Raw genomic sequence first — 127,932 nt, forward strand, 5'->3', positions numbered from 1 at the left:
TGTGTGTGTGTGTGTGTGTGTGTGTGTGTGTGTGTGTGTGTGTGTGTTCTATAGGGCATTGTCAGAGTGTTGTAGTAAATTAAAAGATATGGCCCATAAATGCTTATTATTAGGATGTAATTATTACAGCAGTATTATTTAACCCACTATAACAATCGAATAAAACACAGACACCTATTAGATTTTATAATTGCCTTAAAACACCTTGGGCTGGGCAGATAATTCCATCTACTCTGTCTCAATAACCTCACCATTCACCTCCCAGCTCCCATCCAATGTCATCTACCTTAACCATTTTTATCTGGGCTTCCTGCCATCCATAGTCTTATAAATACTTGCTTATATTTTTCATCTTAGTGTTTTCACCATCCACACCATCTTGGAGTCTTTCCTCCTGGCCAGTGGTTCCTTCTCCATGCTAACCCATCGTGGCTTCCTTAGTCACACCTACCCCATTCTGCTCTGCCCAGGTTTTAGGCCATTTAATCAACCCATCAGGTATAATGTCTTAGGCAGGTTTACACAACAAGGATAGGTATATCCGGGCAGTAACCAGATCTTGAGGGCCAGTAATTAGCATCAAAATACAAGCATCAGACCAACCCCCAACATTGGAGCTTTGTGTCTGGGTCAGAATGCCCTCCACAATACTTGGTGCTCAGAGAAATAGTGCTCTGAGACAGCTGGATGTGGGAGGCCTGTGCAGATTTGCAATGGCCCAGGGCCAACTCCAGGGAAAGCACAGATTCCAACTCTGAACCCTGAAGGACAGCTTGTTAGACAAACTGTTAGACTAGTGCTGCTAAAGCTAAGGCAGCCACAAGGGGGAGATTGGATACTCCAGCCCCACAGAGTCTATCTAACCAAGTCTCCAGACCTGGTTTTTCTCCCGGCTGACATGGCATTCTTCCTGCCTTCCTCAATCCCATTGCCCTATTGTGCTTTGAGTAACCCCACTCTTGGTTTGGTTTCCAGTTGCTGTGACATAGACAGGCTAAGGAGAAAAAGCATCCTCATTATCATCTCTTTTTCAGTTCTCTTAGAATGCCTTTTTCTGTGTTTCAGAGTCTCTAGATGACAGACATTCATACCCAAGCAGGCTATGGTAAATTACAATGTGGCTCTTCAAGTCTGGGCAACCCTTTTGCTACCCCTCTTTAAATGGAAAGCTCACCCTGAGTACTATCATGCCTGCTTCCTATGTAGATAGAGCAAACATGATACAGATTGACTGATTAAGAATTTGAGGGAAAACACCCAGGGAATTGTTTAAGGGAGATATTAAAGACTGTCCCAGGGAGCTGAGACCCTCCCTGCCTCATAGAACCATTAGAAATAGGATGACTTCCCTGAAATTCGGTGGTCAATATATACACAGAAGTTTCTTTGAATGATAGAACCAACACATGTAGGCAAAGCGCACAAAGGTTTCATCAAGGCCACAAGGTATCACAGCCATGTAGAGTCACATCAGTAAGAGCATGTGGTCTTCTGGGCTTCCCTTTCTCATCGCCCTATTACAGGAAGACAAGGTACAGGGAACTCAAGTCTTTCTATGACTAGTCAGACAGGCCTCTTCTCTTAGTAGCACACAAAGGCAGAAAATATAATGGAACCTCCAGAGAATGCTCTGATGGGGAGGACAAAGGAGAGATAGAAGATATCCGAATATATGTTCCTTTCGTGTAACTAACCCCTAGACTGTATCAGTTGGACCCAGACCTTAAAAAAAAAAAGACACTGCCTATGGATTTTCTCCACTCAAGCTTGCTCTTAAGCTAGAGGATTAAAAAGTGGTTTCTAGTAAAAGACATCATAGTATTATCTACAGCTGGATCCCTCTATCAGAAGGAGGGCACTCATTAAGTTTTTTAGGTTGACTCCATTTACAGACACATGATAAGTAATTGCGGGTACACTCTTTCAAGCAGTCCATCACTCCAAACCTAGCCAAGGAGGATCTTGGTTTAGACACTGGCAAAGGTAGATACCCCTGTTACCATAAACTTCTCAGACCATGGGTTGTTGTAGTAAAGAAAAATTAGTGTTGGGCTATATATTAGTTATTATTAGCCTTCTGATTATCACAGCGATATTATTTAACCGCCTATCACAAATAATGAGACACAGACACCTGTTAGATTTATATTTGCCTTATTTACCTTGGGCCAGGAAGATATTTCACCTACCCTGTCTCAATATCCTCACCATCCATCTGCCAGCCCCCAGCCAATGCCATCCATATTAAACATCCTCATATGGACTACCTTTCATCCATAATCCCATGGTACTTACTTGTATTCTTCATCTGGGCCTTTCCACGCCATCACTGGAGTCCTTTCTCCCAGCCCCACGTGGTTCCTTCTCCAGGTAAACCACCTTGGCATCTTCCTTCCTCCTCACTTCCAGTCTGTCTGTCTCACATGATCCTCCTGTCCCAGAAGCCCAGGAACCTTAGCCACGCCTAACCCATTCTTCCCTGCTCAGGTAGAAGCCATCTAATCAACCAATCAGATATGTCTTAGGCAGGTTTACAAAACAAGGATAGGTGTAACCAGGTCTTGAGGGCCAGTAACACGCATCAGACCAACCTCCAACACTGGGTATTCATTGCCACATGCTTGTGACTTTATAAAGTGTGATGATATCAGAGGATGACAGTTCAAAATCAATCTAATAACACTCTAAATGGAAACAGAGCAAATGTTTTCTGATCCTTGTCACTTTCTATCTCCAGTGCATGACCCAGCAGATGATAAATCTACACAGGTGACAAAGAAGACAGGTGCTTTGAGCCCCTCCTGTCATCACTGAACTCATTGTCCTCCTGTCTAGTATACAGCACCACTATGTGGCTTAGGGGTTGACCTACCTGGAACAATGAAGAATGAAGAAACACAGACACACAAGTAGAAAGGCTGGGATTGGGTGGCCAAGCAGTCTAAAGGAGGCGAACCAATAGCAGCCTGTGCCAAGAGGCATTGAATCGGGAAGTTCAGTAGGCATGTGGGCTTTTTGAAAGGTAATCCGGTATTTTGCAAGGTCTGTACCAAGGTGCACCCCAGAACTGCTTCCAGCCTCTGACACCCCTTCTTCTCTGTGATGCTGCATCTCAAAAAAAAAAAAAAAAAAAACTGGCAGGATGCGAACCCTCACTTTAAAGTGGGTGTTTACCCACTCTGACTGAACAAACTTCGTACAGGATCTTTATGAAGATGCACTAAGAATTAAAAAGAGGTAAGGGGGAAAGAGAAAGTAAAGTAAACATGAGGGGAAAGGTATAATGGGTGTAGAAGAATAATCATAAAGCCTGATCCAGTCAACTAAAAAAAAAAAAAAAAAGCAAAAATATGAATATAAAAAATAATGTAAAGTTTGAAAATAGTACAACACCTGTCCATGTGCTCCTCCTTGCTAGGATGAACGTAAGCCCCTTCTACCCAACCCTGAATTGTCTTTCGCAGTCACTCATTTTACTGGTGGCCAATAGGCTAGCACCCGTTTGTCTGTGACATTTAAACAGGCTAAACAAGATGGAGGCAGCCAGCCTCCTACCCGTCTTCTCTTTTAAGTTGGATTCCCGGGCAGGAGCATCCCTCAAGCTGTTCCTTATGCTGAACTCAGCTCTCTCCAACCCTCCACAAGGGTCACCCTTTGTGCAACACCCAACCTGCCAAATCCTGTCTGGGGTGCGCTGGCTGGCAGTGATTTCCACCTGTGGGTTGCAGTGAGTTCCTAGGAGGTCTGCACCGTCGGGGCTGGATAACTACTTGCCCCCGGCTGAGGCTACTTGTCCATGAGTGCCTCATGGCACCTGCCCGTGTTGATATCGGTAGAGTTGGGGTAGAGATACAATAGTGTTGGGGTGCCTATTCTGTCTCCAGAGTGGCTTGGTTGTAGGGCTTTCATCAAGGTGGATTTCTTCCTCAGTCCCAGCCCCAAGTAGAGAAACTGGGAGGTCCTTCATCTAGGCATCCCTTTCTCCAGGGTCTGCTTTTCCAGTAGGGTGCAGACCTGCTAGCTGAGGTTTTCCTTTTGCTGCACTTGCTTCTGGGGACTTTTCTTATCTCTTCTGTTTGAGTCTAACTCTTCCCTGCTGTTTTGTTCAGCAGCATAAATTAGCGTCTATTGTTTCCTTTGTAAAGCTAATGTTCAGTATCTAGACAGGACTTTACCTGGTCTCTCTCTGCTGTTTCCTGTGGATTCCCCTGCTAACACCCACGCCCTTCCCCCACCCTCACTGACATTCCCCATGTTTCTTTCCTCTCTCTGCAAGGAGGAATTTGATGTATCCTTTCCAAATTGTGAAGAGTCATATGCTTGTCTCTACCTTGCATCTTAAGAACGCCTTTCCTTAGTTTTATTTGTAGCCCAGGCTAGACCGGAATTGGACTTCCTTCCAGCTCAGCCTCCCCAGTGTGGGACTGTGCAGTCATATCATGTCCCTGGCCTGGAAGGTTCCTTACACTCTAAAGAGTGGCTTCAAGGATATAACCGAGCAACAAGCCTCACCCAACACAAAAATAAAACAATCAGTTTGGTGTAAACCTGTGGTCTACTTATGAGAGACCATGTTGTCAGACCAACGCTTTCCAGTGTCACTAATGATGGGCTAGTTCTTTCCTCTCTCCCACTGGCAAAGCTCCTGAACATTGAGGCAGACTAGCTCCTGGAGAAGGGATTGTGGCACCAGGAAAGAAGGAAGGCTGCTTTCACAGTTGTAAAAAGAAAATCATTGAAGCCGGGCACAATGGTGTACGCCTGTAATCACAGCACTCGGGGAGGCAGAGGCAGGCAGATCTCTGTGAGTTCAAGGCCAGCCTGGTCTACAAAGTGAGACCAGGACAGCCAAGGATACACAGAGAAACCCAGTCGCCGGAAAACAAAACAAAAAAAACAACAACAAAAATGTAATCATTAGCTTTTCTAAACAGATCACTCCTCGTGCAGGACTCCTGTTGGGTTGCTTAGGAAGTGTCTTAGTCCATGTTCCATTGCTGTGAAGGGACACCATGACCACGGCAGCTCTGACAAAGGAAAACATTTCATTGGCCTACAGTTTCAGAGATTTGCTCCATTATCATCATGGTGGGAAGCATGGCGGCGCACAGGCTGGCCTGGTGCTGGAGCAACCAAGAACTCTACGTCTGAAGGCATCAAGAAGAGAGATGGGCCTGGCTTGGGCTTCAGAAACTTCAAAGCCCACCGTGCAATGACACACACAAGGAGGCCACACCTACTCCAACAAGGCAACAACTCCTAATTCTTTCAAACACTGCCACTCCCTAAGCATTCAAATATATGAGCCGATGGGGGACATTCTTATCCAAACCACCTCAAGAAGGCAGTTGGTAAGGAATAAGCTTTTCAGTGTGGGTTGTCAATCCTTTGGGCTGGCTAGTCTGTGCAAAGTCAGACATGGGTCACTCACGGTCACTAGTGGTCAAATACCTAACGGTCTCAGTCTGCTACCTCAAGAGTGGCATTCTCTACTGTGGTGTCTGAAAGCAATCAGGGTTTGCTGAATTCTTTCTGGTCCTACCTAGAGGCAGCAGAAGTCTTGCTCTGAGTCTAGAATTCCCTGAGGCAAAAGCAGCCTCATTCCAAGGTTAGTATAACTGCAGAATCATCCTCTCAAGACAGTAAAACAAAATAACAGAAAAAAAAAAAAAAAAAAAACCCTGATTTTTAGGCACTATTTTCATTGTTCAAGCTATGGTCCCAGTGTATATGCAATTTGGCTGCGGGAAAGTATTGAATGGGGTGAGGCTATCTCTGCCCCAGTAGCCAAGAGGTCAGAAGATGGAGGGGTGTAGAGTGGACGGGGGCAGGAGTCACTGTTTCTAGCCTCCACCAACCTTTCCTCATCCTCAGAGGACCAACAGGAAAACACTGTTTCAGCGTCCTCTTCGCTAAGTTGAATCAAATCTTCCGTAAATAAATAATGATGAAAAACTAACACCTACTAATTTTTCCATTTTCAAGAGCCTTGTTTCTCTGAGGAGTTTCTCACACTGTACCATTATTGAGAAAGGATACTTTCTTACGATGCCAGTGTTTAGTACACTGTTGCAGCAGATTTTAAAACATGACTAATGATGTTTATTATTTGCCCTATAATTATAATGGTGGTATTATCTAACCCTCTATTACAATCAATAAAAGACACAGACACCTGATAGGTTCTAGAACAGCCTTACCTTACCTGGAGCAGGGCAGATATTAACCCTCTAAACTACCTTTACCTCCTAGCCCCATCCCGGGCCAATTGGTCTAATAATTTCTATCTGGGCTACTTTCCATCCATAATTCCATAAATAACTTGCTTATCTTCTCATCCTGGCCTCTTCCTCCATCCATGCCGGCCATGAGCTTCTCTCCAGGCTAACCCAAGGTGGCTCTGTGCTTCCTTCTTCCCCCTCTTCCCATCTCTCTCTCCTGTCATCCTTCCATCTCCAAAGCCCTCAAACCTTAGCCACACCCACCTCTTCCTGCCCTGCCCAGGTATAGGCCTTTTTAATTAGCTAATCTGGGATAACTGGAGAACATTCCTTCTCCTCACATGGCTACCAGAAATAGTTCAACATTATAACAATACCCATGGCAGGGCAGTAACCAGATCTCAAGGCACTGAAATCAGCATTTGAAAACACAGTTGAACCTTCCTCCAACAGTACACAGATATTTTTGGAGTAGAAATGATGAGAAGGTTTTGAAAATGTGATATAAAACACACATTACACTACTATACAAGGACAGTTACAATGGCAAACTTTTATTTATCTGTTCTTACTTTGTTTTTGTTTTGTTTTGTTTTGTTTTGTTTGACAAGGTCTTCCTGTACAGGCCTTGCTGGTCTGGAACTTACTTTGTAGACCAAGCTGGCCTTGAACTCACAGAAATCTACATGAGCCTGGATTACAGGCATTTGCCATCATACTGGCTTGTTTTTATGACTCCCCTCCCTCCCCTACTGAGACAGAGACAGGTTTTCTCTGTGTGATAGGCCTGGCTGTCCTGGACTTGTCTTTGTAGACCAGGCTGACCTCAAACTCATGAAGATCTGCCTGCCTCTGCCTCCCACGTGCTGGTATCAAAGGCGTGCACCACTGTGCCCAGCTATTTTTACAACTTTTAAAAGCAAATCTTGGGGTTCAGGATATGAGTCAGCAGCATGCTTGCCTGGAACACACAAAGCTGTGGCTTCAATCTGTAGCACCACATAAACCAGGCGATGCGTGCCTGTAATTCCGGCACTCTGGAAATGGAAGCAGGCAGAAGGATGAGGAGTTCAAGGCTATCCTCAACTATAGAGTGAAGTTAAAGCCAACCCTGGGGTACAAGACACCAACAAACAAAAAACCCGAAAACCTCTGGCATCCGTGATTTGGGGTGGAATGGGAAGGTCTCAGGCTTTAGGCATCAGTGTCAGAGATTAGAAAAGGATTTAGGATTAGATTTTCCTTTGTTGGTTCTCCATCAAAAGCTGGTCTTTCAGGACAACTAACTTGGCAGAAGTGGGAGGACATGTTAACTACGGAATGACAGACGGAAGACCCGAGATACCAAGTCAGTGCTTAGAAATAAGCCAGGGCCCTGGTCTAACTCTGGCGTTTATAAGAAAAAAAAAAAAATCTATTCGCCTGAGATAACTAAGGACATAGAGGGCGTGCATATATAATCAGGTGCCCTTCAAAGGCGTCTAACTCTGCCTGCTCTCCCAGGCTCCAGAATCAGTTTTCTGTTCCTTTGAACCTATTTACCAAATCCTGATAAGATTAGGACCCAGTAAGGGTTATCAACTCTGCGTTTCCAAGTACAAATATTTTGCTGGTTTCTGAAAAGCACAAATATTACCTTTTGGCTAAGGTTGGGTTGGGTGTGTGGTACCGAGAGCATGTCTAAGAGCAAATCTTTGACGCTGAGATAATCATGTGCTCTGTTTAATTTGTCCTTCAGCTGAGTGTCGACTGTTGAATGTGTGACATCTAGGCATGCCTGTAGGATCTTGTGGAACAAATGGAAGTGACTTGTTCCATGGCTGCTCTCAGAAGTCGCTCTGACTTCCGAGCATTTTCTTTTTCTATAAAATGTTGTGGCAGATGAGACAGACCTAAGTCAGCTCTCATTTCTGTCAGCGGGGTGACCTTCTGAAGAGCATTTAGCTTCTCTGAACAACAGGGGAGTGAGAATTTAGAAGTTGGGTGTTCAAACAACATGAAGACAACTTAATTTTTATCTGAGTGTGTCTAGGACACTGTGTGAAGGGGGTGTACATTATGTCTGTTTGTTTGTTTTCTCTCTTTCTTTCTGTGGTACTGGAGCTGGAAACCAGAGCGTTAGGCCTGCTAGGCAAGGACACTGCCCTTGAGCTATATTTCTAGCCAGGACTTTTGATGCATCTCTACACAAGCCTGACTGATGGTCCCTAGCCCCAAACATACCATCTGTCCATCATCTCTCCTGGGCGTTCAGCCCACCCTGCCAGTACTTTGCAAAGAATCCCCACTGGCAGCCCTTACTCTAAACCTGGCTGCTTTTCTTTCTCATCCTCCTGTCACTGATCCCATTGTTCTAGAGCTTCTATTGAGGGTCCTCAGCTTCTAATGATTTAATAGAATATATAGAAGTTATCCTATGAGTGTGTGTGTTTCTTTTTTCCCTTTTTTTTCATTCCTTTGCTTTGTTTTGTTTGTTTGTCATTTGCTTGTTTTGGGACAGAGTTTTTCTATGTTGCCTTGGTTGTCCTGGAACCTGATCTGTAGACCAGGCTGGCCTTAAAATCATAGAGATTTCCCTGCATCTGCCTCCCAAGTGCTGAGATTAAAGACGTGTGCTACCACTACCCAGCTGCTGCTGCTGCTTCCTCCTCGTCCTCCTCGTCCTCCTCCTCTTTTGATTGTGTTGCCATTCTTAGATAATAACTCAATTCACTATCACATGCCTTATGAAACCTCTCAGGCATCACGGTACATAGCTTTGCTGGAGGGTGGAGCTGACTGCACAGGTTCAGTGGGGACTTGGACCCTCCAAAGGTCACAGGGAGGCACCTCTTTCAGGTCTTCGAACCTTGTTCTTCCCTTCCCACTGCTTACAGTGTGTTTGGGAACAAAATACTATGGCAGTATAAACAGTCACACTTTCTTCCAGGCACAAACTTTGAGCCCTCTCAAAAGAAAAGGGCGGGGAGGGGTGTCTCAGGGAAGCTGGGGGCGGGGTGGCACAGGCCTGTAATATCAACTCTGCATGAGTCTGAAGTTCAAGGCTGGTCTGAGCAAATTAGTGAATCTCTCTCTCTCTCTCTCTCTTTCTCTCTCTCTCTCTCTCTCTCTCTCTCTCTCTCTCTCTCTCTCTCTGAGGAAAAGAGGACTGGGGCTCAGTGGTCGAATGCTTGTGTAGTACGCAAGGCCTTGGGTTCTATCTCAGTACTGCAAAGAAAGGAAGGGACACACTGAGCTATTCTATACTGGGCCACGAGGTGGCAGCACCACATCTTGACAGGGTCTGAGCCATAGTGGGGCCAACCAAGATAATGTTAATTTTTTCCCAACCACTTAAAAGTATATTAAATCATTCTTAGTTTTAAAATTGTATAAAACTAGTCCGCAAGCCAGATTGGGTCTCCAGGCTTAGTTTTGTTGAGCCCTGTTGGCTTAATTAGGGATTCTAATCGTAATTGTTGTGGGGTACCCAGTAGGGAAGACTGCTCCGGCATGGGTTTAAGCCAACGGAAAAATCTTTAACAGATGGTCTGTGACTATACTGAATGTTCGGGATCCCAGGGTAGCCCTGAGCCTTTCTCACGGTGAGCCTTTAAGCACAAAAACCATGTTTGGGGTTGACATAGTTCTGCTGTCAAGAACAATTAGCCAGAAGTGAAACTACAGAAGCTGAAAGGCAAGGTAAGTACATTTCAAGACTTTCCCAGAACTATGGACTTTGACGGATTAGGCCTTTGTTTTGGTTTTGGCAGGCAGGATTGTATACGTGTTGAACTTTATACCCTCACTGGTCCTTCCATCATGGAGTCAGCAGTGCCAAGGTCTGGGGTCCTATTACCTGATGACCAAAAGTAACTTGGGTAGGAAAGGGTTTATTTAAGCTTACCACTCCATGGCTGAGGGAAGTCAGAACAGGAACTCAAGGCAGGAACGTGGAGGCAGGACCTGAAACAGAGGTCAGTACTCTTCCTGGCTTGCTCATCTTACTCCGACTATCTCCACAGGGGTGGCATCACCCACAGTAAGCTAGGCACTCCCACATTAGTCACCAACCAAGAAAATGCACCACAGGCTTGCCCCCAGGTCAATCTGGTAGGGATGTTTTTTCTCAACCTCTCTTTGAAAAGAGAGGTTCTCTCTTTTCAAATGATTCCAGATGTGTCAAGGTGACAAAAAAAAAATAAACAAAATAATAACTAACTAACCAGGACATCAGACACAGAGGTAAGAACCCATTCCTTTGTGTCTCCCATGAGCAAGGTGTGAAAAATACAATGATCAACAAACAGACACACTGTTCCGGGAGCTTATTAAAGCAAACACACAATTATGGGGGGCCAGGATCTCATGAAGTGAAGGGGCTTCCAGCCCAGACTTTGGAAAGCAGAAAAGAATCAGCAGGGAGCCTGTATCCCAGCAGGACCTGAGAGGTAAATAGGAGTTCTTTAAGCCAAAGAAGAGACTGTTTCAACTTAGAGGCCCATGTAATCAGAACAGTCAGATTTCATTGCTGGGATGGGTGGTGTGTGTGTGTGTGTGTGTGTGTGTGTGTAGTCCCCACTACTATGGTGGATAATGGCTAGAGATTCTCATCCTCCCTGGGGGGCTGTTGGCCACCAGCCCACGAAGGCAGGAAAAGTACGGCTCAGAAGTCTGAGAAATGACCTCCAGGAAACCACTTCTGGGTACATACCCCTTAAGGAGTGAGTGGGGAGCTCCTTAGCCATCTATGTCTAAAGACACTCTCCAGGTGAGGTCAGGCAAAAACTAGGAGGCCCCACTGGGAAGAGGGAGTCCTCCATCTAGCATTTAGTTCAGAAAGGGTATCCAGACTGGGAGGACTGCAACCTCAAACATCAGGGTCCTTCCAACAACAGATAAGACCCAGGAGTTTTAAACAGCCTGACCAATACAGTTTGATACCATCCTAAAAGGGAAGGAAAGCACAGGAATTGTGGCCTATTTCTGTAATCTTTGCACTGAGGAAACTGAGGCAGGAGGGTCAGGAATTTAAGGCCAGCCTTAGGAATGTATTAAATTTGAGGCCAGCATGTGGAAAGAGCATGTTCCAGGATAGCTAGGGATACACAGAGAAACCCTGCCTCAAAATAAGCAGGAGTAGAGAAGAAGAAAGGAGATAAAAGAAGAAAGGGGCGATGTTGGGAGTGAGGGAGGGACAGAAGAAAGGAAGGGGCAGAAGAAATGATAGAGGAAAGGAAAATTCAAGTTTAAGACTCCACTGTGCCATCCACTCAGCTTGTCTTAGTTTCAACTTTCCAGTCCCCCTGACTGTGGGTGAGGCTGTGGAAACAAACCTGCTATAGAATATTGGCCACCATTCACTTCCATATTTCTTCGTTTGTAAATTGAGTTGATGTGAGGAATTCTAATGTGTCCTCCAGCCTTGAAAAATAGGACTTCCTGTTCTTTATTTTTTTAGATCCAAGTACAGAACAATTGTGGCTGAGGTATTGTCAATGCGACCAGCCTCAGGACCGCTTTGGTGGCCTGACTTGAAGAAATTCAGCATTCCTTATACTAAACATTAGTGTTTGTTGGTGCTTTCTATATGGGAAGCATGCTCACAGAACAGCACACATTTGAGATACCAAAGAATTAAAAATTAGCGGGTATTGTTTTAAAGGACAAGCCTGAACGAAGGCCAGCCAGGTGGAGACATGTCCAGCCACCTGCAGGGAATGCCCTGAGAGGAAGAACTAGCCTTACTGCATTCTTTTCCTGCCTACTAGAGATACAGTTGCTAGGAAACCGGCCCCTCTCCTGTAGGGCAGCCAAACAAGGGAAGCCAGACTATTAATGATTTGGGGGCCTTCCTATAGCCAATCAGTTCAAAATTCAGCATCCCCTTTTGTGTTTCGACCAATAGATGCTTGCCAGGCAGGCATCCCCCTGCTTTGGGCATGCTGGGAGGGACTGGACTCTTTAAATCACCCAACTAACCTGAGCATGAGGCTCTCACCTCTCACCACTTTGGCGGTTGAGGGTGTGTGAGCCCAAGCTGTATCTTGTAATAAAAAGACCCTCATGTATTTGCAGTGGAGTCGATTCCTGGTGGTCTTTGGGGATCTCATGAACTGGGCATAACATTATTCTCATTCCACATTATTCTTTACCCTGAACAGGCAGCTGAGTACAATTTTCAGGGTCTTCACACAGCACTGACCAAACCGAGAAGTTAAAAGCAGATCTGTCCCCACCCTGTGTCTGTATGTGGACTTGAAGACTGGCATTGGTAGTGAAACAAAATCAGGCAAGTGACAAATGTAGATTTGAACATCACAGAAGAAAAAAAAAATGAAGTTGTCTCTGGGAGAGGCAGGAAAAGGGGAAGGCTGTCCCAGGGTGACTATCCTGAGCCCTGGATGTTTGGTGAGGAAGATGCTTGGGTTTGTCACAGGGCTGACTGCTCTGTCCACAATTATTCCTTTATTCCTGCCTCTCAACAATTTAGTGCCAAAAAAAAAAAAAAAATCCCGTAGACTGAGAAGCATCTCAAAGGTTTCAGTCTGTGAAGTCTGTGATATGATTGTGACAGAGGGGGAAAAATGTCTTTGGTGAAAATAGATCCATGGCCCCCGTGAAGAATAGAACTTGCCAAGAATATCTGCATCAAAATCACTACATAATGAGCCCTCTGTCTGAAAAAGAGGCTGTGTTCCCTTTGGCTTATGTGATGCTTGTTCACAAAGGCTTTGGTACATTTGAAAGGCTTTTCATTTCAGGGCCATTCACACTCCCCAAGATGTCTACTGTGTCCTTGTGGATAAGAAGGCCACATCTGCCTTCACAGATTTGGTGAAAGGGCTTCCTGGCTGCTTCTCAAACATCTTTCTAGCCTCAGAGAGAGAGAGACTGTGGTCTACGTAGGCTCCTGGCTCCAGTCTAAACTGCACTGCATGGAAGACCTTGCGACCTCCAGAGTCACCTGGAAGTGTGTTCTCAATACCTGTAGGCAGGACTTCCTCCCGAGAACCAACAAGGAAATAATTCAGTACCTGAAAGGGTTTAAGGGGAGAAACATCACTCCAGGGGTCCTGCCTCCTCCTTATATCACCAGAAGTACTAAATATAAATACTTGGAAGGGAGGCATGGCAGGCTGTGTTACATTCCTGAAAAGAAAGAGGAAGAAAAATTAAAAAAAAAAAAAAAAAAAAAAAAAGGCTGCTTGCCTTAGAAGAACTATAATCAAGAGAAAGTGGCAGCTTCAAGGTATATTACCTGTCTCCCAACTCCAAATTCTCAGCCCAGGATTTGTACCAAATCCTGTCAGAAATCCCAGGAGTTCCCATCCCCAGTGTGGACATACTTGAGTTAGATATCCATTAAAGTTAAAGGCCATTCGGGTCTGTGGTAGATCTCTAACCTGGGACAAATAGCTAACTGAGGGAACTGGCTACCAGGTTCTCCCAGCATCCCTACCTGTTACAGGATATGGCTGGCATACACTACCCTCTATTCTAAATGTACCCATCTTTAGCCCTGGCCTGCCCTTCTCCCAGATGCCCTTCCCTATATAATCCAGCCATTTTGATCACCCAATCCTTTTTGTCTACCCTTTCCCCTCCTGGTTTCCTGGCTCTCCCCTCTCTCCTCTCCTCCTACTGCCTGACTCATGGTCATGTTCACTGTGCACTCTTCGGGATGTCACTGCATCTGGCTATGCAATCCCTCGTATCTACAGTAAAAATCTTCTCTGTACTTTGGGAGTAGTCATGTCCTCATTCTTCTTTCTTTCTTTCTTTCTTTCTTTCTTTCTTTCTTTCTTTCTTTCTTTCTTTTTTTTTTCTTTTCAGTCTGAAACCATATAGGATACCTTACAGGGAACTAAATCAAAGGGCACAACTTAACGTATGAAGAAAACGTCTGAACAAGGAATCCAGAATGTTGTCTGTGGAAGAGACAGGCTCTGAGTGACAACGGGGAAGGCTATCCTAGGGTGAATGAGCCCTGTACCTTCGTTGAGGGTGCAGTCCCTTAGACCTTAGTAACTCCCCAGGCCTCTTCTCTTCTGGAGCTGGGCACCCTCTATGGTTGCAGAGGGAAGGTCACACTGGGGCAGCCTTAGCTTGGAGAGTCGGGACCTCAGCTGGCTGTTCCCTGTGGCCAGTATTTTCAAGCCTCTGGGGTGTGACTGGAGACAAACACATCTTTCCATTTGCACATTCCAGTTTTATTGTTCCACGTATAACCAATGCAGTGAACTGCCTTTGCCTCCCATGGCTAAGAGGATTCCCGAGCAATGCCTCTATGGAATGCTTCCAGGCAATTTTATCCCTTGGGGAGCCTGTTCTGCAGAGAAGAACTGGCTGGAAAAATACAAGAAGGAGGAAACTGAAAGGATCCGCTTTCCCACCATTACCTCTGTTTAATTTCCCTGTGGCATCTAAGACCCAGGAGGCTTAGACTCATTTGAGCTACACTTATATTCTGTATTTCCAGAACTGAGCACAGTGATTGGCAGTCAGAGAAAGAAAGAAAGAAAGAAAGAAAGAAAGAAAGAAAGAAAGGAAGGAAGGAAGGAAGGAAGGAAGGAAGGAAGGAAGGAAGGAAGGAAGGAAGGAAGGAAGGAAGGAAAATGAGTGAATGAATCCCATTTGACCATGGCACCTAAGAGTTCTGTTTCCAAAGACGTTTTTAATGAATAGCATGCTGCAGGGAGAAAGGGATAAAGATCCTGGAGATGCTGGAGGGGAAAGGGGGGTACATATGTTCAAAATACATTGTATACATATATGAATAATAAAACAAAATAATAACACTGTAACAACAATAATTTGTTTCTTATGATAGTTTTTCACTTTTACTAAGTGAATTCACATTTAGAATATGACAAAGTATCTTTATCAAATACATTTACTTAAATATGGGGAAAATGCAAAAATAAAAGCTTAAAAGTAAATGAGGACATGGGATGTGAAAAAATACTGGGTTTTGTATTCAGTTTTTTAAAAAACAGCATATGTTTTTAAAAAACATATGACATATGCAAGCAGGGCATTCTTCCTTTTAAATATCCTTTCAATTTATTTATGTATATGAGTACATGCCAGAAAGGAAACCAGATCCCATTACATATGGTTGTGAGCCACCATGTGGTTGCTGGGAATTGAACTCAAGACCTCTGGAAGAGCAGCCAGGTCTCTTAACCACTGAGCCATCTCTCCAGCCCAACAGGGCACTATTTCTTATATTCTGTCTTGTTAAACCATTAACATCCATTGATATTTTCAGTATAACATTTGACATTTTATGAAAATTAATGTTTAAACCATGTTCTACAGTTTCCTTTGTTGAAAATAAGATTAAAAAAAAACATTCAAGAGACTAGTAAAAAAACAAAACAGTCCTTAATATAAAATTCTGTAGAAGGACACACTGGCACAAAGAAAGGCAAAAATGGCTTATCCCCTGGATGTGGCTTAAAGGGGTGTTTTTAAAATCCTTGGACTGGGAGAAATTTTCTGTCCTTTTCTCCACAGGTTGGAAAGTGCACTCCTGAACTCCAATTTCTATCTCATTGGCAGAGGACACAAGCCTCACCCAGTGAAAAGTTTGGGGCTTGAGGCTGCCCTGTTCAATTAAAGGTTATTTCTATTCCTGCTCTAGCTTCCAAATAATGAGGCAGAGACATTTAAACTTTAAAGCACTATAGCTGGGCAGACTCTCGTTTATTTTAACCCTGCTATGCCGGTCTGGACTACTGTCCAGCCATAGTCCCTGTTACCTGTCCTCTAGTCTCTCCCTGGCTTCTCCTGCTCCATCCTTGTCCCCATGGTGACTCCCTTAAGGAGACCTCCTCCTCATTCTTTCTCTCTTTCTCTCTCACTCTTCTTGGAACCCCTCCCCCCCCCAGGAGGGATTTCAAGTCTGTCTTAACTCTCCTGCTCACTGTGGGTTGTTTAGCTCTTTATTGACCAATCAGAGATGATGGAGAACAATTTTGACACAACATTGAGACAGGAAATTCTTCAACCATAATGACAAGACCAGAATCTGTTAGCATTTAGCTCACTGCTGATTCAGCAATTAACAATCAAGTATACAGAGACACATACGGCTTAATACTATGTGAACAAAGATCACCTCTATACTGCCCCATTTCCATTGTGATCTCTTAGTCTTCAGACAAGCCTTTGTTAACTCTCATGAACTCTAAGTGCTTCTCATGTTGAGAATGGACTGCAACAATCTGTTTCTTTCACATCCAGACAAGGGAAAAAAATCACAGGACTTAGGAGATAACTGGCAGTCTCTGGATTTTAAAATGTACATTAATAAATAAATGTACATTAATCCATCTCTTCCAGAATATTACCTGTGAAGTTTGAACTTGATAACAGGCTAAAATGAAAATGAACCCCTGAACTGGGGACTAGTGACATGAATTAGTGGGTAAAAAGGCCTACAGTTAGCCCTGAAGACCTGAGTTCAATCCCCTAGGACTCATGTGGTGGAAGGAAAAAATAAGTTATTCTCTGACCACCAAACACACACATACCGCTATGTGAGAGTTTGCATGCACACAAAATACGCACACGCACATAATAATAATAAGCAAATAATTTTTTGATAAAGAAAAAAAGGAACCCTAGGCCTTTTTGCAAGTGTGTTAGAATGTTTCTTCTGATATTAAAGATCAAAAGTAAAGTTTCACTGACTTTTGAGAAAAACTCTCATTATGTAACTCATGCCAGCCTCAAGCTCCACCCTCCACTGTTGGTCTCCCAAGGGCTAAGATGACAGATAGGTACCCTCACCTCTGGCCTTTGCTGAAACTTAGTGGAGCCTCTTTCCTGAGCTGGTAAAGCACCAACTGGTTCTTTGCAGACTGGTCTGTAAGACACAGGGAGAGCGGGGTTCCCGGGCCTGGTGACCTGGCAGCAGGGTGGACTGTTGCCTTGACCTCTAGTCTGCTGAGCAGTCCACTGAACCTGGAAGAAGGGAGGTGATAATCTTTCCTGGCACTCTTCTTAACCTAGTCTCAACCTAATACAGAATCCAACCCTGTTATGCCCAAGTCTCGAGGGCCCCAAAGAGCACCAATTCTGATGCAAACACAGTAAGGTCTTTATTACAAGCACGAGCTCGGGCCCACACCATCACTGACGCAGCCGTTCTTGAGTGTAGAGCTTCGAGCTCAGGGAGAGAGGGGTTTTTATTTAGGGTTACAGCACGGTTCAGGAAATTCCAGCTTAGCAGTTACAAGATTGGATGACATTCAGCAAGGGCAAGCTTGTTACAAAGTGATTGGCTGACTAACATAACTAACATAGACCTCAATAATGTTAGATATTTCTGTGCCATAATATTCTACTACAAGGTGTGTGGGTTGCCCAGCACAGATGCCCCACCCTGAGATAAGATACCTTCCCACTCTTGTGGTTACCTCCATGCTATTCCTTGGGTAGGGGGATTTTATGGTCTTGTTTTTGGAATTGCTGACCTATGGCCTAGTTCCTGGGACTGGTGACTTTTGGGGGGTGGGAGGGTGAGGCCTGGTCTTCTCAAGTGCCACCATGGAAGCCATCTTTCATTTTTTTTAACTTCAAAATCAGACTGTGAACTTGATGAGGACTGGACCTTTGCCCCATAGTAATACCAGTATATAAGCTGTATCTGACACATAAAATATATCCAGCCTTAAAACACTTTTGGTTGCTAATCTTGGTCATTAACTTGAAATATACGGAACAAAAACACATCAGTTGAAGAATTGCTCCTATCAGATGGGCTGGTAGGTGTGGTTATGAGGCCTTTTCTTGATTGGTAATGATGTAAGAGGGCCCGAACTACTATGGGGTACTATTTCTAGGCGGGTGGTTCTGAGCTGTGTAAGAAAGGTCACTAGGGCTGGACCTAGACTCGGTACATGTACGTAGCAGATGTTCAGCTTGGTCATCATGTGGGTCCCCTAACAATGGGAGTAAGGTCAAGCTCTGTCTCTGTTGCCTGCCTTTGGATCCCTTTCCCCTGGCCAGATTCCCTTGTCTGGCCTCAGTGGGAGAGGATGTGCTTAGTCATACTGCAACTTGAGGTGCCAGGGTACATTGATACCCCCTTGGGGGACTCCCCTTCTCTGAGAAGAAGGAGACTGAGGAGTCGGGGAAAGAGGATATGAGGGTGGGACTGGGAGGAGAGGAAGGAGGGGGCTGGGATCAGACTGTAAAGCGGTTAAATAAATAATTACATACATACATACATACATACATACATACATACATACATACATACATAATGGAGAAAAAAGATAGGAAAAAATTTTCCTTGTGCAATATGAAAAGAAGAAAAGAAAAATGAAAGGTCACTAAACTCGGGAGCCTAGGAAGAAGCAAGGTATCAATGATCATTCCTCCATAATCTGTACTTCAGCTCCTGTCTCCAGTTTCCCTCTTGAGTTACTGCCTTGTTTTCCTTTTCTGATAGCCTGTATGCTGTAAAATGAAATAAACCTTTTCCTCCCCAAGTTGCTTTTAATCATGGCCTTTATAAATAGCAACAGAAAACAAGCTAGAACAGGACCCAACCTAAAAATATAAATACACTCAAGTCAAACCTGGTGATTTTCTGCAACAACGTGGGGCTGTCAATGCTCCTGTGGCTTGGGGCTCACCTCCTCCCTCAGTACTTAGCACATGACGCCTGCAGTGGCTACAAACTCCTGCACCGAAGGGCTCTGGAGCTTTCAGCTCCAGCTCCAACCTTGCTTCACCTCAGCTACATTTCTTGGCTGAGCGTGACAAGACCAGGTTCACTTTCCCTTTCCTATTGCCCTGTTTCCAGACATTTTAAGTTAAACCATAAAACCTGATCATTCTCTACCCATTATCCTTTTCTTCAAGGCGGCTTGTCTTCAAGGTCTAAGATTAGCCTGGACATCACTGAGCGCCCATGAGCAGCAGGGTAGAGCTGCATTGCCGACATGGTCTTCCCAGGAGCTGCAGGACACCATTGTTGTTGTTGTTTTTACAGCTAGAAAAACAAAAACAAAAACAAAAAAAAACAAATTAAGACTCAAGGGTGACCTAGCTATGAAGTGAAACCCAGATCCAGAGACTGTTTACTTGAGCCAGAGGGGTTGGGGCGGGGCTTGTCTTCTCGAATTGCGCCCAGACCAAGCCTGGAGCTTGAGAACACGTGACTATTAGAGGCTCGGAGCCCGTGGAGAGTCGCCTTCCTTCACCCCGTTCAGGGAACTTTTTAACCAGGCTTCCTGGCTATTTTAAAACCCTGGTGCTTCGGGCTATTTCCTGTGGCTGCAAACATCCAGGATTATAAGACAAGACAGGGCTCCGAATTCAACAATAGTAAAAATGTGAAAAGGAGGAGGAAGGAAAGGAAGCCAACAAGAAGCCTGGGAACTTCATTTAAAAATAAATGAGTTTAATCCAGGCTCTTGTCTCTCTGAAACCTCACCAGGCTTTTCCAGATTCACAAAGTTCTCACCAACTTATTCGGTTTCCAGATTCACAAAGTTCCCACCAACTTATTCGGTTTCTGTTTATAATGATGATGTCATTATAAAATGAATTGTGGGAAATCTACCTTGGGTGTCCCGGTGAGCCTGAAAAATTTAAGGCACTGCTTTAAATTCAGCCCTCCGTATAGCTGATGTAATTAAAAAAAAATGGTTAATGTCCTTCAGTGAGAGTTTTCCAGTATGCCCTAAGGACATAGCAACATGTTCCCCTGACCTCCGAAACAAATACACATCCTGAGATTTATTGAATGGTCAGCAGGTCTATACTGGTTCCTGGTTTCCTTATCCCGCTGGATCACCTCCTGGTGGCTGCCTCTGGGGCGGTGAAGAGGTACCAGAGATAATGAGGCTACAGAGATGGCTAAGGACACCTACTGCGCCCACAGAAGACTTGGGTGCCATGGCCAGCACCCACAGGGCAGTTCACAACTGTTTGCAACTCCCAACAGCTTCTTCTGACTTTCTCTAGCCCCAAGCATGCACATGCATGAATTCAGATAAAACGCTTAAGCGCATAAAGTAAAAATAAATGAAAAAAAAAAAGAGAGAGAGAGAGAGAAAATAAAATCATGTTTGTCTCTTATTATTTTTTATGGGTGTGTGTGCACGCCTGTGTATGTACCTCTGTACATATGGAGGTCAAAGGACAACCTGTGGGAGTCTTCTCTCCGTCCACGACATGGGTCTCAGATGCTCAGGCTTGTTGGCAAGGGCTAAGCCATCTCACTGGCCTGTACTCAATACAATGACTAGTGTTATCCAAACGATGCTGTAAATAGACGCAGACATTTCGAGAGGGACCCTTGTGGCATTTCAGGTGAGTCACAATACTGTACCACAGCCAGGCACCCACGACCACATCCGTGCTTCCTAACCAAAGCCTGAGGGCTGCAAAGTCCGGGAACAGCCAGCTTCCGGGTGCTTGCGCTCCCGGAGTATGGAGGGATAGAGTAAGGCCAAGACAGAGAAAGTGGGAGCCAGAACAAAGCTGATGTCATCCAGATAAAGTAGGAGACAAGATTGTGAGCATGGCTGTACCGGTTCAGGCAGGCATAATTAGGTGATGATGTCTTCATTTACTCTTCCCCACAGTTCAGTTCATTCCAAGTGTGCACTGTCTACCTGGAAGGATGTGAAAAATGAAGTACAAGTTAGAGAAATTGTTTTCCTCTTAGGAAAGTTTCTTTGTTTTGTTTTGTTTTTCTGTATTATGGAAGTGATGTGTCCCACAGGGTTCTGGATAGACACCTTTGACAGGTCATTAAGAAATGCTATTTGATTTGGAGTCATGCAGACGAAGCTATCTACAGCTGAATCACACAGCACAACCAGTTCCCGGAGCAACTTGAGACTGTTAAGGACCCTAAGGATTTGCCCCCAGGTCCTTTCTGGAGCTCATTCCCCAGGCCTCTGACGCTTATGACCCAGAGCTGGGGAGTAGCTCATAATCACATTGACAGCTGCTGTGGGAACCAAACCTTCGGTGACTCTGGCCTTGTCTTCTACAAGAGTGATTATGAACACAGTGACAAGAAACACGATGAAGGGCTGTGTAGTAACAGCCCTGGTTTAAACAACAGGATATAAACTTGCGTTTTCCTGTTTGTTTAGGCGTTTCCTTGACTTTCATTTTAGTCTGATTTATTTGTTCGTGGTGTGTGTGTGTGTGTGTGTGCGTGTGCGCACGCAAACAAGCTGTAGCAAGAACATGCAGATGCAAGAACAACTTTCAGAAGTCTGTTTTCTCCTGCTGCCATGTAGGTCCCAGGGACCAAACCCCACTCATCAGGTTTTACAGCAAGTACCTTTACTCACAGAGCTTTGGTGTTTTTTGTTGTTTTTTTGTTTTGTTTTGTTTTGTTTTGTTTTGTTTTTTTTAATGTTGGGAATTGAACCTGTGGCTTCCAGCATGCTAAGTCATGGACTCTCGCTGAGCTCCACTGGGGATTATTCTCCCTATGTCTTTAATCAAAACATGTATGTCTGTGAGGAGGGGTCAGATAAACATATAAAATACGAAGAGTGTCTGCTACAATATTTGTATTGGCTCTATAATTAAGATACATTGGACAAACAGGTATGTTCAATGTGACCCATTTACAGGTACAACTATCTGCCTCTTTAAATCATCGTTGCCTGGAACCTCTCAATAAGGTGAGCGCGGAAGCTGGGAAATAAAAGCGTAAGCACTCGGTGTCCATCTGAGTGCGGTTAACAAGTGATCCTGAGATGAGGACACATGAGCACGAGTCACCAGGGACGCCCTTTCACACGGCATGCCGGCGGCTACCGGATGATACAGAATTCGTCAGCCGAGCTCGAGGAAGAGGGGTAGGGGAGGAGTAAGATCTCAAAGGAAAAGACGGTAAGGATTTCATTTTATTGAAGTTGGGCTATTAGGGGATCTCCCCTATGCTCTCTGGCTTGTGTGTGTGTGTGTGTGTGTGTGTGTGTGTGTGTGTGTGTGTGTGTACTTCTTGTTTGTTCTGGCACTCTACCAAGTCTCCTGACTCTGGTAAAGAACTTTTTATACACGATCTGAGGTTTGACCTATGGTGATGAAATCATTCTTATTCCTTACACATAGAGACACACCTTTTGAACTGTTTACAAATCTGAACTGGATATATATATATAGTGACCCATGCTTGTAGTCCTGGCTACTGGGGACAGAACAGGAACTAAGGCAAGCTCCATCAAGATGTGAAAAAAAAAGCCAGTTTTCAGAGGAAGTCCCTCCTTACCCCGGCTTCATCTGTGAGCAGAAAGAAAACCCTCAAAATACAACTCACTGAGTCCGGGGCCTATAAAATATCATGAGCTGCCTGGCAGGGTTTGCCTGAGCTCCTTCCTCAGCTCCCTAGCCCACATCCATTCTTGAGCGCGCACTGCTCTTTCCTCTGTTCATTTCCATGCTGCGCCTAGTTTAAAAGGCGAGATGACCCCCACCGTTCCTCCTGGCAGCTGCCGAGATTTTCACCTGTACAGTGTTCTTTTAAACACTAATGAAGTTGCCCTGCCTGGCTCTTTCTGAGTCTCCCTCTTTCTCTCTTTCTTTTTTCTTTCTTGGGGAGGAAGGGAGATTTACAAGACAGGGTTTCTCTTTGTAGCCCTGGTTTTCCTGGAACTCTACTCTCTCTCTAGGCTGGACTGGCCTTGAACTCATAGAGATCCGCCTGCCTCTGCCTCCTAAGTGCTGGGACTAAAGGCGTGAACCGGGCGGCTCTGAGTCTATTTCTGACACTGAGTCTATCAATGACACTAAGAACCTCGAAGGGGAGCCTCAGTTTCCCCAGTAAAACTGAAGGGGCCAAAATGAATTGATGTCCGTTGTTAGAGGTCAACCAGGGCAAAATGTAAGTAACTAAAGCTTCGGAATCTCTGGGTCTCTATGTCTGCAGGATTATAACCGATCTGGCTCCTCTGTCTTACTTCTCTGAGCACCAGGGCACCCTGCCTGTGTCCTGAGTGAGGAAAACACAAAACAAACTTGACATTCAGTAACTTTAGCCTTCATGGAATTTGGGGGTAATGGGATGTTTTGGGGTGTTTTGTTTTAAACAATTAGCCTTTATTCAGATCCTCCCAGTCGCTTCAAGTGGTGAGTTCCACAGGGATGTCTGGGTAGCAGTTAATATGCCTTTTTAAGGACCTCTTCCCTAGCATCACAGAAAATTAAGCCCTGGAAAGAATTTGGCTCAACAGTTAGTCATCTGCCTTGTCGGCTCAAAGGGGGGGGGGTGAGCAAGGGTGGAAAAAGGCAGGGTTAAGCAATTTATTGTCAAGCACGACATTTTTTTATTGACAGCCTCTCTCCAGGCAGTGTTCACATGCTCCGAATTGAAGCTTTTAGCTGGGCAGAGCTGGTTAAGCAAACAAACCAAGTTATTTGAATGCAATGATTAACAGGAAGCCAGCCGGGTGGAGGGCTGAGCAGGCACTGTTAGCAGCCTTCCACTGGGAGAAGAGGCTTGGCTCTGAGTTTCCAGATGCCTTGCCCGAAGGTCACTGATAGTGATTTCCCTGTGGGGACAGGTAGGGTCACTGGCTCCGGAAACCTCCCTGAGGCAGGACTCTTTGTGAAGTAATTGGTTGTTAAGTTAGTTAGAGGCTGGACAATGAGGCTGCTTCGGAAGCCTGTCAATGAAAACTGAAAATATAAGCAATCTAGGAAGAGGGAAGGGAACCACCTCCGTGCGGGATGACGCTGGGACCTGGAGAACATGTAAGGTAACAGAAGATCTGCTCCAATCCTGTCTCTAAAGACGTTTTGCTCGCTTCCTGCTTTGGGAAGATGGGCTCTTGGAAGTACTGTCTTTTTAGCCTGTCTCTTGTTGCCGCCTTGACCTTTGTATTTATTTACGACAGCGAATTGTGGGAGAACAGTCACTTCCCGAGGGCGATTCCCAATGCCTCCGTCTTAGCAGAGGTCTGTTTTCAGATGTTCAGTGGGGAGGGTTTTTATGCAGCAGACCTCGCACTGAAAACCACCCTGGAAAACTTCACCTGCTCCGAGTACAGGGTTCAGAATCACTACATAACAGAAACTCTCTCCAAAGAAGAAGCCGGCTTCCCTTTGGCTTTCACGCTGACCATCCACAAAGATTTTGACACCTTTGAGAGACTCTTCAGGGCCATTTACATGCCCCAGAACGTCTACTGCGTGCATGTGGACAGGAGGGCGACGGAGACCTTCAAAGGTGCGGTGCAGCAGTTGCTAAACTGTTTCCCCAATGCCTTCCTGGCCTCTAAGATGGAGCCGGTGGTCTATGGTGGCTTCTCCCGGCTCCAGGCTGACCTGAACTGCATCAAGGATCTGGTGGCCTCCGAGGTTCCCTGGAAATACGTTCTCAACACCTGCGGCCAGGACTTCCCCCTGAAAACCAACAAGGAAATAGTTCAGTACCTGAAAGGGTTTATTGGGAAGAATCTGACCCCAGGGGTGCTGCCTCCGGCTCACGCCATTGGAAGGACCAAGTATGTCCACCGGGAGCTGTTAGACCACAAAAACCCCTACGTCCATAACACCGCAAAATTAAAAACTCCCCCTCCTCACAACATGACCATTTACTTTGGCACTGCCTATGTGGCCCTCACACGTGAGTTTGCTAACTTCGTCCTCAAAGACCAGCGTTCTCTGGACTTACTCTCGTGGTCCAAGGACACCTATAGTCCCGATGAGCATTTCTGGGTGACACTCAATAGGATTCCTGGTATGTATATTGTTTTTCTCTCTCTCACACTCTCATCTTCCTCTCAATAGCGTTATTTTTTTTAAGAGACTTGATCTTGCTGTGTCCAGCCCAGGCTGTCCTGAAACCGCCACGACTATCTGGGTTTACAGAGATTACAAATATGAGCCGCCGTGCCTGTCTTCATTTTATATTTGTTCATTATATAAATATATATATATATATATGACGAATAGGTGAATATATATATATTCATTTTATATACATATATATGGCGAATAAGCTTCTCAAAAGATTTTTTTTTCTTTTTGGCTTTTCAAGGTGGTTTTTCTGTGCCACTCTGGCTGTTCCGTTCTGAAACTCACTCGGTAGACCAGGCTGGCCTCAAACTTGAAGATCCACCTGCTTCTGTCCCCTGAGTGCTGGGATTTAAAGGCATGTACCACCATGCTCAGAGGTTTAAAAAAAAAAAAAAGCATTGAACCTAACAAATGTCTTGGCAGTTTCAATTGTTAATTTTTGAGTGTGTAATATTTATTTGTTCATTTTGTTAATTACTAGTTTTATTTGCAAGTCGTGTTGTTATACACTGATGAGTACAAGGTGTTTTGATATGAGCAAGCGGTATGGGATGAATGACAAGCTACTTAACGTGCCTTGCTTGCCTAGCGTTTTTGGGGGGAGGATCTTGGAAAATGCTGTCTTAGTCGATGCACAGTCACTCTGCTGTGTGGGATGCTCCAACCCACTCCTCTGTCTGTCTGGGATTTTGGACCCTTTGGCCAGTAATTCTACTCCCTTGCCACAGCCACCTTTCTACTTTTCTATTCTCGTATCAATTCCTTTTCTTGTTGCTGCTTTGATTTGGTTTGGATTTTTTTTTTTTTTTAGGTTCCACATATCTGTGAAATCATATAGTGTTTTGTCTTTCAGTGTGTGGCTTTGTTCACTTTGCATAATATCTTCCTGATTCATCTATGTAGCTACAAATGACCAGATTTCCACCTTTTTATAGGGCTGAGTACTATTCCATTTTGTATGTATGTATCACATTGCTGTTAAAGTAAAAAAAAAAAAAAAAGAATCTTTACAGAAATCGTACTTACAGACTGGAAGATCTGACTTAAGCCTCTTTTATAGCTGATGGAAAAAAAATGGATTAGCAGAGTCAAGGTGAAAACTTGATTTTGTTTGGATCTGTAGGCCCATCCTAGATTTGTGTTTTCTCTTGACACAGGCAGGACACTGAGCAAATACTAGTTACTCAAAAGGAAGAAATATTAAGCCTAATACCTATTTTAAAGTGACACCGTTATGAGTCAGGGAGAGGCGAGACACATCATTAATCCCAGCATTTAAGAAACAAAGGCTGGCAGAGCTCTTGAACTTCAAGGACAGCCTGGTTCTACATAATGAGTTATCTGGCTATCTACATTAAGATTCTGTCGCTACATACATAACACACACACACACACACACACACACACAAGCCTTATGGTGTTGGAGGGATGGCTCAGCAATTAAGAGCTTATACTGCTTTGGCAAAGGACTCTGGTTCATATCCCAGCACCCACATCAGGTGGCTCACAACTATCCATAACTGCAGCTGGGGTTGGGGGGAGATCTGATGCCCTTTTCTGGTACCCAAGGAAACCTCACTCACATTCGGATACCCACACACAGATAAAGCACATGTACAAATAATTAAAGTTAAAAACTGAATGTTTATTGGAGAAGGGAATAAAATTAAAACTAAATGGCATAGATACAATTTGAGTGGTGACGAATATTTTTGTTCCCATCACCTCCTAGCTAAATTCCCATTCTTTTAAATGAGAAGCAGGTTGGTCACCACAGCTCAAGCCTATAATCCCATCACTGAGGAGATGGGAGGATGAGGTCCTGGTGTCATTGTGGGTGAATCCGAGAGTTCAAGGCCAGCCTATGCTGTTCCTTGTTGGAGCTGAATTAGAAACACAGACAACCTCAAGAGTTTAAACAGACCACATGTTCATCTCTCAGTAGTGAAGACAGAGTGATAAATAAGCGGGTCTTCCTAGCCTCATCTTTTAAAGCCGATTTTCTATTGCATATCAGCTGTTCCTGAATGAACTCTTTTTTCTTTGACACAAGTTCCAAATTATTTGAATAATCTCAATTTGTTTACAGTGAATTCAGCCAGTTGTATTTTAATTCAACACAAAGTAACAGTTGAGACACACTTCACGAAAAACAACAAGAGCTGGGCTTGACGGTAGACACCTTTAATCCCAGCACTCAGGAAACAGAGGCAATTGTATCTCTGAGGGTTCAGCCTGGTCTATATAGTAAATTATAGAGACCAGCCATGGCTATGTAGTGAGACCCTTTCTCAAGGGGGAGAAAATGTAACTGCAATCAATGTTCTGGTCAGATTAGAGTTTCTTTAGTTTGGAAATTCAGCATATATGATGCATATTATCATCACCTGGTGCTCAAGGAAACTCCCGAAAGGCTGTCCCTCTGGGGCTGGAATGAGTGAGCAGCGCTCCAATGCTGGGGGGAAGGCTTGTTTTAGATCTTAGCGCACAAAGCTTCCTAGATACAGGTAGTGCTCAAAGTCTGAGTTTTTCAGAACAGGAAGAGGACGATGTACTGAGTTAAAAGAAGCAGGCCTTAAAGACAGGTGGGAGACCCTGAACATGGTCCTCTGTTCCTCCTCCTCCTGTTCTGTCTCCTCCTCCTCCTTTCTCTTCCTCTTTTCTTCCCTTCCTCTCTTTCTATGGTTGGTTGAGACAGGGTTTTGTTATGTAGTCTAGGCTACCCTCAGATTTTCAGCAATACTCCTTCCTGTCTCAATGTCCTCAGTACTGGGATTACAGTTATGAACCATTGTGGCAAGCTTTCGCTACTAGCAGCAACCAAAATAGAAAAGGTGAAATCCCCACTTCTTCCTTCCATGTTTCTTAGACTATGACATAGACTCAGGTCTGCCATCGAACTCTAAAGAATTGTTCCCTGAAGAGCAGTCAAGATAAAAACAAACCAAAAACCAAAATAAACAAAAACCCATCCCACTTTTTTTTTTTTAATGACTAAGCTAGGACTGGAGAGGTGGCTCAAAGGTTAAGACCACTGGCTGTTCTTCCAAAGGTGCTGAGTTCAATTCCCAGCAAGCACATGGTGGCTCATAACCATCTGTAGTGAGGTCTTGGTTTGGGGCACAGGCAGAATGCTGTATAAATTAATAAATAAATAAATAAATAAATAGGTAAGTAAATAAATAAATAAATAAATAAATAAATAATCAATCAAGCTAAACAAGAAGATATTCAGTCTGAAAAATTAATGAAAAACTTTGTCAATAATGAAAGAACAAACACCACAGTGAGCAAAACTGTCTGGGGTCAGCAGACAGGAGATGGCTTCAGAGCCTCCAGAAGCCGAGGCTCTGGAGACACACTGGGCAGGTGTGACACTAAGCAAAGCCAGCGAGGCAAAGGCTGAGGAGTGCTGTAGAGGAATCCATATGGTGGGCGCATAGCTGACCCACAGTCTCTTCCCACCCTGACCAGGGCCAACAGTTGTTGCCAGTTTATTGAATGGAAACTATGGATTACACCCTGCCTTCTCAACATGATTCATTTGGACTTTCATTTGTACCCTGGTGGGCAGTGGCATCAGCAAAGCACAGGAAACTAAAGGCACTGATTCATGGAGCTTGAACTCTTCCAAGAGCCAAACTCTAAAATAGCCCCTGGATTAAACTGGTGAAGGTTCCCTCCTTGCTGCAGAACAGTGTCTTGCCAACTCTTTTCCAAGGAAGGCATGCTCATAAGCGAACCAGAGACCTAGCTGTTATTTTTAACAAAATCTCAGTCATTTGATTTTACCAATAAAGACTCGGGAGCCAGATGCTGGGGTGAAAGCCTGCTAGCTCAGAGAGGCAGAGAAAGCACCCAGCTGACCTTCCTGGCTGGCAACCCAAAAAGAAAAGGAAAAAAAAAAAAAAAAAAAAAAAAAAACCCTTAAACTGAATCTCCTTCCCTTCTCCCCCCTGTGCATTTCTCTTATATTTTTTTGGTTTTGAGCCTAGCTTGTAATGACTTAGCCATCTCTCCAGCCCTGTGTGACCCTCTGTCTGTCCTCCTGACTTACTCTTGCTCTCTTTGGTTTTTTTTCCCTACGTTCACTCCTGGTCAGCTAGTTGTTTGCTCTGCCTCTTGGCTGATGGAAGACTTCATTTAATCCTGTCTTGGATTAAAGGTGCTTGCTAGGGCTGAGCCACAGCACACCTGGAAACAGGTTTTTCCAGTAAGCAACACAATCTCAACACTTAGTTCTCTGTCTTGTTTGTTAGTCTGCCAGTGTGGAAACCCGTGGCACTTCTGTGCCAAAGGGCTCGTCTAGTGCGTGGGGCTTTGGGCAAGCGGATGAACTATTATGCTGGTCACAGTGATTGGAGCTTTATAATGAAGGCTCTCTGAGATGGCAGAGGAACAGCGGAAAAGATTTCGCAACCGGAAAGGACCAAGGCAAGCGAGTCCAGAGGGTAGCATCTCAGGGTAGCTAGGAGTGAGGCCCAACACATTCGTAGATGACAAGGTCATGTCATGATATCAAAAGATTGGACATTCTTGGACAGAGTAAACAAAAGAAAATATTCAGTCTGAAAAAACAAAGGTTTGAAGAATCTTAGTTAAGAGATTTGGAAGGTGGAGGCTAGAAGATCAAAAGTTCAAGGCCTGCAAGAGACTCCAGTTCAGAAATAAAAATTTGGGGTCGGGGTATGGTTCTGTTTGTAAAGGGCTTACCATACAAGCATGAGGACCCGAGTTCGATCCCTGTTAGCCATATGAAAACATGGCATACGCTCCTGTATTCTCAGTGCTAGGTTGTAGAGATGGGATCCCCGGAGCTTGCTGGCTGGTTAGCCAACCTGCAGGAACTCTGAGTTAGTAAGAGACCCTCTCTCTCTCAAAAAAAAAAAAAAAAAAAAAAACAAAAAAAAAAAAAACCCAGCAACATAATAAGGTTTAGTGGGCTTTAGAGATGGCTCAGCAGTTAAGAGTATTGGATGCTCTTCCAAAGGACCCAGGTTCAATTCCCAGCACCTACTTGGCAGCTCACAACTGCCTGTAACTCCATTTCCAGGGGATCTGGATCCTCACACAGACATACATGGAGGCAAAACACCAATGCACATAAACAAATAAGTAAATCTTGGGGGGGGGGTAGAAGGTCCAATTAGCAATTGAGGAAGACAACATTGACTAACGGCCTCCAAATGGATGCGCACACATGTGCATACACATAAACACGTATGCCTAGAAGCACGAGGGTTTTTTTTATTAAGATTAAAACAAATTAAGATTGTGTAATGAAAGAGAAATGGAACCACCCCTAATTTTGGAAGAAGAATCTAGGATAACGGGTTCTGGACTTTCACTTTCACAGAGAACCAGAACAACATTGCCCAGGGAAAATGTAAGCCACATGTCTGCTTGTAGAGTTCACAGGAGCCGCACTGAAATAGGTAACCAGTGAACTTAATATAGACAACATCAGAAGCGTGTTGGTAACACAAATGGGTGTGTTAGTCAAACTGTCATCTCTCCATGGGGCGGTGTGGCTGTCACACATGGAGCGTGTTGAGGCAGCGGTCAGCGTGACTGTCTCTGCCTGTTTGGATTCGTCTGTTTCTTTTCCCTGAATTTCAGAGCTCCCACTTGTTGTGGGAGGCGGTGACTCGTGACTCGGACCTTCTTCACCTTCCCCCCCAGTGTCTGAGTCTCTGTTCCGCCATCTCTAAATGTCAAAACTGCAGTGAGATGGGCATTAACCTCCATCCATACAGATGCTTGTGTTTCAAACGGGGCATCTGCTATAACCACGCGGTCCTGTGGCTTAAAATGAAAAAGCAATGGCTTACCTACACCGACGACCTTTGAGACGTTCTTTCCCTGTGTCTACTCAGGTTGGCAGAGAGAAGTGCTTAGCACACAGGGAGTTCAACCTGGCTTGGGGGTATTACCGGGTAAACTTCAGTCCTCACTGTGGAGTAAAAGTCCCTGAAATCCAAGCAGAAGCCACATGGTTAAGTGGCCACATTGTCCTACACTGTTATTAAGTCTTCTGTTTCCTCCTGCAGACCATGGTTTGTTTGTTTTCAGACTATGCTGAACTTGTGAACCCATGACGTATCTATCACCTTTGCCTTGCTGAACTACCGAAACTGTGATACATGATCTTCCTTTTGCCTCACGCAGTGTCTTCCCAACCTTGCTGACTCTGTTTCCACAGGACTTATGCTTGCTCGTTTCTTTCCCGCAGGCAGCCTTGTGCCCTGAGTCCCGCCCCCTTCCAAGTGCTAACAGCCAATTATCTAACCAGCTGTTTTCTATCAACCCCTAACCCTTCCCCATAAAAGGAGCATCAAAAGCCTGTGAGGGGCTGCTCTCTAAAATCCCAACGTAGGAAGAGGCAGCCTGCTGGCCTGTTCTGAATACAGCATGCTTTAATCAGATCTCAGTTCTCTCACCTGACTTTCTCCCCATGTGACTAACTCCTATCCGGCCCTCTCTAACCCAGTCCACGACAAGATGAAAATTCACTTTTAGTCCGTCGTGCTACTGGATTGTGAGTGATTCCTTAATAGGGAAAAGAACTACCGGTAAACCAGAGTACCGAGCTCATTCACCTGTTGTTTTCCCTCTAGGCTATTGATCATGGGAGTTGGATTGATCCAGCCTTGATTAGAAAATAAGGGTGGGTTAGTTTCATTGCTCCTCTACCCCTAGCTATCATTAGCACCTTTAAAACTGACCAGTGGTTTCTACTTGTTTGCACCAAAGTAGTATTTTAAATCAGAATAAATGAGAGAAGAGCCTTTGGAGACTGATCTTTGTTAGTGTCAGGAGAAAAGAAAAGAGAGATGGCTAAACCGCTCATGTTAGCTGGCTTCCTATTGCTGTGACAAAACATAGAACTTTATTTTCATTTATGTATTTATTTGTTTGTTTGTTTATTGTTGTTTTTTTTTTGAGGGGGGTTTCTCTATGTAGCTCTGACTGTCCTGGACTCACTTTGTAGACCAGGCTGGCCTTGAATTCACAGAAATCCACTTCCCTCTGCCTTCCGGAGGGCTGGGATTACAGGCGTACACCACCTCACCCAGCTCTTTTATTTTTATATTTACTATCTTGTCATTGTTATTGTTTGGTTTGTGGGAGAGGGTCGAGCTATGCAGCGCTGAACTCAGAGCTATCCACCTGTCTCTGCTTCCCAAATTCTGGGATCAAAGAAGGGCATTACCGCACGCAGCCAAAATAGACTTTGAAACGATGATTGTGCAGAATACTTATTCTCACGACGTCACCTTCACACGTGCGTGGCTTGAACTTTGCTCGCTTACCCCATCACCCGTTCTTGTTCTATCCCCCACCTTCCCATTTGTCCTTGCTTGCCTTGTGTTGCTGGGATACAAACACTGACCAAAAACAGCCCTGGGAAGGAAAGGGTTTGTTCTGCTTTCAGATTACAGGGAATCATCAAGGGAATCAAGGCAGGACACTGAAGGCAGATCCCAAAGCGGAGAACCCAGAAGAACCCTGCCCAGTGGCTTGCTCTCCCCAGCTTGCCACCAGCTTCCTCATATGATCTATGACCACCTGCCCCAGGGGTGGCACTGCCCCTACTGGGCTGGGCCCTCCCACATCAATCATTAATTATCAATCAAGAAAATGCCCCATTGACTTGTTCCTGGGCCAATCTGATAAAGACATTTTCTCAGCTGCTGTTCCCTCTTTCTTAACAATAGATTTACTTATTTATTTTATATCCTGATCACAGTTACTCCTCCCTTTTCTCCTCCCAGCTCCTCCCTCTCACCTCTCCTCCCTGATATCATCCTATTCTCCCTTTCTCCTCAGAAAAAAATGCTCAGAAAAGGGGGAGGCCTGCCCAGGATATCAACTCGCCTTAGCATATGAAGTTATATTTGGACTAGGCACATCTTCTATTTTGGCTTGTCAAGGCAGCCCAGTTAGGGGAAAGGGATTCAAAGGCAGGCAACAGGGTCAGGTACAGCTCCTGCTCCTTCTGTTGGGAGTCTCCACAGAAAGACTGAGCTGCCCCACCGTTAAAATGTACAGAGGGCATAGGTCCGTCCCATGGATGCTCTCTGGTTAGTGATTCAGTCTCTGTGAGCCCCTATAGGCCCAGGTTAGTCGATTCTGTAGGTTTTCCTGTGGTGTCGCATTTGGTGTCTTGATGACAGCCATTATGACCAGGGAGAGGTGGAACAGCCTTTGATTTTCCTTTCCCCAGGCCCATCTATGTAAAGCAGTCAAGACTGACTTTAGCTTGCAGTTTCAGAGGTTTTAGTCCACAGTTGCTTGGCTCTGTCATTTCTAGGTCAATGTTAAGACATCATGGTCAGAGGTGCACAGTGGAGCAGAGCTGTCTCATTCACGGCTCCTGGGAAGCAAAGCAATAGAGAGAATGAGGCAGGGACAAAAGTACCCTTCAGTGACCTTTCTCCAGTACATTTCATCTCCTGATACTTCTACCATCTTCCAATCTCCCATTCATGTTGTAAGACCATTGATGAGGTCAGAGCACCATGTTCTGATCGCTTCCCAAAGGCCCCACCTACGAACACCACTGCCTCAGCAATGAAGCCTGAAACACATGAGTTTTTGCAGAGTTGTTTCAGTTTCAAACTAGCACAGCGCCTTGAAGGGGAAGGAATAGAGGAAGGAACTGGAGGTGATCCTGGAAGGCAGACTCCACCTGTTTTTACATTCTATTGCTCTTGGAGCCAGACTCTGGATCAGCCTTGTCAAATCCCACAGCAAGCATCTCTTCTGGATCCTGGCAATGGCAGGCTTATTGCATTTTTCTTTTTAGTACTGTCCATGTTGTAATCAATGGAGACAGATGGGTGTATTCCTTGAGCCCAGGTCCCAGGAGCTGAGATTTAAGTGATGGAAGCAGGAATCACAGATCTGAATTAACTCATTCATGGTCTATCATGTGCCTGAGCGCTTATGTCCATAGGGGACTTATGCTCCCCAAACCAATCAGGCGCATGAAATTTGTGACATCACTGGGTCTATGGCCAGAGCTATTTGGGGGAAAATCAGGGCTGGAGGATAAATTTTACTATTAGTTATGCTTAAATGGTCTCCATATATCCCAGAGAAAGGAGACCAGTGGGTTAGAACACCTATGAGCTGGGGTGTTGGTTTTGTTTTGTTTTGAGACAGGGTCTCACTAGGTAGCTGGCTATTTTGGAACTCACTGTGTAGGCCAGGCTGGCCTCAAACTCACAGAGATTTGCCTACCTCTGCCTTCTGAGGGCTGGGACTAAAGGCATATGCCACCAGTCTGGGCTTCACTTTTGAAGTTTTGTTGTTGTTTTATTTTAGGACACATAACTTCACCTGTTATGCAGGTGTGTTACCAAGGAAACAGGAGTGTCATCATTTCTTTAGGAATGTGCCTTGCCCTGCTTTGTTCTCCCCTTAGGTGGCATCTGGCCTCTGGCTTGGTTCAGTGGTATTCTGGTTCTTATATCCTACGGCAAATTTCCTTCTTCCCCTTTCCTAGCTGAGGTACAGTGTTCTTTCCTGATTCTTTTCTTGCAAAAGGACAGTTGACACCTGTGTCATCTTGAAGTCAGATACTGACAGGACTCAAGGCACAGAGTTTCCTCACTATGTTTTAAGCTAATCAGGGCTTTAGCTGCAGAAAGTTGCAACACTATCAAAAGTGACCCAACAAGAACTGAAGACAACCAGAGACTTTGACATTTTAGTTTAGTTTTTGGAAAAAGATGTTATTTCCCTATATCAGAAATTGACGCTGGCTGGAGGGATGGGCACAGTGACTAAGAGCACCCGAGTACCTGTTCTTGCAGAGGCAAGTTCAGTTCCCAGAAGTGCCTTTTTCTGGCCTCCACGGCACTGCATGCATGTGGTACTCAGCTATACATGCACACAAAACACTCATGCACAAAATAACAAAATTAAATTAAAAATTAAGAAAGAAATTGCCCTGGTGGTTAGTTGAATTGACTTGCGTACACTACCATGGAAAATGGGCTGAGGTCAGCTCACCAACAGACCAGTCAGTGAAATGCCAGGACCCGAGTTCGATCCTCAGAAACATGATTTTGTTGTTGTTGTTTAAAGGCAATTGTGGCAGTGACACTGGCAATCCCAGTCCTGGGAGGGAGCTCCCGGGGGGATGTCTGGGCAGCCCACCTGAACACCTGGTGAATCTCAGGCCAGCGAGAGACCTTGCCTTAAAAAGAAACAAGTAGACAGCGCCCGGGGAACAGCACCCAGGATTGTCTCTTGCCGCCACTGTTATGAGCACAAACACCCTCACCTACCCACCCACACCCATACCCAGACACATCTGTGTACTCTCACTCACATGAACACACAAAGAAAATGAAACAGGCTGAGTAATAATGATCACCTTGCCCCTTTATCATCAAAAAGGACCAAACAGAGACATAAGCCAATTTTTATATTGGCTTGTCCCTCTAAGCAGCAACCTCCGCAACTGCTTACTCTGCAGTCAGGTGGTACTCACTGGCGGGATATCACCATCATCATCACCAGCATCACCATCATCACCATCACCATCACCATCATTATCACCAGCATCACCATCATCACCACCACCATCACCATCATCAACACTGTTGTGTTACTGAGGGTGGCACCTGGTTTGCAAACACGCTCAGGAACTGCTCTACCATTGCTGCACTATGGGAGTCAGCAGCCAGCAACCCTGGCTTAAAGCCTGGCTCTCCCACAGAGAGTCTGTTGATCTTCAGGCAAGATTCCTTATTTCTCTGAGCCTAATTTGCCTTTTAGATTCTGAGGATGAACTCTCTTTTTGTAAGGCTGATAGGAGGGTTAAAAAGCATACAAACGGGACCTTGTAAGAACTCGCTTGATGCTAAAAGAGAGGGAGCAAACATAGGTTTCTTCCCTTTCACTCATTCACTCATTTTTTAAATTTTGTTTATTTATTTATTTATTTATTTATTTATTTATTTATTTATTTAGGAGACAGGTTTCTCTGTGTAGCCCTGACTGTCCTGGAACTCGCTCTGTAGACTCTGTAGACCAGTCAGGCCTTGAACTCACAGATCTGCCTGCCTCTGCCTTCAGAGTGCTGGAATTAAAGCCATACACCGCCACCTCCAGGATGGATTTCTTCCTGTGGACTCTTGAGAAGATTTATTATTTATTATATATACAATGTTCTGCCTGCATGTACACCTGTGCACCAGAAGAGGGCACCAGATCTCACTGTAGATGGTTGTGAGCATATGGTTTCTGGGAAATTGACCTTTGGAAGAGCACTGGCTAGTGCTCTTAACCTCTAGCCCTATTCTAAAACTTCTTTATAAGATTAAGGAAAACAAGATAAAACAATGTCTATACACATTTAGTTTTGAAGGCATTAGGTAAAGATTGTGAGTGATTAGGATGGGGAATGTGGCTGGCCACAGGGGTTTTTCAGGTGTGTGGGTTTTGCATCACCTGGTCTGTCTGTCTGTTTTTTGTTTGTTTGTTTGTTTGTTTGTTTGTTTTATCCGCGAGTCAAACTCTGCGGGCTTTTAAAAGCTGCTCCTAGGAGCTTAGGTTACTTTACCTTGTTGCTCCCAAGACAAATGGTCTGTATGCCTTTGTTCTGCACTCCCTTTGTTATAGAATGCTCTTTACCTTTGCTGTTCATTCCAATAAGCTGACCTTGAGAGTCCATTCCTTTCTCCTCCCCCAGAACCAGAGCTCACTATCTTAGCTCCCGCTAGGAGAGGTTTCTGTGTCCCCTGCCAATGGCAGATGTGAGGAAGTGAATTAAATGTCTGCAACCACCATCTATACTTCACCTAACCTCATCGACTAGAAGGTGCCAAAACCTTGCGGAACGAGGAACATGATTAGGGTAGAAGAGATCCACCGTTCATCTGACAGGCTCTATTTGAATCCCAGGATTCAACTAATCTTAGGGGGAAAACAGGAAAAAAAACAGAAAAGGCATACTGGCCTTTTTCTTATTATTATTCCCTAGAGTCTAGGCCTAGACAATATGGTATAGTCACATAACCTCCTTACATGGGTTTTACACTGTGTTAGGTATTTAACATCATCTGGAACTGGTTTTCTACAAATGATATGTAGGCTCTGTGCAGGTACTGTGCCACGGTACAGACGGGGCCTGAGCATTGCTGACTCTGGTATCTACAGAGGGGCCCAGAACTGAGAGCCCCACAGGCACCTAGAGACGCTGTTCTGTTACTTTTGTCTTAGAAAGTATTGTCTACAAACATATTTCTCCCTTCTGTTGTTTTTAAAAACAAAATTCCAGTTGTTTGATTTTACCAATAAACACTCAGGAGCCAGATGCTGGGGTGAAAACCCACTAGCTCAGAGAGGCAGAGAAAGCACCCAGCTGACCTTCCTACTCAGCTCAAGTCCCAATGAAGAAAGCCAAAAGCTTGCCAGCTCAGCTGACAGCCAGGAGGAAAAAGCCAAAAGCTCTTCTTGTCTACCCTGTCTTAAACACCCTTCAACTCAAAGTCCCTCCTTGCTGCTTAATCCCTGTCAGCTTGTTTCTGGACCCGCCTCTGGACCTAGGGTTAACTTTATTAAATCCAGTGTACAGAAAGCTCCTGGATTAAAGGTGTGTTATCAGGGCTGAACCACACCAAAAAAGAAATGGGTTTTTACAGTTCACGATCTGGATTCACAATGGGATCAAATATCCTACAACACCCTTCTCTTGCAGAAAGATTAATGATTTTTTTATTTTTCAGTTCTGGCTCAAGTTTTTAATAGGGAGGAGTCCTATCCTCTCCTGTCCTCCCACACACCCTTTGCCACCTCTGTGACACCATTCAGAAAACACTCTGGATACTGTAGGTGACGTGTGGGACTTCTCAGACTGCTCAGTTTAAACAACCCTCTTCATGGATCTGAAGATTGAAGTTATGTGGTTTTGGTTCCCATCTAGAGAAGTAAAGAGGAAAGAAAAAAAAAAAAAAAAAGCATTCATGGAATTTGCCTGAGTGATTTTGGCCCAGTGAGGCTTTGATTTAAAATATCCAGAAAATGTAGTCAAAGTGGGCTGTTTGGCTCTGACTTGAAATCCTGAGTAACTGCTGTTGCCCGATCGACCTCTATGCCAGCTTTACCCTTAGTCTCTTTTTGCTTAGGAAAAAAAAAAAACAACCCAAACCTTATTATTATTATTATTATTATTATTATTATTATTATTATTATTATTAGAATGATTGCTAATGATTTTGCTCTGGGGCCTGAGCCCACATGAGCGCCTCTGGTGAGCCACTCCCTCCTTCCTGCCACCTCTGCACGGTCCCACTCAGGCAGCACAGCCTTGTTCCACTGCCTCTCTTTACTCTGCTCTGTCCTCCCAGCAGGGCAGTGCTTTAGGGCTCTGTTAGATGGAGGGATTTTCTGTCTTTGATCTTTATGTTGCAAGAGAGTCACCATGAATTCAGGGCTAGCCCTGTCTGCCTAGTGAGTTTCAAGCCAGCCAGGTCTATATAGTGCAACCCTAACCCTGGAAACAAAATAACACCCTTACCTGTTTCGCAGCAGAGTTTCAAGCAGGGCTGCAGGGATTGGTGCATCCCTTAGTTTGCTGACAAACAGGGCTGTCCCTGTTTTTGCCTCTGAAGGATGATACTGCTACGGACAGTGCGGAACACTTGTGGCACATGTTTTCACGCTCCTTGATAGATAGACAATAAGAAGTGGATCAGCTGACCCATGCGGTGACATTCTGCTCAGCATTTTCGAAGCTTTGCTATGGAACCCAGGGCATACCTGGAATCCCAGCTATTTCACAGACAGAAGCAGAAAGACAGAACTTAAGGCAAGCCTGGACAACTTGGAAAGAGGGGAGGAAGAGGGGGAGGGAGGAAGGGGAAAGAGATTAATTGTCCAACATATTAAAGGGTGGATTCAAGTTTCTGCCTAACCAGGCAATTAAATAAAAATAAGTGAAATAAAAACCAAAACAGGCTGTTTGATGCAGATAAAGCATGTGGCTATTGCAATTAGACCCCTTCTGTGGATTCATAGGAACCAAGTGGCCTGTTTCTACTTTCCATATGAGTCTGTCTCCAGTCTCCTCCTGTGTCCCTCTGTCCCAGCTCCCTGGCTTGGAGCTCTTCAATCCTGTCCTGAGATTCTAGGCAGTGTTTGTGGTTTCTGGTATTTGCTTTCTTTCATCTCACAGTCTGTCCCCTGACTACAGTCTACTCTTTTCTGTGTGTTAATATTTGGTTTTATTGGCTGGTTGATTTATTTATTTATTTTTTTACTTTTTGAGACAGGTTCTCATATAGCCTAGGCTGGCCTCAAGCTCACTATATAGTTAAGGTTGACCTTAATCTCCTGGTGTTTCCGGCACATGTCCTTTACGCTTGAATAACAGGAATGGGCCGCAACACCAGCTATTCTTTCTTATTGGTTCTTGCTGCCTCAACAATTCTTATATTACTTAGTTCATCAAATTTGGGACAATATCTGATAGCTTTCCACATACAATTGCTTTACGCTGAATATTCACAAATGTATCCCTAGTTCTTCATTTCCTTCTTCTTAGAAATAAAATCAACTTCAAGTTCTTGCGATGATTACAATCCTAACCTCCTTCTAGGGCCGGGAGCGGTGGCCCACACCTTTAGCTCCAGCAATCGAGAACTCGAGAGGCAGAGGCAGGCAGATCTCTGAGTTCAAGGCCAAAGTGGTTCTTTCTATTTTATTTTATTTTATTTTATTTTATTATTTTATTTTATTTCATTATTTTTAGGCAGGGTCTCACCACTTAGCCCTGACTAGCCTGAATCTCCCTATGTAGAGATGGCTGACCTTGAACTCACAGATTGGCCTGACTTTTTCTTCCCAGTGCTGAGGTTACAGATGTGCTCTCAGTTCTTACTGCTTTTTGTTTTTAAAGGTTATTTATTTCATGTCTATGAGTGTTTTGCCTGCATGTGTGGGGTTTTTGTATACCCTGGAATTGGGGTATCAGATGATTTCAAGCTACTATGTAGGTGCTGGAAACAGGTCCTCTACAAGAGCACTGCATCGGTTTGAATGAGAATGGCTCCTATAGGCTCATACGTTTGAATGCTTGGTCTCCAGTTAGTGGAACTGTTTGGGAAGGATTAGGAGGTGTGGCCTTGTAGAAGGAGACTGCCACTGGGAGTAGGCTTTGAGGTTTAAAAAGCCCATACTAGGCCCAGCCTCTCTGCCTGCAGCTTATGGATCAGATGTGAGCTATAGCTGCCGCTCCAGCACCGCACGCTCCTGCCTGCTGCCATGATGTTCGTGAACTAACCTTCTGAAACTGTAAACAAGCCCCCAAGTTAGTTCTTCCTTCTGTAAGTTGCCTTTGTCATGGTATCTCGCCACAGCGATAGAACAGTAACTGTCTAGGGAGCACGTGCTCTTGATCTCTGAACCACCTCTCTAGCCCCTTCCTGTAAAAATAAAATTAAGGTTTTTAAAACACCCATTTAGCTTCCAAATAATGACGTAGAGACCTATTACATTTATCAAAAAGCTTGAAAGCACTAAGCTGGGCAGGAACTCATTTGTTCTGACCCATCCACGCTGATCTGTTACCCAGCCATGTGCCCCATTACCTGTCCTCTAGTCCTGCCCTGGCAACTCCTGCTCCATTTTTGTCCTCACAGTGACCTCCTATTGCCTCTTTCTCCTTGACCTTCTCCTTCCTACTTGGCACTTCCTAAATGAGATGGAAGTTCCACCCTAACTCTCCTGCTCAGCTATTGGCTGATCAGCTTCTTTTTTTAATCAATCAGAGATGACGGAGAACAGTTTTTACACGACATTGAGGCAGGAAATTCTTCATAGAAATGACGAGACCCACGACCTGACCGAAGTCCTATCTCAGGCCCAGAAATCGGCCTCTGAATATGCAGAGCAGGACATCATCTCCCAACACCTTCCATTGCTTCTCATCAGATAGTTGGTCACAGTAGCAAGAAGAGTAACCAGTAAGAGGAGGCTATTGCTATCTTCTGGTTGCAGATAAGGAAGCTCAGTCTGAAGTCAGGCGGCATCGCTCAATCTAACAAGTCCCCAGTGCACAGTCACTCAGCATTCCCTGTAGCTCAAGCAAAGCATTCAGTGAACATACTAATATTTTGAATGGGCAGAAAGTGTCTAAAGACTTTAATGAGTTTCGACTTTTAGTATTCAAATTTATTACACTTGAAAGAATTACACAAAGTTCTCCTAGGCGCCACCTGTAACAGTTAGCCAACCTGTCCCATCACAGTCAGCTCTCTCTCTCTCGTTCTCCCTCCTATTCCATCTCTTCCTCTCCCTCTCCTCTCCCTCCCTTTGTCATTCTCCAGTTACATGAACATTTCCAAATGTGTCCTAGCAAAGGCTCCCCTATATAATCAATAGGTACTCATTATTTAGCCCACAAACCCAATTCCAGAACCACAGGCTGTGAACAATGCCCATAATGGCCTACACATTCTGTGAGTTGATCAATTGTCTTGAGCTGTGTGCTTAACTGTCACCTGGAACCATTGCTGTCTTTCTTTGGTGACCTTCTCACCTTTGAAGAATACAGGTCCAAGAATCCTCCTAAGTGGATTCTGTTTATCTTTTGGGCAGTGAGCCTAAAGAAACAATGTTGCCCAGGCCTGTAGTGTTTACTCCTCTCCATGGTGACGAAGTTACTTTTTATCGTTCTTGATTTAGACAGTGCCTGCCAAGTTTTTCCTCTGTAAAGTGTTTGTAATGAGGTAGTGAAGCTGGTATTTTAGACAGATAATTCTAGACTTTTTAGATACCCTGTTTGACAAATGTTCAGTCTTGCTTCATTCTCCTGCAGATATGTTTCCAATCACTCAATCATTGCCCTTACAGTTGCTAAATCCCATTTTTCCTTAAATTCTTCATTCTCTGTTTAGTAGCTGGCATTCAGCAGTAAGGTGGAGCGGTCTGGTATCCCCATGTTTGTTTGTATTCCTAAGGATTTGGATCCCTGGTTCAGTCTGTGAGTTACAACACGTTATTTATTTCTACTTACTCACAATCCGTTCCTTATTTCTACATACTTCGGTTGCTCTTATTGTTAGTGGTTGGAGCCCCTTCAGCTGGTTCTTGTATCCTTTCAGCAAATTTCTGTTGCTTTTCTTGTCCTAGCACCACATATAAAGGCAGAATTCGCATGTGGCCAGTGTAGAAAAGCATTATAAAGAATATTGTAATGCCCAGCACTAGTAATGATGGAATTTTACTCATTCTCTCTCTCTGTGTGTGTGTGTGTGTGTGTGTGTGTGTGTGTGTGTGTGATTTTTTTGAGGCATGGCTGGCCTAGAACGCACAGTGATCCACTTGCCTCTGCCTCCCTCCCACATGTTGGGATTAAAGGTGTGTGCCACCACTGCCCTTCCTGGGGTTCTTAAAAAAAAATAAAAGAAAAGAATACAGAAAAATTAAAAAAAAAAAAAAAGAGAGAAAATTCTTTGTGGACAGAACTCTTGAGGAACAGGTTCTCTGAGACTTCAGTCAAAGATTATAGCTATGCTTAATGTGACCAGTAAAGGCTGGCCTAAAACCACATCTTAATCCCAACACTCTGAAGCAAGTGGATCTCTAAGTGTCTCGGGCCAGTCTGGTCTACATAGTGACAGGCTGACTCAAAGAGAAAAAGGGAAATCTAAAAGAAAGGAAGAGGTGAGAAGAGGAGAGTGGGGAAAGAGAGGGAGGGAGGGAGGAAGTGAAGGAAGAAAGGAAGAAGGGAGAAAAGAGGAAGGAGGGAAGGAAGGAAGGAAGGAAGGAAGGAAGGAAGGAAGGAAGGAAGGAAGGAAGGAAGGAGAGAAGGACTTTGTTGGGCTGGACTGACAAGCAGAGTGGGTGTGACAACAGGGAATCATCTAGTGCCAACAACAAAGCTGTTTTTCTAGCACTGGGTACTCTTAAGACCTCCTCCTTCTCTGATGAGGAAACTGAGGCTTAAGCTCCTTTCACCTCCTCACTGGCGTACCCATCCAGAGCCAGAGCTCACCTACATTCTTTATTTAGATCAGCCCTCTCTTGGTGTGACTAAAAGCAGGGAGGGGACTAGAAAGGGCCCCGTGGACGCTAATCAGTGCAATGATGTAACCTGTTAAAATGGCAAATGATTCTGATGAAATTTTATTATAGCACGTCAATATTCTTCTCATCCAGGGGTCCCAGACACGCTCTTCATAAGGTTACAAACTAACAGGTTTAGCGGAAGTGATCCTGGAGCCGATGGGTGAGGATGATGGAGTGTAACCAGATGCATGAGGGTAGGAGCAGAGTGTCCACTGTGTCCCAGAATGACTTTGATGTAGGGGAGCATCACCTGCAGAAAGAAAAGAACGGTGCGTGTTAGCTGCTTTTCTTGGTTTTGTGACAGAATGTCTGGTGACAGCAGCACAAGAATGGGAAGATTTATTCTGGCTCTCAGTGTGAGGAGGTATAAATCAGACCATCATAGCAGGGAAGGCCTAGCAGCCGGAGAACGAGAGAGCTGGTCAGGTACTTCCAAAGTCAAGACAGATGAATGTTGGTACTTGACCGTCTTTCTCCTCTTCTCCTTTTTATTCTGTCTGAAACCCCAGCCCACAAGATTATGAAAATTGTCCTCTGACCTCTATACCCGTGTGTGTGTGTGTGTGTCTGTCTGTGTCTGTGTTTATGTATGTGTCTGTGTGCGTGTCTGTCAGTTTCTTTGGCTATCATGTGCCAGGTAGTTCCAATTTCAGGTATTAGCTGGCCACAGGCAAATAGGTTCTTAATTCTTCATCTTAATTACTGATATTATCAGCTCACACATTATATATCATTCAGTAATTATATTTACATATGTGGACATATAGAGATTACACAATGGTTAGAAGAGGGTTGAAGAGCCCTGCAGACAAGTTTAAGGGGTTGTAAGAGGCCTCCCTGGAGGCACAGGCAGCTAACACAGGCTCAAAGGCAAGTCACTGTACATGATCAGACAATGTGTAAATGAACCCGCCTTAACAGCTGCTAGAGGTGAACAGAGCTGAGCTGCTGGGTCAAAAGTCCAGCCATGCTTCAGGCTTGAGCTCAGCTGCAGAGGTGAGGCACAGGACCATGGGGGCCATAACTGGCTCTGGACCAGGTCCAGTTGGACAGACAGATGGACGGACAAATGGCAACTCACGTAGGCTGCATCAGTGCTGGGGACCACGCTGACCTGAAACCACAAGGACAGTCCGGGGTTCTCTGGAGGCTCTTTGGCACATACCATGTGGTCGGATTCAGAATGACAGAAAGATGATGTGGGGATGATTGTGGGGACCTGAGGAGGCATGCCTGAACTGCTGACAGACTCAGGCGTCATCAGGCCAAATTTGCCCACAAAATAGTTTGTGTTTTCCAAAAGACGCTTTATCAAGGACAGTAGCTAACCAGGATTTAGACTCTGTTAGCATTGTGTGCCAGGTTCACAAATCACGCCACACGACTGGTTCCACGTGGAAGGTTTATTAAGGGAAGGGGGAAGGGGTCACAGAGACCGCCTCTGGGAAGGGCAGGAAAGAAGACGGGGCTTCGAGTTCTCTTACGAGGCGACCCAGAGCATGCGCAGGTGGTTTCAGGAGGTCCATAGGTGGCCTCACAGACCCAGTAACCGGTTTGTCGGGTCCCTTGGGGCTGGCCATAGAGATGCCTGCTTACAGATCCCAACATTCCCCCCTTGTTGTTTTATTAAAAAATGAGGAGATAGGAAGGGGTGATGGTGAGGATGGCATAGAGGCGACCTTTGCTCTTCAAGCTACTTCCTGATGATTAGGGGTGTTGTCATTCTCAGGGTATAGCTGGTCCCCACCATCAGGGTCAATTGGAGGGTCATTGTCATCTGGTTTTCTGTGGGCAAAGGTTCATAATCCTGAAGAGTAACTGATTAATGGTTCAGTCAGAGAATTTTTGCATTTGTTGTTGGAGGAATGTAGAAAGGAAGTTAATTAAGCAGGGTGCAAAAAGCAAAAGCAGAAAAACAGCAGAAGAGTTGTGAGAAAGGGCAGAATCCATTTCCATATGGGGTTCTCGAAGGCCCCAGAGCTAGATGCCTCAAGCTGTTCCCTTTGCTTTTGTAGATCTGTCTGAGTTGTTGGATTTTATCTTTTACTATACCCGATTGGTTGACATAAAAACAGCATTCCTCCTGGAGGAAGATGCAAAGGCCACCTTCTTTAGCTGTAAGGAGATCCAATCCTTACTGCTGCCAGTGAGTCGATCTGTCCTTGGAGATTTAGCATTGTCTGAGCCACTTGGTGGAGGTCCTGGATGAACTGGGAAGAAAGCTGATAATACAAGGTTAGTGAAGTGGCTAGTCCTGCTACCCAGTCCTGATTCCTGCAACAGCCAAGATTTGAATTGCCCTCTTATCCTGCTGGGCAGCTATTGAGTCCATGACTGGGACTGGTAGGGGCTCCTTTTCATTTGTCACCCTCACCTCCAGGAAGAGGAGCACCTGCATGCAAACTCCTGACCAACCAGCAGGCAGATGATGGTAGACCTGAGTGCCACAAAGAATCGAGGTATTATTAGCAGTAGGGCATTGGGGTTGAGATTAGGTATCAAGGATATAGTTTTATTTCACTCTACGGAATTTAGCATTCCTACAGAGTGTATCCCAGATGCCCAGATCCCAGCTTGCCACACCAAAAAGGGTGATGTGAAAAAGGTAGGGGGTTGTAGCAACATCAGAGTCAGGGCAGTTAGTGAATGGTGAAGTAAGGTTACTTGACAGAGTCATCAGAGAAGCTGTCAGCGGTAGTTCTGAGTTGGTCCCAGGTGGGATACACAGCCAGAAAGTGTTAAAACAGCCCGGTTGGGTCACATTCAGGAGCTTGTAGACTGAGGTCAGAGTCTGAAGTAGGAGACAAAAATGACAGGTTTGTATTATTTAGGTGGGGGGATGTCAGAGAAGCAATGACCTTAGATGCAGGAACCCTGTTGACAGAGTTCCTGAGTGGGGAGTGAGGATTGAAATAATTAAAGCAAGTCACATCAATACATGAAAGAAGTTTGTGGAACTGCCAAACTTGTTTTCTAAAACTACTTCCCTATAGCAGATAAGTTCCAAGGTCAAACAAACAAGTTTTAAGGAACTTGGCGAAACTTCCTCTTTTCTCAGTCTCAAAGTGAAGGCCAGGGTGAAAACATGTTTTTTAATAAATAACAAAGAAGCCTGACAAACAAGCAGCTTTCCACACTTACAGGAGTGTTTAATTACCTTCTCTACTTCTCTCATCCCCAGGGATTGGGTAATATACCAGGTAGGATCCTGAAGCTGAATGACCACAGGGGAATGGTGCCTATTGACAGAGGGGTTTTGGACATCCCAAACACAGAGGTCCACTTGAGAGGCTGGTAAAAGAAGCGACATGTCACAACTGGTAGGTAGGGTAGTTAGGAAAAGGAGAGAGGACACTGATGAGCTTGTGGTTGGGCAAATGAGTGGAGTAAAGGAGATAGAGGCTTCCACTTTGGCTAAAAGGTCCCTTCCCAGTAAGGGAACTGGACAGGTTGGCATCACTAAAAAGGAATGAGTCAAGTGAACACCCCTGAAAATACAATTAAGTGGTGGAATCCAGCAAGGCTGGCAAGGCTGTCCCCCTACCTGGACAATAGGGGAACTAGGAGAGGTTGGTCCCCAACACTCTGTAAGACTGAGTAAGTGGCTCCAATGTCCACAAGGAAAGAGATGGGCTGCCCCGATACCATGATAATTACCAGTGGCTCCCTGCTAGTGATGGCAGTTGTCAAGACAAGGGAACTCTGCCACCTTCAGTCATCTGTAGCCAGGCCTAGGATATCAGCCAGAGGGCAATCTGAGAATGATGCCCCCATGTCACCGGAGAAATAGTTGCAGTCAGCACCCCAGTGTCCCTCTCAGTAGCATTTTGGACATGGCCCCGGTGCCTTGTGGGGGTTAGGACAAAACTGGGCCCGGTGACCTTCTTGACCACATTTGAAACAGGGACCTGTTGTCCTCGTTGCTGAGGCCAGTCAGATGGCCTTGGCCAGCATTTGGTATTTTTGCTTGTGAGCTTTCTCATCTCTCCCATGGTACACCATAAAGGCCAACACTAAGACTTCTGCCTGTGGAGTCAGAGGTCCTTTTTCCAAGCATTTAAGCTTAGCCCTGATGCCAGGCTGTGAGAAAAAAAATAGGTCATCAGAAGTTGCCTACCCTCTGTACTTTCGGGGTCTAGATTAATATGTTCTAAGAGGGGCTTTGTAAGGTGCTCTAGGAATTGAGACTGGTTTTCATTCCTGTCCTGAATGACCTCCTGGAGCTTTTCATAATTAACTGGCTTAAGGGAAGCCTTGCAGAGACCAGCCAGGAGGCAGGTCATGAACTGATCTCTGGCTAAAATGCCTTCTGCAGTAATATAATCCCATTGTGAATCCTGGTCAAGCACCGCTCCAGCCCCAACTAGGTGTACTGCAAGTTTGTTTGGTAAACCTCATCTGCATGCATTCTAGCCTGTTCTCAAACTCGCCTGTGTTCCTCAGGTTATAGGTTATTGGTAAGAATCATATATATATCATGCATGGTGAGACTATAAGATTGAGTGAGATATTGAAATTCTTTAATGAAAGTAGAAGGATTAGAGCTTTAGAAAGTTCAGTTAATGAGAAGGGAACATGATACCCTAATTAAGCCATCTATACCAGCCACCTCCTGCAAGGGAGGAGTTGAGGCTGGTTTATGCTGAGCAGAAGAAGCGGGCTTTGCTATAGAGCGAGAGTGGGTAGCAGGGGGCTAATAGCTGTTGGTGGGGTGAAAGTCGGTGCCAAAGTAGAACGACTAGGACAGCCTGTTGCTTGGGTGGGGGGTGAGGGTTCTGGAGAAGCCAAAGAGGAAGAGGAGGAAGCAGAGGAGGAGGGGAAAAATGTCAGAGGTTGGGAAGAAGCTGGGGGTTGACAATGATGAGGTGGGAGTTCATCTGCAGGGTCAAAGGTAAAGAACTCTTGAGGTTGAGACTTTATAGTTAGAAGAAGTTGGGTAGGAGAACAGAAAGAGCAGAGAGACGGTTTAGAGCTGAGAAGAGAGAAAGCTTGAACATAAGATACCTGATCCCATTTATCAGATCGCTGACAGTAATTAAAACAATCCCATAAAATATTGGGATTTAATGTGCCATTAATCAGCCAATTTGAACCATTATATAAGGAATATGTAGGCCAAGTTTTATTACAGAGGCATATGAGCTAAGAGGCCTTTAACTCAGGTTTTAAAATTCTCCAGAAGACATCCCAGTGAGGACACTGGAGGAACAGACAAATGGGCAGTTCCCATTGGGAGGGTAGGAGTCATTGACCTGTCAAGGTGTTGCAAGAGCAAGGTTTGACCCAGTAGAAATGGTCCTACCTGATCCAACAGCTCTTCAGCTGTGGCCAGTGACCAAGGGCACAGCTGCCCCTAGGAGACACAGTTTACTTAGCGCTAGGATTTTCATAGGCGAGCATGAGTGGGAGGAACTGTTATGTAGAGGGAAAAAAATCTTTCCCAAGGGACAGAAGAAGCCCTAAATGGAGGTCAAAAAAAAGGGTCAATTGTAGCCAGTGAAGACTACGGTTGGGGGTACCTCTGCCTCAAAGGGTAGTGGGAAGTTGCCAGAGGCTTGACAATCAATTTTCTCTTACCCAGAGAAACGTTGATGCTGACCGATGAGGAAAACTCACCAATCCAGCTGGTGTTGAATGCAGCGGATAGTTATCTAGTTGCTGGAAAGTGGGTCTTGGGTGGATTTGGATGAAACAGATTTCCAGCAGCTTCAGTCGGGTGCCAGCAACCACCACGTGGCCTGGCCGCTGGAGGCACCTATTCCCGGCCAATGCACCGATGTTAGGATCGTCTAACAGTTACACAGCGGGTTCACAAATCACGCCACATGACTTGTTCCACGTGGAAGGTTTATTAAGGGGAAAGATCAAGGGAAGGGAAAGGGGGAAGGGGTCACAGAGACCCCTGGGCAGGGCAGGAGAGAGAGGAGAAGGGGACAATCCAGAGCATGTGCAGGTGATTTCAGGCGGTCCGTAGGTGGCCTCACAGATGCTTAATATCTAGTTCGTCAGGTCCCTTGGGGCTGGCCATAAAGATGCCTGCTTACGGATCCCAACAGACTCCCTCTTATGAAGCCCACACCACAGGTAGGCATTTGCGTTCTCTCCTTGAGCATCTCTCTATTAACCTTTGTATTTAAGATCTATGTTAAAATATCATTTAATAAACTCCAACACTGTTTCCTACTGACTCATCCTGGAAGTTTTTCAGTAGTAAAACTATGAATCTTGGTTTTGCTTAGTGGGAGTCCCTAGTGGGGAAATGGGAGTGCTTCAGAAGCTTTTATGGAGGAAAGGAGCTGTGCCTCTGTCCCTGTCTCCCAGCAATCTGTCCATCAGTGGGAGCTGTTGCAGTCCAAGTATCAGCTGTCTTCCTCATTATGGGATCTAGGTAGGAGTGGTTACAGCCTTCTTCAAGCTAGTGTTTTGCGGAGGTTCTTAGGCCTGTCTGTCGGTGTGGTTGGTTGGTTTCTATACACCCAATCTACTTTACTAACTCATAGTGTACCTCCAGGAACATCATTTATTGATGGGTGCCTTCGGGAGGTGCTGGGTAGGTGTGGTATCTATGCATACAGTGAAATATAGTCATCCTGCCTCTGTGTTTGTGCTCAAAATGGAGACAAATGGAATGGTGCAGAGTGATGCAGAGCCTGCAGGCTATTCCTTTCCATACTATGGAGTACCTCTGTGCAGGGCTCAACTGTTCCACAAGCTGCTGATTGTGAGCTAAGAGCCCATTCTCCATGACTGTCAAGCTTGCTAATATCAGAATGACTTAGCTTTCCAATTTTCAGTTTTCTCATCAGGAAAGTGGGGACTATAATTGCATCTAAGGTCAGTGATCAGCTCTCATCCCTCATATTTCCTGCTTCCTGTTCCACTATCAATCTGGCTGTCAGATCCCTCCTCCTCCCAGTAGAATCTAGAATCCAGCTGTCTTAAAGGGGCATTGCCTTTTTCTGTTTGAAGTCAGGGTGTCCTTTAGGATCAAGTGTTAACCTGCTGATTTCTCCTGTTTTTCTGCTTCACATTGCAGAACCTTCAGCTCCAGGGTACAGCCTTGTCATGGTGGACAGGTGTCCTTGTCTGAGGTGGAGGGGTCTGTTTCTGCTATTATTCGGGGAGGGCAAGGTGACTCAAGAGGAACAGTACAGACAATGATTTACATCTTTGGCCTTCAGCCAAAGTAGAGGAGACAGACTTGAAATGAAGGCAGAGACTGTCAGGCTTTCATCCTGTGCTAAGCCTCCTGTAGGCTGGTGTTTTCAGCAAAAGCTGTTCTAAGCATATCTTTCAGAAGGAGGATCAATCATTCATTCATGTTGGATAACCGCACGCATGTTCAGTCTGATGCACTTTCATAGGCCACACACTCCTGTGACCAGTACGGCAGTGGCTACTCTCATGTTTAGCAGCATAGGTGACGCATACCTGTTTGTGTCCCTATAGAAATAGGCACATACAACACCGCAGGCACCTTGGGCTCAACATTATGTTCAGGAGACTTCGTTTTTCCTATGACAAGCAGTTGCATTTCATTCAAGAATTCTCATGGCCAAATACAGAGACAGAACAGGGTCTGGTGACGTTCGTGCACAGCTGAATATAGAAGGCAGAGGCTGCTGCTGGAATCTAGAGAATGGAGGACAGGACTTCCCCGAGACATCCTGCATTGCACATACAGGCCTTTAGAAGGCATTTCAAGACTTGGTATCAACAGTGCCAAGGCTGAGCAATGCACTGTGAAATAACTGTTAACAGGTAATTGATTGTTTTTACTTTGGGTAAAGTATATGAGTCACAAGTTTGTAGAAATTATTGAATTATATGTCCTTTGATTCAATAAGTATCTTTCTTCTGAGCAAGTTTCTAGGAGGGAAACTGCTGGATTATTGTCAGTTTTTCTAAGTTGTACTAATTACATTTCCCCAGCAGGCTCACACTGTCTCAAATCTTCATTAATACTGGCATTTTTTTTTTATCTTTTTCTTTGTTTTTTGTTTGTTGGTTGGTGTTTTTTTTTTTTTTTCTTTTTTGTTTGTTTGATTTTGTTTTTCTGAGACAGGGTTTCTCTGTATAGCCTTGGCTCTCCTGGAACTCACTCTGCAGACCAGGCTGGCCTCAAACTCACAGAGATCCACCTGCCTCTGCCTCTCAAGCCCTGAAATTAAAGGTGTGAGCCACCACCCCCCAGCTGGGCTTTTTGTTTGTTTGTTTGTTTGTAAGAGCATATGTTTGCGGTGCTCAGGCATGTGTTATGCATGCTCACATGTGTGTGGGTACATGTACGGGCCAGAGGTTGACATTAAAGGTCTCCATCTATCACCCTACACTTCATTTGCTGGGGCAGGTTCTTCCTGAACCTGTAGGTTGAAGACGCAGCCAGTCCAGTGAGCCAGTTCACTCCTAATGTTCCTCACGCTGGCATCAAAGACAGGCTGCCATGCTTGCCAGTTTTTTTCATGCCAGCGCTGGGGAGCGGAACCCTTGTCCTCACCCTTGTGTGGGAAGCACCCTATCCACAGAGTCACATCCTTAGGCTCTCAGGCTCTCCTAGAGGACAGCCTCGGACTTTTGACCCTCTGGCCTCCGTGGCCTGAGTGCTAGGATTTGAGAAATGCATTACCAGTGCTTGGTGGAGGCACAGCTGCGGATCCAACCAACCCCGGACTTCCTGAACGTGCTCCAGCACCAATCCTCTTTTTGTTTTCATTTTTTGAAATCCTTTTCCTAGACACGCCCCCTCCCCTGCCGCCCCAGTTCAGAATGTCCAGACGCTCCACACAGCGATACTTGTTACGTTATCCTTCCCAGTGGCTGGTGAAGGACGGATCACACACAAGGGTAGCCACTCATACACAGTAATCAGAGACGAGTCGGGTGGGGGGTGGCTTTGTGACTACGGTTTCTCTTGTTTCACGCCATACATCCACATCCTCAGGTTCTCATGTTCTTCTTTGTACGGTTGGTCTGTCAGTCACATCACAGCTCTGAAACCCACGGATTCAACAGACCTCAGATAGAAATGATTCTCTCAAAAGAATATTGCACCTGGCAGTTGGGTGTGGTGGCGTGCACCTGCAATCCTAGTACTTGGGAAGTGGAGGCAGGAAGACCAGGGGATCAAGGTCAACCTCAGCTACATAGGGAGTTCAAGGGCGACCTTGTCTTAAAAGCGATTGCACCCATACTGTAAGTTACAGATTTTTCTCTTGTCATTATTGGTGTTCTACACATAACAAAGCATGCCAGCTCTTTGCAGGACAATTACATTGCACTAGGAATTTGAAGTCATCTAGAGGTGATTTAAAAATATACATGAGGCTTCGCATGGGGTATTTGCAAACCTAAGTCATTTTGCACAAGTGATCTGAGCATCCAAGACTAGTGAGGAGCAGAGGATGCCCCAGAACCAGTATCTTAACATCACTGGAGCAACCATTCCACCCATTCACTTTCCATGATAAACTGTGCTGTAACGATCAGGTTATCCGTCATTTTAGTTCATGCTAATTTTTTCTACCTTGTGTGTATGTTGAAATCACAAAACACCCCTCCCCCATGATAAAGGAAATCCAGTGGAGAGAGAGAGAGAGAATCAAATAATGTTGGTCTCTGGTCCGTGCTTTCTCAGAAGTTGCTCCAGGCATCTGCACCACCTTCATTATCTAGGGCTGAAAGGCATGTCATCTGACTCCCCTGGCACCTCCTGCACACCTGCAGTGAGAACCCTGATCTTGCATGCTAGCATTCCCATCCCAATGCCCGGCAGTGAGATGGTAAACTAAATTTTGGCAAACCAAAAGATTTGCTCTGTCCTTACCCAGGAGCTACAGACACACCCAACTTGGCAGCACCTTTGTTTTGGTGGCATAGTTAAGGAGTCTGTTACCCTTCCGTGGTTAAACAGTTACACCTCTACAAATAAATGTAAGTCACATCTTGAAATATGGTCTGAGCCACAAGCGGTTCCCGAGTCTAGCACTGAGGTCGAGGCAGGAGAATTAAATAAAACAAGACCAGCCTGGGCTTCATTGTGAGTTCCAGGTCAGCCAACTTGGACTACAGACTGAGACCCTGTCATTCTCTTAGTCCCCAAAGCCAAGATCTTGTTTCTGATTGCTAAAGGCAATGCTGTCACGGCATGCACCTTAACAACAGCTTATCTGGAAGCACTGCAGCTGTGTTTTCCAAGTATTTGCTTGAAACCAACCTGTAGCCAGAAAGATCTTTGTAGTCAGCCGCGGCCTCAATGATAACGACATGAGGTGCGGCATCTCTAGCTCTTGTGTGATGCCTTGGACTGGTGACCTATTGGGCTTATCGTCGGAGTCTTTAAAGTTCTGCATGTTAGATAAGCCCCCACCAGCCAGGTTCAGTACCGTATGCCTGTAATCCCAGCACTCAGGTAGGCAGAGGCAGGCAGATCGCTGTGAGTTCAAGGCCAGCCTGCTCTACAAAGTAAGTTCAGGACAGCCAGGGCTACACAGAGAAACCCTGACTCAAGAAACAAAACAATAACAACAACAACAACAACAAAAGATAAGCTCCTATCCACACTGAGGCAAGAATTTAAAATAATGCTCTGGGCTCTGCAAACTAGGTAACAACTTGTTCTGTTGTTAATTAGGTAAAAGGAATAGAGAGTAAAATGATTGGCCCCCAGAGGAAGGTTTTCTCTAGAGGACCCCATTGGAAGACGTCTGAGTTGTGGGAGAATCGTTGTTTTAGTTAAAGACAAGCTTTGAAAATGTCTTCTTTCTTCCCCCCACCCCCACCTTGCAACATGATTATCACTATTGAAACATAGACTAAAAGCATCATTTCTGAACCATCAGTCAGTCAGCCTGGGATGAAGTCACGCAGAGAAAACGGGGATGTCAAGGTCCTGTACTTTCTCCGTTTAATTCAAAGTGAAAAGCAAATCCCTAAATTAAGGAGGAATCCCTGAGTTACTTGACTTACTTCCATAACAAAACGAACTGCAGAACCAATCCTGGTGGAACATGCCTACCATCCCAGCAGCACTCAGGAGGCAAGAGTATCAAGAGTTCTAGGCTGGCCTGGGCTACTCATGAAGAAAGACGTGGCCACAAAGTGAAACCAAACCTCAAAGCGAACTATATAAAAAGTGTCCTTGCAAAGAGAAGCCCCAGAACTCATCCAAGTTTACCTGGTTCTGTCAGCCCTTTCAGCTTGGATAACTTGACCCCCCACCCTTGATGTAACACTGTTAAGATTTCAGTCAATCCTCTCCCCGACGAGCTGCTGGTACCCTTTTTGCTATTACTTAACTATGCTAATCTGATGTTTCTGTATGAACCAAGTTCTTCCCTGAGTAAAGAATAATGATTAATTGGGGATGAAAAACAAGTCCCAGAACAATTATGAAAGCATAATGAAGAGTGTGTCAGTACCTGCAGCTCAGCAGAGGGAAGGAGATACGTAGGAAGCCAGAAATCTTCCACCAGTTGCCCTGTCTTGCCTGGAGGTGCTCCTGCGCTTGATCTCTTTGTGTGCTTCTGGGTAACAGGATTAAGCCCAAACTGTTTTGCTTTTGCACAACATCCAGGTTTTCCAGGTGAGCGGGTGGGGCTGGCAGCAGCTCAGAGTCCTGTGCTTTCTATATTGCTTCTTTTTTTTTCCCTCTGGGTTTTGCAGGGTCAGGTGAACTCTATCTTGTCCTTCCTCTAAGGAAAGGCCAGAGGTGCGGCTGACAGGCCTTCCTGGTCTCCGTTGATTGCTTTTCATTTCTTTCCTTCCTTTTTTTTTTTTTTTTTTTTTTTTTTTTTTGCAGTGCTGGGGATTGAAGTGAAGGCCTCCGTGTACAAGGCGTGTGCTAGACCAATGCTCTGCCATTGAGCTGTATCTCCAACCCCAGTTTAGAAACCTTTAAACTATGTTTTATTATGCTCTAACTTTTCCAGCTCTCTTTTTTTTTTTTTTTTTAAATCTTTATTTTTATTTCTATTTTGAGATAAGTTCTCATTAAGTCACCCAGGCTGGCCTTGAGAACATGACTTCTTCCCCAATTTAGTCTCCAAAGTGCTGAGATAACAAGACCTTATTAGACTCTAAGTCTTCTGTTGTTTCAAATTAACAGTAATAAACAATGATCTCTGTATTTAGGGGCTGTGCTCTGTGTAGTTTAATAACTGTGTGTGTGTGTGTGTGTGTGTGTGTGTGTGTGTATGTGTGTATGTGTGTGTGTGTTGTACTAAGCAGTGAACCCATGGCCTTATGAGTACTATATCATTGCTTTACAACTGAGCTCTATGTCCAGGCCTCATAAAGAAGTCTTGAGTATTGCTCGCCACATAAGGGTTCTGTATGCAGCAGAGAAAATGTCTTTAAGACAGCCCCAGGGAAGGGTAGACTTGTCTAGCCTGATTAATTGGCTAGTTCAAGAGTAATTGCTTCCAAAGTGAGGACTGAGGGCACGGTTGCTAAGGCTTCAAGTATCAACTTTGTCCTTGACTGTAGGAAAAGGCAGGTAGGGAAGGCCGAGGCACCCAGTCTCAACAGCAGAATGCTCACAGTGCCCATGCTGGACAAGCAGGCTAGCCTGCAGCCTGTTCAGTAGACAGAACTGGGAACAGACATCCTCTAATCTGATAGCCGGCTTTGTAAAACATTCTCCAGTAGGGACTTGTAATCTGGGACCCCAGAGCTGTTGTTTTGAATATGTAAACAACACCCCTGGCTGTAATGGACTGAATTCAGAAGCATTATGAGAATTCTTATTTTGGTCAGTCTCTGTACTTCTTAGTACAGTAATGTCATTAATGTCTATCCCCCCAATCTTTAACCTCCATGTTACTGGCCATTTGGAAAGGCCAATGTAAACAGTTGTAGCTGCCCTAATTAAGTTATGTATCTGTATACTGAATGCATTGTCAGGCCGCAACTATTTCATATTCATTCTAAGCCACAAGGCTTTGCCAAAATGAAATTACTGATGCCAAAATTACTCTGTTGTTTAGACACAGCAGACGTAATAACCTAATATTTAACAGTGTTATTTTTGGAAAAAGGATGAAGCCAGAGATTGAACTGTCCTTTGCCCTACACCAAAGAAGATACTGGGCAGAGAATGAGCTCCCTTACAGCATGGCTGCACTTTCTTTCACTACTAACCTAAAGACCCAGGGGAGGGTTCCTCAGAACATTTGTTTGAGGCAGGTGCAGGGATTGTTTAGTAAGGAGGAAAGAAAAATAACGTATAAGCAGGAAAAAACAAAACATGTAAATAATAGAAGCTGGAGGAATGAAACTCCAGTTCAGGACAAGGCTGGGCATTGGGCTGGAGTCTGGGTGCTTTGAACCTCAAGTTCCTTTGTAGAAAGGGATCGGCACTCGGTGCTAGTGTATCAGTGGAGACCTTCCAGAAGGGAGACTGAAGGACATTCTTTCTTCACAGGCGGGAATGAAAGCTCATTTCCCACTGCGAGTCAATACACAGGGTACAGACTCTCACTTGTGAAGGGCAGACTGACTAGTGAAGGAAAACGAAAAGGCAATCAGCAAACAAGAGGGTGCTTAAAGCCGAATGTAATGTAGTTTGTGGCAAGTTGGGTATGGGTATGCACACCCTCTTGGGAGGTAGAGGCAGGAGGGTCAGGAGTTCAAAGCTAGCTTCAGCTACCTAGTGAGTTCCAAGCCAGTCTGGTTTGCTTGAGACCCTGTTTTGTTTTGTGTTGAATATAAGGTCATGGAAAAGTGGAAGGATGGAGATGCGGGAGCATTTGAGTGGTCTCAGGATGGTTAAGCCCTTAATGCTCTTTAGAAGCTGATTGGAATGTCGTTGCGGCCAGGATTCAAGCCTTTCTGTGAAGCCTCAGGTCTCATCCAAATCAGAGAATTCGAGGGTACAGCCCTCTACCTGCTCATTACATCCCAACATCCTCCAACACCAGAGCAGACGCCTCCTGAGTAAGAGGAGAGGGGTTCTTGTCAAGGCCCCCCCTTCCCCCCCTGGCCGTGTCAGATCCCCTAGGACCGGAACTCCTCCCCCTGGGAGCTCTTGTTTTGGAAACTGGTGGGGTGGGGCCAGAAAACATTACAATGGAGCTGGGAAGGAGGAGGTGTGCTTTTATTTCAGATTGTGTCATCCGAGTAGAGTCTCCCGAAGCAGCACTTCACAGAACTGAGGCTGTTGTTAGATCCCCTGGGCTGTTGACCTGGCACACGGGCGAGAGTTGGCTGCTGAGCAGGCGACAGAGGCAGTAGAGGAGGGCAGGAAACGGCACGCCGAGACCGGCTCATCCCTCCAACTTTGGCTTTTGCTGTGCCGACTGTAACAGGAGGGAGAAAGAGCTAGGAGGGGAAGGGACGAAAGCAGAGGTGAGAAACTCAACTGGACAACGGGGGTAGCAGCAGCGCGGAGTACAAAAGCCAGCAGATGCGAACCGGGAGGCCAGAGGAGGAGGAGGAAAAGGCAGGGCTTGAGCAACCTGCTGCTGGGATTTAGACAAAGGAGGTCTGAGAGGCGCGGGATCAGATTCTAATATCTGCTGCGGGAGAGAGAGAGAGAGAGAGAGAGAGAGAGAGAGAGAGAGAGAGAGAGAGCGAGCCTTGCTGCTGGAGGGCTCGGGGAGATGAAGCGGCCGGAACTCGCCGTGCCTGGAGCCTGTACCGCAGCGAGAGCTCCCAGGAAAAAGTGAGTGTGGGGAGCGATTTGCAGGGCTTGATGGACTCTTGATTTCTCGCCCCTCTTGGAGGCATGCCGCCTTCCGTGCGTTACCTCTTCATAGTCTCTGCGACTACTGTCATCGTTTTTATTGTGCTGTACGTGTTAAGTTTTGGGGGAGACCAAAGCTACCAGAAGCTGAACGTCTCGGACTCCTTGATGCTGACTCAGGTGTGCGCGTCCTTTATCAACGCGAAAACCCCTTTCCTGTGGAGAAAAAAACTAATGATTCACGAGGAGCCTTCTTGCACAGAATATGTGACCCAAAGCCACTATATTACCGCCCCTTTATCTCAGGAAGAGGTCGAATTTCCTCTGGCGTATGTCATGGTCATCCATCATAATTTTGACACCTTCGCGAGGCTCTTCAGGGCTATCTTCATGCCTCAGAATATCTACTGTGTTCACGTGGACGAAAAGGCGACAGCTGAATTCAAAGGTGCGGTGGAGCAGTTGCTAAACTGTTTCCCCAATGCCTTCCTGGCCTCTAAGATGGAGCCGGTGGTCTACGGTGGAATCTCCCGGCTCCAGGCTGACCTGAACTGCATCAAGGATCTGTCCACCTCCGAGGTCCCCTGGAAATACGCCATCAACACCTGCGGCCAGGACTTCCCCCTGAAAACCAACAAGGAAATAGTTCAGTACCTGAAAGGCCTTAAGGGGAAGAATCTGACCCCAGGGGTCCTGCCTCCGGCTCATGCGATTGGAAGGACCAAGTATGTCCACCGAGAGCACCTGAGCAAAGAGCTTTCCTACGTGATCAGAACGGCCACACTGAAGCCTCCCCCTCCCCACAATCTCACCATTTATTTTGGCTCTGCCTACGTGGCTCTGTCGAGAGAGTTTACCAACTTTGTTCTCCATGACCCACGGGCGGTTGATTTGCTCCATTGGTCCAAAGATACTTTCAGCCCCGATGAGCACTTCTGGGTGACGCTCAATAGGATTCCAGGTATGTGAGAGTCCACGCTTTATGCAAAGGAGATGCCCAAAGGCCTCTTTACCCACAGGTGCCACATTTCAGGGTTCAACCCATCTTAGATGGAAAAATATTCACAAGGGGGGGGGGAGCAACAGTGTACCTGTGTTGAGTGTGTGAAAGTAAACAAGTAAACGTTCTTGTTACGAATCCTTAAGCAATGCAGTTTAACAGTTATCACCGGCATGTACACTGATAATTAGATGTTACAAGTCATGCGGAGAAATACACAGGAGGGTGTGTATAGGTTATGTGAAAATGTTGCCCCATTTGATATAAAGGACTTATTCATCTACAAGCTTTCATCACCCAAAGGGAGCCTGGAACGAGTTCCCTAGGGATGCTGAAGGCTTGTGTTTAAAGGACCTGTGGAGTGCCCGTGATGCCCTTTGTAGGACCACTCCCATGCAGTGCCTTTCCGTGTACCACCGGCAGCTTACGGCTGTCACAGTCATCTCTCAGAACTGGGTTTTGTTCATTCTAGAGGTTTTTCCTCCTCTTAGCCCAAGGTCCTTGCCTGGGCCACCCTCCTGCCTATGCCTAGAAGCATGCAGCTTCCTTCTCACCTGCCAGACCTCAGCTCTCAGAGGAGGGCCACTCTGACAAACCCCTCTCCACTGCCTGCCCCTTCCCAACCAACAGCCACCTGCCAGCACACTGCCCAGTTTCCCAGGCAAAGAGTCACCGTGTAGAATGATCATATGCACCGATCTGTGTGGATTTGTCGTTGGTCTTTTCTGTGGGAGTTGAGGCAATGAAGTTGATGCTGCTATATCCTCTGGTTGGCTGCTATATCCTCAGTGAGCAGATAACTTACTAGATGTTCAGTGGGTTTGTGTTAGATGAAAGAGGGTGAAAAAGCAAGTGATGAGTGAACAAATGGCAAAACATGGGGCTTTGCTATGTATGGGGCCACAGCTATGGAAAACTCAGAATACTGAAGTATTTGAACTCATGCAAGACTCATTACACTATGATATATATATACACATATATGTATATATACACATTTTGGGGCTGGAGAGGTGGCTCAGCAGTTAAGACCACATACAGCCGAGATACAGACACACACACATACACACATTTTTGGGGCTGGAAAGATGGCTCAGGGGTTAAGAGCACTGGCTGCTCTTCCAAAGGTCCTGAGTTCAATTCCCAGCACCCAAATGGTGGCTCACAACCGTATATAATGAGATCTGGTACTCTCTTCTGGCATGCAAACATACATGCTAGCAAAACACTTTAAAAATCTTAAAAAACAAAACAAAAACCACACACACTGTTCTTCCAGAGGACCAGAGTTCAATTCTCAGCACCCACATAGGCTCTCTTAAACTATCTGCAACTCCAATTTCAGACTCGGACTCTGGCCTCCACAGCCTCCTGCACTCACTTGCAAATACTTGTACAACAGACATAAACACATACACATAATGTAAAATATAAATTTTATAAAACACCTTTACTTCATACAAATAATGATATTCTAAGACAAATCCCTTCTTCCTCATCAAAGTGTCTTTGCCTTTAAAGATTTAATTTATCCATTTATGTATTTATGTATGTATGTATGTATTTATTTATTTATTTGTTTGTTTGTTTGTTTATTTATTTATTTATTATTACAGCATCCTACCTGCACGTATGCCTGTAGGCCAGAAGAGGGCACCAGATCTCATTACAGATGGTTGTGAGCCACCCTGTGGTTGCTGGGAATTGATCTCAGGACCTTTGGAAGAGTAGCCAGTGCTCTTAACTTCTGAGCCATCTTTTCAGCCCGCGTCTTTGCCTTTAATAACGGACTAGATGAGTTATTTTTATCATAGTTTCATTGATTTTGTGTAGGGAGATACAGAGTGTGCCACTGCAGAGATGTGGATGTCAAAAAGTGTCATGTTCTATACCCCAGGAAACCAAGTCTGGTCACTTGTCCTCAAGCCAGCTGGCATTAACAGTTAAGGAAAAAGACTTATTCACTATGGCCACAGTGGGAAGAGGAACGGTAGGGCATCACCAGTTCTCTTTAACTTCTTACGGTCACGTACTGTGACCCGGGGTTTGGTACAGTTTTAGGAAGTTGGTTTTCTTCTTTCACCATGTGGGTTCTGGGAATCAAACTTTAGTCTGTCTTGGCATCAGGTGCCTTGACCTGCTGAGCCATCCCACTGGCCTTGAATCATGCTCCTTAAAACATACATGAAATGCGATAGCATTTCTTTGGAAGGCAGCAGCATGCTGTGGGCTCAGTGAAAAAGACAAAATGGATTGCTAATGAACTAGACAGCACTATTACAGAGAGAGAAAAGCAATCATTGTTCTGCCATTGGGGGAATGCCAAGTTGAGAATGCTGGTAAGTGCTCCGGGGCAGCAGGGCAGGGCTTGCTGGGCAGTAAACACACTCATGTTCTGGAAAATACCAGGGAGTTTGGACTCCGAATCCCCAGGGGAGCTGGCAGAGCCATCTAGCTTAAATACAGCACAGCCTCTCATCTTTTCACCCCTCATCTGCTGTTTCTGTTATTGGCCTGTGATTTGGGGACATTAGGCACTTAGAGGCTGATTTTAATATTTAAATATTTATTCCTTTTCTATTTCTAGTGTTCTCTTAAAATTCATGAGGAGTTTGGAGTCTGGTCATGTGCACCTTGGGTTTGGTACCGAGTGAGATAAGGTCATTATGTAACTCTGCTGAAGTATGGCTTCTGGCGTGTTTGGTTTGTTGTTGTTGTTGTTGTTTTGTTTTGTTTTTTGTTTTTTAGACATAAAGAAAGAGATGGCCAGGCATGACAATACATGCCTGTAACCTGTAATCCCAGCATTCAGGAGATCAAGGATGTGAATCCAGGGACAGCTGGCTTAGCCGTCAGGTTCCTGACTCATAAGCTAGGGAGGGAGAGAGAGGCAGGCAGGCAGGCAGATACAGGATTTGGTTAATAGTTGGTGGTAAATAAATCTGATTATCTCAGCTACAGGTGGTCAGTTTCGTCCTTGTCAAACCAGTGACAAAAAAAAAAAAAAAATCAAGAACAGGAGAACCTGCTTTTCCCCTCAGCCTCCTTCCTCCTTTCTACCAGTCAACAGACAAGATGATAGATGAAGAATGGACAGTATCACCAGGATGGTGACATCATCCCAGGGCATGGATCCTAGAGCAAGAGGCAGGCTCCCTTGAGCCTAAAAATTTGAGGCTAATCTGGGCATCATAACAAGACCCCAACTTAAGTAACTAACTTAGTCCAAGAAAGAAAACTTTCTTTGCCTGGGGACCTGGAGTGTGGCCTGCCAGCTTCTGTCTTCTCGAAGCACCAATGTAGCCTCCAGTAAAGTTTGGAAATCCATTCCAACTAGGAAAGGAGAGGCTCAGGCAGGAGTTCACTTGTTCTTACATGCGCCGTTCTTTGCAGAAGACATGGTACCCAGAGTACCATCAAATCTCCCCCACAGCATAGGTGGCGGTGCTCGGAGCCGTTAGCTTCATTGATGGTGCCCTATCTCCCTGCAGGAGGTGAGGGAGACAGCCTCTCAGCTGAGCAGCTAGCTCCTGGTGGAGGAAGGTGAGGGCAGCCCATGCCAGTGTCTTGTCTGCTCCCGACTCTTCGTGAGACACACTTCAGGATAATAGGAAACTCCCTGGGTTCTGCCTTCTTCCTTTCTTGGACAGTTCTGAGCATCCTGGTTTAGAGAGAAAGGAAATCCTGTTTGCTAGGTGGAGAGCCTTCCCAAATTACAAGTGAACTCGAGAACAAACAGCTAAAAAGCACTCTTCAGCCTTCAGATCAATTTAAAATGTAGTCACGTGCTTGGCTAACTCCAACATTTGACTACGGGGCGGTCTCTGTGATGTAGAATTTGGGGTGTGTATCCTGATTCACTACTCCCAGATGGCTTTTAATCACACCAACTAAGTGTTCAGCACTGTCACCTTTTAAAGGGAGAAGCTCTCTAATGCCAACACTATGTGCATGTCCAAATAGTGTTGTTTCTTCTTCAGAGCCACCACCTGATTGTCTGCTCCCGTTGGAGAGACAGCTGGCCACTTGTATCCTTTCCCCAAAATATTCCCAGGAGAAATATGACTGAGGGGTTTGGTTGCATCTGATAGTGGTGTCGGAAGACAAAGTATGAATCATTTAAGAGGCCAAGAAGAAAAGCTCCTCGTAGAGGCAACCCCTGTCACGTGACGTTATTGCCGCTCTTTTTCTCTTTCCCCACAAGTTGTTTTTCTGTGGAGAGAATTGCCTATGTCTTAGCTTTTATCTCTGCAGTTAGGAACGGTGTCTGGGTGGAGATGGAGCTCGGTGGCATGGCATTTGTCTAGCGCTTGTGATACCCTGGGTTCCGTCTCTAGCACAGAAATACAAACCAGCATGAGGGGTTGCCAAAAGTTAGGCACACTGTGATCTCACCTTCTTAAGAAATTGAGGTTTTTATCTCAGCACCAAGGAGGCAGAGGCAGGTGGATCTCTGTGAGTTCGAGGTCAATCTGGTCTACAAAACTGAGTTGCGGGACAGCCAGGGCTACAAAGAGAAACTTTCTCTCGAGAAACAAAATAAAACAAAATTGAGGAACCTGGATTCATATAAAAATGAACCAATAGAAAACATATGTAGGTTAATTCCTGTACAAAACAGCTATGAGAAAAACAAACAAACAAAACCCGCAAGTACCAGAATAACATCTCTAAAGACAGTGACAACATCCCAGCATGGTGATGTCCTCTTTCCAACACTCTAAAAGACATTAAGAAAGGGGGCAGGAAATTGAGATGCTACTTTAAGGTAAGAGGGCTGGAAGTGTAGCTTAGTGCTGGGACACTTGCCTGGCAGGTAAAGCCTTGAGAAAAAGACAGGGGGAGGAGAAAGGAGAGAGAGGGAATGGGGTTGAGAAGGAGAGGGATGGAGAGAAGGGACAGAAGAGGAGGAAGAGAAGGAGGGGAATAGAGAGAAGGGGGGAGAGGGAGGGTAATAGAAAGGAGGGTGTGAAAGGAGAGGTAAGAGTGTAGGACAGGCTGGGGAGGAAAGCGGAGGAGAAGGAGGAAGAGAGGAGGGAGAAGAAAAATATAGGGAGGAAGGGAGAGAGAGAAAGAAAAGATAAAGGTGCCCAGAAAGAACACAAAGAGGTTCCAAGGGGCCCCAGTCTCAGGCCTCCTTCAGAAAGCCGGGGAGCATGGCTGCCTGCCATCCTGGAGTGGCTCCTGTGCAGGAGGGACAGCCGGCCCTCCCTTCTGGCAGCATTCTCAGAGTAGGCCCCGTGGGAGCCCAGGTTGGTGACACTAGGGAACATCGGTTTTTGAGGCTGCCTTGACGGGCACCTCTTGCTGTGTCCCTAATTCCTGAGGTCTCACTGTGACAGGCCACCTTGAAGAAAGAGTCTTTTTTTCTTTTTTGCCAGCTCTTCCTCTTCTGTCCTCTTTGTTTTGGGGGGTAGAGTTGGGGACTAGAAATGAAAGCAGTCAAGGTCTCATGCATGCTTCAAGAGATCTCTCCCGTTGAAGTGTTCTCTCAGGCCTCCTGAAGGTTTCAGGCTTGTGGATGCTTCGCCATCTACGGAAGTATCAGATTGATCTTCATTTTTCACAGCCTGGGATACCTAAATTGTCTTTTCTCCTTTCAGGGCAACCTTATTCTAAGAGAAGGGTGAAGTTATTTTGGCTTCTGCACGCTGCCACCCCCCAAAAATGCCGGGTTTGTTCCTTTTGTTTTGTTTTTTTTCCAGACAGGGTTTCTCTGTGTAGCCTTGGCTGTCCTGGACTCAGTTTGTAGACCAGGCTGGCCTGGGACTCATAGAGATATGTCTGCCTCTGCCTCCCTGAGTGCTGGGATTACAAGCGTGCAGAACTGCTCCCGGCTGGCTGCCTTGTTTGTTCTTAGGAGACTTTGCTCATTTGCAATCTGACCTTTCTCTGCAAGATTGTCTCCGTCCATAACAATGTTTTCATTTGAGTCTTTTCCTCCCCCATTTGTATATATATTTGTATATATATATATTTTTTCAATGCTTCTTTGTCAAACAAATGATCTCCACCTTAGAAGAGATCATATGATCCCATTTCCTCCTCATAATTTTAATTCTAAAAATAACGTAGTTCCTACTTTGATTGATTTTGCTTTCTTAACTGAGACACATTCTTTGGGAGAGTGTGTTAACATTTCAGGTTGCAAGAGTCAGGAACTCAACTCGAGGTAGCTTAAACAAATCTCAGGGCTTACTCATGGAAAGTGCACGCCAAGGATCTGGCCTCCAAACCAAACCAAGGGCTGAAACAAAGTGTTCAATACCTTTCTTGACCAGCCCTCCATATCTGCCCAAATCTGAGGGCCAAGCTCCAGGGCCTGGCACTTCAGCGGCTAGGATCAGACAAGTCCCGGGCATCCTGTCTCTGTCTTGATCTGGCCGAGCTTCCCTTGGGCAGATTCTCTCCACACAATGTCAGACAGGCTAGAAATAGCCCCAGCTTTACTTGGTTTGGGCGGCTGGCTTTCCTGGGAGGAAGGGAAGACGATTTCCTGTTCTAGGAGTGGGTCAAGGGAGACCTCGCTTTGGTCTTGCTTTGTCCATGTTCCTGTCAGCGATAAGGCCAGGGGCTGAAGAGTGCTGACATGTCTTTCCTTGGGTCATTTTCTCACCCTGAAACCAAAGGCAAAGGGCCAGCCCTGGTTCAGGGTGGCACTGTGGCAGGGTGCAGGACAGACAGAAACACATGCCTGTGGCGGATGTCCTCTTGTACCTGCACCAGAAAGCTGTTCATATTGTCTTCATGTGGTTTTAGAGTGGGAACCACCTCCATGGCTTTAACCACCTGAGAAATGATAACTTGTAAATTATCTTTGTGGAAAAGACACGACCTCGTCACCGTATCTTTTTCCTTTAGAAAATATTTATTTCTAATATATATTACTTCAGTTATTTCTTTGAGAATTTTATACTTGCAGTTTGATCATAAGTGTCCCTACTCTTTCTCCTAACTGCCCTCAGACCCATTTCTTATCTCGCTAACTGCTCCCAATTGTATGCCTTGTATGCCAAATGCTCCTGGTTCTGAGGCAATCCACTGGAACATGGTCAACCTAACAGGAAGCACATTCTTAAAGAAAATTGATGCTTCCTCTCCCAGAAGCCATCACGGGTCAACAGCTCCTCTGTGAGGGGTGGGGCCTGCTAGGCCCTCCCCGGTCCATGCTGGATTGCTGATTGGGTTGATCTTGTGCTGGTCATGTTCAGTCAGTCACAGCTGCTGTGAGCTCATGAGTATGACTATCGTGTCCCAGAGACACTGTGTCCTTGAAGCCCCCACCCTGTCCCCAACCTTTGACTCTTTGATAACTTTTCCACTCTTTCTTCCACAATAGTCACCGAGGGTTGGCGAGTAGGAGGATGAGAGCCGTGTCTCGTGGGTGGCTGAGCACCCCACAGATGTTTATTCCGTGCACGTCGACCAGTTCAAAGTTTCTGCAGTGACCACCATCTACCACACAGAGAAACTTCTCTGATGAAGTCTGAGCACTAAATACATCAGTAAAAAGAGAAATGCAGATTTAGGGAGTAGTTTGATGCTATGTCAGTTTAGCAGTGTAACAGCGGGTTTATCCCATGGGCTTGGGAGGTCCTCAGCCATTGGTTCTTAGCCAGATTCACGGTCCCAGGCATGTGTTTCTTCCTGTGGAATCGGCCTTACGTCCAATCAGAAAATGGTTGGTTTACCTCCATAACAGTTATGCCACTATTGTATCCACGGACATGTTTTGCAGTGTATGCCAGTCATTGTTGTAATTCATAGGGGTCGCAGCTGGGTGAGACTGATGAACCCCTACCCCCTCCCTCACCCCCATCACTTCATGAGCCTACTGCAGAACCTTCTAATACTATAAAAGCTAGCCAGGAGAGCTGGAGAGATGGCTCAGAGGTTAAGAACACTGGCTGTTCTTCCAAAGGTCCTGGGTTCAATTCCCAGCAACCACATGGTGCCTCATAACATATCTATAGTGAAATCTGGTGCCCTCTTCTGGGGCGTATGCACACATGCAGGCAGAGTATAAATAATACATAAACAAATCTTAAAAAAAGAAAAAAAAGGCACGGGCTGCTCTCCCAGAGGACCAGGGTTCAATTCCCAGCACCCACATGGCAGCTTATAAATGTCTGTAAGTCCAATTCTAGTGGATCTGACACCCTCACACAGCCATAAAATACAAATAAATAAGTTTTTTTTTTTTTAAATACTAGCCAGAAGGAAGTTTCCTAGTCAAGTATCAACATGATCTCTCCATGTCCTGTGACAAAAATGTGTCTTTTGCAATAGGATCATATCCTTAAACTCTGTAGGCAACCAAAAGCAATGACAATAACCTGTATTGTTTTGAGGCTAGGACATCCCTGACCAACAATCATAGGGATGAATCCCATACATGGGGCTTCTTATTTGGCAACTTAAGTGGGAAGGGAAGTTTAAAGTTATGGCAGAGATGAAGGAAGAGGTGTAACTAACACTAGGAATGTTGGATAAAGCCACATGGAAACTTACTTTACAAGCTTCCTAAATATATACAATATATATGTATGCCCCTAATTATAAAACATATATGTGCATATTTAAACACACATATATACACATATACAAAAGTTTAGCTGCAGTTAGCCTACACAGGGAATAATCCACTTCCCAGAAGCCACAGAAATATCATAATCACAATGTGTATGGACATAGTTTGCAAGAGGATTTCTTACATTTGGTCTCCTTCCGTGCTTAGAACAATCCTGTAAGAGAGAGGGGCTGCTGTTCCCAATGTATAGATGAGGACATTTAACACGACAGTGTATGGCTGGGGAGGAGTGGGAAAGCACCAAGTGTATGGGCCTGGGGCGAGTGATGCGGTGGTGGAGGGCTTGCCTAGGATGCTCAAGGTTGTCTGTTTGATACTCAGAAACACACACACACATACACATGCACACACTCACACATGATACATGTGTGGGAAACATCACGGTGACACCCATTTCTTTCTTTGCTAACCAAAACTTAATATAAAAACAAAAATAAAAAGGATGTAGTGTGCACGCCTCTAATCCCAGTACTCAGGAGGCAGAGACAGGAGGATCTGTGTGAGTTCGAGGCCAGCCTGGTCTACAAAGCGAGTCCAGGACAGCCAGGGTACAGAGAGAAACTCTGTCTTGAACATCCCCCCTCAAAACAAACAAACAAACAAAAAAACCAAAAAACAACAAACAAACATTAAGTACACCTGATAAGAAGTAACAGCAAACAACCATATAATAAACAGGGGAAGCAAAGTGACACGTCACGTAATAACTTAAAATTGAATCTAGTTTTATTAAGCCTTCATGTAATGAATATAATAACTGCTAGAGTCCAGATACGAAAGGGCAGATGCGTATGTTATTAAGCTGTGGAATGTTTTTCCCTTTCTTCCTAATGGTCCATATTCTCAGAAATCTTGGCTTTTTCATGTGAGCAGAGATACAAGACAGGGGAAGGGAATTCACACTTCCCGAACATCTGCCTATGGAACTGCGTCCTTTCTGTCACAGGAGTCCTGTTGGGTGCCTGGCAAAGGGGAAGATGGCCTCTGGGCAGGCAGCTGAGTAACAGATAGACTGTGCTCCAAACCCTGGAAGCCCAGAGTACGTACACAGCAGGTGCTGGGCTCTCCACGCTCATAGCTCATTGATAAATCTGTAGGTCCCTAAATTCTACCCCCAGGATCTCTTCCACAGCCTCTCACCCTTACTGGGAGTGATTTGGCTTGGACTGGGACTCAGGATCCCAAGTCAGAGAATACCAAGTTGGAGTCCTGGGTCTCCCAGACACAGCCACACAATATGCCATTTGTCAAGTTTGATCTCAGTGAGCGCAGTTAGCCCATGTGCTAAAAGCGTACACTCGACAGCCCAGAGTTTGAATCTGGGTTCTACTGTGTACAAGTTGTGTGGCCTTGGATAGGTCATCCGGCTGTTGTATCTCAGTTTCTTTGTCCATAAGATGAGGAAAACGGTGTACGCCAAATACTTGGTGAGGCCTCTATCAGTCCGACCAGGACTCTGGATGAGGGTTGATGTGCTACTGTTTGTGGTAACATTAGTCTAGGTTGCATATCCTCCATCTGAAATGTCTGGATTCAGAACAGATATTTTTAAATCCTTGAACGTACATAATGTAATATTGTAATATTGTAAAGATGTAATTGTAATTACAATATTACAATATTGTAATATTGTAAAGATGGGATCCGAGTCCAAACCTGAAATTCACCTATATTTCACACACCTAACCTTAAGGCAGTTTTGTACAGTATCTTTAATAATTCGGTGCACAAGTTTCCATGGTGGAATTTTCCACTTGTGCTGTCATGCCCGTATGGAGAGTACTTCAGATTTCACATTTTGGGGTTAGGGATGCTTAATGGAAATTGTAGGTTCATCCGTAAGGTGGTGATTCCGTCAGTAGATACGTATGGAGCCTTTGTTACCTGACCCCAGTGAGGATGTGTAAACTGCTTTAACAATTCAGTTCACCGAATGCATAGAGCAGCCAGCAGTTACCAAAGCCAGGGTGGAACTCATTATCTTTTCCATACAATTCAGTGCGTCGTCCACAATGCAATATGCAGAATTGTTCTACGGTTGTTGCCTTTTTTCCCCCCTAGAAGCTGTTTGAACTTAGGATGGCAGATGAGATAAAAGTGCCAGGGAGAGACAGCCTAGCAGTTAAAACGCACTGGCTGCTCTTCCAGAGGACCCAGGTTCCGTTTCCAGCCCCTATAGGGCAGCTCAGAACTGTCTGTGACTCCAGAGGATCTAGTGGCATCTGCTTTGCTTCTGTATTGCTAAGCATGTGGATGGTGCACAACACACACCTGCAAGCAAAGCATCCGAACACGTAAAATGAAATCTAAGAGAGAAGTAAATAGACATAAATGATCAGAGAGAAAGATGGAAGCTAGCTGTCTTTGAATTATGAATTTGATGTGAAACTGAGCTACAGCTTCAAGATCGTGACAGGCAGGGCTGTCAGGCTGCCAAATGTGTCAGAGTTCACAGTTTTTCTAATCCCTCCTTGGGAAATTTCCACTGAAATGGATAATTCTGTCCTTTGTGTATTGTTGGTCACCAGTTTTTGAAAGGACCCTGGGATACCAGTTGAGTGTAGCACATCTGGTCTCGGGGAAATTGGAATGAAGGAAATTGAGGTTTGAACACATTCCTCAGTCCTGTTCTCGGTTTCCCTTTGGATCTCACTGTTCCTTAGATCTTAGTGATCTTGACACTGGCAGCACATCCCTAAAACCATGAAGAGTTCACCTACTCCTCCCCCACATTTCTGTTTGCTTTTTGGGTGCTTCTTTTCAGTTCCCTACTTGACAGATCCTCTCATCTGCCTCCATCTCACAAACTCTTTTTTTTTTCTTTTTCTTTTTGTTTTTTTGAGAGGAGGTTTCTCTGTGTAGCCTTGGCTGTCCTGGACTTTGTAGACTAGGCTGGCCTCAAACAAACAGCGATCTGCCTGCCTCTGCCTTCCAGACTGCTAGAGTTACAGGTGTGGACCACCAGGCCTGTCTACAAACTTATTTCTTTAGTCACCACCTTTGTTCCAACTTCTCTCTGGCCAGCACTTGCTGCTCCCTTCCTGCCAGCTAACCGACACATTCTGTGCATTTGCCCCTGAGGGCTATCTAGTGAGATCTAGGTTGTTATATCTAGGTTGTTACCTCAGGCCCTTCAGTCCTCAGAAGCGTACTGCCTTCAGACTTGTGCCCCTTCAGAATAGTCCAACACCCTGGACACTCTCATCGGGGGACAGCTCTGAGAAACGCATCTGTTGATTCTCAAAGTTTCTGTAAGTAGTCAAAATTTACTGAGTCCTGTGGGTGGTCTGGGCTTTTGGAGAGAAAAGCTCTAGCACCCAAGAAACTCTGTTTATTGTCTGCAGCTGAACAGGGATGTGGGGTAATTGCACACAGCCAAGAGACATGGTTATTCACTAAGATAAGCAAGGAGGTAAGGGGTCATTATATTCAGTTGAACTAGGAGGGAGGTTTAGCCAGCCTTGGAAGCAGCATCACCTGAGCAGTCTCTGTACATGAGCAGCCTTGGGACCCTAAACATCCGAGGAGAGGAATGTGCGGTGGACGCTTTCCGCACACGCTGTCGACATTTTTGCTCTTGGACCTGTGGAAGGCATTGCCATCCCTCTGAGCCCTATCCGGGGAAGGCTTCCCCATTCGCGTGGAGCTGAGGCATTCGTACCTGCGAGGGTGGTGTCCATTGAGAACAGGACACATTCGCTCAGGACTTTCCGTACTCCATCCACCAGTTGTGATGGGAATGGATTCCTATCCCTCTGGAGTTGTGAACTCGAAATAAACCCTTCCTTATGCCTTGGTCGTGGTGTTTTATCACAGCATTAGAGAAGTAGCTAATGGTATGCTTATCTACTAAACTATGTTGTGCACTGAAGAAGCAAAACTGAGCAGGGAATAGCAAAGCAAAGGCCAGTGCTTCCAAGAACACATCTAAGTTATAAAGCCACTTTTTTTTCCCCATGGAGTTAGACTGTCATGAGGACGGGGCTGTGGTGGTACGAATCTATAATTCCAGCACTGGGGAAGCGGAGGCAGGTGGATCTCTGTGAGGCTAACCTGCTCTACAGAGTGATTCCAGGACAGCCAAGATTACACAGAGAAACCCTGTCTGGAAAAACCAAACCAAAACAAAACAAAACTATTGTGAGGTGTAGGAGATGACCTTGCTGAAAGGGTTTTTCATCAAAAAAGAATTTCAGATACAGGGGTAGGAGGTGGTATTTTTAAAGGTCCCAGATAATACTGGGACCTAGGGTGCCATTAGGCGACCATTTTGATTGGTTATCTACCCTTGAAGCTGTCCGGCCTGCTGCACACGATGCTGCTTGGGCTGTTGGAACCCTGGCTGGGGCCAGTGAGACAGTGAAGAAAGGACTTGTGCATAGAGCTGGGATCAGGTGTGGTTCTCTAACCCCTGCAATGGGGTTATTAAGTTCATTAAGTATGGCGGGGTGGGGGATGGGGCATGGTCTGTCTTCACAGGAGGTCTCTGTGGGAGAACATTCTCAAGCTGTAACATCCCAGAGGAGGAAGCTGCCAGTTGATAGTCTTTGCAAACACGCTGACATACAGTTGCCCAGACTACCAAGGGAAGCTTTACCATTCCTTTTGAGCCTGGCCCATACGGGAAATGGCTTTGCCAGTTGGTCAGTTGGTCTCGGAGTCCTCCACAGGCCAACGCTCATGTCAAAATGTATGCGCACTCATGACTTCACTAATTCAGGGATTCCTCTGCCTGCTACACTGGTCTCCTGTCTGTCCCCCTTCTCCCTCCAAGCAGCACTGGGAATAAATGGAGCACACACTACATCTGCTTTACACATGGGTCCAGGAGTGGAACTGAGGTCAAAGTCAGGTCAGGCTCTTACCTGCTGAGCCATTACCCTAGCCATACAAGCTATCCTTCAATGCTATTCTCCATGACAGAGCCATTCAGAGACCTTTCTTGCCTTCTGGCCCACACAGTGTGCTATTCTTTCTTAAGCTGCTTCTGGACAAAGCCATGAGTGGCAGAAAGTGGCTTCCAAACATGCTTGTCTTCAGTGTCTTGGTTCTAGGAAAGAGTAGGGTGGGGTTTGCAAGAGCAAAGCCTGCATCCCTGAACCTTGAGCTTCCGAAATCTCCATCCCATGTGGTCTTTCTCTTCCACCAGATTGAAAAATCAAAATTTAGCTGTGAGGATACAGGAGGAGACAACATGGCTCTTTCCCAAAGGAGCTGGAGGCTCAGGTCGAATTAATGGTTTTAGCTTTGTGGGAAGGGCTTCTTCCTGTTTGACCTCTGTAGCCATCTCCGTTCTGCACCCCAGTTTGCATAACTCCTCCCTCATTGAGCTGTATGGCATCCAAGTCTGCGTTCCATCTCTAACTTGGGGTTCTGTAGAAGGAAGAGCCCTGCCTCAAACCCCAGCACTTCTCTGGTTTCCCATATAGAACCTGCCTTCCCCAGACCCCACAATGCCAGGAAAAAGCTAACAACTCTCTCTTTGGCTTTTCTTCTCCCAAACAGTTGGTGCCTGAGCCAGCTGCCCTATACTCCACTTAACAGCCTTTTTTTTGGGGGGGGTATTTTATTTTATTATCTTACTACTTTTTGGACTTCCCTCGGCAGTCCCTCAATCTCAACCAAGCTTCCCATTACAACTTCCCTGTAAAACAGCCTCCTCTTTGTGCTGGAAGCAGGACTAATGGTTGCATTTCAAGCCAAAGGGAGCATTCCGTTCCAAATCTAGTGCATAAATTTGCAAATTATGAGCCAGAGAGACAAAATGACCAGTTGATTGGCCTGTCCTTTAAAATGATTCTCCACCGTCTTAGCACTTTCTGACTACCTTATAAACATTCCTATTCATAAAATCATCCCCCCTTTTAAAATTAATGCCATACAACATAGCAAGACCTCCAACTCACATGTACTGGGGAAAAAAAGGGGATAGATATGATTTCATTTATAATAATTGTCATCTTTTTAGGTTTCCTCATCATTTGTGACTAAAACTCCATGTCCACAAGGGGAAGAATTTGTACTTGGCTTGCTGTACGTCCATCTTCTGGGTTCACTGAGGACCCATCCCATGAATATTAATCACTCTGTCCCCACACCTCACTGGTTTGGGAAAATGTGAAGAAGGGTCATGTGGGCTTTCTGTGGGCTTTAGACTCCAGGCTGGTTTGGCTCTTTTGCCAGCCTTGCCAACGACTTGAGTTTTCCTTTTCCTTTTGTGCTGATCAGTTAGTTTCTATTCAATAATTAGTAATACCTTTCACTAATGACTCTCCATCTGGGAGTGGATGGGGCCAGTGGTACTCAGGGTGACTGTTTCTTCCCCATTTGTCCAGGACTTAACAGGTTTTTGGCAGCGACCACCACAGGCTCTGGAAACTCCCTCAGTCCAGGACAAACAGGGCTACCTGGTGACCCTGAGACTCCTTGGCCTCATTTCCGCTCACTCTTCTCTTTCCAAGGCATATCAGAAATCAAGAATTAGGCTGAAGATATAGCTCAGTTGCTAACATGCAACTGGATTTGATCTCCAGTACTGTATCAGCTAGTATGGCAGACACCTGTAATCTCAGCTCTCAGCAGGTAGAGACTGGAGGATCGGAAATTCAAGGTCATCCTCTACTACACAGTTTCAGGCCAGAATCAGCACTTTATATATCTCTGTTCTCATCACTTATGCCTCTTTCGATAACTGCTTAGCATCCCGCTGGCTGTTCAGAAAGGCTTTCTCCGGCAGCTCAGCAACTTGCATCAGTAGATAAGCAAGCCTCCAGATTCTTGCAGGACAAACTCTGACAGAATGAGCAAATGGTACTAGTACACAGTTTCACTGTCTTAGGCAAAGCAAGGTTACTAACTAGTTAAGTTCATTTTAAACATCAGTGGTTTCAAGTGTATCAACTTTAAAACTGGAGTGGTTTTTTTAAATTTATTTATTTAAAAAAAAAAAGGAATGTAACAACAACAAAGAGATTAAAATATCTCTGTTCCTAATACCAGCACCTTGAAACTAAAGCCAGTTCCCACCAGAGGGAGAATCAAGATACAGAACTGTGGTACTAGTGCAGGACAGATCTTGCAGGCAGGTTTGTGTCAGCTGTAATTTCCAAGGGAGCAAAAGAAACACCTGAATTTGGTGATTTGCCCAAAAGCTTTGTCCTAATGAACTATCTAAACTCAAGCAAATGACAGACTCCATTGAGAAAAAGTAGATTGGATAAACTAAAAAACAAAACAAACAAAAAACAAAGTAAAAAGTATCATAAGGTTATTGAAATTAGAAACTGGAGCAAACGGTTGCCTTGTTTTGTGTCCATTTATTTGAAAATGTCCAGACAACAGGATCTTGGAGATACAGGCGTCTGGCAGCAGTGATGACGTAAAATGTCTCCCATCTCCTAGTCTGGTTGGTGCTTGGTGGAGACTACATGCTTAACTTGTGGGAGGCAGAGATTCAGTTCCCAGCACTAGTACTGTAAGACAGACAAACCCAATTAACCAAAATCCCTGTGGGACCGAGAGCCAGTCGGTAGGAGTTGGTGTAAGAATAGACCCCAAGAACATGCAGAGTTAGGCCTGCAGTGGGAAAAACCTTGTCTCATGAATTTGCAACTTTTTTTTTTACTCCCAAAGGAGACATTGTTTCGAAAGACGAATAGTTACTTATGCCGTTCTTTGAAATGGAACCAAGTAGCCACATATAAAATGTAGGGTTGAGGTTTCCTGTTCTCTTCTGGGCCTGCTTTTTGCTTAGGTGGAGTTCCAGCTGTCAGAGGGAGCAAACACTGCTACCTCCAGGGCTACCTAAGGAAGCAGAAAAGTGGGCCCTGGAACAATAAGCGAGGCAGGTGCGGTTACAGAGGGAGAAGACACAGGTGGCTTTTTAGATAGATGCCATTACTGATCTCCGAGACTTTTTTCCTTTTTGAATTGGAAGACTTAGCTGAGCACAGAGGAAGATACCACTTGTAATTCCAGCACTTGGTAGGAGGAGGGGCCAGATGGCAAGAGGATCAGAAGTTCAAGGTCAGCCTCAACAACATAGTGAGCTGGAGTCCAGCCTCTCAAATAAATTTATTAATTTAATAACACTCCCCCAGTTAAATTTAATAATAGAGAAACCAAGACACATTGAAGGCAGCAAATGTTCTCAGAGTGCATTGTGCCACCACACTGTAATAGGCCTATAAAAGGTTAATTGTGTTTTGTTGTTGTTGTTTTGTTTTTTTAATAATGCATATGTGTGTGTGTGTTGCTTGCATATATGCCTCTGTACCATATACATGTCTGGTATCTGCAGAGGCCAGAAGAGGGTGTTGGAGCCCAGGGTTCTGGAGTTACAAGTAGCTGTGGGTTGCCATGTGGGCACTGGGAATAAAACCTGGGTCCTCTGGGAGAGCATCAAGTTCTCATAACCACTGAGCCCCCACTCCATCCCCATCCAACTTTGCGTTTAGTATCACCATTTTATAGAAGAAGAAAGAAGGAAACTGAGACATGCGTGAGCATCAGCCATAACGGCAGCATCAGACTGCCCTGACATGTCTAGGGCTCGCCAAGCAAATGTATCCACCCCCGGTCCTTCTGTCGCCGTCTTAGAAACTAGGAACCAGTGGCACCACAGTATGGGTGTGCAAGTCTTTTGTGCACCCTAGTGCCACGTTTAATGCCCACAACAAGTAGCTTCTGCTATCTGCATCCTGCAAATGAGGAACTTGAGGTTAAAAGTGTCGGTTACCTGTCAAAACTTTAAGTCCAGCATTGTGACTTCTCAAACGGATAGTGTAGGTAAATGGGCTCCCTATGCTTATATGAAGATGGTCGAGGTTTCCAACACTTCATGCTTTGTCCTGGAGAAAGATGCAGATGTTACAGTGGATTTCAACAACACTTAAGATGCAGCTTGGGGGAGTAAATTTAAAAAAAGAAAATCTAGGGCAGTGATCAATCAGCCCAAGATAGCCTGCGGTCTTCCTGTGGCCTGTTGGTATTGTCCACTGTTTTCTCCTCCACTTCTGATTCCTATTGACTTATTTGTTTATTTATTTATTGGTTTTATTTTTTTTTTCCAAGTCAACATTTCCCTATGTAGCCCTGGCTGTCCTGGAACTCACTGTGTAGACCAGGCTGGCCTTAAACTCACAGAGAACTGTGTGTCTTTTCCTATCAGTGCTGGGACTAAAGGTGTGCACCACCATCTCTGGCTTCAGTTTTTTTGTTTGTTTTTTTCTTTCTTTAAGAAATTTTTAAAAAAGTTTTTATGTGTCTGAGTGTTTGGCCTGCGTGTATGTCTGTGTACCACACATATGCTTGATGCTTGTGGAGGCCAGAAGAGGGCATTAGATCTCCCAGGGTTCCAGATGGTTGTGAGGTGTGACGTGAATAGACTCCGGATATTTAGTCCGTGTGCCCTTAATCACTGAGTCATCTCTCCAGCCCTGGTTTGATTTTCAGTGAGTTGAGAACAGCATCAAAAGATCAGATCTGTCTCATGACAGGAGGAGTTATGTTACTCACGGATTTCAGTGTCCACACACTGGAGCTTTGCTGCAAAACAGTCACAGGGCAATTTAGTCGCGTTTGTGGTAGGACAGCGGTATGGAATGGCAGCAAGAGAGTGAGTGAATGAGCTAACCGCAAGCTTAGAATATTTACTATTGGACGTATTTCAGAACTGTGGGGGCTTTGTTGTTGTTTAAAAATCAGGCTTAACTCACTTGATTTTTCTTATGTAAAACTCTATAAGGGTTCTGGGGAAATAGCTCAGTTGGTAGAGTGCTTGCCCAGGCAGGGTTGGCTCATGCCTGTAATCCTAGCCCTTAGAAGATACAGACAAATGGATCCGAAATAGAAGCTCATCCTTGGTAACAGGGAATTCAAGGCCAGTCTGGGATACAGAAGACTCCGTCTTGAAAACAAAGAGCAACAAAATGTATGTGGGTACTAAGTCCTGTGGAATATGAAATGGTCTATGAATAGAGATTTCAGAAAATGGTCTATGACAGATTTGATGAACAGGGTAACAGTCTTTCCAGAGGTCAGTGGTCAGGTTGGAGGCTCTATGTCTTGGAGATAGCATCAAAAGTGGCCTTGGTGAAGTCTGCCAGGTGTCAGTCACCGTCTGCTGACGTGGAACAGTCCTTAAAACCAGCCATCGGCATCAGTTTCTTGGACACAGAATGGGTGGAGGGGAATCAGCCCAGGCTTCTGTCACCTGTCATAGGATTGTGTGGGGCTTAGGACTTTGTCATCTTAGCAGCCTGCCTACACAGGATTAGTTGATCTTGGCCACAGTAGAGTGTTTAACATTCAGGCCATCTTGACCGTTTTATTCTCTGATGGTGACAAAATCTTGAACCTAGTCTGCTGGCCAAAATGAGTTTGCTTCTACTCTAACCTCATCTACAAAGCCTTACGCTTGAGGGATGCCCATAGGAAAAAAGCCAATAATTTTAGACTCCTTGATGGGCAGCGGGAAAAGACTGCTCTTCTCCAGGGACTTTAAAAAAAATTATTTATTCATTTCTTTATTTATTTTTATGTGCATTGGTATTTTGCCTGCGAGCATGTCTGTATGAAGGTGTCAGATCACCAAGTTACAGATGGGTGAGAGCTGCCATGAGGGTGCTGGGATTTGAACCCGGGTCCTCTAAAAGAGGACTCAGTGCTCTTAACTGCTAAGCCATCTCTCCAGCCCCAGGGACTTGTTCTTTATATCCTTGACTAAGCATCCAACTTGGTGATGGAAATCCAATCCTTGTCTTCATCTTTGCCTTCAGGATGCTGTAGCCTGGCCCCAGGCTTCTTCTACCACAGTCCTGGGAAGCCACCATGGTCCCCAGAGGCCACTGCTGAAGCCTGTGACCTTTCAAGAGTAGGTCCCTGGAGCATCTGCCAGTTGTTGTTTTCTCAGGAAAAAACAGAGCGGTTTTCAAACAGGACACAGAAAATATGTGTGTTAGTTTGTATTTCTATTTTAGCCTTTCTACTCTGATTATTTTCAGAGGAACATCTGCCATTGATCTAGACTCAGTGACATTGAGCTTCACGGTTTGCGAGTCCTTTCACAGCGAGTAATTTACCTGTAAAGACTTGAGGTGTTGGTCTTAGAAAATAACAAGATGGCCACTGTAAGGAGACAAGGTAGTGGCACCTGATTATAATCTCGGGCCTCAGGAGGCTGAGACGGGGATTGCTGAGAATTTGAAGACAGCCTGGTTACATAAATGAATTCAAACCCAGTGTTGGCTTACACAAGCAGAGCTTAAGTAAAAAGATGGATTCTGGGCTGTATTGTGAATCCAAATGATCTCAAATGAGTTTGAACTTGAACCTGCTTCATTCTTGGGCTATTGCCTGTGGCTTCCAGTAGGATGACTCTGTCTGCCAGTCTCACATCCTGGCTTGGCTTTGAGAAAGTTTGTTACAGTGGTATATTAGAGTTAAGAAGGCCGGCTTCCAAAGAGACTAATACTGCCTGGGTTTTGATGCGGAAATAGAAAGTGGTAAAAATGTCCTCTCAAGGATCAGCTACAGGTGTGTGGGGGAGGGGTGCGTATATGAATTTTTATTTTGAGGAACATTGGAAGAGCCTGCAGCATTGGTTACCCAGTTCAGTGCAGTGTTGGTTACTGGCACGGCAAGTGGCAAGTGAGCTACTTGCTTTGGGAGAGCGGGGGTGGGGGGTGGGGGGGGTGGTACAGGTCTCCTTCCCTCTGCTCTGTCCTGGTAGCCACACCCACTAGCACCGTGCCCTTCTCACAGGGAGCACAGGGCCTACCCACAGTTTGTGATTACTGTTTTGGTTGCGAGGGGGGGGGGGAGTTTCCTGCTTACTTTTTGACATCCTTCTAACTGAAGAGTTAGAAGTTGCTGGATAGACACAACTGAAGCCGTCCACACGAGAACAGCATGGAGTGGTCTCGAACAAGGGCGTGCAGGGTTCAACCTGTGGCTGGGTAGAGTCCGTCTGGGAAGCATGCTTGTGTTGTATGGCACGGTAGGGCAGCCATGATTGAAACCAATGAATTCTGCCTTTCCAAGTCACCAGCACAAGGAGAGGGCTCCTAATGGAGAATCAGTGGTGATTGAGCAATGAAAATGTGAAATACACTGATGTGCTATGGGAGTGTACTGAGTGACAATACTATGCTATTCGTATGCCAATATTATGTCACTTAATAAATAAATAAACAAACATCATCTCGGTTCTATAGCCAAAATCATACCCAGAGTCCCAATCCTGTTCTTTATTAAGTGGAAGTAAAAATCAAGGTTAATGAGAAGTCCCTTTGCTCCTACCCCAGCCTCCTCTCATTGCTCGGTTCTTTGCTGGTGTGTGGGCCCAACTATGTGTGCTGTTAGCCTTCTTCTGTCTCTTTGTGACCATAAAGGTTACCCCGAGCCGCCGAGAGGAAGGATTTCTTGAGGACAGTTTTCAGCAGTTATATCCAACCGGAGTGAGCAGAGCAGAAACAATGTCCGTGTCAGAAGGTGCTAGCTCAGCCCTTGCAATCATTTGCTGGAAGGAAAAAAAAAACAAAAAAAAACGCCTGCTTGGTTACCACAGAGACCGGGCAACACAAACCCACTGCTGAGGCTAGCCAATAAAAAGACATCACAGATTCCTCTCAGTCCATTCATCGGAGCTAGGGCAGACGTGCCAGGGCAAATTGTAGAAGTGGTTGCTGAAGTATGCCATTGGTTTGGGGAGGCCTCTACACCATGGCTTTAAACCATAAATCATGTGGCAACTCCTCAGCCTCCCACTCTACCTCCATCCCTCCTGTTCAGTCAGCTTGATGTGAATTTGTGAGTTCGCTTTATTTTGACATCCACCACAAGTACTCCCTTTGTGAGATCAGGTTGAGTCAAAGGGAAGGAGCAAAACTGAAATCTCTAACTTCCCCTTAGCCACAGCCCAACCAAGGATATATTTTGCATAAAGGAATGAAGCTATGAGAACGGTTTATTCAAGTATTCTCTTTATATAGCTAGCTCTCTCTTTCTCCCTCTCTCTGTCTCTCTCTCTCTCTCTCTTTGTTATTTTTCTCCTGGGCCAAACTGGGGAGGTCAATGATAAAGGAAGAAAAAGGTTTTGTTTCGTTGTTGGGGGGTGGTGGTGCATGTGTGTGCGTGTGTTTGCTTGCTTGTGACAAGCTTTCTCTGTGTAACCCCAACTGTCCTGGAACTTTCTGTGTAAACCAGGTTGGCCTAAAACTCACAGGGATCTGCCTGCCTCTGCAGTGCTGGGATTAAAGGTGTCTGACACCATGTCCTGCTTGATTGGTTTTCTAAGACAGGGTCTTATTTGTAGTCCAGACTAGCCAAGAGTTTGGAATTTGCAATTTTCCTATCTCAGCCTTGCAGGGGCTGAAGGCCACAGGCATGTACTACCACCCTGTGTTAAGAGTAAGGTGTGAGTTTGGGGGATTAATTAGCTCACCTAGAAGCCTTAGCATAAACTGGGTGTGGTGGTGCAGGCCTTTAGTCCCAGCACTCAGGGAAGCAGAAGCAGGTGGTGAGTTCGAGGCCAGCCCGGTCTACACATCGACTTCCAGGGCAGCTAACGCTAGCTACACAGAAAAATTCTATCTGGAAACAAACGAACAAATGAACAGAAGTCAAAATATCAGTTCATTAACAGGGTTAGAAATACAGGCCATTTTTCAGAAGAGTAACACAGGCAACACTTGTGAATCCACCCTCAGCAAAGCCAGCTTCCTTGTAAGGCGAGAGCAGAAGGGATCTCTTTTAATCTCATGGACAACCTTGTGAAACAAAAGCTGCAGCTAGGCATTTTTACTTGCCGTTTCATAGAGGGAGGGCCCGGTGACTGAAGAGGCAGGGGACTTCTCCCTGGTCCCTGTGATAACGTAGGAGTTTAGAGAGGAGGCTGGCCTCCCCATCTGGAGGTGAGCACGGTGGATGGTTGAGTGGCTGTGGGAAGACCGTTTCTATCCTCCTAGGTCTCCTCACCTGTAAATCAAAGAAATTGTGTTTGGCCATGTCAGAGGTCCCTGTCTGGCAGCTTTCCAAGTGTATGAGACCATTCCAAATCGGTCATGATGGCTCCATGGTGGCTGCTACTCCGTCAGAACATTGAATGGTTGAAGTGGGCAGAGGGGGCAGGGAGAGAGGGGGCAGGGTGGCTGCTGCCTCTGGCACCCAGCACGACTCCCAAACTCTCTCTGCTGTTCAACCTGGAAATAGCCGTAGGACCTGCCTTGATTTCCCCCAAAGCATTCCACTTTCTCTGTAAGCTGGTGCACAGGTAAGCTAAGAGAATCCCGAGCCTGGTAACCAGACCTGCTCTTCCTGGTTTCCCTGAGTCACAGTGACAGATACTTCCAGGAATTTTACAACGGCCCAGAAACATTTGTTCTTTCTTCAGAGTCCAGGAAGTGAGAGAGTACAGTGGGTGGTGGAGGATGGGAAAGAGACGAGAGAATCCCAGGAGTCTTACAGAATGACCACCAACGTGATGGCACCCGGCTGTAGAGAGACGCTTAGTAGCTAGGTACTCGAATATTGCAAATAATACTGTGTTGGTAGTTCTAGACATCTGAAGCTCTGTGTGAAACAGAAACCAGTGGCTATCGCATTTCGACATAGCACGCAGGCAGAGGTGTGTTTGCTCACTTACAAGCCCTCAGCTCGGACCCTCTGTGTGTGAAGTCGGCTTTACCGGGTGTCCCACGGCTTGATTCTTATTTCCTCTTCTCATAAATCTGAGTAAGCAGAACACATCGGAATGATTTAATCCAGCACACCTCACCACAAAGTTTGTTTGTGTTCTCTCTCTCTCTGCTGATTATCTATTGAGGCGTGTTGCAATGTCCTTTTTCCGTGCCTCTGTCTCTGCCCAGGGCCGGAGATAAGACTGAAATGAAATAAATAAATGAACAAACAAACAAGCAGCGATTAGAAAGAAGAGAAACAGAGAAACAGCGAGTTGCGGTCGCCCTACACACTCCCCAAACAGAGTCCACTCTTCTGGAACGCGACCGAAGGGAGCCGCTCAGATGGAAGGAGGGGAGGTGGGTGGGGTTGATGCTTTGGGAATGTCGGTTCCAGAACGCCGCTGGCTGGCTCCGAGGCACCTCTTTGCTTTTCGTGTGCAAACGAAGAGATTTCCCTGGCTGGGCGGGGCTGAAATCCTGCCAGCGGGGACTCGGCTCCGAGGGGGTTCAGGATTCGGATGCCAGCGTGCGGCGGGGAAGCCGAGCATCTCCACCCGGTCCGGGAGGATGGAGCAGAATCGGAAGCACGGGAGACCCGCGGCTTGAGAGCTGGGCAGCGCGAGCCCGCACCTCTGCGGGAGAAGCCGGCGAATCTGGAGGAGGCTCTCGCGCCTGGGCTCTCAGAACCGTGATCACTTCTCAGTCTCCGGTGAGAATTCTTCTCGCCCGGAACTGAAAATAATGAACCTACGGCTGAGTTGCGTCTTCTTCTTGACTGCGCTCAGCGTGGTGATTTTTGTGGTCTTCTATCAAAGCCAGCTGAGCCCTGCCAACCTCTACCAGCGGCTCAACAGCTCCGGCGAAAGGACTTCTGTCATCGCCTGCGATTACGGCTCGCAAAATCAGACGTTCTCCGTGTCGGGGAGAACATCGCCACATCCTTTGGGAGGTATCTCTTGCCAGCGGTACCAGACCCAGAGCCACTATATCACCAGCCCCCTGTCCGAAGAGGAGGCTGCCTTCCCCCTGGCCTACGCCATGGTGATCCACAAAGACTTCAGCACGTTTGAAAGGCTCTTCAGGGCCATCTACACGCCCCAGAATGTCTACTGCGTGCACGTGGACGAAAAGGCCAGCAGGGAGTTTAAAGGGGCGGTGCGGCAGTTACTCCAGTGTTTCCCCAACGCTTTCCTGGCTTCCGAGACCGAAAGGGTGGTCTACGGTGGCTTCTCCCGGCTCCAGGCTGACCTGAACTGCATGAAAGATCTGGTGGCCTCCGAGGTCCCCTGGAAATACGTTCTCAACACCTGCGGCCAGGACTTCCCCCTGAAAACCAACAAGGAAATCGTTAGCTACCTGAAGAGATTTAAGGGGAAAAACATCACCCCAGGCGTTCTGCCGCCTCAGCACGCCGTTGATCGGACTAAGTACGTCCATCAAGAACGTACAGGCAAAGGTGGATTTTTTATGAAAAAAACAAATACTTTGAAAGCTCCCCCTCCACACCAGCTGACCATCTACTTTGGCACGGCCTATGTGGCCCTCACCAGAGACTTCGTCAACTTAATCATGAGCGACAAGAGGGCCATTGATCTCTTAGAGTGGTCTAAAGATACCTATAGCCCTGACGAACACTTTTGGGTGACTCTCAATAGGATCCCAGGTCAGTGCCAAATAGTCATTGACAACTCTTCCCTAAGTTGCGTGTTTGCCCTTTATTTTTAGATTGCAAATCAGGCAAGTGCCTTTATCTGCCCATCCCTCTCGGTGGCCCTATTGCAGTGGATCCCAGAGCGGATCACTCAGGGTGAAATCTCACTGAGTGGATCTCATGGGAGGCTGTGGGTGGGCCCGTTTCTAGCACCTTGGGAATCTCATTGGAAGTTCACAGATGCATCCCTGACATTTTGTCGCCTTGAGGAGCGAGGAGCGGGTGACTGGCACACAGGCTGTGCTCTCAGCTGGAGGCGGCCCAGTAGAATCCTCAACTTTTAGTAGATGTTGTTTTCTTATTAGCAGTTCCTGTTTACAGCCTTGTGCTTTCACCGAGGGGAAAGTCTTCTTGATGGTTGGTGTTGACTTGGAAATGAAGCCAAAGGATGGCAGCCGGCTGTAAACAGACTAACACACTTCCCCTTTGATTCAAACCTGGGCTGCTTTCCCGTAAGTTATGTAGGCCTCAGTGGGAATGTCCCCATAGCACCAGGTGGCTTGTGGGTGTTGGTTCTAGGTAAGGATGGCCCTATGTCTGCCATTCTTGGAATAGTTCCTGGCTCTTTCTGAGTGGCAGCCTTTATCCCTGGCACACTTTTGAGTGCTGTTGGAAGCTACCTTCATATCTGAAAGTGGACTCAGGGCACTTAGACATCTTTAGCTCCCTGATAACTCAGCTTTCCAAAAAACTGAACTAGGTGAATAGTCACAAATTCCAACAAGCTTGGTGGCTGGGGACAGACATGGTCTGTCTAATGAGAGTTTACTCTCAGAGATGCCAAAATTTCAGGGCACAAAGGTTCACAGGAGGAGGAATGAGTGACATTCATTATGGTTCCTTAGTGACTCTGTTTTGCCCACTTAAAAAAAAAATTTTTATTTTGTTATTGTGTGTATGCTTATGACCTATGTGGGTGGGCCCACTTGTGGAGGTCAGAGGACAGCCTTATGGAGTTCTTTTGACCTACTCGGATCCTTAGGGTTTGGGTCATCAGGCAGCAAGCACCTACACTTGATGAGCCGTCTTGCCAGTCTGACCAATTTCTCTTTGAAAGACATGTAAACATTCTGCCTGTGGCATCTGGTATTGTTTTTGTTGGCACGGCTTGTACCAGGTGTGAGGTTTATCTTTGTTATCTCCGTGTGCCGGTGACTGGAGCTTTAGCTTGAAGTAGTGCTTGCTCTTGAGTCACGCAGTCGGTCCCAGGGCAAGCTGGGATCTGGCCTTAGATCCAAGTAGCCTGAAGCTTCAGTTATTCCTGTTGCACCGGGAGAAGGAAGAATAATCCTTTCTTCTTTCCTGCCAAAAGGACCTACCGGAAAGGACAAAGGATTAGGGAAAGTGAAGATTGTGGAAGTAAGCTGTCTGACCTGGAAATAGTTAGCAAGGGGTGTGTGTGTGTGTGTGTGTGTGTGTGTGTGTGTGTGTGTGTGTTGGAAAGCAGCAAGCACATGAGGCTGTGTTTGTGTGTGTGTTGGAAGACAGCAAATATGCGAAGCTTGCCGGGGGTCCCTGTTAACCAGAGGGTGATAAAGCATCCTTTCTGGAACTAAGTATCGACACCCCCTGTAGGCTGCTGTGCCCCTTTCCCTGTGTCCCTGCTCAAAGCAGGGCTTTAGCCTGGCTCCTCTTCTCATCGCCAGCCAGTGGGCATGGGGATGGCCCATCAGTGAATGTTCCCAGGGACTGGCAGTGGGTCCAGCACCCACTCAAGACACTGTACATGATCACTGTGACAGTAAGAGAAATAAGCTTCTCCCCTTGCCGTGCCTTCTCCCTCGCCGCTCCCCCATCACTGTGGCGTGTGCTCCTGACTCCACGCTTCGCTGCATCCTTTTACTAGACTTTCAGGATCAAGAAGCAAGAACAGAGCTGACCGGACCCTTACCTGATTCTTAGCCTCTGTCTCTCTCCCTCCCGAGTGTCCACCCCTTATCGCTACCCCAGTCCCCACGGTGGATTCTGATAAAAATGTAATCAAACCGATATGATCCTGAGATATTGGGATCCAGGAAGTGGGTCTGTGAGGAATTTCACAGGCGACTGACACTCGGATTTAAGCTGTCATCGAAAAACACCAAGCTAACAGCGTCACTGCTGTACACAGCGAACAATACTTACGGTGACACATTTTTTTTCTATGCTCTGCATTAGTAGGTTGCTTCAGTAGTAAATATGGGACTCTCTTTCTTCCTTCTTTCCTTCCTTTCCTCCTTCCTATTTGTATTTAGAGATGGCTTTATGTAGTGCAAACCTCGGCAGTTAGGTCGGCTGAGGATAACCTTGGACTTTTGATTCTCCTTCCTTCACATCAGAGGCTGGGACTGCAAGCTTCAGATACTGTGCCTGATTAGGAGGTGCTGGGGATTGAGCCCAGAGCTTGGTGCATGTTTTAGGCAGGCACTCTGACCAACTGGGCTGTACCCCGAACCCCAGGAGGTCTTTGTAAAGAAGAAAGAAAATGAAGTGTATTGAGGATGTCACTCTAATACAGAACGGGAAAGAAGGCTTTGCAAGTAGTGAGCTATCTTCCTTTATCTTTTGTGATGTGTTCAAGCACACTTGCCACAGCGTGTCTGTAAAATGTGTGGTTTTTCTATGCTAGCCCTTGCTCTGAATAATGAATGACACAGAGATGTGTTTATTTGTAGCTTTAGGCCTTAAGCTAGGCTATGGGTCCCAGCTAGCTTACCCATTTAACTTAATCTGTATTTATGTTCTGCCACTGGTTCTTTACCTCTCTTCGGCTTCATCCGCTCTTCTCAGGCAAATCCTCGGTGGAATCCCCACCTGAGACCCTCTCAGGGCCTAGAAGAAGTCCCGCCTTCCTCCCCCCCTTCAGTTACTGGCTGTTCATGTCTTTATTTAACCAATCAGAAGGTGATGGGAGTACAATGTTTACGAAATACTGAGACCTGAGACGCTTTCTAACAGTGACAAGGCGGAAGCCCACTGTAATGGGATCTGGATCAGCACAGGAATCAGCAATTGAATGCACGGTGCACAGAAATGTCACTCCATAAACATGAGAGAGAGGAGGTGGGGGCGGGGCCGGGGTAGCTAGGGTGTAAGCTGTCTGGCTTAGCCACAAGCACCTTCACCCGCTGAGCAGTTTCGCTGTCCTAAGTCTACTGACACTACTTTCTCAGACATCATAAGTTTCTTAGTGCTTCATTGTCCCGAGTGTTGTGCGTGCTGAGGGTGCAGACAGAAGACACAACTCCACGGTGTCAGAGTTGGCGGAGTTGAACGGTTGAACATTAAGGGTCTGTGGTGGTTTTGCTTTGGAGCTAATTTTCTCCCACATCAACCCCTCAAATTTCTTTGGAGAGAAGGCCTTGGGAATTGTTGTTTGGGGTTTTGTTTGTTGTTATTTTCTTTAAATAGATGTGTTTATTTTTAAAGCGTTGAGCTGGAGAGACAGCTCTGCGGTTGGAAGCGCCAGCTGCTCTCTCAGAGGTTCTGAGTTCAATTCCCAGCATCCATATGGTGGCTCACAACCATCTATAACTGTGGTCTCGTAGGGTCAGTGACTGACGTCCTTTGGTGTGCAAATAGATGTACGTGTAGACAAAACATTCACATACATAAAATAAATAAAATCTTTAACAAACATTCTTACAGTTGGCTTTAAAAATTGGAGGGACCCAATGGTGAGGCTCAGGGACCTAAGGACATGCTCAGCATACACAAGGCCCTGGGTTCAGTTCTCAACAACAACAAAATTTTGAAAGGAAAAAAAAAAGTATTCAAAGTTTGAGAGTCATGAAGATTGTGTTCCATCAGCTACTGAACTTATTTTTTTTCCCTGCATTTCCTTCCATGGGAGTTTTATTATTATTATTTTAAATAATACCACTAACAAAATACCATGTGGGAGGGGCTGGAGAGATGGCTCAGAGGTTAAGAGGACTGACTGTTCTTCCAAAGGTCCCGAGTTCAACTCCCAGCAACCACATGGTGGCTCACAACCATCTGTAATGATATCTAGTGTCCTCTTGTGTCATGCAGGTGTACATGTAAGCAGAACTCTGTATACATAATAAATACATACATACATACCATGTAGGAAACACTACAAGTAAATATTTTATAATCTCACTACAGATACATCCAGCTTCTTTTTTTTAAAATAGGTCCTTCTTTTAGGCCTCATGCTGTCTGATAGGAACACAATTCTCATAAGATATTCATTATTTAAATAGGTGGCAGGCAGGTGTGTGGGGAGCTATTTTTAATTCAGAAGCCAATCGCTTATTTTAAACCACTTTAAAATCTAGGCCTAAAGAGTTCTGTGAGGCTTGGTGACTGGGGGACGTTTACGGAGTGTGCAGTGATGGTGAGTGCACAGTGTGGTTAGGTAGGCCTGAGGACACCTTCCATCCCGCCTTACGGCTTTGCAGTAGTTTCCCGTTATCTCCAGCGTCACGACCTCCTGAACCCCACCCTTCTCCCTACCTCCTCCCTTTTTATAGAATGACTCACACTTACACTTCATACTCCCACAACTACTTGACCCAACTTCTCTTCTCTGACCTTTCTGATACCCTCCTCTGTTCCATATCCGGCTCTCCTATGCCAGGGCTGCGCCAATTAACAGTTAGTCACCTGTTAGTAAACATCTCCTCAGCATTCGATCCCCTAAGAACAAGAAACGTGCCCTCCGTCTCCGTGTTTCCTGATCCTGCTCCAACAGTGCATGCTGCCTCTTGGCGTCATACAGAGAATGCTGGAGTCTAGAGTTTGGGGGAGGTCAGAGAATTGCTGAACAGTTAAAGATGGGAATGGCATAAAAGCATGTCCCGTATCGGAGGTGGAGATAAGTGATGATAATGAATTGATGATAATGAGCAGGTAAAACATCGATTGGTGATGTGTTCTGGGCCGGCAGACAAATGGCATCTATCCGCGAGGGAGGCACGTTTGGTAAACTCCAAAATTCCAGATGGAATGCAAAGGGGACTGAGTGCTTAGTTAGAAAACTTGGTTCTTAGTAGCCACCCCAGGTTGGCTGATGTCGAGACAGGGCACCCGCAGGCAGGGCCTGCCGAAGCCTCTGTATTACCCACAGCTGCTTTGATTTCTCCCGTAACCGACTCTGGGTCAGCCCCGCTGTTAGCAACACCAAGCCCTGCTCCATGGCTCATGCAGCGGCTGCTCTTGGCTTAATATAAAAATACTCCATAATGCTGGTTTAGGAAAGAAACCGAGAAGATGAAAGATTAAGAAAAGACAGTGCCCAAACATAAGGAAGAAAGTTAAAGCATCCCTCCAGCCATACAAGTTGTAGACACCCGACTGTGTTCTCAACCAGAAGGTGACTTGGGGCCTTAAGCAGGGTGTGGCTGGATCAGGAGAAAGTCCTTTCCAGAGCATGCATTGTGTTCTGTCTGCGTCAGCCCACATGGAGAAAGCAGCCTCTAGGATAACACAGTCTGCAGTATTCATGGCCACTGTCCTCAAGGCTGAGAATTGTAACACCCATGGTCCAGGAGAGTCAGACTTGAATCAGCAACTCCACACACTCAGGGCTGTTTTTGTGGATACAAGATTATTGTTTTGTCAATATGGAAATAAAGCCAATATAGTTAGAGGAGATGGTTCATAGAATGTGCTTCCCTGAGTTTCTATCTACTGAACACTTTCAAAATACTGGCTTTTTTGTAACTAGATAATATCAAACTCATTCGATAAAAGGAGAACATGATTTCAAAATTCTGCATTGGTGATGAGGACCCGTTTGGCTTGCTCTTCTTCTTTGGTAAGAGGCCGTAGGCTCTTCTCTGGCCTGAAATCCAGGTAGGCTTATGAGGCTCACGGGGGAAGATTTATATCTGCAATGGTCTCAGGTCTTCAGTAATCTGGCATGAGTCTAAGGCCATTAAAATGCTGAGTACTTAGCGGAAAAGCCATAGGTAGATCACAGCACCTTTGGGTAATCAAACTGTGTTGACATCAAGTCTGTTTTGAGAATCGTAATCCATCCAGCCTGGGGCTCCAGTAAAACAATTCGAATGCCACTCTTTTAGTGGAGAGCCTGTGCCCACCCTGAAGGAAATGGCTTCTCATAGTTAGTTTTAATTTCAAATCTCTAGAACATTTTACAAGATAACATTCGGAAACTGGGCGTAATTCTGCATGCCTGTAATCTTAGCAGGCCAGCTTGGCTTTCATAGATCTTGTCTACAAAGTGGATTAAAAAGTATATATGAATATTTAATTCGGCTGTAATTGGCAAACATCTGCTAAACTGAATTTAACAGGAATTCAATCCCAGTAGAAAAGGCTGACACAGTTGCTACCTTATTGTTTTATTTCCGACTCAGCCAGTCATCCATCGTTCTCCAACAATTGTACAACACAGACCTTTTCTGGAAGCAGAAGGGAGTTTTTTGTTTTATTTTGTTTTGTTTTCCATAATAATAACAAAAAATGTAAGTACATTTCAATGGCTCCTTAGAATAATATGATTTTAATTGTGTACCAAAGCCACATATAGTTGATACAGGTACATTTCAGTGTGTGCAGTGCATTTCAGTGTGTGCAGATTGATATCTGAATTATCTCTGTAACAGAAATATCCACACTCTGTTTCTATAGAAACAGACTGAACATCACAGCATGTCTTTCCACTCTTCTTTGCGTTCAAGTGATATTACAAAAAAATTTTGGTGTGTTTTTCTGTCAGATGCAGAATCTATATTTAAATTTGTATGTGCGCATGTCTGTATAGATATGCATGCAGGATATTCTAAGAGGCCTAAGTGAGAGAAGAGGGGAGAGAGCATGATTAACACATCCTTAATCTTGAGATTCAGGAGGAAGAGGATCAAGAGTTCAAGGCGAGTATTAACATCTGGTCTCAAACATAAATTGGGGGCAATCCATTTTGGGGAACCCCTCCCTCCTTGCCATAGGAACAATTTTCAGGAGTCGCTTCTCTCCATTGCTACTTCTTAATAAAACCTAGCTTGCCCTGCAAAAACTGGATTAAAATATATCTGACTATTTTATTAAGTACAGTTACATTATTATTGGACAAGAGAGGGTAATAGAGTACATGTGCCATGAAAATAAGAGGAGGGACAATTTGAGGGAAGGCAAGGAACCAGCAAAGGTAGAGTGAAGGGGTAGGGAGCAAAGTAAGAAAAAGCATAAAGACATTTCCATATTTATTTATTTGGCATTCTACTATTTGTCTTTATTCTGTTATCTGTTCTTTGGCATTGTAACTAAAAATAAAAATGTTAAAAATATGTAAATATATAGACAAAACTTTGGAAGTTCTATGGTAAATTTATAAAGGTATAGGTAAAAATATATGTGTTAAATTAATAATTAAGGGTCCAGCGAGATGGCTCACAGGGTAAAGGCACTTGCTGCCAAGACTGTTGACCTGAATGCCATCCCCAGGACACATGACGTGAGAACCTCAATGCCATCCTCTGTCCTCCATGTGGGAACTGTGACATGTTTGCACATGTACGCTCGTGCCCACACACACATAATAAATAAATGCAATAAAAATAGTTCGTGAAGTATTAACATATGTTGCGTAATTTACCTCAGGATTTCTTTGAATTGTGACACTAGAGAAAACATTTTTTTTTCTTCCAGCAAAGTAGGGAAAAGAGGATATTGGAACCAGAAAAAACATGTTATAAATCTTTCTTCCCAATGTTGGCTAAAAGGGTGAGACCAGCCTAAGACTGTGTTGAGCCTTAGGGTCATTCCTCTGTGGTGATGGGGTCACAACCCTCAGTTACCAAGAAGTGCATACAGTCTGGTGGTTGCCAGAGCTCAGCCCGCCTCTGAACCACAGAGCCAGTACAATAGATTCTGGGTTCCTGCTTCGGCAGTCTCCGGATATATACATTTCCAGTTGAGTGCCGTGGAATTCTTCCTCTGGGACAGATTGAGGGTGGTTGGGCTAGACCGTCCTTCGCAGATTTGCAGCAGATTTCATTTGTCCCCCAAGAGATTAGTCGGCTAAGGAAAAGGTAGGTAAGACTGCATGTAGCTAGTTTAGTGACAGGCATGTACAAGTGACTGATGTCTGGAAAGTACCAATCTTGAGGAAATACCACGGTGGTTTATGAATAGGATGGTGAGTTTTAGTCTTGCCTCCGTCAGCAGCGGGACCTTGCCTGACTTCCTGAGTTCAATCCTGGGAGCCACACCGCTAAGGAGAGAACCAACTCCTGAAAACTGTCGTCTGACTGCCTATGCCCTCAATAGCCAGAGAGCAGCAACCACACACATACCCACTCGCAACAGAAATAAATGAGCCTCTTAAAAAAAACCTTTTTAAAGAACTAACAGTGGGCGTAAAGTATCTACTGAGTAACATGAAGATAAAGAAAGCCTGAAAATGGTCTCAGATCCCAGTATTGTGAAGACCTTGAAGATATTTAAAAAAAAAACAAAAACGATCAATTTTATTCTATTTTCACTACCAAAGGATGTATGTTCCATGGCTGGCTTACCCATGTAAAACTAGCTGTAGTTATCTCCAAAGAAAAACAGACCAGAGATTCAAGCAAATTCTTTTGATTGTTTTGACTTCCTTGAATGTTACTGATGTGAACTTCTAAGAGTCCTGAAAGCCCTGCTGAGTCCAGACCACAGGGCCTCCTGTTAAGTCACCAGAACACTATGTCCACAACAGCACAAAGATCGGCAACAGCGATGGTACCGGCTAAAAGGAGCAGGAACTGGGGTTAACTGGTGGCTTTATTTTCTTTTGTCTCAGCGAGAACTTGTTTGCTTAGAGCATGACGGTTACGTGCAGGAGGAAGTTGGCACAGCCTGGTCTTGGAAGCATCACCGAGCCCGTTTCGGCTCACAGTTGGAGGTTACGGTCCTCCACGGTAGGAAAACCACAGTAGTGGAAACAGGCAGGCAGCCGGTCACATTGCTCCACAGTCAGGGAGCAGAGAGCAAAGGAAGGCTTCTGCTCAGGTCACCTTGCGTTTATTTACTTCAAGTTTTGAGGCTGTAATATAACAACATTTCTTCCTTCTGTTTCCTTTCTCTGCGTCCCTCCCCGTATTCCTCCCTACTGTCAAATTCGTGGCCTCTTTTTCTCACTGTTATTTCTTGCGCATTTGTACGTGTGCACGCCTATATAGTCCGTGTAATGTTATGGGTTATGTTTTCAGGGCTGACCTTTGGCACTGGGCAGTCAGTTGGTGTGCTCTTTCCTGGAGAGGACCACCTCTTCAGCTCTCAGCTTTACTCAGTTGCCTGTGGTCCTTTGTGTATGGTTGAGTCCTCAGGGGCTCCCCACCTCCATGCAGTTTAGCATGTCCATTCTGTCACCCTTGTTTGGGTAGTCAGGCTGGGGAGACTTCACGCGTGTAGGAGACATAATCTCAAAGCAAACTTTCTCATCCTCTGACTCATACAGTCTTTGTTCCCTCATTCACAGCGTCCGTCCCTCCCACCACCCGAGTCTTTGGCAAGTGTTGTAGGTGTATGCATTGGGACATTGGGACTGGGGTCCCAACTCTGCACTTTGATTGGTTGTGGGTTTCTGTAGTGTTTTTTGTTTGTTTGTTTGTTTGTTTGCTTGCTTGTTTTCTGTAGTTTTTTGCCTGTTGCACACACAATCAAAAAAGTTTCCTTGTTGAGGCTTGGAGAATGCACTTTTCTGTGTGTGTAAGGACAAATGTTTATAGATTGCTGTGAGGGATTATTCTGGATTAATGGATTAGTGAAGGTTGTAGATTCTCCTCTTCTAACACTGAGTAGTTGGCTGGGATCCCGGGCGCTAGGCCTGGCTTCTTCCTTTTGTTGACTAGGTCTTAAGTCCAATTAGAGAGCTCCTGGTTCCCGCCAAGTCCTTCCGCACTCTTTGGCTCATCATGTCATGCTATAGTCATTGATGTGGCTCAGAGGTGTGAGAGCTGAGCAGAGCTCTTGGTTGCCTCCTTCCTTTGAAGGTTTGCTCTGTGCCTCCTGGTAACCGTGAAAGCTAGTCCTCAGGGAAGAGGCTTTCAGGTCAGTTCAAGCTCTGGGGCATTCGGGCTCTGCATTGGAAGTTCACGGTGTCTTCAGCAGTAGGGTCTTATCTTCCACCTCTGGCGGCAGCAATAACGTCTAGACTCTATGGAGAGTCTCTCACCCAGCCCTGGTCAACAGCTCAAAAGAGAGCGCCTCCTATCTTGTATTGGATTTTTTTTGTCCTCGGTCTTTGTCTTTTGGAGGGAACACTTTGGTTTGTTTGGGGTTGGTTGGTTTGTTTTTGTCTTTGTTATTTGCAAATAATTAATAGTGTGATCCCTTGTGGTCCTTCTGGATATCCTTATTTTTATTACCTCCCTCCCTCCTTGTCTCCCTCTCCCTAAAGAGCATCCCCTTTTCCTATTTTCCCCATCAGATCACTTGTATCTGATTGCCCTTTACCCTCCTCCCACCTTCTTCTCTGTTTATCTCCCTCCTTCTTCCTAAGGAGCCCTCCTTTTCCATTTCCCTGATCAGGCTGCTTGTACCCTGCTGTCCCCCTCTCTCTTGTTCCCCAACTCCCCTACCCTAGCAGTGTTCTACCTTTTACTTTCCTGGTTTCTATTATTACCACAGGCTACGTGTACTCACACCTGAAGATTTGAAGCTAAGAGCTTTTGGGGAGAGAGAACTTTCAATATTTGTCTTTCTGGGTCACTCAATATGTTGTCACTTTCTCCTTTTTATATAGTTCAGGACCCAGCCCAGTGGGGCCCTCCCAGGTCATTATAGGTCTCATTAAGTGGAGAGCTGAGGTACAGTGATTGTGTGTGTGTTTCATGGCTGTAAGCTTACCAGTTATATTTTTTTAGTAGAAGTACAATATTCAATATAAGGAAGCATAAAAAGTGCCCCTACACACCACGCTGGCCTTTAGCCCCACCCTCTTTCCAAGCACCAGGATAAGAAGGTGGCTGCCAAGAGACTGGGAATCTTAATCAGAATTCTGATACTCCTGATTCATAAAGAGCTGTGCCTGCAGATTCAAATTTAAAAAAATAAAGAAGACAATATTCAGTCTGATCGACGTATTGCCTAAATGTTTAAGTTGGTGAAATATTTGTACTCTTTGACCAGTTGTTATGATGGGATTTAAAACAAACAAACAAACAAACAAACAAAAACTGTGGAATAACTTTCTTGAAAAGAGAATGTTACTCATCTGTGAAAATCATAGTCCACTCACAGATTCGTCATATATGTTACGTTTTCTTATAAATTGTCGCATGTACTATGACACGCATATATTTTCACAATAAGGTCAGGTGACGTTCATGTTAATTTTGGGGACTCGGAACACTCAAAATGGTCAGGATATGGCTGGCACAAACCCGTATGGAATGATTATGGAAAGTGTTCTGTGAGTGAGAGGCCCTGTTACCAAGATTCAGTGTTTTTTGTGAGGTTTCTCAGTCCTCCAGTGGGTGTGGAGGAAAGAATACGGACTTTGGAGTAGGGAAAGCCTTTGGAGTCCCAGCCTTGCCACTTCAAATAGCTTGTCTGACACTGGACAAATTTTGCAACTGGTGCAAATATAAGAAACAGTTTGGAACCAGGAACGGTGCCCCGAGGCTGTCACCTCAATGCTCAGGAAGCCAGAAGAGGGTCATGAGCTAGAGACCACCCTGGGGTGGAGGAGGAAGGAAAAGGAAGCTTAGAGGGTATTTTAGATTTTGTTAAAGGATGGGAATTGTTTGAATCCATCTTCACCTCTATAAAGTGTATCTGAGATGCTGAGAAAGCACTGGAGGTGTGGAGTCATATTTCTTTTTACAGCTACTTGTAGAAAGACTGGGAGGATCGCCCGCTGGCGATAAGAGACCCCCAAAGAAAGTCAGGATTGGAGCAGCAGCTTGACCAACCCACCTTCCCTCTCTACCCCCCAACCCATGTCTCTGTCTCTCTCTGTGTCTCACCCTCCCTTCCTTCCTTCCTTCCTTCCTTCCTTCCTTCCTTCCTTCCTTCCTTCCTTCCTTTTTTTCTTCGTCTGTTTTTCTTATTTTGCAGTGCTGGCAGTTGAGCCACCAGCCTGTGCATGTGATCACTCAGCTACATCTCATACCCAGCATGCCTTTGACGTGTGTGGATATGTGCGTGCACATTTCTCTGTGTGCACTGGTGTGGTTCCACATGTGTGTACATATGTGTGAAAGCCATGTCGATATTGAGTGTCTGGTGCCTTACTCTGTCTCTTTCACTGTACTTTTAAAAATAATATTTTTATTTATTCTTTGCAAATTTCATTCAGGTAATACAATATACTTTGATCTAATGCACTACACTTCCTCCTTCCAACTCCATATCACTCTCCACTTCAGGTCCTTTTCATCATCACCATCATCATCACCATTACCGTCATCATCACTGTCATCTTCTGTCTTAGTGTTTCTATTGCTGTGATGAAACACCATGACCAAAAGCGACTTGAGGAGGAAAGCGTTTGCTTGGCTTGCAGGTTATGGTCCATCGGCAGGGGAACATGGAGGCAGAAAATCAAGCAAAGACCGTGAAGGAATGGTTCTTACTGGCTTGCTCCCCACGGCTTGCTCAGCCCTCTTTCTTAGGCACCCCAGGACTACCTGCCCAGGAGTAGCATTACCCCTGGTGAGCTAGGCCCTCCCACATCAATCATTAATCAAGAAAATGCCCTACAGAACTGTCCTACAGGTACCCTGACGGAGGAGGCGTTTTCTCTATTGAGGTTCCTCTTCATGGACAACAGTAGCTTGTATGAAGTTGATCAAAAAAAGAAAAAACAACTAGTGTACCCACTGAGTCCAATTAGTGCTGAACACACATGAATGGGTATGAGGGCATCCACTGGAGCATGGGGAACCCAGCAGAGAAAACGGACTTTCTCTCAGCAGCCAGCAATTGCAAACAGCTGGAGGCGTGGGACCTGGGGAGTCCTACCCTCAACCATGTTGGAATTTTGACTGGTTTGATCTGTGCAGGCAACCACAGGTACTCTTTGAGTTGATATTCCACCTTTAAGTTTTGTTTTGCTTTTTCCAGAGAAGGTTTCTCTGGGTAGCCATGGCTGTCCAGGACTCACTCTGTAGACCAAGGTGGCCTCGAACTAACAGAGATCCACCTCCCTCTGCCTCCCAACTGCTGGGGCTAAAGGTGTGCGCCACCCCTCCTGGCTCCACCTTGTTTTTTCAGGCAGGGATTTCCACGGAACCTGGAGCTAACCTAGACTAAGTGGCCCGGGAGCTCCCGGGATCCTCCGAGCTTCACGTCAGCATAAGGCAACCATCACTGTAGGCCACCGCCATTGCAGGTGGCCGCTATGGTGCCCGAGTTTTTGCATGGATGCCAGGAACCTGAATGTTGCTTCTGCAGCAAGCAGCCAACTCAGCCAGCCCTGTAGCCTCCATCTTTGACCGCTTATAAACCATGAGTGTTGCAACTTCAAAAATATGTTTACGTGAATTGAATTTTAAAAAAACATATGTTTTCAAAGGTCAGACACTGTACGGTGCAAAAGGAGCTAATGAGAGCTGGGGATGTTGTTCTCATGGTAGAGTTCTTGTCAGGCAAGCTCAAGGCCCAGGGCTCCCTCTCCAGCACCATAAAAAGTAGAGGCAGGTCAGTAACCTCGTTACTCATGCTATAAATTTATGGCTCAAGACCTAACCTCTTTGCTTACTGTTTACTCCTGGGTATTTCACGGAACCTTCTTGGGATTCAGTTTCCTGCTTTGTAAAAGAACAGATTGAACAGGGTGATCTCAAAAGAGGTTCATGCGTAACAATTAACCCATCCCACGTGGCCTTCCCCTTACTCATACAGTACCAATTCCTAAGACTGTTGGAAGTTCCAGGGCAGTGGGAACCTGACTGGAGCTGTCGTTAAGGCTCTTATCATCTCAGACGTTCCCAGCTGCCCTTTTTCTTTTTTTTGTAAGACTTATTTTTATTAAATTATATGTGGTGTGTATGTGCGTACATAGATAAGTGCACACAGGTACAGGCACCCCCGGAGGCTAGACTGCTTGGATCCCTTAGATCCCTTGAACCCTGTGAGCTTCAGATATGGGTGCCGGGAACCAAATCAGGTCCTGTGGAAGGTACAACAATGGTTTTACCTTTTCCGGAATGTTGTAGAACAGGAAATCAAAGAGGTCAGTCTTGCCGTTGCACATCTGTACTTCTTGCACTTGCCAGGCAGAAACAGGAAGCTTGTGGACTCCTTCAAGGCCAGCCACATCGTGAGACATTGTCTCAAGGAAACAAACAGCAGTAACAACCACAGGAAATGTAGCCAATCAGGACCTGGAAAAACAGCTTCTTACTCATCACTTTTCTGTTTTTTGTTTCATTTCCTTTGGTTTTATTTCATTTTGTTTACTTGATTGTTTTGAGACCAGGTTTTTCCTGTGTAGCCCTGGCTGTCCTGGAACTCATTCTGTAGATCAGGCTGACCTTAACTCCAGGATCTGCCTGTCTCTGCCTCCCTAGTGCTGGGATTGAAGATGTGTGCCATCACTGCTACAGCTCAAACCTCCAGCATGATAAGTATGATGTAAGGCCGCATAAGGCCCTGGCCAGTAGAGAAGGGAACAAAGAGAAGGACCAAGTGAACATTTCTGTGAAGGCTCACAGTTTATTTTATAAACTTATATAATGACAGTTAGATTCCTGAGCCTCTGCAGCTTCTTACTGTAGTGTTGTGGGGTATCCACCAGAGAAGACTGCTCAGTGAGTTCAAGCGCAATGACAGTCTTTATTAGCCTGCGAAAGACCTGTTAACCAGAAGCAGAACTACAGGAGCCAAAGCAAGGTTAGTACCTTAGGGACTTGCCCAGAACTATGGTCTTCAGTGGATTAGGTCTTTGGTTTTGTTTGGGCAGGTGGGGCTGTCTACCTGCTGAGTTTTATGGCCTGAATGGTACTTCCATCATGGAGTCAGTTGTGCTAAGGCCTGGGGTCCTGTTAAAGTCTTACATGTAGAAGCTGTACACATCAGAGTTGAACAGATCGCTTTTCTGTTTCTGGGTTTGAGGCTGCGTTTCATAGCTCTGGCTGGTTGGGTAGCCAAGGATAGTCTTGAACTACAGAGCCACCTACCACAGAAGTGCTGGACCGGCATGACCGCTGAACTGCCACACCCACTTTGATGCAATGCTGGGGGCGGCACCCTAGGGCTTCATGCACACTAAGCTTGCAAGCTCTCAACTGAGCTGCACCCCCAACCTCAGCTCACTGAGGTTTCACGCTGCTCCTTATCTGTGTAGCCCACACGCCGAGCACATTCTCAATACTTCCGGTGCCCTTGAGGGTTCCCTTCCAGTCGCTCCCCACTGTAATGACTGTTCGGACCCCATATATTACATGTCTGGTCTTAGGTTGCTGTATGACTTCTTTTAAAATTCAATCATTTTTGTTTTGTGTGTGATTTCTTTGTACCACGGTGCAGTGCCCTCAGAGGCTAGAGTTGGGCTTGGGGTCCCCCGGGACTGGAGTTACAGGTGATTGTAAGCCATCGTGTTGGGTGCTGGGAACTGAACCCAGCTCTTTCAACTGCTGGCCGTCTCTCCGGCCTCCTTGTTGTATGTATAGCTTCTAATTGAAGCCTAGTGCTTTTCATCCAAATGTTTGGGCTAAATGAATGTTGGGGGGCAGGGGAGCTACAGGCATAGATTTCTTCATTGCTGCATGCTTCCTGCAGACTGGACATAGGGACGGACACCCACATAGCCAGGCCTGGGGCAAGACCTCGCTCTCATGTTTCTTCTCTTTTTAAGTTAGTGCAGAGAACACTACAAATAGAATTGTACTACTGTTTTGTCGAAAAGGCTAGGCTTGTTATAGACGGAGATTTAGTTCCCAGAACTAAAGATCTATATATATCCCAGTTTGTGCAGCAACAAACGAAGTTCGCCGCTGACCTTCAACAACTTTTGACCAGGGCTGGACCGAAAATCAGGGTTAAAATTAGATGGCCATCCTGTGTGTGCGAGGTTTTGTTTGACTGTCTGTACGTGGATTCAGGGGCAGTGGTTATAAGTCGTAGCTGAATTCTTGAGTGGCAGCTAACCAAGCGTTGCCTGGTGTCTTGTTTTGAAGGTGAAAATGGCACTGTGTATAGAGCAAAATAAAAATCTGCTAACAGGCATGGGGCTGGCGGCAGGGGGGTTGCTGGAGAGATGGCCCAGCGGGCAAGAACACTATCTGCCCTTCCAGAGGATCTGGGTTCGATTCCCAGCACCCACGTGGCAGGTCACAAACTGTCTGCAGCTCCAGTTCCGGAGTATCTAACACCCTCACACAGACATACATGCAGACAAAACACCAATGCAAATGAAATTTAAAAAAAAAAAATTTAAGTTAAAGAAAATCTGGCAATGTCAGTAGGAGCTTTACCCCAGACAGTGACACAAACAGTGCCAGGCAGGCTGTTCTGGTGACTTCAGGAAAGCAGAACCCTGCTAAATGAGGTAAATCAACACTGCGCTTTTAAAACCTAGTAACTACCACAGGGACTGAAAAACACCGGACCCAAGCTCTGTATAAACACTCAAACTGTATCCGAAGACAGGAGCTGCAGGCTGGAGAGATGGCTCAGAGGTTAAGAGCACTGGCTCTTCTTCCAAAGGTCCTGAATTCAATTCCCAGAAACCACATGGTGGCTTACAACCATCTATAATGAGAGCTGGTGCCCTCACACATGCAGGAAGAATAAATAAATCTTAAAAAAAAAAAAAAGACAGAAACTACAGGGAAGTCTTAGCCAGTGGATTCTCTCAGGTTTCCAGAACCTACTCAGATTTATGTTCTTAAAAAATAGTGGTTTTAAGTGTGAGCAATGGAACAACATTTGAAAATCGCAAGGGAATTTTCTGAAAAGGTAAAAAAAGAAATTGTGTTTCTTCCTACATTTTGGTCTTAATTGTGCTAGTTAAAAAGACCAAGAATGTATGTCAAAGTTGAAATTGCATATCCGTTGAATCACCAGAGATAAATATCTGTTATTTCTAATAAAAAAAAAAAAAAATAGTGGTTTTGTTGTTGTTGTTGGGTTTGGGTGTTTTTGGTTTGGTTTGGTTTGGTTTGGTTTGGTTTGGTTTGGTTTGGTTTGGTTTGGTTTGGTTTGGGTTTTTTGGCTTTCTGTGAAGGGGGTTGGCCCACAAGCCCAGCAAAAGTGCTAAATGTGTATAAGAGACTCCTGAACTCTGAGTTCAAGAAACCCAACATGCATTTTGTCACATTAAAGAAGACTTGCCAGCTGGGCATGGTGGCGCACATCTTTAGTCCCAGCCGTAGGGAGGCGGAGGCAGGCGGATCTCTGATTTCAAGGCCAGCCTGGGCTACATAACAGACCCTGTCTCAGCCTTCTCCACTAAAGGTGACTTTTCCATCTATCTTCGGTATAATAGTCATGAGGGTATGGTTGGGAGTATATGTAGGTCATTAGTAAAAGATAATGTGAGGCATAGACAAGGCCCTGGATTCAACACCATAGATATACAGATATAGATATTTATATAAATAAACATATATAAATATATATTTGTATATTTTATGTTCTGGGCTTAAAGTGACATAGGAGTATTTATTTCTGCAAAAATACATGTGTTATGGAATTACGTTCTCTCACATGCAGTTGTCCAGGCATTCGCATTCACTCTCATTTGCCGTAAAAAGAAGTTCTAAGGGTGGGCCAGTGAGATGGACCTGTGGGCAAAGACATTTGTCAGCAGGCATGGTGACAACGTTTGGTCTCTAGAGCACACAGGGTAGAAGAGAGTGGAGTTCTACAAGTCTGATATCCACGTGGGGAGTGTGGCCCGAAGTAACCCACGTGCGCACACTCACGCATGCACGAGTAAACAAACAAAATGTCTGTGTGTGTGTGAGAGAGAGAGAGAGAGAGAGGACTTTAAATAATATTCAGTTGACATCTCTCCACAAACTCTGGAAGCATAGCAACGGATCAGGGCCGTAGGGGGAGGGCCTAGATGAGCCTGGAAGCAGAAAGAGGGGAGACCCGCTTACATAGCACACTTAAAAGACAGTTTTCTTTTTTTCTTTCATTTTTAAATGTCAGAATTCTACAAAACAAACTGCGCTTTAGAGGGCTTTTTGTCTTACTCTGTTTCCATGGCCAAAAACATTGAAAATAAGCAACAGCCAAACCAATAATCCCAGCTGGGCGTGGTGGCGCAGGCCTGTAATCCCAGCAGTCAGGAAGGCAGAGGCAGGGGGATCTCTGTGAGTTTGAGGCCAGCCTGGCCTACAGAGCGAGTCCAGGACAGCCAAAGCTATACAGAAAACCCTATCTCAAAAAGCCAAAAACAGCAACAACAAAAAATCAGTAATGCTGAGCTATAGGTGATAGAGACTGAGTGTTGGGGAGAAGTTTAGAAAGTGTTGGCACCGGCAGATGCAACAGCTCTGTGACATAAGTGAGGGCTGTGGGAAGATGCCAAGGCCTATTCTGGTGCCGTCATAGCTGCCTCTCAATTCTGTGAGAAATGGAATGTCCAGGGGAGAAATACAGATCTGGAAATGGCCAGAAAGACCCTGTTACAGAAAGGAACCCAACCTCAGAGGTCCCAGTCCTTCAAGGAAGGACTGAAACCGAATTCTCAACTGCTATCTTGTAGCTCAGAGTTCTTTTTCTCTACTCTTCTTGGGTGTGTGACCATCAGAGATATGTGAAAATTTAAAGCTGGCTTGAGGATGGAAGGGTGTCGCCTGTCTCCAGAAGTTGGGGGAGTGGACCAAAGCTGAATGTTATAGTTTGTATTGTCCCAGAGTTTGTGCGTTAAACACTGCATCCCTGTTTCAACAGTGTTGAGAGGTGGGGCCTCTAAGGCGACTAGGTTGTAAGGGCTCTGTGCGCTTAGGTTGGTGCATGCCTTTCCTGCAGGCCTGTGCGCTTCCATGCACAGGTGCATTCCTGATAAGGTGGATTTGCTTTTTTTGTTGTGTTTGTTTCATTTCTCTCGCTCTCGACCTTTCCACCTTCCACCAGGATGTTACAACAAGAAGGCCCTAGCTCGTTGCTAGCACCTTTATATTGGATTTTTTGCCTCTAGAAGCTCGAGTGGTACATTTCTATTCTAGTCACCCAGTCTGTGGAACTTGTCATAGGGGCTGAAGACTAAGACAGGAGACGATGACTTCCCAAAAATGCCTGTTGGTTTTCCAGGAAAGAAACTTGGACTCAGAATTCCCCAGGAAGTGTCCCACCTTTCATTTTAAGTTTTGACCCTATTTCTAGCAGTAGTAATTTTCCTTCCTACCTAAATATTTGTATTAATTCTCACTTATGCATATTTTGTCTGTTGTTGTTTTTTAAAATTATTTTTTAATTACTTTAAAATAAAAATTAACTGTAGATATATTTTGATCATATTCTTTCTCTTCCCCAAGTCCTTCCACATCTTTTCTCTTCCCTACCCACCCAACTTTAACTTTTTCTCAAAAAAAAGAAGAAAAACCCAATACAACAAGAAGAGCCCCCAAACCAAGAAAACAAAATAAAACAACTTTTCCTCCCCTCCCCAAACCGCCAAGCTGTAACCAAATAAAAGCATATTAAAAAAAAAAAAAAAGAAAGAAAAGAAACCTGTAAAGGCTATTATATATTGATCAGCTACTCCTGAACCTGAGGCCTGCCCTCATGTTGATATAACCAGTGTCATTCATTGGATAAAACTGGTTTTCCTTCTCCCAGCAGTCTAGGCGACAATTCAGTTGTTAGCCTTTACTCTAGTGGCTAGGTTTTCATTCATTCATTTTTTAAAAATATAATAAGGTAAAACAAAAAAATGATCACATAGAAGTTGGACAAGACAAACCAGTGGAAGAAAAAGAGCCCAAGAGAATCAGAGACCCACTCATTCAGCCACTCAGAAATCCCATGAAAACACTGAACTGGGAGGCATAGCGTATGTGCAGAGGACCTGGTGTAGACCAGTGCAGGCGCTGTGCCAGCTTCTGCAGTCTCTGTGAGTCCATACGAACTTTGCTCATGCTGATTTAGAAGACCTCGTTTTCTTGGGTTCTCCGTCCCCTTTGGCTCTTACACTCTTCTCACTCCTCTTCTGTAGGATTCTCTGAGCTCTAAGGGGAGGGATTTGATGGAGACATCCAGTTTTGGGCCCAGTGTTCCACGGACTCTCATTTTCTCCATAGTGTCTGGCTGTGGGTCTCTTTATTTACTCCCGTCTGCTGCAGAAAGAAGCTTCTCTGATGAGGACTGAATACACGGATCTATGAGTATAACAGAAAGTCATTGGAGGTCATTTTATCACTACATTTTCTTTTTTAAAACCAATATTATTTTTGTTTCACCTTAGATCCCTGGGGTAACCAGTCTCAGGTTCTTTGTTACATAAGAAGTATTCCATCTCATGGAACAAGCCTTAAGTGAAATCAAATACTTTTTGGTTGCTCCCACAAGCTTTGCCACCATTGCCTTACCATATGTGGCAGGCAGAACACCATTGTAGAAAAAGGTTTTGTGGTTGGCTTGGTGTTTACATTTCTCTCTTGGTAGCATGCAGAGCATCGTCCTGTACCAAGACCCTGAAACATAGAGGTGAAGGCCCTATGTAGGCACTGGCTCAACATCTCTGTCTTCAAAGTAGTTGAGCCTTGCTGTCAGTTTGTAGAGAGCAACCAGTAATCTTGGCAACAGCCTGGGTTGTTTGGAGAGTTCCATGGGACAGCTTTGGACAGCAACTCAATTAAAACCCAGTCTCAGTACTAGAAGCTTTATTTGTTGACAAGAGATGGCCAGTTGGGACTCTGTCTCGCCCATTATCAGGCTATTTCATTTAGACCACCTTATGTATATCAGATAGATAGATAGATAGATAGATAGATAGATAGATAGATAGATAGATAGATAGATATAGATATAGATATAGATATAGATATAGATATAGATATAGATATAGATATATTAGGAGGTTTCTACCATATTAGGTTTCCCATACTACCTCTCAAATGCTCTTTAATTTTGGGTCTTTCTCCATATTCCTGCCAGCATCCCCCTTTCCCCTCCTGATTCCCATTTGATCCTCCCATTCCATATCTAGTCTATTTCCCTTTCCTAAGGAGATCTGTCTGTTCCCTTTAGTCCTTAACTCTAAACCTACCCTCTGTGGCTTTATAGATTGTAGTTTAGTTATCACTGACTTAATAGATAATGTCCAAATATAAATGTACACATATCATATTTCTCTTTCTGAGGGTGGGATCCTTTCTGAGGATGGAATACCTCTATCCTGTGGAGGGACATCAAGGTTGTTTCCAATTTCAAGCTGTTATGAGTAGAGCAACAATAAACATGGTTGAGCAAGTGTCTCTCTGATAGAATGAAGCATCCTTTGGTTTTATGCCCAAAGAGGGTAAAGCAGGGTTTTGTAGATCAATTCCCAACTTCCTGAGGAACCGCCACACTGATTTCCATAGTGGCTGTTCAAGTTTGCACTCCCACCAGCAATGGAGGAGTGTTGCCCTTGCTCCTCATCCTTACCGGCATGAGCTGTCACTTGTGTTTTTTATTTTAGCCGTTCTAGCAGGTGTAAGAAGAAATCTCAGAGTCATTTTGATTTGCATTTCCCTGATGGCTAAGGATGTTAAACATTTCGAGTGTGTGTTTCTCAGCCATTTGACTTTTCTCACTTGAGAATTCTGTTTGGATCTGTATCCCATTTTTAATTGGGTTGTTTTCTAGATACCTACTTTCTTGAGTTCTTGGATTTGGATATTAGCCCTCTATCAAATGCTGGTCAGACTCTTGCCACATTGTCAGAATGACAGTGTTCTTTGCCATGTAGAAGCTCTTTAGTTTCACGAAGTCCCATTATTAATTAATTGTTGCTCTTAGTGTCTGTGCTAACGTTGTTCAGAAAATCTCTTCCTGTGCCAATGAGTTCAAGACTATTCCTCACTTTCTCTTCTATCAGGTTTAGTGTATCTGGTTTTATGTTGATGTCTTTGATTCATTTGGGGTTGAGTTTTGTGCAGGGTGGTAAGTATGGATCTATTTTCATTCTTCTCTATGCAGACATCCAGTTTGACCAGCACAATTTGTTGGGGATGCTGTCTTTTTTGCCACTGTGTATTTCTGGCCTCTTTATCAAAGATCAGGAGTCTAAAGGTGTCTAGATTTACATCTGGGTCCTCAATTTTATTACGCTAATGAATGTGTCTGTTTTTCTGCCAAGACAATGCTGTTGTTATTACTATAGCTTTCTAGTACAACTTGAAATTGGGGACGGTGATAGCTCCAGCAGTTCTGATGGTTTAAGCTGTCCTGGGTTTTTTTGTGCTTCCATATTAACCTGAAAATTATCCTTTCAAGGTCTATGAAGAATTGGGTTGGAATTTTGATAGGGATTGCATTGAATTGTATGGATTGGTTTTGGTACAATGGTCATTTTTACTCTGTTAATCTATGAGCATAGGGGATCTTTGTATCTTCTATTATCTTATTCCAGTTTCTGTTGGTAACTTGAAGGGGTTTTTTTTGTTTGTTTGCTTGCTTGCTTGCTTGCTTGTTGCGGGGGGGGGGGGGGTGTTCAAGATGCCCGGACTTACTTTGTACACCAGGCTGACCTGGAACTGATGAAGATCCGCCTGCCTCTGCCTCTCTGTGTGCTGGGATTACAGGAATGTGCCCCTACTCCTGATGACTTGAAATTTTTATCGTTCAAGTCTTTTACTTGCTTAGTTAAAGTTACTCCAAGGTAGATTATTTGAGGCTGATGTGAAAGGTGTTGTTTCTGATTTATTCAGTCTGTTTGTCACTTGTACATAGGAGGACCACTGGTTTTTACAAGTTAATTTTGTATCCAGCTACTTTGCTCAATGTACCCCTCAGCTGTAGGGGTTTCCCAGTGGAATTTTCAGGGTCACTTATGTACAATTTCATATCATCTGAAAAAAAAAAGATACTTTGGCTTTTTTCCTTTGCAATTTGTATCCCCCTGATCTCCTTCAGTTGTCTTAATGCTCTGGCTAAAACTGTATTGACGAGATATGGAGTACTTATTATGTTGAGGTGTGACGCTTGTGCCTCTAATCTCTCCAGGACCTTTATCACAAAGGGGTTTTGGATGTTGTCAAGGGCCTTCCCTGCATCTAATGAGATGATCATGTGTTGTTTTGTTTTGTTTTTTTTCTTTCAGTTTGGTAATATGGTGGATTATATTTATCAATTTATTACTTATAGGTATTAGGTTTTACAGTGTGTATGTGTGTGTATTTTCATCCTGATCTGTTTAAACTTTTATGCATTATTTAAATCCACCCTTGATATCAGGGTCCTATTTTTCACAAGCCATGGAATAATCACTTTAAGGGGAAAAAAAAAAAAAAGATTCACAAAGCAAATGTGAAAGTTAGGGGGAGCAAATGGATGTGAACTGAAAAACAGCTGCTTTTTGAACTTTACTTTTTAAATCCCTGAAATTTGAAAATAAAGCTTCTAAAGTTTGATTAAAAATGAAAATGCTCAGTGTGGTGTCATACACCTTTAATCCCAGCATTCAGGGAGGCAGAGGCAGGCAAATCTCTGTGAGTTCAAGGCCAGCCTGGTCTACAAAGTGAGTCTGGAACAGCCAAGGCTACACAGAGAAACCCTGTCTCGGAAACACCAAACCATAACTAAACAGAACAAAAACGTCTCTTCTCTCTGAGGCTGGGTGCTTGGTGCTGTGGAGGACTGAGCAGATGATACTGCAGGGTGGCTATCTGTCCTGTGAAGGCAGGGTACGAGGGCATGAAGAACTCGCAGTCGGTCAGATGACGTGGCAAATGCCTGTAATCCCAGGGCTCGGAAGGCTGGAGCAAGAGTGTCCTTCAAATTTTGAGGCCAGGTTGGTTTTCATGGTGAGACTTGGATCAGTGATTAGACAGGGTTTGACCCTCTCTAAACACATCCCCTCTCAAAAAATAAAACAAACAAACAAACAAACAAAGCACCCTGGGGATGTGGCTGGAGATACTTACTAGCAAGTGGAAAGTCTGAGTTGATTCCCCAGTACCTCAGGGGGAGACCACATAGCAGAGCCCTGTGCAGGCTACACCTTCTGACCATTTTGGCATTTAGAAAAGAGAGGGGGTACTGGGAAGGCATGGCTCAGTAAGCAAAGTGCAAGGAGACCCTGACCTTATTCCTTAGAACTGACATTAAAAACAAAAACAAAACAAAACAAATTCCAACGTGGGAGCCACATCTTGGTATATTGGCAAACACCCTCAATCCCAGCACTCGGGAGGCAGAGGCAAGGGGATCTCTGAGTTTGACATAGTAAATTCCAAGACAATCCAGGCCACACAGACCCTGTCTTTTAAAACAAAAAACAAACAAACAAACAAACAAAAAATCTATCACTTCATCCAAGGTGAGACCTGCTTTTAATCTCAGCACTGGGGTGGCAGAGACCAGAGGACACTGGTCTCTCCAGCCAGGCATACTTCCTCGTATATCTGGTGAGCCCTAGACTTATGAGAGACCTTATTTGAGAGGAAGTGGTGATAGCCCTGAGGGTGGCACATCAGGATGTCCACTGGCTGCCATGGGCACACATTCACACAAATAAAACAACTAAAGATAGTAGTGACTGAATGAAGAAGAAAGGAAAAGGAAACTTAAGCGCTCCTAGGAATAGTGGAAGAGAAGGTTTATTATCAGTATGTGGAAGAGGATGGCCGGTTTCGGATCTCTAGGAGTTCGAGGACAGCCTGTTTTACAGAGTGAGTTCCAGGACAGCCAGGGCTGCATAGTGAGACCCTGCCTGAAAAAAAACAAAACAAACAAAAAGACAAACCTGACTACCCTTCTTCTTCGGAGGCCAGTTTTATGGGAAGATCCTACACCATTTTCTCTGAAGGACTTTAGTATCCAAACAAGTAGGGGGAGATGGAGATAGATCCCCAGGTAGAGATGGTTGCGCTGACAAAATCCTGCCAGGATTTGTTACACCTTGCCTTCGAGGAAGCAGCTAATTGTTTAAAATCGAACAACAATAGCAGGCGGACTTGAAGCCCTGACTTCAGAATTGTGTGACAGCCAGTATGGGTGACAATGTCACAGTCAGCAGCTTCATATACACACACACACACACACACACACACACACATCTGTATCTTTCAAAAATTATTTTGTCTTATTTTGAAGGAATTTGTTTGAATGGCCAAAAGCAGGGGCATCCATGGTAGCTTTTCCTACTTGCTAGCTGATCTCATTCTAGGACCTCTTATTGTCCAGCACCATCATTAAACTGTGAGAAATCTCTTTCAATATTTGAGCTTTAAATTTCCTGTGTGTCTGATAAGTGAGTGAAAGAGGGTGTATCTGAGCTTGAATCAAGCAGCTCCGGATGAAGAGACTGGGAGATAATGAGGAATGAAGTTCATATAAGTAGAGCTTGCATTTCCAAGAACCCTATTCGTTTATTTAACAAACACAGCTATTTGACCGGGAAAGGCCGGGACCCAAGAACATCATTCCAGGTTAGCCTACAAACTTTATCTCAAATGTTCTGTTTGCAGAAGCCTATGAAGAGCAAATGAGGGAATTGGAATTTTTGGTGAAAATGTTTTCTCTAATAACACTGACAATCTTCTTTTTGCCTTATCCTGGACATGATGAGAAAAGTGAGCCTTTGTTGAGATTCCCTTTGAGTGGAAGATAAACTCATACCCAAAGGCACTGTGACTGCCCTCCTAGCCCCCGACCAATGAGCACAGTAATGATCACAGTAGTAGCAACTACAGACAGAACTGAAGCTTGACTATTTTAAAAGTAGCAGTTATTTCCCATTGGAGTATTCAGAAGATACTTTAGTAATTTCTATTTTTATTTATTTGTTTGTTTTTAAGGAAACTAGGTGGCGGTGTAAACAAATGTCACGCGTGCAAGAAGCCCGAGTATTGTTATATGAAACTTCTGTTTGTGTTATATGAATGTGAGCGGGAGACAGATGATGTAAATCCTCTCCCCTTCCCCCATCGTGGGCGGCTTACAGTCTAAACTAAGAAGCCACTGATTTCATTTACTCACTTCATTGGTGAGGAGACGCTCAGTCACTAAAAAATGCCTGATAGTAGCAAGCAGAGGGCTTGGGTTTGGTTCCTGTCATCTATGTGGCAGCTAACAACTCCAGGAGCTCCAGTCCCAGGGGATCCAATGTCCTTTTCCAGCTCCTAGGACACCAGACACACATACACATAAAACGAAAATTTAAAGATTTAAAAAAGTGTGGTCTCGGTGGCACATTCCTGTAACTCCAGCAGAAGCGGGTGGAGCTCTGTGAGTTTGAGGCCAGCCTGGTCTTCAGAACGAGTCCAGGACAGCCAAGGCTACACAGGGAAACCCTGTCTCGAAAAATCAACAAAAAATTTAAAAGCAAACAGACATGTCCCAGCAACGGAGACAAATTAATTAAACCAAACAAAGAATATCAGAGGAACAGTTTGACCGTTGGAACAAAATTGAGTGAGATAGGATAGGAAGAACAGGAGTGATCGTGCAGTGAGATAAGGAAGTATTTCACAGGGCAGTGTGCTCTTGTGGCCTCCTGATAGAGCCTCTCATCTTTTCTCACACTTACTTGATCTTGCAGAGGATTCTGTGATCCTAGGGAGGTGCTGGTCCTGTTTCAGGAAGTCTGGGTGGGGCCCAAGATTCTACAGTTTCCAGGTTGTGCCAATCTTCCAGTCCAAGAACCACATTGGAACATCTAGTAATATGCTAGGAGCTGTGCTTATTTTTTCCAGACCTCTCTGTGCCCCAGGAGTCTATGGGAAACCCTTTACTGTCATATTTTATGCATAGATATGAACCATAGATAATGTTTAAGCGAACATGTTTGAGGCCTGTCTTGAGACAGGAGTATAAGCATTTGGAATCCATTAGCCAGAGATTAATGGGTGTGTGTATCTATTCAAAAGGTAGGGACTCATTAATTGTAAATGTGCTAATCTTATCGCTGGAATGTGTTTCTCAGTTTGTGTAATCAATATTGATGAGCAAGAAAGAAAAATGTCTTCTCAGAAATGTACTTGCTTAAAGGTTAAGAGCTGTATTGTCAGGAAAATGTTTAATTCAGTTGTCTGGACTCATAAACATCACACACAGATTAGCTTGACAGGGTACAATAAATTGAATCCCCTCCCTCCTGGCTTTCCACACTCCCCAGGCAAGGTTTATTATAAATTATTTTCCTTTTTAATCCAAGTTATGTAAGAGTACATGTCAAGAGCAAAGCAAGGACGCTTCTTTTTGGGTAGGCAAACACTCTAATAAATAACCTTCAAAGTATTTAAACACAAAGCAGTGGGAGATGGAACCACTGAAGTTTTTCTGTTGAAAGCTTTCAAGTCTGGGAGACAAAAAAGAAAGAAAGAGAGAGAGAGAGAGAGGGAAAGAAAGAAAGAAAAGAGGGAGGGAGGGAAGGAAGGAAGGTTGGTTTTCACCTGTTACAGCCCCAAGGGATGAAGATCCAGCTATTTATAGGAAAGGTTGTGGCAACATTTTATTTTAGTTGGAAGATTTGTTACAATTCTAGGTTTAAATTGGCTCATAATTATGTGGCTACAGGTCAAAAGAACAAGACTGTTTTCTTCTGAAATGTACACTTTTATTAATCGTTTTTTTAAAATGTGTTTTGTTTTACCATGAGATAAATTAGTTTTAAATGCTCAGTCCTATTACATTTCTTTCAAAGTTTGTGTCCAGAGTTTCACCTCCCACCCTTATTGGTACATGCCATTTTCTTCAGTAGTCAGTTTTCCATTGGAGGTTATAATAAATTACATTCTGACTGTCTTGGCAGGGAAAAGACCCTCACTTCAGCCACCAGACTGTAAATCAGTGAATTCCACAGAATTAAAAATCCCCCAGGACATCCCCGAAGATGAAGGCAAAGGCTGAGGATCTGGTACCGTGGAGGAGGGTGTTGCCTCCCAGAAAGGGATTTCCCACAGTTCTGATCACCACACAGAACAGGGCAGGAAGCCAGTGGTAGGTAGGACCACACCATAACCAAGGCTGATGGATTGTGTACATCTCCTGCCTTCTGTTCAAAACTAAACCTCACATCAGGACCCTGAAGATGGGCTTGGGGGTTGGGTCGGGAACACCATGATTTGTTTTTCCCAAGGTTGGCCACCCTGAATAAGTCTTCCTCTGCTTTCCATTATTGCTTTTGTCCAGCCATTGGTTGGCATACTTGGGACAGATAGACAGGCCTAGCTTGCTGGAGCTGCCAGAGCCCAAGCCTTTGTCTGGAAACATCCAGTAAGATTACCACAGAACCAAGAGTGTAAACAACATAGAGACTGTCTTGTTGCTCCAGGTGTGGAAGTAACGCTAGAATCAAGGCACCGTTTTTGGTTTCTGTAGGAAAGAAACACAGCAATATTGTAATAATATGTTTTCGGTTTAATCGCAGGTGTAGGGGGACATAGCAGCTGACTATGGTTTACCTCGTGCTCTGACAGAGGCGTGATTTTGCCAGTTGCGGGTAGTTTCTGTGATCATATGACGTTTGGAAATCTGGGGACTTTTCAGAAGATATATAAATGCAATAGGGTGTTTGCTGGTTGGTGGTTAGCTGCTGTCGGTCACAGTTTGTTAAGCAGTCGTGCACAAAGAAACTAGAAGTAATTAGATAGTCTGACGGCAAAGATCAAACTTGACACCCTTAATCAGCAAGGTCTAATGATAACATCGCCCCTCCCCCATCCTTTTTTAGAGGGTTGGAAGGGCGGAAGAAAGGGATGGAGAAGGGTGGGAGAGAAAAAAACTCTCAAAGTGGCACATGCCGGCTACAGCACTGTCTGGGCCACGTTCCCACCTGCTTCTAAGCACCCCTCATTTTCTTCCCTTTGCGCCTGCATCCCTCACTGGGATCCCTTCCCCTGCCCTCAAATGCCTATGGCTAATCAATTCTTTGGCCTCCCCATTCCACTGTTACTATACACTGATTTGCTGAGAATCCTTGACTCTTCTCACAGGGTAACTAAGCAGATGAAAGGCTTGCTTCTTTGTCTGCCTTCCTTTTTCATCTGCCTCTTCAACTTTGCTTACTTCTGCACTTAAGGAGAGTGTTTAAATTCCAAGGATACTGAAACTATCTCACTTGAGGCTGAAAGGCCTAAAGAGAAAAGTAAAAGGCACCTCGATGTCAGCTTTTACAGCATCTGCTCCAGAGCCCCGCCCCATTCCCCCACCCAAAGTGGCTGGAAGTCTGTAGCGACTGTCCAGAATCTGCACTGAGTTCTAGGAACAGCAGAGATCTGTTCATCACATGGTTGAAATCACACCCAAGCAGGAGCAATCATTTCTTGAGAACTGGCTTGGACCGCCAAGCAATCGTGACTTCTTTCAGCCACCTTGCACAACGAAAAGGGAGATAATGATCAACCAAAGCAAGCTTTGGCAAAGACCAGCTTAATCTCTGTGACTCTTACCCACATCCCATTCTAGTTCTCCCTCTTTTGAAACTTAAAGCTCGTGTCGGTACTCCAAAGGTTCTTGGCCCCATTTCTCTGTACTTTCCAATACATAGGAACTCTGTGTTCTCTGCCGTTGACCACTAATCTTACCTTTGATTGGTACACTGTAGTGAAAGGCTAAGTCTAGTCTATCCAGGACTCCCACTGCTGGGCCCTTGGTCCTCAAGCTGGTAACATTACTGCCTCCTATGAGTAGATTGCACCAATCGAAATAATTCAGGATAACCTATTTGAAGCCCAGCTGAAAAGTAACTGCCATTCTTCTTTGCCATGCAACATAGCATATCCACATGTTCCAGTGTTTAGAATGTGGAGGAGTGTGTGTGTGTGTGTGTGTGTGTGTGTGTGTGTGTGTGTGTGTATTTGTGTGTGTAAAAGGACCATTATCCCTCTTACCAAAGTATGTTTTATCATCTTGCAATTTCCTAAAAGAGGGCTGTTACTTTTTGGGTTGCAGGTATTTGCATAACATCATTTCCTCTCAGTTACATTCTATATAAATTAAATTATAGATTGTACTTGTCATGGCAAAAATAATATATATATATATACTACCGTTCTCACAAAGCTGAGTATGGCTCTTTCATATTTGTATTGATTCCTACATATTCTCTCTCTCTCTCTTTCAAATGTCTTGGAGGTTTTGATTGTAAAACCCACCACCGTTTCCAGTCATGAGTTTTGTATTGTTTGAAGGTATAACTGCCCAGTAGAGCTAAGTGGGCCCTTTCGTGATGTAAATTATTGAGGTGAATGAAGGCTGTTGGCTTGGCTTGCCACCGTGTCCCTCAAATAGGCCAGTGCTGCTTCCCCATCGGACATGAGGCAGTGTCTGCAGGTGCGTCTTTCGGTTGTCACATTTGGGAGGAGAATGCTGTTGCTGTCGGGGGAACAACTGTCCTGCTCTGTATACAACGGCCTGAAGAACAAAGGAGAGATGTGGAGACAGAGTGGTGGGTTGAGCTTTCGGTTCTTACTGCCATTTTATCATCGTTGCAGGAGTCCCTGGCGCCATGCCAAATGCATCCTGGATGGGTAACCTCAGGGCTGTGAAGTGGATGGATATGGAAGACAAGCACGGAGGATGCCATGGTAAGGTGTCCCCGCTCTGAGGCCGCACTGCCCAATGCTGCTGGCATGAGGACCATTAAAATCTTAGTAAAGTGGGTTCTTGTGCAGAGAAAACAGGAGTAGCCAGACCGATCTGCTCCTTATTAGAGAAGGCTGAAGCTACTACATACAGAAGCTCTGAGTCCAGTGGTGACGTATCATATGAGTGAGGCTTAGTGAGTGACACATCAAAGATGGAGGTCACGCACACATAGACTTTTGTAAGAAATCAGAGAAGGGGCAACACAAAACAGAAGGACCTCTCACCCCTGCACTTCCAGAACTTATCTGTAACTCTCGTCTGCTCGGGCATGGATGGCTTTGGGGCACCGTTTTCTTTGTTATTGTTGTTGTTGCTGTTTGTTTCTTCTTTGTTTTAGTTTTTTTTTTTTTTATTACTTGCACTGCCTGCATGTATGCGTACATATCAGAAGAGGGCAACAGATTTTATTATAGATGGTTATGAGCCACCATGTGGTTGCTGGGAATTGAACTCAGGACCTTTGGAAGAGCGGACAGCGCTCTTAACCTCTGACCCATCTCTTCAGCCCATTCTTTTTTGTGTTTTTTTGTTTGCAAGACAGGGTTTCTTGGCTGTCCTGGACTCACTTTGTAAACCATGCTTGCCTTGAACTCACAGAGTTTAGCCTGCCTCTGCGTCCCAGAGTGCTGGGATCACAGGTGTGTGCCACCGAGCCCGGCTGCGGCACTGTTTTCCTGTGTCGTTAATGCTCCTCCTATTCAAGTGTGTGTTTGTCCTAAACAGTTGAAGCCTCCGTGGACTAGGGCAGCCCAGTCATGTTTCACTGGTGTCTCATCACACTGGCTTGGTTTCCATGTCTCCTGTTCACCACGTCTGACATTCTGTTTCTCTGCCCTCTCCCCGACAGGTCACTATGTACATGGAATCTGCATCTATGGAAACGGAGACTTAAAGTGGCTAATTAACTCGCAAAGCCTATTTGCTAACAAATTTGAACTCAACACGTACCCTCTTACTGTGGAATGCCTGGAGCTGAGGCATCGAGAAAGGACACTAAATCAGAGCGAAACTGCCATTGAGCCCAGCTGGTATTTTTGATCCGAGCAGCCTGGCCTGAAGGGAAATTGAAGGCGTTAAGAAGAGCCTTCTTCTCCAAGGACTCTTGCCTTAGCCATGCTAAAGGCTTCAAAAAACTGGTTTTAGGATGTGCCTACCCGGCTATGCTTAAAATATGGCTGGGTACAGCTGTCCTGGCATTTTAGCCAGTCTGGCCATTTCTTTTGAATGTCTTTTCTTTTCTCCTCCCTCTCATCCTCTCCCTCCCCTCTTCTCTCTCTGATCTCTCTCTCTCTCTCTCTCTCTCTCTCTCTCTGTAAGATAGGTAGGGTCTTGCTATGAATCCCTGGCCTGGTTCTTGTCAGGTAGCCCAAGATGGCCTTGAACTCTCATCAATCCTTCCACCCTGATCCCCCGAGTGCTGCTATTACAAGTGTGTACAGCCACACCTGGCTCCAATGCCTGGCAGCCACTTGATGCTCATCTTCATCCTAGTCCACTCCAGTGGTCAATTACACATTTAAATGCACCTGTTAGAAGGTAGGTAACACCGTTTAAGAAAATCAGAACTTGGTTTATTTGAGAAGGAAGCTTTCATACCATCTCCCTAGCAACTGTGTACTCAGCCACACACGGGCATAGAGACAGACTTCTGGGAACTCACCAATCTATTTAATCACGAACTGACCTTGGAGAGCTGAGGAACTGTATAGTTAGTTCATTGTCCACGCATTTGACCGACGTTTGTGCAGACTTGGGCTCCATCTCCAGCATCATAAACGGGTCTTGCGAACACTGACGTTTTCAGTTTACTTGTGTCTGAAGCGCTGCGCACGGTACAGAGCCAGTAACCAGCGATCGACCGCATGCGCCGTAAGACAGGAAGTGGCTGCAGGAAGAGGGCCTCAGGGATGCCAGACATTTCCGTGTCCTGTTGCAGGACGTTCTCGCTCCCACCGAGAACGCTGAAACGTCCTGACAGGAATGAAGGACTTCTTTCTTTCCCACAGGAAAGGTGCTATTGTGTGGGTCTGGAACCTGCGAATGACTCACTTCTGGGGTTCCGTTTCCATGTGAGAGCTGGGGGACCCACTTCTGTTGCACACGGCTTCAACCACACCGGGACGGCCTCCGAGTAGCTCGCAGCCATCGGTGCCCACGAGAGCCCCGCGTGGTAGGTGGACACCCGTGTCCCTTTCCACTCGTTCTCTCGGTCATTCGTTCAGCCTGCCATCAGCAACCGCCTCTGGGAGGTCTGTGATCCTCCAGACACGTGCTCACCGGCACACAAGGGCAACAAGACAGATGCTTTCTCCACGGTGAAAGTCTTGGGGACTGGAATCAACTTTTGAAATCCTGCTCTGGGGTCTTACAGAATGACTACACCTCACACGTACCCTGGCCTAACTATATATTACATCAGGCCATAGTGATCAGTAATTTATTAATAGATTCATCCAGAGATGGGGGGGGGCAGGGGGACGACAAAAGCTAAAGCCTGTTGTGCCCCCTCCGGCTCCTCCTTGTCTCGTTTTATTCAGAACTTGGTCCCCACCTCCCCCTTCCCCACCCCCGGTTACTTCATCGCTCAGATGATGTAACAAGCCTTAGGATGGTTTATGATTGTTAGGAAGCAAATTCTATGGATTTGGGTTGCCTTTCTGCTCCTTTCAGCTCATTTCCTTAGGGCTGTGGAGAGAAGGTGGAGTTTAAGAATGGTCTCAGTGTCAATATTGAGAAAAAGTTCTGTCAGGATTTAATGGGGGGGGGGGGGTCCATGCTTCCATGCCTGACAACTGGGTTCAATTCCTGGAACCCACATGATGGAGGGAGAGAGTCCACTCCCAAAAGTGACTCCCCAACCCCCACACGTGTCGCATTGGTCACCCCACCCACCAAACACACACACACACAGATGGATAAGTGCAGTTTATTAAATGTGATTATCCTTACTAGCCCCGTTGTGTTTATAAATCCTTACTTGTTCTAGTGGAAACAACAACATCACACTTGCTTTAAATGATGTCACTTACCACAATTTCATTATTGTGCTGTAATTGTACCTGCTGAATGTTAATCATCTTTAAAGGGAATCACTTTCATGTAAAACTGTTTTTGTTTTTGTTTTTTTATCCTACTGAAAGATAAAATGGGGTTGAATCGGGTAGTAAAGGGGCCGAAAGGTAGGATGCGCCAGGTGAAGGCAAAGTCTAAGCCGGGTCTCTCGTTCGATTGTCATGTGATGATAGCACCTGAAGAGAAATGTTTTACACTGGATCTCTCATGGAAAATGAGAACTTATTCTGGAGTAGAAGTTTACATGCCCATTGCTGGTCACCTCTGTATTATAAAGACTTTAATATGGGAAGAGAATAGCAGTTTAGCTAGTGAGCTAGCGCTGAAGGTACCCTCACCTACTGTATCCGTTTTTGGTTTCGATGATGTTTTCTGGTTTTGTTTTCTTGGAAATAAATTAATATATTGTTTTCCACCTTCTGGGATAGTGTGCGTGTTTGTTTGATACCTGGATAATAATGCACTAAAGAACACGTTCAATGGTGCAGTTCCCCCCCCCCAGCTTTAAAAAGGACAAAAGAAACATTTACACATGAGTAGTTGTCTAAAATTATCAATCCACTAAAATAATAACTGACCTATCCCTTTCTCAGGTAAGGAGAGAGCAATTGAGAACAACAGGATAAATAGAAAATTCGTTTTCTTTATGCATTTGTGTGTGTACTGATTGTATGTATGTTTGTACGTATGTACGTATATAAATGTCTTTCATGGAACTTTGAGGTTGCCATTTGGGCTAAACTGGTTGGCTGGTGAGCCCCAGGATCCACCTGTCTCCACTTCTCCCTGGCATTACAGGCATGGGCCCCTCCCATCCCTGGCTTTCACATGGATGCTGGGAATCCAAAACTCAGGTACTCAGGTTTGCAGAGCAAGCTTTTTACCAGGCATAAGTTATCTTAGAATTTTCTGCTGCGTTAGTCTGGCTTTCTGCCAGTCACTCTGATCAAATGCTCAAGGAGAGCAGCTTAGTGGAAGAAGGATTTGTTTAGGGTTACGGTTTTCAGGGGTGTCGGTTTAGCATGGTGGGCGAGGCACGGCAGAGCATCTGGGAAACAGAAAAGGGGTTCAGGGGGAGGCTAGAACAAGAACTCACTCCCAACCCACCTCCTGTTCATAAAGCTTTGCATCTTTTCCAGCTACTTGCAAAGACCACTGTTTCTTGCCTGAAGTGGTATGTTTGCTGCAGACAGACAGACAGACAAAATCCTGCTTCATCCAACCCATCACAAGTGAGTGGTTTCCCAGAAGCATCAGGTTGTCTAGCAACACAGGATGCGAGTGATTCCAAGTCATCCAATGCCTTTGGTATTTGTCACATGTCAAATGTGATACTTGAGTCAAGTCAAATGGGATCTCTCCTCGTCACTGCTAAGTTTTTTAAAATGCCAGGTCCTTTCTATCCTAGTTGGAGAGAGGAAGCAAAAATTCTGAATTATGCCGACGAAGAAGTTTCTGACGGTAGTGCTAAAAAGCTGCAAGGACAGTGTGGTGGCAAGGGAGTCACAGCCGTGGGGTGGGGGCTTCGTTAGATGAGGCTGCCACGAAGGCCTGCCTGGTGGGATGTTTTGCACTGCAAACTCCTTGGAGCATAGCCGGTTTCAGAGCTTGAGCAGGGAAGGCCTCAGATGATCCTGGGACATGCTGTTGCGGCATGTGGTACTAGAGTCCTAAAGGGGTGACAGACATCTGTCACAGGTTCAGGAGTCACCTTGAACCCTCCTACTACATCAGAATTACGATAGTACTTTTGTAGCCCAGTAACTAAATCAGAATCCAAGCATGCATAATGTATGCACATGTGTACATATATGTAAATGCATATATAAAGTATACACATGTTATTAAAATGTGTAAGTGGTTATTATTGGCTTGAAGGGGGTTCCTGCTCTTGCTTGGCTCCTAATACCACCTGACAAAGTCATGGTTCTCTCACCCAAGGCTGAGCACATGGACTCCCTGACAGTCTACAGAGTAAATGTTTGGATCTCTATGAGTCACGTGGCTTCTGTTGGGATTATTCACTTCTGCTGTTGGACCCATAGACAATGTATAAGCACGGGCTGAGTGCTAATAAAGCTGTCTCTGTAGGGTGGCTGCAGAGTGAGTTCCTGCTCTTCATGTTCCTTCTGCAATGCCTGCCAAGCCCAAAGAGGGTGAAAGAGAAATCCCTTAGGTGTGAATTGCCTGCTGATGGGAATGCTTTAGTGTCAACCTACCTGCAGTCCCCCAGCCAGGAGGAGAGAGTGAGAAACACACAGGAAGACATGCAGCTATACTTTGGTTGTCTTTAAGGCATGAATAAGGAGGTGTGCGCTTTATCCAAATGAGCAAGGAGAGCTAGGTAAAGCTGGCAGGGTAAGAGAGGTTATGGAGTGAGCTGGAGCTGCTGCTGGGAAATCTCCCAGAGAAAAGGTGGGACCAAGACTGCAGGGTAGGGACAACTTTAACGTTTATATGTCTTGTGTTGAAGCTGTTGGGAAACTAAGTACAGGTTGTAATAGCTCACCAGTCTGAGAGCTGTTTACTGAGCGCTTTTGGCTATACAGGCAGAGTCAATGAATTATACACATCAGCCAGGCATGGAGGTACACAGTATGAAGGCTGTGAATGTGAGGCTTGTCTAAACTAAAGACTAAGACTCTGTCAGAAAAAAATAATAAAGAGGGAGGGGAAAGCATGGAAGTTGGGGCTGGGGTGGGGTGTGGATGGCTGAGAACATGTCTCAGCCAGTAAAGGGCTTGTGATGCAGGCCTCAGGACGTTAGTTTGGGCCAGAACTTGCTACAGATGACAGAGATAACAAGAGTAAACTAGACAGCCAAATGTCCAAAAGATGACTAAGTTAGTGTTCCTTCCATAAGCCAGACGTCATCCAGAGTCACTTGTTCTCACAGCAGCTCATTAGAGGACACAGGAAAGACTGAGAAAGGCTACGGACGAAGGGGAACTTGCCCCCACAGAAGTGCATTTCAGCTCTCCAGAGGTTAGAATGGGGACACCTAATCTACCCCGAGAAGATTTTGGAACTGAACACCCAACATTCTTAACATGTGAGGAACCCGTCATGTCAGCCCTCCAGAATCTACAAAAAAGCATCTTCTAAATCTCCAGCAGGTGATGGGAACTGTGCTTGGAACCTGTGGAAACCAAGTGGAGCAAGGAGAATGAGTAATGCCATCAGTTACTCATGACAAGAATGTGCTAAGGCTCAAGTGCCAGGGTCTATGCTGGGGTAACAGCCCCCACCCCAAGACAAAGGCTGGCCTGATGAAACAGATAACAGAAGCTGGAAGGACCCTCACATTTAAAGTGTTGGGGATGATAAGCCAGACCGGAAATGGCAGGAATTTATCCAAGCAGGCTGACAGAGTGAAACGTTTGCCCAGAAAGAAGGAGAAGCCATGGAGAAATAGGTCGCGATGATGACTAACAACAGAAAGTGGAAATGAGAGATAATTGGGGACCTATCACCCTCCCCTTTCACCAGCAGACAGACAGGTGTGGGGCGGGGCCAGTGACCAGCCTCAGTAACAGCCTGCATGAGGATGGGCTGACCAAGAGATGCTGAACGAGAAATTAACAGTATCACAGAACAGTGGGATAGCCTGGGATCTAAGCACAGGAATGGCCAGGTCGCAAAAGTGAGACTCAGAGAGCAACAAAATCTGGAGGCTTCTAAAGTGGTGTGTTTTAGGGATTTTACTTTTTAAACTTTTTTTTTCAGTCTTACTTTAGGGACAGTTTAGCAGTTAACAGCACTGACTGCTCTTCCAATCCCTGGCTCAATTCCCAGCACCCATTGGTGGCTAACACTCAACTCTAAGTCCAGTTCCAGACTGAATCCAGTGCTCTCCTCTGGCCTCTGTGGGGATGGCACGCTCATGGTGCACACTCACACAAGCAGCCAAACACCCAAACAATATTAAAATAAAATAAAATTTATTATTGTGTGTGTATGTGCACACATGGAGGTTGGAGGACAATTTGGTGGGTTTTATTCTCTCTTTCCAGATTTATGTGGGTTCCACAGATAAAATTCAGATCTCTAAGCTTGCACGGTACGCGCCTTTACCCAGTCAGGCCATCTGACTAGCCCAGGAATTTTAACTCTCCAAGGATCCCACCCTGCGCTTTTCCTGCCTTATTTAGTTGCTACACCCTGCACTTTTCCTGCCTTATTTAGTTGCTACTTGCATGTTCTAATCCTCTCGTTGATCTGTTGCTGTGCTCTGCCTGATGAAGCAAGACCTGCTTTAATCTTCTTCTTCCCTTTAAGGTTTGTCCTCTGAGGGTCGTGGGTGCGGAGACATTAAGGAGCTGCCCACCCTGCCCTCCCTGTGTTTCACTACACCGTGTCTTTAGCAGCATTCTTTGACACCAGTGTCATTTGACATTATTTGACATCCATTTGGATTTACCTGAGATCTCCCTCTTCAGTCATTTGCAATTAACATGTAGTAAGGAAACAAAGCCTCGCCCATAGTTTGAACAGAAAATTTTTTGTTTTGTTTTTTGTTGTTGTTGTTGTTTTGTTGAGACAGGGGTGTTCTGGGGTTTCATTGCTGTGAAGAAACCACAGGACCATGGCACCTCTTGTAAAGAAAAATAGTTAATTGAAGCTGGCTTACAGTTTCAGAGGTTTAGTCCATTACTGTCATGGGGAGAAGCATGACAGCGTGCAGGCAGACATGGTATTGGAGACAGAGCTGGCAGTTCTACATCTCGATCCACAGGGAGCAGAAAGAACTGCCACACTGGGCCTAGCTGAAGCATAGATCTCAAACCCCACCTGCAAAGTTTGCTGGGAAGGCATCTGCAAGGCTCCCCACATGAAATGATGGCAAACCCTTCAGCAGGGTGACAGAAACCCTTCTGTGAGGATCATTTTCTCTCAGGAGGTACTTTCTGGGATGCCCACGCAATTTGCCAAAGTCAAGCAATATTGGGTGCCCTTCAGGCTCACTTGAGTGTCCAAGGGACACTTCCCAGAAGCCACCTGCAGGGCATCACTGAAAATCACTGGCCATCTGCCCTCCTGCATACCGTCAAGTTTAGCTGAGAAGAACATCAGCTCTCCGCCACCAGACTCAGAAAGCAAATGCCTACGATGACCAAGAAGGAAGCCACTTCCTCTTGCCGGAGCCCTCGTCTCCCTTTGCTGATGAAACTCTCTGTGAGCTGGCAAAGGAGAAGTGTTTCGAGGGCTCAGCTCCGTAGCGGAAGGAGATTCACATTAGAGCTGAAAGGGAAGAAACTTCCTGGCACTGTCCGCCCCCATGCTCTTGTTTTTCCATTTCTGTCTGTGCATTCCTGTCAGCTTCCCCAGAACACCGCAGCACTCTTTCCACCCACCATGCCCCCTAAAGTAAAATCAGTCTCTCCAGACTGGAAGATGGGTTGCCCTACAGTCAGCAGATGACTCCTCATTGTGCAGCAAGCCCCTCCGTGCTCAAACATCCTTGGAGAGAGAAGGGATGCTCACAGGACTCGGGGGGGGGGGGGGCTATAGAAAATTAACATCCCCGGGTGCAGTAGGTCACAAGACTCAGGTCCCTCTTCACATCCAGATGGGCAGCAAGCATTTGCTGCAGGAAACGACACTCTTCCATGAGACTACCTGCAAGTTGAACAGGCAACTCCAGGGTTGTAAATAACCTAAATACCATTGGCTCACCAGGCTAGAAGCGTGGAATGGTTTCTTTGGTGTGTCGTCAGTGTCCTATCTTGGGGGAATGCGTGTTGGTTCATGCCTCCCCAGGGGTTCATGCAATAGTCCTACCACATAATCGCAACCCAGTGGAATGTTCTGTTATCTTACAGAACAAACCTATAGTTAATCTCCTGTAACTGACAGAGAAAGTCACAGTGAGGAGAGAGATTAGAAACAGTTACCATGCACACAGAAACACACACAAAGAAATAGGAAGCATGCAGAACTACTAAATCCTCACCTTTGTAATCCATCAGAAGGCTGTAGGCTACCTCTGTGAAATTTCTTCTACCACAAACTATTCGTGCTCCCTCCTTTTCAGGCCGGCCTCAGGCAACTAAGTTTCCTTCCCTGGGGGAGTGGCTGAAGTGTTTTCTGAAGTGTATGACCCTCAATAGTTTTGCCTCCTTTGGGCTGCTGTAGTTTTCAATTAACCTTTGTGACTGGACCTGGAAGCACTAAGAAGAGCCCTACCTTAGTTCCAGTGTTTGATTTGCCTCTCTCCCCCCGGGGTGTATAATTTTATTCTTGAAGAATTGGATCAATCATGTTTGCCAACAGTTTTGCTTAAGTGGCATTAGCAACTCAGAACGACCAAGCAGTGACCTTGTCTTTGGAAGCCAGGGGTCTGTTCTGTGCCTGATGGCCACACTGAAGAACCAGCCTGCCCTCCGGCTTAGGTTTAAAAGTCATCTTACAGTAAAGACAAACTCGGTTTGTTCCTCTTTCTCAAGGATTGGACTGTGCCCCACTGTAACCTTAACTATAAATGGCTCTGCACTGCCTGTTCCAGGAATGTCTTTGTTTCAAAAAGTTGTTTATAACCATCTTGTAACCCTACCTTTGTTTCAAAAGGTTATATGACTGAGTATGACTGTCTCATTATGACTATGACTACCTTGTTACAAGCACCTTGGAACCATGTCTTTGTTTCAAGAGGTTCTTAGGACTAGCTTGTTTGTCCTGCTCCTAGAACCCTGCCTATTTTGCCTGCCAAATCCCACATTTGGAACCCCACCCCTGAGCTATAAAAGCCTTGTCTTCCTCAGGTCCAATGCTCATCTCTTGAACCTTGTCTTAGAAGGAGGCTATCCATGGACATAAATTTAAAAAAAAAAAAAAAGCTTCCTTTAATTAATTTGGTTAATTAATGATTTAGGTTGATCTTTCTCCTCCCATCTTTGGGATTAACATACATCTCCCCTGCTGAATTCCAAAGTCTACTGATTAGCTAAATGCCAAGGTGAAAGTAGTGAGGGTGAATTCGTAAATACAATAATGGAGCTATTCCCATTTCAGGTTTTGATTCTCTGACCTATGTGCTGTGGCTTCAGAGAACATGGTAGACAGTGTATATTCTGCACCCCAGGAGAGCAGTGAAGAGAAGTTCTCCAGCAGCCAATGTGCTGACCAGTCATGATGGTTGATCTCAGCTGTCAACTTGAGAGCTGAAGTTGCCTGGGAGTGGTCTTCTGGGCATGTCCTGAGGGATTATCTTGATTCGGTTGACTTAGGAAGACCTCCACCACCACTGTGTGTAATACCCTGGCCTGTACAGAAAAGGGAGCAGGAGCTAGGCACAAGCATTTATTGGTCTCTTCTCTCTGCCTGCAGATGTAGACTGTCCTATCGTGCTTAACCACACCTTACCGTGTGACACTATACCTGGGGAGACATGAAGAGATGCCTCCTGACCCCAAACAGGGAACTGACCACAGGCCAACGTAATAATTCCACCAAAGTCCAACTTGGTGAAGCAATGAGTTTATTGGGGTCACTTAGGAGCAGGGACATTACTTACAGTAGCAGCAAAGGCAGCTTCATGCTGAAAGCCCACACAAGGCTGGGTGATAACTCACAAAACCTGGACTTCTAGAGTGCTCTCTGCATCTTTTTTTTTTTTTTTTTCTGTCCTTCGAGACACGGTTTCTATGTGTAGCCTTGGCTATCCTGGATTTGATTTGTTGACCAGGCTGGCCTTGAACTCACAGAGATCCGCCTGCCTCTGCATCCTCGAGTGCTGGGATCAAAGGCGTGCCTGGGCAGCTCCCCAAGTGGGAAAGTCTCCTCTCAGATGTCTTTCCTGGTGTACACCGTTAGGAGAGAGGGACCTCACGACCTTTCTTGCAGGGACTTCCTGAGACCTTTGAGTTGCTTACTTTCCAGAGTGCTTACTTTCCAGAGTCTTGATGAGCTTCCCTCAGAGATGAGATATTTTAATTCAGAAGAAATTGTTCCACAAGAACCGTTGATCTGTGCGCCCACCCTATTAAACCCTTTTGTAAGTTGCCATCATCAGAGGATTTTATTATAGATGTGGGAAAAGAAACCAGGACAGGACTGTGCTTTGGGGAAAGCGGAGGGACATCCAGATAGGTTCATTATGTAGTCACACGACAAGAGGGACAGCAACAGTGTCTTGATACCTGGTGGTAATAGCTCAGCTTTGCCCTCCAGCAACCCCAGCAGAGCACATAACACTCAGAAACTGTCCTCTGGTGTAGTCTCTCAAGTCTGCATTTCCAGCACTGTCCACACTTTCTCTCCTCGGGTCCTTGCTATGCATTTGATCAGATGTAGCCTACTTTTAATGTTTTAATGCAAAGCTTACCAGCATCCTTTTAAATAGAATGCAGTGAACTCTCATAACTCTTGACTGTCAATCAACTTCACAATTGTCTGTAGGATACTCCGCCTCCACTGTACTGTCCCCTTCCACCTAAAAACAAAAAACAAAAAACAAAAAAAAAAAAGGGATACTTTAAAACTTATCTAGGACATGATGTAATTTTATCCTCAAAACACTTCATTGTGCATCTTACAGGAAAAGAAAAAAATAAATAAAACCAGGACATTTTTTCACCCAACATAATGCCATCATTACCTGGATATGAGAAATTCCTTTAATTAATTGAAGCCCCATTTCAAAGTTCTCTAGATATTAAAGATAGAGAGTTGGGACTGGAGAGCTAGCTCAGAGATTAAGAGCATTGGCTGCTCTCCCAGTGGACCCAGGTTTAACACCCCACAGCTCACAATTGTAACTCCAGAATCTGACATCCTCGCTCAGGCAAAACTCTGATCAATGCACATAAAATAAAAATAAATTATTTTTTAAATCTATAAAATTGACTCAAGGAAATAAGGACCTGCAGGAACAAGTTTCTCTCCTTGAATTTATTTATACTCTCTTTGAAATTAATTTTCTTTAACTCTTAGGTTGTAGACTATCCCACCCTCAAGAATGGACAATTCCCTTCTTATTTTATAAAATTGATATTGCTGTCTTGTTTTGTTCTATGAATTGACAGTCACCTTCTCATCTTATTTTGGTTTTTGACTTGTTATGCCATCCCGTCCTGCAGACTGAGAATTTGGATGGCAATTCATGGTAGTGTTAGGGTTTGATTGGCAGGGAGGGCAAGGGACTCTCGAGGTCCAGCTGAGGACTCCATGTGCATTCTGAGCCCGCGTCTGTAGTGGCTAGTTGTCCCATTTTATTATATAAATGCTATGATCAGTGAATGATTTCAGACATGCGCTTCTGGCAAACACCCACTGAATGTATCCCTGGGAGAATCTATCCACTCCCTTCCAGGAAGCATCTTCTGAGACCTCCTACATATTTCTGCTGGGTTGGCTCCCACATCCCAGCAACCTTTTTGTCTTAGCTCCTTCTTCTTCAGTCACACTACACTTCTTTAAGCAGAGCAGGCTCTACAGAGAAGACATTTAAATAAGCTAAAAATGAACAGAACTGCTTGCAGACAGGTTCGTTTCTTTGATTGTCCCAGGCAGAATAACCAATCCCTCCTCTCCCATGCTATCCACTTTGGTTATGGCTCTAAGATTGGATTTATCACGTTACAGGTAGAGTGTATTTTTCTTCATATCTAGATTGAGAACCTTCTAGAAGACAGGAAGTCTTACTCAGTTCCTTAATCTTCTAACACACACCTTCAACCCCAGCACTAGGGAGGCAGAGACAGGTGGATCTCTGTGAGTTCAAGTCCAGCCTGGTCTACAAAGTGAGTCTGGGACAACCAGGGCTACACAGAAAAACCCTATCTTGAAAAAACAAAATTTCCTTAACACATACGTTAAATGAAATGTTTACTCCTGCTGGCTCTAGTGGTACACACCTTTAATCCCAGCAGTGGAGAGGAAAAGGCAGGCAGAATTCTGTGAGTTTGAGGCCAGTGTGTGGTCTGCAAGGCAAGGACAACCAGGGCTGTTATACAGAGGAACTCTATTTCCCCACTCTCTGCTACCCCCCAAAAACAAAATAAAACAATGTTTATTATTGAATGAAGATACTTCCTTACGGGTAATAATATACTTTTGAATAATTTTAATAAAAGATATTTTCTTTTCCATCATGTCTTTACTGTACTTAAGTTAGACTTAAATATTTAAGACATTAATTCAGTTTTGTACTGATAATTTTATATAGCTATAAGATAAATTTACAGGGGCTAGAGAGATGATGGCTCTTCGGTTAAGATCACTTGCTGCTCTTGCAAAGGACTTGGACTCAGTTCCCAACACCAACATGGAAGCTCACAACCATCCATAACTTGAGTTCCAGGAGATCAGATGGCCTCTCCTGGTCTTTTTGGACACTAAGCAGAACAGGGTGCACATACATACATAGATGCAAAACATTTATACACATAAATAAAAATAATTAATCTTTTTTTAAAGAAAAAGAAGGAAGGAAGGAAGGAAGGAAGGAAGGAAGGAAGGAAGGAAGGAA

At 45.1% G+C, this 127,932-nt stretch overlaps 1 protein-coding gene across 3 annotated transcripts; it reads left to right on the forward strand.

Annotated features, from left to right (window-relative positions):
• Nucleotides 1-23,611: 23,611 nt before the first annotated feature.
• Nucleotides 23,612-117,884, forward strand: Gcnt2 (glucosaminyl (N-acetyl) transferase 2 (I blood group)). 3 transcript variants are annotated; one of them, XM_055595151.1, is made up of 3 exons: nucleotides 23,612-24,933; nucleotides 114,239-114,331; nucleotides 115,240-117,884. In XM_055595151.1, the coding sequence occupies exons 1-3, from the start codon at nucleotides 24,015-24,017 to the stop codon at nucleotides 115,428-115,430; spliced, it is 1,203 nt and encodes a 400-aa protein (XP_055451126.1). In that variant the 5' UTR covers nucleotides 23,612-24,014; the 3' UTR covers nucleotides 115,431-117,884. The 3 variants fall into 3 exon arrangements, with proteins under 3 accessions (XP_055451126.1, XP_055451127.1, XP_055451125.1); XM_055595152.1 differs by lacking the exon at nucleotides 23,612-24,933 and adding an exon at nucleotides 57,185-58,720; XM_055595150.1 differs by lacking the exon at nucleotides 23,612-24,933 and adding an exon at nucleotides 82,677-83,693.
• Nucleotides 117,885-127,932: the final 10,048 nt, after the last annotated feature.

The sequence above is a fragment of the Psammomys obesus genome, unplaced genomic scaffold (genome assembly GCF_907164565.1).
Source record: "Psammomys obesus unplaced genomic scaffold, mPsaObe1.curated_primary_1811, whole genome shotgun sequence".
NCBI lineage: Eukaryota > Metazoa > Chordata > Mammalia > Rodentia > Muridae > Psammomys > Psammomys obesus.

Excerpts from the sequence above, each read along its gene's own strand:
- Gcnt2 (XM_055595150.1), top strand. The coding sequence starts at position 82,772 with ATGAACCTACGGCTGAGTTGCGTCTTCTTCTTGACTGCGCTCAGCGTG. Across the intron at positions 83,694-114,238 it reads GACTCTCAATAGGATCCCAG|GAGTCCCTGGCGCCATGCCA; the intron begins GTCAGTGCCAAA and ends TCATCGTTGCAG. Across the intron at positions 114,332-115,239 it reads CAAGCACGGAGGATGCCATG|GTCACTATGTACATGGAATC; the intron begins GTAAGGTGTCCC and ends TCTCCCCGACAG.